The 132,833-nt window shown below is 39.5% G+C and overlaps 1 protein-coding gene across 1 annotated transcript; it reads right to left on the reverse strand.

The window, feature by feature from the left end:
- Nucleotides 1–14,283: 14,283 nt before the first annotated feature.
- UNC79 (unc-79 homolog, NALCN channel complex subunit) lies at nt 14,284–102,493 on the reverse strand. The gene is made up of 53 exons (XM_026046433.1): nt 102,131–102,493; nt 100,431–100,551; nt 94,263–94,567; nt 90,823–90,993; nt 88,630–88,722; nt 87,654–87,709; nt 86,909–87,038; nt 85,340–85,404; nt 83,540–83,628; nt 82,353–82,393; nt 81,088–81,116; nt 80,433–80,662; nt 79,926–80,097; nt 78,321–78,551; nt 77,461–77,651; nt 76,397–76,520; nt 75,072–75,212; nt 73,834–74,055; nt 73,009–73,236; nt 71,402–71,543; nt 70,939–71,018; nt 70,711–70,859; nt 69,911–70,068; nt 69,371–69,552; nt 68,626–68,827; nt 66,786–66,965; nt 65,656–65,721; nt 64,227–64,513; nt 62,323–62,505; nt 61,429–61,591; nt 60,428–60,490; nt 58,235–58,387; nt 55,332–56,552; nt 52,933–53,040; nt 49,606–49,722; nt 48,264–48,347; nt 46,689–46,791; nt 45,003–45,143; nt 43,451–43,489; nt 42,427–42,539; nt 42,255–42,340; nt 41,348–41,521; nt 39,351–39,419; nt 38,643–38,753; nt 33,925–34,029; nt 32,516–32,593; nt 31,040–31,129; nt 26,316–26,491; nt 24,747–24,933; nt 22,846–23,043; nt 20,610–20,687; nt 15,452–15,493; nt 14,284–14,805 (listed from the first exon to the last, which is right to left on the reverse strand). Exons 1-53 carry the CDS (start codon nt 102,150–102,152, stop codon nt 14,605–14,607), a joined length of 8,190 nt encoding a protein of 2,729 aa, XP_025902218.1. The 5' UTR covers nt 102,153–102,493; the 3' UTR covers nt 14,284–14,604.
- Between the last annotated feature and the right edge of the window lie 30,340 nt (nt 102,494–132,833).

Here is a 132,833-nt window from a genome sequence, read left to right on the forward strand (position 1 = left end):
TGCAGCACAGCTCCCTTGCAGCACAGCTCCTTACAGCACAGCTCCCGTGCAGCACAGCTCCCGTGCAGCACAGCTCCTTGCAGCACAGCTCCCATGCAGCAAGGTGGCCCCTGTCTACCCCAGGACTGCAACAATGACAGGCGTTAGAAGGCTCTGTGTGCTGCTTCTTCGCTCTAACTCTGCCTCTTCCCTCCCCCAGAGAGGTTTTGGAGATTAAAAACTTACAAAACCTTTTAATTGTGACAGGAAAAATTCACATTTCAAAGGGTCCCTTTAGCCTCTCTGAATGAGTCTCCCAGGGGAGGTCGGTGCTCGCAGCCAGCCTGCAGCTTCCCCACAAGTGAATTCCCGAGGTCCCGGGCCAAGTTTCCAGGCCGGGTAACTGAGCGGTTCCAGTGCAGGCCCAGGGCCTCCAGGTCGGCGTGGGAGAGGGTTTAAGAGGCAGAGCAGGAGCAAACGGGGAGCAAATGCTCCCAGGAGACAGGAGGGGCTGGTTTCTCATGCTCTCCCTCCTTTACTGGGTTCTTCGGAAAATGAATGACCAAACATTACTTTTAACAATTTAATTTTCTGAGTGTATTTTGGCATTGATCACAAAGTTCTCTGTTTTGGGCTTTAAGTGATTGCCTCGAAATTGGTCCTCCATATACATGTTTGCAAGTGTCACAGACTGTGACATTTTAGTTAAGCTAATCCATTGCTGCTACTGCAGCCTTAACACATTTTACTGCTCTTCCATGGAAGGCCTGAGATTCATCTGCTAAGGAAAAAGGGGAAGAAATTGAATCTGAGGATGAGAAGATTGAGAATTTCGTGGTGAGAATTTAGCAAAAGCCTTAATTGCTGAATATTTTTTACTGCAATGCCACATTAAAATCTTCTGCTTTTATAAGTAATATTTTTCCCCTAAATAAATTATAATTACACACCCGGGAAAAAAGGCAGAGAATGGACAGCCAGATTCTGCCACGCATCAGGCCTTGAACCTCTTCTATTATCATTAGTTATAATTCAAATTTTTTTTTCATTGATTTTAATCTTGATTTTGAAGACTAGGTTTTAGCCTGGTCTTTAAAAGGTTCCCTCTTTTCCATCTTTTGGTTTGATAACTAAAGCTCAAAATCTTGACGGAGTAAAGTAGTCTGGGATTTTGGCGGAAGATTCCTCTACAAAGCAAATTCAGTAGGTTTATAAGCATAGCTCTTCTGGGGGAAGCTGGGTTGCTAATTCCCCTGCAGGTGAGAATTTCTCTCTTGCATCAGGGCAGTTCCTGTGACAATGTGAAAACCAGGAGTAGTGGCAGCTTTACGATAACTTTCCCCAGCAATTCTTTTGAAACAACAACAACAAAACTTTCTACCACTATAGGAACTCCCAAACACCCCTAAAAGAGTGTTTAGAATGATAAATTTCAGATGTGTTGAAGTTCCTCCTCCTCTTACCTTTAGATGAGGTATCTAACCTAATGAAACAATCTGGTTCTCACTGTTTCTCCCTCTCTGCTTTAGTCAGGTCCTTGCAGTGTCTAGGGCTTTAAAAACAATTTTGAAAATTCCTTTTCTCTAAACTTATTTTCCACTATCCAAAGACCTAATCCATGGATATAAATTCCCAGTCAGGTTTGCACTGTAGCATGTAAATCCCTTGGTACATCTCAGTCCAGAGCCTTAATGATACAAAGCACCAAAGGGAGCTCTTTTCTTTAAGAAAATTAAGAAGCAGCTCTCTAGCGAAAATTATTTCAACAGTCTGTCATGCTTCTGATCATTTTTTCCTCCTTCTGCCTTATTATTGCTGAATGCTTTCTTTACCGTTTTCTCCTTTCTTTCAATTTAACAATCTCTGTGTCTTTATCCCTGGAACATTTATGGTTCACTGACTATAATGCACAATTTGTGTTTTCCTCATTAAGGATATCCCAGCCAAACTTCAGCTCTTTCCTGCCTATTGCTTAAGTTATTCCATCCTTAAGGCATTTTGGCTGCCCATATTTATAGTAATGTTATAAATGTTATAATGTTAAAAAGCATTCTTATAAGAACATATCAAGTTGCCATGTTTATATTATAATCAGTCTTTCTGGCATGAAGTAAGGTCCTATCTGGGCTTTAGGTTCAAAACATGATGTTATTTGTAAAAGTTGAATAAATTTTACACTTCATTTGTTCTAAATGACCGCTGTGTGAGCTATCAACTTTTTATTTAATTTTGGTATGGTCTTGGAACCAGGTATAAAATCTATTTAGTTACAATATCTAGGTATTACATCTAGTCAAGTTTGTCTAGTCTAGTTCAAGTCTGAAATCTTTTTCAAGTAATTTCCTCTTTATGAAGACTGGAATCTACTGCAAATCATCAGATAAACAGTTGTGGGGGCTTACTTGATTTTTTTACAGTTCCTTGTGAAATTTTCTCCACTGGCCCAGGGAGATGGCATGGCTGCATCAGATCTCCATCTCTTAGGCTTTTCATCACTACTGCCTTTTGAACACACACATCATCCCTTATGGAGAAAAGTTCTTCATACTGGGACATTAATATGAGCAGACTCCTTTAACAGTCTTTAACAGTTAGTAACACTAACAAAGGTAGATCTGATTTTCATAAAATTTCTCTGAGGGAGGTCAGTTTTTTCTCCCTCATAGTAGGATGAAGAAACAGATCCAGTTGATTGGTCTAAGACAGGTCCCTCTCTGAGACCAAGGGGGATGGAATCCCGACATTCCATCTCCACATCCAGGCCCAGTACCTTCACATGCTGGATTATTTGATTGCTGATTATTGCTCAAGTCAATGCAATCCTTGCATCTCACTTAATGAATACCACAGATTGAACAAGCTTTTTATTTTTTCCTATTTTGGATATTACATAGTAGGTCTGTACAAGTCCCAGATTCAGTTTTCCTCGTAAAAGCATAAAATAGTTGTTTCAGTGCCTCAGAGCCAATTGAAGCCTGTGCACGCTGGAATTGAACATAACATCAAGCTACACACACTTGAAAATGTGACCTTCTGTAACTGTAAAGAAGATCAGAGAAAATGAGGACAAATGTAATCATGTAAATATTATTTGTTATTCCAAATTATTCCAAATGTTTTGTTCCTAAGCATTAATTTAGACAAGGTTTTGACTTGGCTAATCCAATAAAGAGCAATTACTTAGAATAATAACAGCAACAGCTATTCCAATTCTTCTCCTTTCTTTTGCAGCAAGCAGCCTATCCCACCATTAGTTTTTCAGCTTTCAGACCCACCCTTTCCATTTCTCCCCCTGTTGTCATTTCCCAAATGAAACACCTCCATCCTAGGAATGCTTTTGCCAACATTCATTCTTTCCTGCCACAGAATAGCAAACAGCTCTCTTATCCAGTGGACCTAATCAGCCTGCTGTGGTGAGCCAAATAATTACAGATGTAAGACTGATTGAGCGAAGTGATTCCCAACACTTAATCCCAGTATGAAAAAAACCAAAACTGTACATATTTAACCGCTAAGTTTTCTCAAGAAAATATGCAATAATAATGACTTGAACTACCTGTGTAGTTCTGTCAGCATTGCATGAATTATTAGAATACTTAGTAAATTAATTTAATCTTGATCCAATTTGTCTCAGATTTTAATCCCAAGTTTATTTTGTATTTGAGCTCTGTCATTACAACTACAACCTAATAGCTCTCTTAGGCAAAAGTGTAAAGCTCTAGTGCCAACTATTGTCATCTTCAAGGATGAAGTGTTAAAAATAAAACTTTGAAGATTTGGTCAAGAGCCCTTTTTGTATATCGTTGATACAATAGATGATGCTGAAAGAGCTTTAATCAGTCTCCAGGAACACCAACTCCCAGCTTTGGAAAAAATACACTGTATTTTTGGAAAAAAAAATGCTGTATCTGGGGTTTCCTACAGCAAAAGGAGAAGGGCCTTGGACATTTAAGTCACAGACCTTCACAGCAAAACTGGCACTACTGCATCAGCCAAGGAAGGAAGCCACCCTGCCCACATGAATGCACAACCCACAATGTGGAGAGAGGAAAGACTCCAACTGCAGTGCCGTCTCGTGTAGAAGTGATGGACCGCAGCAGTGCTACTGGTGGCTCCTCTGTGGTGATACATAGGTAAAGCCTATTTCCCTTGCCACACGGGATAAATAAACCGCTGTGCGTGAGCCCACACCAGCACCGGTGCAGCACGTCCTACTGCCCTTACAGCCAAGCCTGTAGATACTACTTACTCTTGCACAGAAAGTATATGATCTCAACCAAAGTCTTGATAGCTACAGGAAAACTGCAGTTTACAAGAGCCTAGGCCTCTGAAAGTACTGCATATGTTCTGCGTGCAAATGCTATTTTTTTATAATAAAGACCAAGGTAGCTTTTCACCATAGAGTCATTCCCTGAGAATGTTCTTCCAGGGGCCAGACAGTGAAATTGTTATTTCTGGACAGAGTTTCCCGAACTGTGACACCAGATGAGGACCATATTCCAATCGCTTGCTCCGAGCAATGCCTTTGATCACAAGAGATTGCAGTGAAGTCCTTAGGCTGATTAAAGGAGAAAAGAGCTGTTCAAAATAGAACCGGCATCAGAAACCAACTGAAGTGGAATTTTCCATTTTATATATATGAAATATTAGACTGAGACTTGCTGCTGCATAATTAGCCACGGATCCAATTACAACTACTCTCCCTTCACTCTTGCAAAGCTCCATTTCTGAATTCACAGTAAGCAGTTGATATTTATCCAAAATGCTTATAATGCTTCCTTCTCTCGTGCCCTTTGTCATTTTGTCCTTAGAATGCAATAAAATACATTGCTTATCCACCCTGGAAGCATTTCCTGGTTGTCTAGGGAAGACTTTCACACATAGTAGGTGCTGCTTTGAATGGATAACACTTTCAGCTTTCATAATTTTGGTGCCACTACCAGCAGTGCAGTTTGCTCCATGCTGTGGCTTAAGAGCAAAAAAAGCCACTAACAAGAGTGTCAGCAGCTCCCTACACAGCCTCTCCCTTTTGGAGTCTATCACTGAGCATAAGTATTCTGAAAGTTGCTCCTCTGCCAGTTTCAAATATTGACCTTGATGTCCTGTCTCTTACAATATTCTTTAAAATCCATCAACTGCAAACTAAGTTTAAGTCCTAAAACCTAATTAGTAACAGAGACAATGAATAATAAGCTTAAGGGGAGCGAGGAAGAAAACCTCTTGCAGGTGGCCAGCTTTCAGCTGAGCATTTCTCTGTGCAACGGTCATGCTTCAAAAATTTAATTGTCTGTAATTTCATTTAGGATGAGGAAAACAAAACAAAATGAGCAAAGTGAAATAGGATTTCATTTATATTCTGGCAGGTACATTCATCTAAGGCTTACCTATGATAGCTGCAGTTACTGTACGTTTCTTTCAAAGCACTTAATGGTGTGAAACAAGTGGCAATAAAAAAAAAAAACCAGGGCCTACTTGGCATTGCTATTTGCTATTTTTACACCAAATGAAGTCTCCCTGCTAGGCTGATTGTATTAATTTGAGATTCTTTGGCCCTTCAGACTTGATTGCTTTCTGACACTTGCTTAGTGTAAGTGGTGATAAAGGAGCTGAAATCATAACTGCTGTTTAGAAGACAAAGGAGGGGGCCACTTGAGATCTGTGGTGAGTGGCACATTTTGTTGCTTTAATTAAAAAGTTGTTCTAAAAAGCTGAGCTGCTTCTGCAATGCTCTACTTTGAACAGAAAGCACTTTGAGCACTTTGAGACCGCTTGTTTGCTATCCAGACTACAGAGACGCTTTGGGGATCACCCTTGCAATTTCTCAAAGAACTTGAAATCTTCTTTTTATCTTGAAAAAAATCAGTGCTCTCAGTGATGGAAATATATTTTCCTTCATGTAGTTCTTAAAGTACTATCAATCTTTATTGAAGTTCCTAAAGGGAACATCTCAGCAACAGAACACCCTCCAAAAAACAAAAAACAAACAAACAAAAAAAAAACTAAAGTACTAAGGAGTAACTGAAAGGTTTACACCCAGGCCTGCAATGATTTTCAAATGCCAGCTCACTTTGAAATCAATGCCCAAAATCCTTTAAGGGTCAAGGCTTTTATTCCCTGATAGCCAGCCAAAAGTGAGCATCACTGTATAAACATGAACTACTATTCTCTTCTGGGGACAGCAGTGGCTGATGGATTAATCAGTATATTATGCAATCCTCTGAGCCATTCAGACTCCCCTGAGACTTAGTTTTCACTTAATAAGAGATTAATAAGGGTAGGTAAAGGAGGGCATGTAAGAATTGGCTCCATTTTTGGGAGTCTTTCAAAGTTCAAGTAAGATGCTTTTGGCTTAGGGACCTTAAGTTACATCATGTCTTAGTTTTTTATTTCATAGTATGAAAGTCTTGCATGTTGTCTCTGACTATAAGATCTGTTGTTCTTCTTGCATGGGAATCATGACATACAATCCCATGAGCTTCTGACCTAAACTCAAACTGATGTGCTTAAGGTACTTCTTGTGTTTCCTCTGCACTAGATACCAGCAGAATAGTTCTCTTACATCAAACCTTTGGACAGTGAGAGAAAAAAATGAGTAACTTAACACCGCAATTAGCTGAAAGGTTTAACCAAGTAAATTTCCCAACATCAAAGGGCCAGTTTCAAATCTCCAAAACTTTCAATTACTAGAAAAGTGAGTCAAACTCCTAGGTTGTACTTAACAAATCCTTTACTACAGGTCAGAACTGGCTAAACCTACAGTTTTCACATGCCAGGATGCTGAGCAGGGCTCAGCACCAGTTAATTCTTCCAGTGGGACTCGCAAGTCCATCCCCTTCAACAGTCAGACAAATCTAATCAGGATCCTCCTGCCAACAGATGGGATCTGAGAAGACAGCACAGTTGAAGCAACCTCATTAACTGTCAGATAATTATCTAGTGACAGAGGGTAATTACTTATATAAAAGTTATGCCCTTAGGGCTAGCAGAAATCAACATACAGCATATGCAGGCCTAAATCCTACAGGCTGTTTTTGAACAAGCTGATGTCCTCCTTCGGAACACATCAGCATTTCAAGGTCTGCTGTAATCTTGTTAGTGAAGGAGGGCAGCCCTGAGGCCACCCAGCCACCTCTTTGCTTGCCGTGCTCTTGAGGGACTAATGCTTCCAAGGGGAAATGCCAGATCCTCCCATTCTTTCAAGCACACTCACTCCACAGTGTCCAGTCTCCAGCCATGCCTTTTACTTATTACAACAGCAGTTGTGTCGCTGGTGATAAACACTAGGCAAATGAAACAGTCTAGGGCCCTTCCTTTATGGGGCTAAACTTCACTTGCCACAAAGGCGGCAAGGACTTGCTTCAAGAAGCTTAGAATTACTGCAGAGCCTGTGGCTAAGGACTACCTTGGGCCACAGGGACTAATCGATCCAGGCACAAGCAGATATGGGAAATCTGCCTCTGATCCCTCCAGGTCATGAAACTCTATCATAATAGGGATAGCAGGCAAATGTCCGTGTGTTCACGTGTGCATCCACAGAATCACAGAACAGTTGAGGTTGGAAAGGACCTCTAGAGATCACCTAGTCCCTGCTCCAGCAGGGACACCCAGAGCACGGGGCACAGGGCGGCATCCAGGTGGGTTTGGAAGACCTCCAGAGAAGGAGACTCCACAACCTCCCTGGGCAGCCTGTGCCAGGGCTCTGTCACCCTCACAGTGAAGAAGTTCTTCCTCACATGAAGATGGAACTGCCTGGGTTTCAACTTGTACCTATTACTCCTGGTCCTATCACTGGCCATCACTGAGAGGATTTTGGTGCCACCCTCCCTGCATTTTCCCCTCCAGTACTTACACCTATTGACCAGATCTCCTCTCTGCCTTCTCTAGGCTAAACAGGCCCAGCCTGCTTAGTCAACCCTCTAGTTTATGAAATAGCATCTATCCTGAAGGATTTCCTAGCATCTTCACTGACACTGCCCTGATTATACTATGCATATTGCTTACACTCACTGTTCTTTCTTTGGAACTCACTGTTCATTCTTTGGAACACTACTTAAAAAAACCTAAAGTGTAACCTAGCATATATATGTAAATGTCACCAGCTGTCTGTAACTTCTCTGAAGACTAGCCCCTGATTAAAACTTAAGATCCAGTTTGCCCCACTAAAACAATAGCTGGAAAAATTGCAGAAATTCCTCAGTCCTACTCACATATCCCAAAGGATATATGTGGTCTTTCTCAGTCCCACTTGGAACAGGGCAGGACCAGCTCCTCCCTGGATCTTCAGGCCTGCAGGGACCCACTCTGTGACTTCATCAGGAAACAAAGGGCACTAAAGTCTCTTCAAAATCTACCTCCCTTTGTTAAGGGGTGAGAGACCAGTTCTATGTCGCACTGGGAGCTGTTCTATCAACAGAGCCCATAAGTGGAACCAGTTACTTGCCATCTTTTTTACACATCCTAACTAGCATGTATCCCTGACTAGGCCTTAGGTGACAGGATTGACAGAAACATGTCCTGGAGCTCAAACTAAGCCTTGAAATGTTGCTGTGGGTTTAACATCCCAGTGGTGTCACTCTGCTAAGATGTGTGACACTGAGGCAACATTAAATTCCCACCTGTAATATACTCATTTGAATTACAGTGTCTTCAGCAGCCTTTATATCTGATCTCAGCCTCGCAGCTGGGGAACCCTAGCAGTTGTTTTGTGATTGAGAAGGAACAGAGTGAAAATCCACCAAAGCATCTTCTGCATGGGTATGGCTGAGTCGGACAAATAATTAGACAATGCAGATCAATTAACTATATCTCAGTTAATAGAATTAATTTGCAAATTAGTACACATTAGTACTAGTACAAATTAGTACATTTAGACGGAGAAAAATATTGAGGAAAATTAAAGTTGTTACAATGAAACATAGATAAATATTACTGCCAAAAAGGCTGTGAAGATGGCAGTTGCCAAATGGAAGCTTAAGTGCTGGGGCTCCTCTGGGTCAAGTTTCATGAAATGCTTGGGGCAGGAAGCACATTTTCTTCCTGGCTTGTAGAACATTCATCACTCTGACAACTCCTAGTGCATTATAAATAATCATTAGAGTTGGGCTGAGAAAGAAAGTTCTGATGAAGATTCAGGCAGCTGCAGTTTTTTGCTTGAGCTGAGATACAAGGGGTCAGGTGCAAAGAAAGGAAAATAAATGGTTTTAAAGTTGAAAGCTGGCTTAAGATAATCAGCTGGCAAAGTAGCATATGTGCCCCACTCATATTTTTCCTATAAAACTTTGAAAACACGTATGGGCTGTTGGTATTAAGGGATATAAACCTAGACCATGGTCTAGGATAGGCCTAGAACATGTCCCAGGATGTTCAATATTTGAGACAGCTCAATCTCCTCAAAGATGGAGTGTGCTGGGAGGGAAACACCAGTACTACTGTTTAGTAACAGCAGCTTTCTTTGGAAGGTTGAAAAATGTTTTGGATATAAATAAAATATTTTTGGTATAAGCAATACTATCTTCTAAACTAAAAGAAGACTTGCAGCTACCAGAGCACTAACTATCCCAAAATGAGTTAAGAAGATGCTGAGCTCTAAGGCATGTTCATTCAGAGCAAAATAAAGGGACAGTTTAAATACGGAGGAACAAGTATATGGTTCTCCTCACTATAACACACACGTGTGTGTGTGTGTGTATGTGTGTGTGTGTATATATATGAAGGAGACCACATTATAGATGCATCAGTTTGATATATGGTGCCTGCCTGGAAAATATATATTACTACAGAAATACATATTACTATAGTGCTCAGTTGATAAACAGCATCAATTCCTTATTCCTTGTGGAACATAAACACTGAGTTTGATTTTTAATATGAATAAATCTGTAGATTTCAGCAAATCTCTGGTAATATATACTTGTTTTGGATCTAACCCATCAATATTATTTACACAGGATTTCCCCAGTAGTGCAAAATTTATAATAGTTTCAATGATTTATTTATTTTAATGGGAGTCATTTATATTCTGTTTAACTAAGGTTCTCTTGCATGGCAAGGATTCTTAGGTTTAGAAAAGATGTTGTAAATAACTTCTCTGCAAAGAATTGTAGTTCACAATGGAGCTGTCAGAGAAGCAAACTGGCCCAAAGAAAAGATTACTTATGACATTTTTACCGTGTGTGTAGAACGTCACAAGTGTGCTATTGCATTTTTCTAAGAAGAATATATTAAACTTTAAAATATTAAGAGCCCTAAGAGTTTTGTTGCCATGCTCCTGAATTATGCATCATCAAAACTGACCTAGCATTGCATTAAGTCCCAAACTCAGAGCCTCCCAGCCTCACAGTCAGGTTTGATGGGGAACTGATTCAACACGGTATCAGAGTATGATTCTTGAGGCTGCTCACCAGCAAACCAGAAGACCAACGGTATTTATCAATTCCAGGAAAATTCTGGGAAGTAACTGGCTAGGTAGATTTCCAGTTACTGAGCCACTGGTTTTGGTTTTCCATTCTAATTCTTTGTAGCTATTGATGAGAACCTGGCCAGTCTTTACAAATACCACAGGTTGCTGCTTTTTGCATGCAGGTCTACAATAAATCTTCCCAACAAAGCAATGGCTGAGGACCACCCAGTTCTTTGCAGGCACTAGAGCAAATCCTAGCAGACTGGCCTCCTTCTCACTGGGCCTTCACTTACCTTACCAAAGGTGCCTCCAGCAGCAGCCTTACACTTCCTTAGAGCAATCCCTGGAAAGGCTGGCGTTATGGGAGCATCAGAGTCACTTCCCACATGCTTTGCAGTTGGAGAGGCATCAGGATGCCTTCCCTCAAACCTGTTCTTCTGACTGCCCTCCCTTCATGCTCAGCCTCCAGCTGATGTTGCATATAGCAGGAAAAGGCAGATGTGAACTGAGCAATTCAAGTTTTTAAATCAACAGACAAATGCAAAGCCCTTGCATTCAAATTTTCATCAAATCAAACAAATGATATTTCAACTTCAGGCCAACTATATTGATGTTGCCTCAGCCTGATTTTAGGCCCACTGCTAAGCTGAATAGCCCCTCTGTTGAGCGATGCGCCATCATACAAGCAAGATTCAAATCCCACTGATTTCAAATCCCACTGAAGGAACCGAGGCTTTGATCCTGCTGCACGGTGGCAGTAAAATGTGAAAATTAAAGTTATGGATCAGATTCTGTTAAAACCAGATGCAGCACAAGGATAAAGCTTGGGAACCTTTGCTTCAAAGCTGCTTATCAGGACATGCTAACCAAGAGAAAAAAAAGACCCTGGCCTCTGGTAAACTTCATCCAGCCTGAAAGGGGGCTCAACAGGCCAGCATCCAGAAAATACTTGGGGCCCAGAACACTTATCAGTCCTACAGCACGCCAGGTCCTGTCAGATCGTGAAAAGAAACAGAACCAGAAGATTGACAGCGTGTTTTTAGGGCCTTTGACCCTGGCACAGCTCCAATTAGATGTCACCGAAATGTTACATATACGATAAGGCATCTATATAGACAGTAAGTGATGTGCTGAAAAAAGCCCGTTGTTTGTGTAGTTCTCCCCAGAGATCAGATACTGCCTTTCTTAATAGACCGCACAAGAGGCCGCCCAGGAACACAAGGTAGTCAGTGTATATGTTAACCTTACTGTCAGGACAGGGAGTTACATAATTTACCAGTGTGTTGTCCTGCGTGGATGCTGTTTGCTTAACCGTCGTTTTACCCAAAGTGCCCCGTGTTGTTGAAAATTTCACAGTTCAGTGCACAATAAATTGATTCCTTTAGTAGGTCAGCCCTGGTAAAAGGCATTGATTTAAGCAGCTTAGCCCAACATATGACTAAATACTATTTCCAAACTGCAGCGCTTTATGCTCACGCAGAAGATGGAGTCTAACGCAGCGCCCGACTCCTGTTGACACGTACACAAAGAGACAGGCACTCTGGGAGCGTAACAGAGCAAGAAGATTGGCTTGTGTTATGTGGCAGCGTTTAAACAGAACACCAAATGTTGTTTACTTCCTAATCTGCCTACAAAATATACAGAATTGTGGCTCTGGGCTACTTAGAGAGATAACATGAAGGACTCACTTGAGTTGTATATTGACCTCAAGCACTGTAAAGATGTATTTTACACTGTTTTTAAAAACAATTAAAGAAGATTTTTGCAATTGTCTTGAAAAATGTCTAAAATGTATTTAGGGATTTTCATGACATTTCAAATAGATCCCTACCTAACAGATGTATTAAATCTAACACATCTGGCCGAGACACATACTATTTGTCAACATATCCCTAATAATCAATCATACCCCCTTCCAGGCTTTGTGCTTTGCAATTCAGCAGCTTCTCCATTCATATTTTATCTTATTTGACTATTCGTACTACATTTGGACCATATTAAATATCGTTGATGTCTATGGATGCAAACTAAAGTCCTACAAGCCCTGTTCAGATATGGAACTAGAATCCGCAAGCAGCTCTTATCTCGTAAGAAGTCATGAGCTGAAATCAGATCTAAACTCCCACGAAACATGCCCAAGATACAGCACCATAATGGAAGGTGTCAAACGCGCTGCAAACACAAGCCACAGCTCCTCCTTGCTTGAAGGCCACATACAGGATCCATAATAACAGATCTCTCCTTCCCTTTTTCTTTCTTCAGTTAAGATGTGGGGCAAGAAAACGCTGTTTTCTTTCTCGTACCATTTCTCTTACCAGGTTTGCCTCCCTTACCACTGTGTGCAATCTCAATTCAGCAGAACAAGAACCAATGTCTTGTGGTGGATCTCTTAAAATTCACATCAAGACTGACATGTTTTGTAGAAACTCAAACATATTCTGCTTACATGCAAATCACTCACCTCAATATGAGAGAAACTAGTTGCAATTAAATAATTTAAAATGCATCTGTTAGATTTTCTTTTGGATAGAATGGTCCATTTTGAGCATAGATTCTATGAATGTCTGAATCTGTGAAGGAAATCCAAATTAGTGCCTATCATCTACTGCATTGGTTCAGTAAAATTATCAGGAGAAAACGGAAATGATATTTTCCCTTTATCATTCTCAAAGGTATTTAATGAAATACTGAAAATACATGGAGAGGATATTTCTAGTAAACTAGTAACACTTTACTAGTCTCTTTTTTTTTTTTTTTTACCTCCAAGCGTAATGGTACTTTAATAATATATTTCCAAACATTTCCACTTTTTCTTTGGTAAATGCACCAAGGACAGATTGACCCTACATAGCTAGTGAAATACACACTCAAGCAATTCTTCACAGGTATGCCTGTCCACTGCTATATAAATAGGAGGGGAAAACTGCAAGTGACAATAAAGAATATGAATTTAATAGCACTCTAATATACAGTGTAAATTTATATTTGTTATTCTAATCAGTGTATTACAGCAATAAATACAGGAAATACAACTGTGATTGCACGGATTTAAATAACAGTTTTAAGAGACAGTAAACCTTGGTGCTCAAGATTTGATGCAAAACCTACTGAATTATGTGAGTCTCCTTAGATTCGAATGGGCTTTGGCAGAGTGCCTTAATGATATTAAAACCCAGTTGTTATTAAACACCACATTCAGTACAATCTTATGGCAATGCTATAATTTGTTCATACCATTATGCAAAAGTTTAGGTCCAATCCTGTTCCTACTGAAGGCTGCAATACAAGTTGTGTAGACATCAGTAAGGATAGGTCTGGGTTATCCATTTTTAATTGTACTGTATACAGGCATTGACAGAAGAATACAATACAGTATTCACAAAATTAAAGTGTCTTCCATGAAACCTACATAGAAAAGCAGCACAGAATCAATAAAGTAAAAACAGTATTTCAAAAAATAATAAATCAGACTTGGCAGCTTTGGAAAACAATATTGAAAAAAAGACAAATGAATTGGCAAAGTTTAACAACCTAATTTCTAAGTGCACTTTATAATAACTCTCCTTACAAGCTGCAGTTTTCCCAAAAGGTGATCATAAAAAGCCTCATTAGAACATGACTGGTTTATGGTGACAGATTTTATTGCATTGCCAGCTGTGAATCTTAAAAAAAATAATAAAAATAATCAAAAAAAAAAAAAGATAAACACACACACACACACTAAAAAGGTTCCTAAAAACTCTATTTTCTTTTTTAGCATCAAAAAATAGCAACATGGCACTTCCATATATTTGTGAATACCCACAATTCTAGTTTTTAAAAAAAATAGAAGTTAAAGAAAAGTGAATTTTGTCTTAGTTTCAAAAATAATGTAAATAAACATTTAAGAATCAGATATTTCAATGAGCAGAAGGGTATCTACAACATGAAAGATTTGAGTCCAATCCTGCAAATACCTGACCACGAATACAGACTTAAGGACCTGATCAAATGATTCTGCTCATTGGAGCAAAAATGAGTAAATGTAATTAAGAACTGGCAGGATCAGGCTCTTAGCTTCATCCATTATAAGCTTTTACACAGTTTGTCCTAAGCTAAAAAGTATAGATACAGTATATATTCTGTATACTGATTTATACAAAAGTGGACTTCTGTTTTATAGCTTTAACCCTGTTATTGCTACACTAAAAAAAAACAAACAGACATTTGGAAAAAATCTACATGAATCATAAAGGATAAAACTGAGATGCAGCCTCTGACGATTGAATTTCCACTTGAGCCATTTTAAACTGAGTGCACTGTAGCCACTTGCGGAGCACGGAGGAGCTGTTGCTCATTTGTCCTGGCCCTTGTAGCATCCTCAGGCTGTGGTGGTTGACATTACTCTGAATGGCTTGAAGGCGCAGCTGGAGTCCAGCAGATAAATGCTGTTGGAACAATTTCAGACATGCAGTTTCTCTCTTTATTCAGTACACATGCTAATACAAGTAAATACACTATCTTCATCAAAAACTGATTGTTGGCCATGGAGAATTCCTCCACTGGCCCAATATCACATTTCTTTCTTCCATGTTCTGCACTACATCTTGCAAACCACGAGATTTATCTGCAGCACCTTTATTCCCATCACCAAAACTCTCTTGAAAGGCAAACTGCACTAATCCTCACAAGCAGAGGCACACAGGCAACAGTACCTAAGGAATCCATCCTCTCAGTAGGGGCTCCTACTCTCAGTAGTCAAAAGGAAGTCTTCAAACCTAAGAGAACAGCCAGCCTCAGTAAAACAGGTGGAAAGGCCCTTCCACAGAACCCTGGTTAGAGGGAGGATTTCCAAAAGGAAAGGAAAAATAGCACTAAATATAAGACTACTACGCTGGCTAATGATGTTTCCTGTCTGCTCATATCTGAGACCTTCATGGCTGAGCTGCCCACTGCACCTGGATCAACTGCAGTGTCATACTTCCAGAGAGCTGGGAAATCAAGTCTCATGACTGTGTCTCAGCTAACTGAGAGTTAACTTACAGAAATACACAACACTAGCAATAAAAGAGCAAAGTGCAAGAAACAACATACCTTTAGATTTGATTGTATCATTGGCAACCACATTGGTATGAGCTGTATGAAGAGAGAGAAATATTTTATTACACAAGTGCCTGTAAAAGTGCTCTTGTTCTGTGAGTCAGAGAAGAGTTTCTGACATATGTAGCCCTCAGAATGGACATGAAGAGCACTCAGCCACAAATCCAAACATGTGTTTATGTTTATTATATGGGGGCAGTTGACTTTAGAGGTAAGGAAGCCATCTTCCCTTGTTTGTAACAATTACTGATATTACAGATTTCCTGTTTAAGGCAATGAAAAGAGGTCAAAACAGAAATGGAATTCACTGGAATGAGTATAGTACATTCTGCATAAGGTGCACATCAACAGATACAAGACAAAACAAAACACAGAGTAGAATTTCCTCAAAACAGGCTAAATACTTAAGCAGTAACCATTTTATAAGCCAGTAATCATATCATATATCAATGATGTCTATGCCTGGGAACACAGATAAACTCTCCTCCTAACTGCTATGTAGTATGACAAAGCAAGGAGATCTGGGAATCCACTGCTTATACGGTTGATATTATTTCTGTCTCTAGTCCTTCAGAGAACTTTTATTTCTTTGTAAGTATAATATTATAAGCTTATGGAAGGCAAAGAGGCATTTCAAGAAAAAGTATTCATGTTCTCCAATAATAATTTAACCACCAAGGTTATTGTTCTAAAATGTTCCTCCAAATGGCATCAAAATTTGCAATTTACCAATTATGTTACCGGGAGCTGCAAGTTAAACCTAATCACTATTGACAACATTAGATAAAGTGCTGCTTCCCTTGTGCAAGGAACGTTAATTGTTTCAATTTCAGTGCTGTTGTGCTGGAGAACCATATGCAGCTCTGTCAGGACTGATTACTTAGCCTACCAAATAAAGAACCATATTCAAGCCTCAGCATTTACAGACAGAGGAGCACCAAAACAGCTGGAATGCCGCCAGACGCGGCAGACGTGTGAGTTCTGTACATCTTGCCCTGAGTTCTCACACCAAGAAAGTACTTAAGGTCCAGGGGCTCCAAGTCCCCAAGTTGTTTTTGGAGAAGTGAGGAAAGGAAAGCACGCTGAGAAGCCACGCTCCACACCTCATACCCTGACCAACAAACCTCACTGCAAATTTCATCCAGAGCACATGAAGTTCCTGTGGAGCCTGTCAGCCAGCTGGTGACATGACTGGTGTCTGAAGGATGGGAAGCAAGGAGGAAACTATGCAGAATCTCAGGGAAAAGGATTTTTCCAGTCCAAGCTACCCCTCTGTCCCTGAATCAACTGACTAGACATCTTGTCCCATCAGCTGAGAGAAATAAGCACTTCTGACAACCAGTTCACTTCTCCAAGAACACCAAAGCAGGTAGCTAAAATAGATGGAGATGAATCACGGACTAAAAATACCTGTTTATCTCCACTGAATAAAGGGTGCTATGAAAAACTAGCTCATATTGATATCTGTGCTGCAGAGGTCTAAGGTTAGGTAAGATCACAGCCATGCTGCACCACTTCTTTCTTCCAAGGTCTAGACAGATTTAGGGAAACTCAATATTCAGCCTCAGGCTCAGGAAAGCAAAATCCTCCAGTCCTACTGTTGCCAGTTAGATAATTCAGACAAGAAAAAAAAAGATACAATAAAGTATCCTATCTGATATAATAAAACTCAAGCACTCGAGTTTTATTACCCACTTCCCAGCAGGCCTTTTCTTCACTGAAGGAAGGATACATAAAACTAGTTAAACAGAACAGCTGGAAGAACAGGCTGCTGTCAGCGCACCCATTTCGGCAGGTTAATATTGTAACATGTAGATTCCATTGCAAACCTGGACAGAAAACAGGCTGGAGAAGAGATTGGTCACAGTGCTTTTCTGGCTCCTCAACCACTGCGCAACCACTGCTCCAGAAGCTCCCTGGCAGCTAACAGTTACCCAAAATTGCTGCATCTCTAGAAATTGCATTGTGCTGCTCCCTTCACTTCTCTGGGCTCCCAGTTTCCTCAGACACGTCTAACGGGCAGCCAGAGAGCTGGGCTCAGCAAGGAGCTGGTCCCCAGCACTGATGCCTCTCCTGGGAACAAAGCTCACCTGTTAATTTTCAGTCCTCCTAAAGCAAAATGCTGCTCCTCAGAGAAAATATGACTCCCCTTAGAGAAAAACATAATTAATATATATGTAGATACGTGGGCAAGTTTGCATAAATCTTACTCCCAACTGAGAAGAATAGCTGAAATTTCTAGGATGGAAACTTTGTTTTCTACAGCAAATGGGTAAAGAGGGTCTAAATTCAGTTTCAAAAATTATCCCTGAGAAAAAAGGGAATGGCTCAAAGATTATAGCAGGCAATCAGACATGTCTCAAGCTCAGCATGTGTTTAATTTAGTAGCTAAAGCTAACAGAGTACCAAGAGGATAAATGCTCACTGCACCAACACAATGGGGAGATGTAAGAGTGATTATCACTGCCACACTGAAAAGAAAAAGAACTTATTTTAGTGAAGGAGAGAGGCCTATCACAGGCCTTCTCCTATCTCATAGTTTAGGAGAGATTTTCCATCACTTGTCACCTAAGATGTGGAGGAAATAGCCACCTAAGAGAGCTATTCCATAAACCGCCTGGCAACATGTGATACCTCCTCATGGTGATGTTTTAATATAAAATGATGTATAAAACATAAATGTTTGGGATCACATATTATTATACAATGACTTCATTTGTAAGTGAAGTTTTTTGCAGCACCTGATTCTTTAGGTAGAATAAAATTTACTACAATAAACATAATTACGTGTCTGATAAATGCTCACGATTTAATATTGGCTGCTGTGTTCAATTCCAAGAAGTTGTTTTCAATTAGTTTTGCTGAAAGTTTTCAGAAAGGATATTGAGAACTTCTGTTTATGCATATATACTTAAATATACATATCTCCTTCACTATGCTATGTTCATTTGTACATATGTGAATAAAAAAATAAAATGCTTTGAAGCATTAACTTGTTTCATTAAGAAATGCACACTGCCTGCAACAAGCCTTCTGAAAAAAAAAAAAAAAAAAAAAAGCAAAATAAACCAAAAATCAGTCAACTGGTCTCCGAAGATCTGTCATCCTTCCTCAGAGACTTCAGAAGACTCCTCTTTATCTAGTTCAGAAGTCTCTGAAGAAAGTTCAGATCTTCTCTATATAGATCTTTTCTATCATCTTTTCTATATCTACCGAATAAAAGGCAGTCTATAAGCTGACCTTGTTTTAAATCATAGAGATGTCACTCATTTACTGGTTACTGTGTGAAAAATCTTTGCAACTCTGCATCACTGAAGATACAGTAAATCTTTCCCCAAATCACAGCATAGATTTTTTCAGTTTATAGGTATATAACAGATAGACAGAACAAGCATTTTCACAATTAATTATTTTGGAAAAGACAGTAATGTAACACAAATCCCTTAATACCATTATGAATTTATACTTTCCTGCAGGATTTCACTTTTGGGCTAAGGGGACTTAGCCAGTCAGACTCTGCTCTCATCCTCCCATCTGTTAAAAACAAAAGCAAGCTATACAATCATCTAGCAACTCTCTGGCTTTCCTGGGTACGTGAGCTTGATTCTGCAGTACCAACAACATCACTTTAACTTGATTTAACATATTATTGATAGACAGCCTGAAATTTAAGCTTTGGATATGTTCATTTGAATTGTGACAGGAATTTGAGCCTAACGGTCTCTTTCTCATAGCTTTAAAGCCATTCTTCATCTTTGTCAAAACTTGGACATTCTTGACTACCTGGAAGAGAAGCCAAATCAATTAACCTTGTGGAAAGATTAATTTGGGGGCCTGCCAACTCATATCTCCTCCAGAAAAAGCAATGGTCACTTTAATATCCCGGACCAACAGAGTTTCTGTACTGTTCCAGTTGTTGTTGACTATAATTCTGTATTTTCACAATGAATGTGAATACTTTCAGGTCAGTGTACAACAAGACTTTCAATTTTACCTATTACGTTTTCACTTAATGTTCAATCATGTAGGACAGAAGACTCAGAAATTTCCTTTCTGGCACTAAGGAAAAAATATAAACATCTTTCAGCTAGATAGAGACTGCATATAACTACCTGGTTTATTGCTATTTTATTTTAAAACTACCATCAAAATAATACAGTGAGGAAAAAAAAAAAACCTATAAAAGACTACTAAAATTTATTTATGCCTGTCTGGCTACCACATCCCTTCATAAATCTGTTTTGTTCTGATCTAGTTAGTGCAGAGTGTGCTCTGGTGGTCCACAGGAGACTACCTACTGATCTCCAAAGGATTTTCACATGAATGAAGCTGGCAGGATTTAACTGTCATCACAAAAGCTGCCGTATAACTTAGTCCCAAATTAAATCCACAAAATGGACTAAGCCCACAGTTCTAAGACTTTCTTAAAGGACCTCCAAATAACAAAAACTCATTCTTGTTTAGGAACATGCGTTCAAATTTAGAAACTAATTCCAAGGCTAATTTCCAATTTTAACAAAATGCATCATAGCTGTGCTTCTTAAATTTTGCATAATATTTTGCTGATTTTCTCTTGATTTGCTCTTGAATAACTTTAAAAAAAATCATTGCATACATGCTAAGCAACAATTCAGGTTATGTACATAGTCAAACATTTACTACAGAAAGGCAAGCAACAGCGAAGAATAGCCTGTTACACATCTTAGAGGAAGATCTACTCTGTCAAATAATATTTGACTATGAAACGGACGTGTAGACACATAGTAACAAGAAAATCTTGGGGGCACAAAGTTTTGTTACCAGCCTAAAAACAATTGGACAACTGATCTGCCAAGATTCTGTGATAAATAGAAATACCAGAACGAACAACAACGCAGAATGCACAGGTTCTTGCAAAGTCATTGACCCCAGTTTAGTCTATGGGAGGAACAGAACCATTGCAAGAACAGGAAGTAGATTAGAACATTATTTAAAAAAAAATAAGGAGAGTTTGGATCATCCCTTACAGGAGACTTTTTGTTGTTGTTGTTATGATTTTCTAGGCTTTATTTCTGCACTAAGCCTTGAATTTCAGCTTTGTCTACTCTTCATTTTTAGGAGGGAATGGGGGTAGGGGAATATCTCTAGAATTTATTACGTGCAGAATGCCCACCTTGACAAAGATAGTAGAATTGCATTCCTGTAAAGCTTCCATTAAACTAATCACATGCAGACACACCATTTCTACCATCTGAAAAACAAAAATAAAATAAAATAAATATTCAGCATTACAGTGCTATGTTATAAGCCAATAGTCCCTAAAAGAAATCTTCCTGGAGTTGCTTGGCAGTTATACTGGAACCTTAGATGTGTATTTATTAACTACTGACATATAATATTATTATATGAATACATAAGGCACATTCTTCTTTATTTAGTATCCCCTGATGCAGCAATATCTATCTGTTAAAGGTTTCACAGTGCTTGATAGATTTTAATTCCTTTGACACATCAAAACAAGTTGTCTTCCGCTTCTTTCTTTGCAGACATCATAAATCCTTTCACACGCCTTTGCTAGATACTTCTCCTCAATCATTGTGTCAGAAAATGATATTTTTATTTTCTGAATCCTTTGAAAAATTAACATGGTCACAAAAATCATCTTCTTTTGCTCCCCACGAAAAGACAATTTATTGTTCTGAACTGGCAGCAAGTCCATGAATAAATGCTTCTTCAGTCTTGTACAACGAATTATGACAGAGGAAAATACCAGTTACTTGCGAGGAAAACATTTTATATTTTATATTATGTAAATGCACAGGTATAACAGGACATATACCCTGAGCCAGCAGTGACTCTTTACAGTTCTGGTTTAAACTATGTGCAAATTCCCCTTGATAATAATAAACTTAGCTTTTATGTAGCGCTTTTCATCTTCAAAGTGCTTTACAAATACTAACTAATTAAACTTCACAACACCCCTGTGAAATGGGTAAGTATTATTATCTGCATTTCACAGAGCAGTAGCTGAGGCAGAGAGTTTAATAAGTTGCACTGAAGCTACATAATGAGAAACTTTGAGAATAGGATTACAACTTGGGATTTCCAGGGCACATTTTTGTCCCGAGGCTTGACATTTCCCTGCATCTGGCTGAACTACTGGATGAAGAGTTAGAAGAGTTATGCATAATTCTTCTTCACTCAGTAGGAGCTTCATGAACCACTGTTCATGTTCCCAATAGTGGCTGGTGAATCACAGAGAACTCACTAGATGTCAAAGGCTAAAAGCTTATTTAAAGCTGAAGCTTTAGATAGCTGAAGTCCTTGCCTGATATGTAGAAGACATGAGGAGAGTGCAACAGGTTCAGAAGCTACCAGCTGCAGCTCATGCAATTATTTTTCATGTGGGCAGATGTTTCATATAAGTAAAGAGAAATTACAAAAAAATAACACCATACAGAGACTAGGTCTACGTTTAAAAGAGCAAAAACCAAGAGCAAAACAAGGGCAAAAAGCCTGACTTAGAGAACTGAGTCACATACATGTGATCTTTCTCAGCTGTAGCCAGTATCAGATTCTACAGTAAAAGCTGCTGGCTATCATTTCAGTTAAAGCCAAACATTCCTTAACAAGCCTTACCATTCCAGTAGTGGTAAAAGGCTTGTCATGACCTTCTGGGAAGCAGTTGCCCATGAAAAACAAGTTCTCAATTTTAAGCCTGCAATCATCATTAGTCAATGGGAAGCAAAGGTAGCAGCTGTGCAAAGGCTGCTGGCAAAATGCTGCTCCTTACTGTACAAAGCTGCTCCAGCAACACTGAGCAGTTGAAAAATGAATACTCAAAATTTACTGCCAAAATTAGCCTGGCCAACTTCTGAATGGAGTGAACATTTCCCTTTCAAATCTTATCTCTATGCATATGCCCTTGAAAACATTCATTACTCAACTTTGTTTTCCAGAAAGATTTACATGACTCATTTTTGATGGGTAACCAATGAGTTATGAACTGTCAATAGTCAGCTTTGTGTTTTTTACTGAACAGGAATGCATTATATGGTAAAAAAAATGCTCAGATGGCTATTCACTGAAATATGTCAAAACATTTAGTTGCTCTTGTAGGCAGAAAAAGAGAAACAAGATTTTTTTCTGAAGAAGTGTAAATATATTTAAAATGAGACCTGAAGGTGGAAGTCCCTACACCAAAAGCAATGGCTCTAGCTCTTGAGCACCAAACACCAAATTCAGGCTACTGCAAGGTTGAATCACAACTTAGTTTTCCCTTTAACTTCTCAAAAAACATGAGAGTTGCTTTATAAAGTTATTCATTGTGTATTCCATTTAAACATGAAACTCGGAGGGCTCAGTTTTATTTTAATCTTTATGAATTCTGTGCAGAGGATGCGACTCACCACTTTGTTATGTGCCATTAACTGAAGGATGCTAGGTGTCACTCGGCTCCAGAACTCCAGTGCTGTAAGGATTGCTGTAAAACTAAATTCATTCTGATTCTGGACTGTTGGAGCTACTGCTGTTTGTTCACAATACACTGTCCAGAGCTGGGCAAATATAAACGCATGGAAGAGGGAACACATGTGTAGAACAGATGTCTGTAGTAATAGGAAAGAGAAGAAAATGTCTCACATAAATAAATATATGGGTGTATCACACAAATAAATGTATGGGGGCACAGTGCAGTCTTCTGTTAACATTGGCTTCAAACAAAGTCCTCTCTAATGCACTGAACAATCCTGTCCCTCATTTTCCAAAATACTTTGCTCCTATTATGAAATACTAAGTCAGACATACCCAATAACATCATTTCCATGCTCAAAGTCTGATTTATAGACCAAAAACTACACTTGGAAACCTATATTCTCATGCAACCACATTAAGGTCAGTCCCTTTAAAGAAAAGGTTAGTTTCACAAAACAGCTTCTCCTCAGGGACTGGTACTGACACTTCCTTGCCTGAAAACTCCCACTGCAGCCTGTAGAAGAGACCAGAAGCCTCTGTCATATATGACTCCAGTATGACTCCATTTCAAACAAGGTTTAAAACTTAATTGAAGTTTAATCTCCCATAAGATCCTCAAATAAACTGCTAAAGTACAAACCAGATATGTAGTCAGTGAGACGGACTGGAAACCTGGCTGAACTACTGGGCTCAGAGGGCTGTGATCAGCAGCATGAAGTCCAGCTGGAGGCCTGTCACTCATCATATACCACAGGAGCCAATACTGGGGTCAATGATACTTAACACCTTCATTAATGCCCTGGATGATTGTGCAGATGATACAGAACTGGGAGGAGTGGCTGATGCCACAGAGGATGTGTTGCATTCAGAGAGACTCTGAGGCAGCAGAAATGGCCAGAGAGCAAATTCAAGTCATGGCCCTTGGGGGGAATAACCCCAAGCCCCTGTACAGAGGAGGCTCTGATCACCTAATAGAAAGTTAAAACACATCACCTTATATCCATTCTTTTCATTTTTCAGCCATTATCTAGTCACGAATCAGAGATGTCTTCTCAATTTGAAAGTACAACCGTGATTCATACTCTATCGTAGTGCAATTACACCAAACATTGCAATGGTTGCTTGGTAACTAGGAAGAAGTATTTGAAAAAGAATTTAAAAAAAAAAAAAAAAAGAATTAAAAAAAAAAAGGCCCAAAAGGAAAGAATGGGAAGCACCAGGCCTGGCTGGGAGAAGGGAGTGAAAGGGGCATTCTAAGTACTGGACAAATACATACCCATTCAGCTTCCATGCTTAAAAAGAACCTGGTTAGCATCAGAGTGCTAAATATGTACATATATGTGTATATATATCATATATATACATATATATGTATATATCTATGTTGAATTACTATCACAAATGCCTTGTAATTTGCAATAAACCTCCCTGTTCAAACTACTTTCAGAAAATGAAAAAAAAAAGTGCTTCAACTATCACTGCAATGCTATTTTTCCTCATGGAGAAGTAAATATTCCAATATTGGCCTGCTTTAATCTGGTTGAAACTCTTTAACATTTAAAAAAAAAAAAAAAAAAAAAAAAAAAAAAAAAAAAAACAGCTTAACTTTTTTTTTACTGGATTACTGCAGAAACACATTCTAAGAGCTACGGTGTTGGAAGTACATGCAATTTTAGCTTGTATTATTGACATGACATTAGCTTGCATGGCATTGTTTGGGTAATATTTATAAAAGTTCACGCATTCACATCCAAATAAATTATAAGCTGGTGATAAATGCTTTGAATATTAAGGTTGATATATATCACATCTCCTCTTAAAAGATGGAATCTCCTACCTTTGATTGCTCTGGAAAGCCAATGAGAATAACAATAAGGTGGTCTGCAATTTGCGAGCCTGCATCCAGGGGAATAGGCATGCAAGATGATGGAGAGTTTGGACAGACAACGTTGTGTGTCAAAGACCCCAGGAGCAGCCACGACAGCAAACGAATATGAGACACACATTCTATGAACTCTTTGGGCCTGTTGAGAAAGAAGATGTTTTATAATCTGTTAAGTTTTTGTTTTTCCACAAAACTGAAAGTCTCTTTAAACACACTTTGCAGATGCTGTCTCAGTGCCATGGAGGCACAAAGGAGGGATACAGAGAGTGGGAAGACTAGGACTACACCAAACTTCAGGGACTTGACATGCCATTAACAAGTCTAACAGAACATACTTAGTGTGCCTAAGAAACATCCTCTATCCCTGGCCAAATTTAGTGAGCCTCTAAATGAGGGTGGGGAGAAGGGGGAAGGGGAAGGTGTCTGTCTGTTTTACATGGAAATAATCAAACAGAAAAACTTATGCAAATAGAGCTACTCCTCGTAGCTCCTGTGGATAGCACACAGCTGACAAGGCTTGTGATGAAATTTCTTATTCCACTAATAGCTCTAAGGCAGCTCCCTGTACTATTTTTGCTCAGTGTTTCACCTCTCCATCAGTAAAATGCAGTTAATTTCCCTTTTCCTTAGCCCATCTTTGGACATTTGGACTGCATGCTTTTGAGGGTGTAGACTATTCTTTTTTGGGACACTTAAGTATTAAGTAACTATTGAGCGCAATGTTTAATTTCAAATCAATTTGCTTATTTAGTCTGAAAAAGAATAATACTTCTCTGGTATCATCTTGCCTATTCCCTTGCTGTTATCAAGTTCAGATTACTTAGTCATTTTAATCCATATAGGATAAAAATATTTCAGATCAAGAAGCCACTACTGGGCCCCACAAGCCTGGGACAACATTGGAACAAGAATATAGATTTGTTGAAACAAAGTCCAGTGCTCTATCCTCAAAACATCCCTCTGTTGTTAACACTGAGAGAGGGGACCATATCCTGTCCTTCTGTTTCAACATAAAACAATTCAGGTTAGGATTTTTCACAGTGAAAAGAGCATGTCTTCAAGAGCAGGACTTCTCTCATCTGACTTTAACCAGCTGAAGTCAGTATTATTATCACACACTTAAAAGCTCTTGTTTATACTTAGCAATTTCATTGGGCATTTTCCCTGTGCTCTATAACCCCCACTACGTTCTTTATAATTCTAGGCCTGAGTACTGGCTTTGCTTTCACTGCCTGTATCTACAATAAAGTTCATTTCCACTTCAGATCTGCTGATCCACAATCAGCTCTTTTCCACAATCATTCAAGTCAATAGAGTAAATTCCCAGGTTCCTTTAGCCTCCACCTAAATGAGGCACCGATGAACTCCTCAGGAAACTGGGATCTGCTGACCAGCTGTTTCAATGTCCCACGGCCCCCACTCCTGAGTGTAGGTCCTAGCTAAGCAATGTGGCAATAAATGCAGATCTCTGAAGATTTCCAACTCATCCTGGTATTTCTTTTGGTGGAAAGGTGTTCTCACCCTTGTTGCATTGCAGAAGGAGGATGGTATAGCCAAGGCAAATAGCGGATCACAGCTTTGTTGTCTCTGTGGTTTCCTCGTGTAATTTCCATAGCAGCAATCTGAGCTAAGCCAACTTTCAGATGCCCGCCAAATGTGTCTTCATGCAGTGGCTGTGAACATGTCTTCATGTGACTCTGCAAAGCAAAGAGCTGATTCTTCAACCAGAAGACTATGTCATTAGGTCTAACTTCTACCAAGCATCAGTGTGGTCTATCATCCTTCAATCCCGTTTTCAGAGTCTCTAGTTCTATTTATGAAGCTATAGAACAAAAATTAGAAATATATTTAAAACTTCTCTGGTGGATATATCCATAACAGCATCATGAGGCACTCTTTCCATGGAGGAACACATTTTCAAGGGCCAACACAAGAGAACTGTGCAAAATGTACACATACTGTTTGTACCAGCAAACTCAACACCTGCTGAAAACAAACCAATGGTTTCACATCGGGACAGTTTAACTGAAGATCAGAAAATCTAGCCATTCAATAAGGCAGCACTGGGTATGAAAGGCCTTCCCTGTGAAAGATTCCATTTATGTGTACAGAAATAAGTATGACCCCTTCACCAAAGACAGGACTATTTTGCACTACCCATGCTACACAAGCGCATCTAAGGCTTGAAAATATAAGGGCTAGCAAGACATCTAGAAATATTTATAACTTGAAATATAATTTATCATTCTGTTTTGTCAAGTCTAAGAACCATTCCATGGGTGCTTCTTGAGATATTTCTATATTTGTAGTTGAGCTAACCGCATTATCTTGTGTTACAGGAGCATCAGAACACATGCTGAGTGCATGTGCTTGCTTAAGGGAAAGCCATATGCTTTGCACAAGAAAATCCAGGTCATCAATTATTAAATTATTATAACATGCCCTAAATGAGTGAACCTATAATATTTCACAGCAGACAAGTAACTGATCCTGGCAAATTGTACTATCACAATCACTTAGAATCTCTTCCAAGAAGAAAAATAAAATATTTATATAAACATATACACATATATATATATATATATATATATATCAACATGAATATCACCTAGTCACCTGGCTATAGAGAGGCAGCAGAATAAGCAGGCAGGCAAACAAATAATAAAACTTTGTTCAGCTTTCAGAAATTAAAATGTTGTTGCAAAGCAGGAAAACAGTGACCACAACAGAAACTCTAAAGTAGAAAGGTATTCTCTTGGGAAGCAATATTTATACCTTGCTTATTGGTATATAATATATTAGTTAATATTGATGTATAGAATATCTTGCTTAGTAGGCTGCAAGTAATAAGCATTTCTTCCACAGAAACAGGCTGTGGACACTCAATGAGTAGAAATGAGTAAACAGCTTTAGTAATTAACTGTTTCTGTTCACTGAATTTGTAAAGAGGTATTTTTTTACATATATAACATGAAATCATTTGATAACATCTTTCAGAATTTTTATTCTTTCCTCTATAAAATGTCAATCAAAATATGAAATCCAAGATTAAAGTTTTGCTATATGATTGTTACTGGCCATATAAGTCATACGATACTCTTGTCAATTTACCAGATATTGATATTAACATCAGATATTGATGTTAATATTTTCAATAAAAAAATTATACAACTGGATAAACTTAGGATTCACCTTCTATGAACATCTGTGTTAATAAAGTCACTAAGTAATTAAATTAACATAAAGGTGTATAAATACACATACTGCAAATTTGTTTGAAATTCCAACTATTTATGAAGTTTTTACTGAGCAATGATGGCAGTATTTTTCCACCTACATTGGGCCCACAGAATTAATTTCTTTTAGGATACCTACTGGAAGACAAAACAAAAGACTAAGATTTCTCAAACTGTTACAATCTTAGTGAATACAAACTGCTTTTTCATTTTGCAAAGACAGTCAAGACTTATTCTCACAATACATAAAATTGTAGTCATTTGGACTCTCCTGCAATGCTCATCTCTTCTTTGTCAGATTCCTGTACTACATGCCTGAATCAAAACCATGTAAAAATTGGATTAGTTCAATTCTGATTCAATTTTAAATGCTTCATCCTACACATTTTGGAAGCTTGATATCTTATTTTGAAATATGAAAGAGAAGAACCAGAAAAAGTTTTAGTTTGTGTCTTAGCTATATCCATGAGTAAAAATGTAATAAAGAGCAGGAGAAACTACCATCTGATTAGACTTAAGCACTGTAAAAGAATTTATAAAAATTCAGTTCAAAGGAGAGAGGGCAAGCATAAAAAGTTTGAATGGCACAGAGATTTCTACAAAAACATTTCATGTGAGAGAGAAGACACCTGCAAGTATTTACAAATAAAATTTCTCTCGTTTCTGTTTTCAGTCAAATGTGTGTTTTTCTATGGAACTGGCAAACCAGATGTCTCTCATTTATGATTCATGTGCCAACCTATTTTGAAAACAATTCTGAAATGAAAGAGAAATGGGGGGATAACTTTAAAGGACAGAGTGGAAATGGAATTCAATTCAGCTGAAAATGGTTAATTAGTTCAGGCTTTGAAGTAAATTTCTACTCCAGCACAAAAGGCTGCTTCCCTTCTTGGAGACTTTTTTTTTTTAAAAAAACCTCAATGGGATTCAAAGACAAATGTCCAACAGGATATCAGGATATGAACTACAGAGGGATATCTTTGGCAGTGAAACTTCAGATTTCCAGTTTAGTGGGGTTTCTTCCTCCTGCAGCATTGCCTTGACGTAGGCAATGAGTCTCCACTGCGAGGAGGGACGTAGGGACTGAAGCAAGGGGGGACTGTGGCAGATAATCACATAAGGTAACAGCTCCAATTTAACTGGTTCATACATAAACTAGAGTATCCAAACCCACTACAGTTTGTCATTTACTCTCTCTTGCCCATGACAGAAAGTAAGGGATTAATCTGTGGCATGAAGCACTCCACTGCATTGCCACCAACTTTGAGATGAGAACTGGTACAATACAAGAGGTGTCCTTCAGGGGAACAACCATACCCATTTCTCAGGAAAAGAGGCTTCAATATCCTTTACTGGCAGATGCACACTGTGTTAGAGAACAGCAGCAGCTCTACAGGTTAGGATCAAATGCAAGAGCTTTATCAAAGAACTTCTCTAGAAGACTATGAATGTCAAAGCCCAGGCATGAAAGCAATGGCAATATGATCCTTCATAGCTAGAACTAAAGTTTTTTTCCCCGCTGTGAGCTGAACTTCAGATCATGCACACATAACTTAGCAGCTATTTGACTGTGCCCAGCGATGAAATGACCTCTCTTTCAACTAATGAACTTCCCCTTGAATCATCAAGTTCCTTCTGTACAAATATCAAAACCTGTTGCCAGATTTTAGAACTGACATCTTTGACAAACTCTCTTCTGTATTTGGAAAGGTCCTTCTGCTTCACTTCTAAACCATCAGTTTGTCTTGCTAGCTCTGCAGAAGTTAGAAGCATCAAAGCCTCCTTACATCTTGACCTTCCTTTTATGTGCTGAATAAAATCCACCCTTCTGCAGAACGGCAGTATGCAGAGCAAAAGACTAAGGTCCAGCTTTATCTGACATTGAGAAGTGGTATTTAGATGGGTCTACTATTGGATGTTTTCCCTTTACAGAAAGTCGGACTCGAAACACTGCAGTTTCATCTTCAGCTCATTCTCCAGTGAATACTCAGGTTCATATGGCATGAAAAAACTACCTAATGGGACAGGGTTATTCTAAATAACCTACATAACATTGCCCCCTACACAGCATTATTTCAGTTAATATACCAACAGCTGTCTATCAAATTTCATTAGTTCTTCATTTAAGCAATTAACAAAATAGATGAGACTTCAATTGTGATTGAAATTGTTCCTTTTCCAGTTCAAAGTATTTCCTATTATGCTGCAGCAATATGATTCGGCCTAACTCATTTCTAAACATCTTCCTTCAAGACTGTTCATTTTATTGCTCATTTTGTTAAATTTAGGTAGGATGCCATGGCTTCCTTGTCAAATAGAAATTACAAATTTTGACCAGGTAATTATAAATTAGTGTTCTCATGAAATTTATTCCTAAATATTTTATGTTGACAGAAATATTTTCCTATCAATCCTCTTAACATCTGTCCTTTGACATCAAACTAATACTCAAGAATCAAAAAGCAGTTTGGACTACAGAGACAGTTACCAGTCAGTTTTCCCCACCTCAACAGAATGCATTATGAGAAAGAAAAGAGCAGCATCTATATGGAAAGAACTAATGTGTCAATTGCTTCATTTTAATAACCTCTGAACATCTATCTGAACCAAAGAATGTCTTGGTGGGTATGTAACAGAAGCAGAATTTCTCCAGAAGAGTGGAATTAGCACACCAGTAAGAATTTTATGCTTGGATGGGTTATTTTTAACATGACTACTTCTCATTCAATGATTTTGGTATGACATCATCTTATCATCAACCTGCACACTGCATTAAAAAGCAAGCCTGCACTTTTATTCTGTGCTCACCACATTGAAATCAGCCTCCATTTCAACACTCTGCACGAGCTACATTTCGCCCATTCATTAGAAGCGACAAATCTGTAACAGGTTTTTTTTTTTTTTTTTTTTTTTTTTGAAGGTTAAAAAGTCAGTCATTCTCAAGATTTCCAAAGAATTCTTCCAAGGAGATTAATTACAGAAAATACTAAATGTGTACCCATAACTAACCTTTAATTTGGTTAAAGTATGCATATCTGCAATGAAATCCAGCACTTCCCCAACGTATTGCCTCATGCATTCCATTGCAGCTGTTCCACACTGCAACACAAAAGAAATATGTTTAATCACTGGATTTTGAATATATTCATGTTTTCTTCTTTGTTTCTTGTCTATCTCAAATTATTTACTGTCCGCTGTAAATAGAGTATACATCCTTGAAACGTGTTCCTCAGTGATGTGTCTTCCTATCTGATGATAGTATATAAAAACTAAATATAAAACAGTCACACTAGCTGCATCATGCATTATAAAATATTCTCATCTGATACAACGATAGAAGATTATCTGATGAAATTTGTAATAATATCCTTAACAATATCTCCTATAATTTATGCCAGTCTAGAATCAAAGCTTTTTTTAAAGTCAATGAGAATTCCCCAGCTCAGTTCCTTAAGCACCTGAGCATCTCTGCGAGTGAAACAAATTAGTTACAATCCTGTAAAATAAAATGCACATGGCACAGATGCCATTATATTCACATGATTCAGCATAGAAAACATGTGATTTAAGTGACAGTTTTCATGTATATTACTAATGAATATCATTGAAATGTTCAAGTGTAACTTCTGTTCTTAACTAAAAAAGGTTCTGTGATATTCTTGAGCAACATCATTCAAAACACATCATCTTAATTGCACTTAGTTGCAATTTTCAAAAGGATGATGAAGGCAGCATTTGAATGATTCTCATAAAAATTATTTTCACTACACCAATTTTAAAGGTAAGCCTTCTATGGTCACACAAGTAAGCAAGCACAATAAAAATGCAGCTTTTTTTCCTTTAAATCCTTTTGGAGTATCCTTAGAGTCAACAAGGAAAAAGGTTTCTCACAGCTAATGAAGTAGACTTCGGCTAACCCTCATCCATCTTTTTGGATGAAATGTGCCACTGAACAACTCAAACCCTCCTGCTCCTGCTTTTACTTCTACACATGGTCACTAGTCACATAGCAGCAAAGCAGTTATGAGTACTCACAATTTAGCAACATTCCTCAGCACGATATATATAAGGTATATAGCCTTATATACCACCAGAACAAAGCTTTGCATCTCTACTTTAAGCCAAGAGCTATTTGCCAAGATGGAGCCAATGGCTGGTACCTTCCTTCTCTGCTGCCATTTTTTGAGGCATTCAGTTGATGTCCTCCCCACACCTGGCCTTCCATAGATCTCCAGCAGAGCCTTTGGATATGCTCAGTCATATGTGTCATATGGTATATTATTAGTGACAATAAGGGCAGCAAGACCAAACGAAGAGCTTTTTCAACATTAAGAATTAAAGAAGTGTGTCAGCTTCTGCCTGCAATACACCTTGCCAACCAAAGGAGAAATGGGATGAAAGTCCAACTGATGCAAAATAAGCTTAATAAAACATGGGGTTTTTTTAAATTAAAACCTATGAGATGAAGTTTGATACATTACTTACCCCAGGCAAAGAGGAAATCATCTGTTTATGCAAGATTGTTGATTCAGCCAATTTTGTTCCAGCATCTGCACAAACAAACTAAGAAGAAATTAAAGATGAGTTATTTTTGGAGAAACCTTAAGACACTACTAAGTTATTTATGACTTTATTAAGATCACTTGAGATCTTTTCTTGCTTATATATGTGGCAATTTGCCTTTACAGCTCTCTCACTTTATAAACAGCCTAGTTTGTTCACTATTATAAAAATGAGCTAATTTTAATGAAAAAGAAATTTAATGTGCCTGATTAATATGTATATACTGTGTGGGAGCAATTTGAAGAACGTTATATAACAGATACTCTGTGAGCAAAAATATATAGCTTTGCAATTGTTTGGATATATCAAATGTTCTTACTTTATTGCAGTGTAAATCAAGATAAAGATGAACACATGCAGTGTTCTCCACTGGGGTACTACAAGCCAGGCAGTCATTATTTTATCTCTACTTTCAGCATGTAAAAAGGAGTTTTCCTTACTCACTTCTGTTAGGTGACTGAGTCAAAACGAAGGACAAGTGTTTACCAGTTAACGAAGGGCAAGTGTTTACCAGTTAAATCCCACTGTCAAAACTGACATGGTCTTAAGGAGCCTTTTTTTTTTTTTTTTTTTTTTTTTTTTTTTTTTTTGCATTCTCAAATAAGGAACTTTAGATTGATTTACTGTAGAGACTAAACTGCCTTGTAACCTTTGGGGTGGCTTTGGACTGAAGTATTTAAAGAGTAATGCAGAAAAGTTGTTTTATTCTGTAATTCAGGTAAAGTTGATCAATAAGCACTGAAGAACATTGTATCAGGCTGCATCGCTGTATCTATCAAAGAGTGGGTGGTTGCTGTATTATTTGGTGGTCATGACTAGGATTGGGGGATTTAGCCCAGGAGAAAAAAAAATTCTACTCTTTGAAGCTAATAATACATTTTAAAAAAGCCCCTTCTATTCTCTAAAGAAAAAAAAAAAAGTTATCTTTCCACAACTCCATTTCTTCCCCTAATATTGAGGATATAATAATTGTTTTCAGAATTATACTAACTACTATGTAGTCTAACTGTCAATATTATTTCTCTGTCAGTTGGCAACCAGTTATTTCCTCAGTAATGTACCAGCATTCAAAAGCAAACCAGCCTATAGTAAGTATTCTAAAATTGTGACCCCCATAAGAGGAGTGAAGAGACAATGAATGAAACTGTGATGCTGGGAACATTATGAATGATTTACATTTCAATTCCAATTCAAGATTCCAATCAAACTTGTTTCACTTGACACTGCTAGAGCTTTTTGGAACCCTGTGGCCATTTTTTTTTTTTTTATTTGGATGAATTTAGGCTGAGACAGCATCAGTATGAAAATAACATGAGGAAGATCTCCTGTACCTGCACCAAAAGCAGTAGATTCATGTCTGGTAAGGGTGACTTTAACTTGAGTGCCTGTAGTAACTCCAAGATGACACTGCGGGTCAGGTAGAACTTATCTCTTTCCTACAACAGGAAAAGATGGAAGTAAGAATGCTCTGAAATTCAATGACATCCACTAGTAAACCATAAAAGACCATTTATCTAAATTTGAGAGTAAAACGTCATAAAAATTTACTTTTTTATCCTGACATGATCTGTCATTTATGGGATTCTACATAAATGAATCCACTGATCGAGTGGACAGCGGTGAGAATACCTGCGGTCTTTCTTTCACTTTGCATTAGGCTCTACTATCAGCTTTTTTTGTATTTGAAATGTGAAATATGGATAGGTTTTATAAGACATTTATAGAGCCCTGGCATGCACGGTATTTCGCACTGAAGAGTTCCATATAAAGGTAAAAAGGGAAAGAACTAAGGCTTCATATAGGAGAATAAAACCGGCAGTAGTATTTAGCCTATTTCTCTCTTTAAACCCTCCAGAAAAGCCCTATGTTTTGTCACACTACTTCTATTGTTGTCCATCTTAAAATAAGAGGGCCTCCATTACAGCAGCTTGGATATCTATTTTCATTCATTAGACTAGCAATATTTTTCCCCTTACACAGCAAAACCCCTCTTCAATTCAGTTATCCTCATCTCCCTCTAAAAGCACTTTAAAACATATATAGGAAGATAGGGCAACAGAGGTTAGAATGAAAAGGCCAAGAACACAGAATTGTAGAGATGAGAAAACATCAACTTGCAAGAGATAAGATAAGCCTGTTACATGACTGACTTTGACATTCTCTGATGTTAGGAGGTAAGTATATGGAACAAACCTATAACCTGCTACTGAACATAGAGGCTCTAGAATTTTTCAATCAGCAGCTTGATTTATTCTGAGCCCCCTTTCAATTGACAACCAGAGATGAAAAAGTCTTGTCCAGTAGAGAGGGAATATAAAAAGTGTGCCCAAGACTTAAAGATTTAAAGCTTACAATCTTCCATCCTGAAATTTTAACGCATTTCTCTGCTTGCTTGCTTAAATTAAACATGTATAACTTTTAACTTAGGCAGGGTGAGTTCCTCCTCAGTTCCTCTGTGACATCTATAAAATGGGAAAATAATGTTTGCCTCTTCCTCAGAGAGGTCCAGTAAACTTTAGTGGTCAGGGTCAGTTTGAAGCAGCCCATCTACATTTGCACACAATAGTAAGCACAATTAAAAGAGGAGGACTTGGATGAGATAAATAGCTGGAAAGAAGCAAGAGCTTTGATTACAACAGCCCAAGAAACCAGTCACAAGTTTTTCCTCCTCAGAAAAGAGGAGAAGCTGGGTTGCACATAGCCAAGCAAAACTCACAGGAACAGCGAGCACCTCTAACAGCATCCACAAACATTTTATTAAAAGTAGATTTCAAATATCAGTCCTTAATTTCAGAGCAGGGGCCAAAATGGCAGAACTGGAAGCTTTTCATAGGTGGTCTCACACGAGCCTGTGAAACAAATGTCAGAGTTCGCAGTGCAAGAGACACTTCTGCCTGACTTGAAGCAGAAGTTGGAGTGCACAGTCTGGTAACACATTTAGCTGATGGAGGAGGTTTCACTCTACAAGGTGAGCTTGTCTGCTATGCTGAGACAGTCTAGGCAATTAAGCTCACAGAAAGCTAATACTCAAAAAAACAGACTATTCCTTTATGTGAATAACAAATATCAATTCAGCTGGATCAGTTCAGCTGTATTATGAAACCATGTCTCGAGGGGACAAGTAGCTCAGAGCCATGTGTCTCACACAGTATAACTCAAGATTGCCCAGGAGAGGTCAGACCACAAGACATGTGCTCAGTAACTTCTGTCCAGCAAGGCCATAAGCAGAATGCCTAGAGAGGCATAAAAAAACAGGGCAAGCATGTATAATTCCCAACAGTACATTCATAGTCACCAATTATTTTTAGCTCTGGGAGCTTCTGAGCTCAGTATAGTTTCAGTGTTCTTCCTAATTTTCGGTGATTTCCCTTCCACATCCACAGCCACTGCCCTCTTGAATCCACATCAACTTTCAGTACATTATGTGATGATGGGTTTCATGCTGTTAAAACTACTCCTCTTTACCTGCTTTGACTCGAGTTCCTACTAACCTATTACTTTCTACTTCTGGTACTGAAGAAACACTTCACTTGCTTTGATCCTGTTTCCTAACTTGATGCTTTTTACTTCTGGGACTGGAAAATTACCCACTTGTAGAATGTGCAGACCCGTGTCACATTCTCATCAATTTTAGCTTTTTCACACTGAAGAGCTCTTAGTTGTTCTTTATATGTGTCTCATTCCACACACAGATTATCTTTGTTGCCATTACCTGACCTTTCTCCAGTTCAATTCCATTCTTTCTGGAAATGGCAGAACAGAAACATGCACAAAACTCAAGGTTCAAACAGGCCCTGTTTCTGCTAGAAAGCATATCCCCCATGACAGTGACCCTTCCCACTGTCCTGTGCCTCCACAATCCTGAGGCCCATCCATAGTGAAAAGCCATGTTCAGAGGCCTGGGGATTACACCCCTCACACTGGACAAACACTGGATAGGATTTCCTGACAGTAACCTGGCAGGAAAGACTGCACAGGCTGCAAAAGGAACAGGCTAAAATTCTTGCTGAAAGCATTGCGCCCATTCCGCTGCTTTACGGACCATCAGCTACACTCTACAAAACAAAATTAGGCCATAACAAATTGCTTGCTCTGGGAGGGGAAAAAATCTCAATTTTTACATTGTTTAGCACATAGGGAGATGAACTGCAAAATCAGTGCAAATGTTTTTAGGCATCAGACCTCTCGCTTCCTGGTCTGTAAACAGAAGCATTGATGTTGAAGTCAATGGTCTGGAGTCTCCTTTCCAACAAAGACTCAATACTGCCATCATTCAGCTGGTACTTGTTTTTATATAATTTAAGAACTTTATTTTCTAACAGAGAAATGTAAAAGGGCCATCAGTTACATGAGATAAAGCCCAGAGGAGTCACATGTGCCAGCCTGGTCCCAAAGAAGCAGGAATGCAATCCCCTTAATCTTTGTTCAGCCAAAATAACTAAACCTCTCAGATGTCTGCATATCCCCATAAAAAAAAAAAAAAAAAAAAAGCTGACCTTCAGATTAATTTGCCAGAGGTCTACACATTGAATGCAAAATTACTGAAGTTTTTTTGTAACAGAGTCCCAACATAGTAGCAAGAATAAAAAAAAGTATTTTTAATAGAATACTATGCTACCCTTTAAATAAGCCAGCACAAAAGGAGACCACAGTCGCTATTGCTACCACAGTAACTGCTAAGGGGTGGGCTGTTTCATTTTCCTCAGAAAATTTCAATAGCAAAATTATATAATTTCCAATTCAGTGGCACGGGGCCAAAAGAATGATAGTAAAAGGCTAAGCTCAGGTTCAAGCTTCAGCAGCTGCAACAGATCAACAAGCCAGGAAGTGTCCACTTAAGACTTCAAGAGACTGAGTGGAAAATTCTAGATACAAAGATTAGAATCCACAGAAGTGATACTACTCTTAGCTGACAGATCCCATGGCAATGAAACAGGCCCTAATCTGTTCGGTCTAATTGTTGACCTAGAACAGAAACTCAGATAAGGAAATATCAGATTGACGTGACTCTACAGATCAAAGACAAAAGAAATTGAGATAGTTCTGCCACAGACTGTTAGGGAAATGCTGCAGATTAAAAAATGGGGGTGTGGGGAGAAGAAGATTCAGATTGGTTGTACAACACTGAGCTCTGTAAAGCACACCCTGGAGCTCTTTGAAAGACAAAGTTTACCCCATAGCATACCTGAAAGCTGTGCCACTGTGTTTTGTTCCAGAAGGCACACTAGAAGACAATTCTAGTTGTCTAATAGACAACTATTTGAATAGTTTCAACATTCACAAATTATATTACTTCTGGAATTCACTTCCACGTGACACCATATCACAAACAGCACTCCATTTGGCTACAGTAATTCACATGTAGAGAAACCTAGATATCACAACTGGTCTATTTTTCTAAAGGCAGTCATTAGTTTACATTTTTTAAAATCAAATCCATAGTAAACTTTCAGGAATAAGAGAGATAGTGTAGTGTGGAGTTCCATTGTATTAAGCATTTTCTGGATATAAACTGCAAGAAAACATTAAAACTAATGATCCCATTCCTGCGCCACCAGGTTTCAGTAAACTAAATCAAGAAGAAGTTTTGACTAAACGGTATAATCCAAGCTTCCTAAATGCAATTAAGTAGTCAATAGAACACTGAAACAGAACCAAGTATTAAAAACATCTTTTTAAAAAACATTTTCTATAAAAATATTTTTGAAATAACTGAAACTGCACTAGGACAGATATGACTATCCTTATAACTAAACAGCATTTTAAGTCATGCATGAGTATCATAGGACCTCTGAAAATGAAAAATTTTCAAGTCATGAAATCATAATACTTTCTTGAGCAATGTTTTCATCAGATTCCCTTTGTCTGTGCTGGGGATGTCAGAGTCAGTGTTATTAGTAGGCACTGAATCAACACAACTACTTGATTAAGCTAGGTTAAAACTACTTGACACTGACTGCACCTTCGGTTACAGACTTCTACTTGGGAGAAGAGTTTTTTCTGCTTTATTTTCACTTGTTTCCAATGAAATGTAGAGTCTTATTGTTACCTTAGTGAAGGCTCGGTAGCACAAACCACACAGTTCTACCAGGTAGGCCAGAGTAAAGATAGCATTTTGAATTACAAAGCTTAGTAATTTTGAAAATGGCTCCAGAAGACTCTGCAATGAGATGATTTAGGAAAATCAATAACTGATTGCTCAGTAAAACAATAAGCATTCCAGCTCTGAAATGCCTGAATGCAACTGCATCATTATTTTTAGCTCAATAATATCTGTCCGTGATTTATACTGTTTCAGTCAAATACCTGTGCTAGCATTTCATGCTTATAAACATGAATATTTCATTGCTTATAAGCAATACTCATGGTTATAAGACAAATTAGAAGCAATATATCAGCAAACAGTTTTATCTTTGATACAGTGCTTATGAGATATCAGAGAATTTGTAATATTATGCAGGAAAATTATACATTGGCAGTAACAGAATTGTACCAGCAGTAAGATTCACAGGATGTTGACTATTACAGGGTGTTTTGAAGACAATATCAAATCTTTAATAAGATGTATACTCACATCCACACAGAAAAGTAATCCCACTCACATTTCACTGTAATCTAGATTCCAAACCTCTTACCATTCAGCATAGGGTAATGGACTGCACACACAATACTTGCTTAGTTGGGAGCTAAGAATACATTTGTAGAATAGCACAAGCTAAATCTGAGGCAACAAAGTTGTGTCTTCTTTGGAACTTACCCTGGTGGCACTAGTGGTTGGTATCTTCAACAAGCAAATCATGATTCTTAAGCTAGAGTCTAAAGAACACTGGGAACATATTTAAAGGTAGGAAAAAAAGAAAAGAAAAAAAAAGAATTAGCACATTTTTGTGCCCATCTCTTGCTTTTAGTGGTGACAGTTACGAATAAGCTATGAATAAGCAGTCTGAAAAATGCTCCTTGATGATTGATCTTTATTTACTTTTCTGGAACTGACTTGTTCCTGAAGACACATTTATATCCCTCTCATCAGTAATACAAGACATTATTAGGTTTGGGATGAGGATATTTCACTGAAAAACTCCTTGTTCAGGAGTTAACTTTACTCTTGTATGATGAAAATCTCCTAGAAGTACACCTACACTGTAGCGAAATGGCTCTTTAAAATATAAATTTATTTATATATAAGTGTATCTAATGTGTGTGTGTACATATGTGGGTTAACAGGAGGCACACCCCATCTACCTCCTGTTACATTTTTGTCCTTGTCCTAGGCTATGACATTTTGATATTTTATCCCATCCATGGCAGGGCTGCAACTCAGACTCCTGGCATCAGAATGTGCCCTGGAAATAGCTGTTCCAGAAGTCACTCTAAAGATGTTTCTTACAGTGTAATTGATTGTTCAGATGAGATACTAAAGCTTCATTCTCCAACGTGTCTTCTGTGCAAATCATACAAATTGCAGCACAGAATAGGACCTTTCAAGGTCCATCCAGCCTTGTCTCTTCCCTGCTTCAAACTTCTAAAACAGCAAAAGTGTAATTTATGACCCTAACGAAAGGAACAGGAGATGGCAAAGCCACCCCTACTTGGTCCAGGAGCAAGCAAATCATTAATCATACCTGATATAAAAGGAATCATAGTAATCACCCTATCTGAATGTTCCACAAATGGCAGGTATGCAGTTGGAACCTGTATGACTCAATTCAACAGTTTATTATTTGATTCAGATTATTCAAAATCAATAAATTTGGGGTAGCTAGTAACCACAGGGAAGAGCTGTTCCCTGCTTGGCTTAGTTAAGTGTTGCAGAGTGGTGCCTCAAATCACCAACAGCTAGAGTGTTCAGGATCTCACTACTTCAGTAAGGCCAAAGAATCTTAAATGATTTATATGGTTTGCTCATGACATCCAATTTAAAACAAACTTACAAATCACATAAAATTAGATTTTGGATCCTTCAGGTCATACTGAGCAACAATGCTTTGCACAGAAGATATTACTGGGTTCACTCATGCTGTGAGAAATTAAGTCAGAATAAGGGCATCAGAATACATCGTTTACTGGAAAGTCTCGGAAAAAAATTCACTGTGTTTACTGAAAAGAGATATGGAAATGTTTGCACTAGAAGATAAAACCTCTCTGCCTGTTCTCTGAGTAATCAGAACTCAGCTGGATTCAGTTTCTACACGTCCTGATTACAGCCAGAACTATGACCTGGTTGGACAAACAGGCTAGGCTCAATTTTCATTAATCTGAGTCTGTTTTTAATCTCTCTGCCTGTTTGACTTTTGTGTACTTTCAGCAAATTAATGTTCTTCTCACGGGTTTTATTTTGCTTAAGTAATTTAAATAAAATGGATTTTTATTGTCAAAATGTGGATTCTCTCAAATGTAGAAAACGATGGAAGCCAAAAAACAAATAGAGAAAAAGTTCTCTGTGGTCAGAGTTGTTATGGCTACCTTGAAAAACACTATTAAAGAGATGGATCAGACATATATAGTAAACCTGTTCCTCTGGAAACTTAGGTGAATAACTGCAAGATGTTCATAGCAACCTGCACTCCATCCCTGATTCCCTATCTGCAGCTTTTGCACTGCTTTGTGCCAAAATGCACTGCACTGACCAATGCCACCATCCCTCCTGTCTCCAATGTCGTTGTCATCACATACGAATTACCTTCACAAACATAACTATATAAATTAACTTTATGAACATAAACTGCTTTAAAAATAAAATTCCCAATATCATACCTTAAGTGGCAAAACACAGGGGAGTTTGGTAAGGAAAGTCTGAAACTGATTACTAATCGTGGTCCAGAGGTTGCTAGGCGAATCCATTGGCAAAGCTTCCATAAAGGTAGCAATATTTTCCAAACACCGGAGCATTGCACCCCCTGCTGGTAAGTTCTTTTTGTTATTTAAACCCTGAAAAAGAAAATAGATCAACAAATGTAAACATGTCTATAGCCACCTAAACAATATATAAAAATGATGCGGTTAATTAGCTCAGACCAAATACCACCTACCTCTTCTAAACCACTAATGTGCAGGGAATTTGAACTGTGTATGTGACAGTTAAGTGTAGTTCAATTCCTGAAAAACTGACTGAAAGATCTCCATGACAAAAGTTTAAAATGCTAAACTTTGAGCTGAAATATTATAAGCAGGGTCCTAAACATATCCTAATTAGAATGACACAGGAATGAATATAAAACAGGACTTTTAAGAGGCACCAGAGGATTTTTCCATATTTTCCTTAGGCTGGTTTTAAACACGCTACATTCACTAATATCCTGTAGATGTGAGCTGTTTTGACTTGTATACGAGAGACATAGTCAATTCTAAAATGCTTCAAAATCCTTGTTTGTATGAAGTAACCTCCACAGTTTTTGAAGGACACAAGGCTATGTGCAGCTGACTAGTACTAGTGGAAAGGTTATAGTAGAAACAAGGGTTTCTTGTTTCTGCTGGGTAACCAGTCCCAGGCTTGGTTTAAGAACAAAAGTTGTCAGCAAGAGCAAAACGTAGAAAGAAAATGGTGAAGATCACTTACTTCTAAAGGTAACAAGTTTAAGCTCTTACTGCATGAGAACTGAATCAATACATTTGGTATTGTTAACAAAACTAGCAGCATTAATACAGCTGATTACCAACATACCTCTAGCAGCTGGCTCAGAGCAGCAATGGAACTCAGCTCACTGAAGTCCATGAGAGATGTGGCCAGTGTCCGTAAAAAACTTCCATCTGAAATTGGAATGACACCCTTGTTCTGGGTTTTTATACAGGGATGACTGAAAGGGTCAGAAATGCACTCAGGTACTGGACGTTACCTTTAATATTGCTCTGGAAGAGCTGGGGGAAGATGCCATTGGGGGCCAACTGATGGAACACGCAGCGGAGGAACTGCTTGGCCACACCTGCAGCATTTCCAGGGATCATCATGCTGAAAGAATGGGAAGAAAGGGAAAGTATGGGAAGAAAATGAAGAGAGAGAAATTGTATTGCAGGTTAAACACACCCCAAATTGAATACAAAATATATAAAAATATTTTTTTTTACTTTTTTAATTTTTTTAATTCTTTTATTTATATTTTATTTTTAAATTTAAAATTTTTAAATTATTTTTTAAAAATGCTCATAATGTTAAAAAAAATAAAAATGTCTATGACATAGTCATGAATAGAACTGTTCTAATCCAAAAAAACACACCACCATATTGATTTTATGAATTTGACTCAATTATTCAGAGTTGAAAAAAAGTTAAGTATATATACCTGAACTGCTTAAGTCTAAATAATTGCATTTTTCCTGATTCTCCATATCTTTTGGAGTTGTCCATATCTATGAGTTGTCAGGGTCTGAACTCTAATTCCCATCTCACCTATTGGCTGCAGTGACACCAAATGAAGCTCTTGCATTTATTGTAAAACATATGCATTATAATATTACTATCTTCTCAGATCCTTCTTCAATACATGAAGTGAAATGAAAGGGTTTAATTTAAAAAGCTAAAGAAGTACCCATTTATGCATTGATCTTAACTACCAGGGTGACTCTTCAATGTTCAAGGATGTTTCACTTCATAAAACACACACAGATGGTGAATCAAGACAAATACTTAACACCAAATAAACTAGAAAGACCTACATGAAAATTATGGAAGCCAGAGGACAATCTTGAATTACATATGGTTTTGAGTTCCTGTTCATCTTAAGACATCTGAACAACATGACAAGGGAGAGGGTTTTCTCTGATTCATAAATCTAAAAGAAATCTGCCTGATTTTGGAGATGGAAAGGCTGACAACTTAGATCAATTGCTTGATATCAGCCAAAGTATTCGTTGTTATCGTACCTTTCTGCTTGATTAGAAAAACTGGTACTTGATGCCAACCTGGGGAAAAAAAATAAATAAGTGAAGCTCACTTTTTTTTTCTATTTCATTTCAAAGTAAGTCAGTGTAATTACCAATACTTTTAATAACAATTAGAAGTTTTAGAGAATATTTTAAATGCCACTAGAAAGTTCTTTCAAAGCACTCAATTTCAGTCAAATTACGTTTGTATGGCAACCTTATTCAGTCTTTCAACATCACAGACATTTGCCCACTGTAAAGATAATTCTACCTGCCTCCACATATCAGCACAGTGATAATGAAATAAAGATATTCTCTCACTGCATATCAAGGATAATTAACCTTGAGGACTTGGAAGAAGAAAAATTGCCAGAAGCTGTCCATTGACTGAATTGTTCCTGATTAACACAACAACATAGACTGGTCTAATATTCTCCCACACGGCAGGCTGAAGTGAGGCTTCTAATGCCAGATTTTGGCACCTAAATGAGTGACCTAATTTCAGAAACACTAAGTACCTAAGAGCTCTTCCAAAGTCAGATGAGAAATACTGGTTCTCAGCACCCTGAAAAATCAGGTCATTTATTTTAGTATCTAAATACAGGCTTCAAAGTCCAATTTAAGAACATCCCATTACAAAAATACCAAACATAGTATGAAAGTAAAATTATATACTTCAATATCCAGGAGATCTAAATGAATAGGGTCAGAGTTTATAGTACTAAAACAACTAATCTAAAATCAAATGTCACCTGTAAGAAAACACAAATATGTAAGTTGAAAGTATCTTTTACATACAAAATATCACCTAATTTTTACTTTCTTCTGCTGCAAATCATGATTTTTAACTAGCATAAGTTGATAACATTTGAACAGAAAGTTCAGAGAGCTGGGCTAATTTACATCCACTGATGACCTGGCCATCATGTTTATCTAGTTCACAATTTCTTTAGGTTGGATTTAGCTGTTGTTTAATCTCTTGTTAGTCTGAGTTTTGGAGACAGATTCCTCTCCAATCGCCTCTACAAAATCCAATAAGGATCCAAAATCGCTTCAGTCAAGTGAGGTATCACTACTGCATTGTTTGAGGAAAGACAGATGCGTAGGTTGCTACTGTGATGAACTACCTTATTATTCAAAGCAATTCCTCTATGGAGATCCAATTATTGGAACTGGAATTATGCAGAAATGACAGACAGTAGGAATGACACAGGACATTTAGCAGTCCCATGCTGTTTGCCATCTGCTACTCTGAAAGAATCAGTTGTGTCATTCTAGAGATGCAGTTCTTCCTTAAAGCACTCAAAAAAGTAGCCCACTACTCCCTCATCCTTTGATAGTTTATCTCACAATAATTTACTCTCTGTGGTTTCTTAATGGTCCTTAGCAGTGCTGTATTTACAAGAATCGTATAGAACGGCAAAACACTTGCCGTACAGGCAAGTACAGGCAAAACACTTAAGAAATCAGCATATAATGAAGTTCATAAAAACCCAGTTTTGGCCACAAAAGTCTTTCAATCATATGGGACAGAGGAAAGTTCTGAAGTCACCTTCCAACAGATTGCATGATGTCCAACAGTAGAGGTGCAGCCAAGTCTGGACTAAGGTGAATGAATGTGGAAAGCACAACTATGGCCAGGCCTAGTGTTTCTTCATCATATTCTTCAAGGATAGCCCCACAATCATGGCACCTAGGGAAAAAAAAAAGAAAAAAACAACCAGTTGCAAAAACAGATATTAATAAATTTAAATCCAAGTATATTATATATGTGTGTATATATACATATATATATTTATAGTTTTAAAAAAAGATAGTTTATTCAACTGAAAATTTATTTAGAAAGGTAACAAAGCTGTGATCTTTCTATCGTCAATAACATAGTCCATGGCTTTCAAACCCAAAAATGCTTTTTGAAAAAACTTTTCATTAGCTGAATTGGCTGTGTCTACTGTTCATCTACTGATAAATAAGAGGGGCACAGATCGGTCCCGAGTACTGGGTCCCTCACTGGCAATTGCTAGCTAATTCTCTGGACTTGGACTGGACTGCTTCTGTCTGTATCACCTACAAGAAAGCCACTAGAGTGCGGGCTAGGCCTCAACAATGTGAATACCAGCTGGTATGTGGCATTTGCCCCAGGTGAGGAATCAGTTCCTGGCACCCTCTATTTCACAGTACAGACATAGACAACATCAGTCACAGATGTTCTTCAGTGAAGCAGTTTCACATTGTCCTTTCTGTCAATCATGAATTATGAAAAAAATATAATTATATAATCTTATATAGCAAGGACAAGGACTTCTCAGGGGCACAGAATCTTAGAGTTCAGAGAAGGCCCCTTTCCCAGGACAGATTTGCTGCTGCGTCACTTATCCCTCCTGAAATGCTATGAAACAACTGTCAAAGTTCTGAAACAGCTCTTTAATGTCTCATCATAAGGAGGATGTCAGGAGAGATGAGACAGGCTTTCTCAACCAGATGAGAGCAGTAAACCAATGTGCAAAACTGGTTTATCTCAGAGCTATAGGAAAGCTTGCTTAATTTGATCAATCAGCTGCTAATGACTCCAATAGATTGTGATATTTTAACTTAATGGAATTGTACAGGCAGTTCTCCTGCCTTCATTATGGAAGTGGAGGAAAAGATGCCAATAAAGTCATGGAAGTCAAGATCATCTGGCCTGCAAGTTAATAACTGGTGCAAGAGCTTTGGGGAAATTGCCAAAGAAAATGCCAAAGATGAGTCTGTCCTTGAGGAGGTTCAATTCATTGCACAATAAAGCCTAGCTCCAATCATAACCCACACAATGGCCCTCTTTCACCAGTGATCATCTTGGATCAGCTGCCTGCTGGGCTGAACATAGGGCTACAAGAACTTACAGCTTCTCGTCCCAGTTTTTGACCAAAACAACACATATCTTTCTGACAGCAGTTCTACTTCTCCATTAAAAGATTACACGTTTGACACTTACCTCAATGGCATTTTAACCAAACAATTACAGTTTGTAAAAGCTTTTGAAGTCAGTGAGGCAAAAAAGCATTATAAATGCTATATTGGTAATAGTCAGAAATGCTGACATGTAGTCTTGACTTCCTGTTTTACTAGAAAACCCATAAGAAGTGAAAAAAAGGGCAGGTTAGTGGATCATATGGAACCATGGGTTTAAAACAGGCAGCAGTATTTCATCCATGAACACAACCAGCTTAAAAAAAAAAAACAGCAGAGAAGCACTTACTTGTCAGTCATCACAGTGGGCTGGTCATCAGCAAATTCTTCTGGTGCAGGAACAAACATACTGACTATACTGGGTGCTGAGAGCAAGCTGGATTTTGTTGCACCTTGAGGCAATCATTAAAAAAAAAAAAAAAAAAAAAAAAAAAAAAAAAAAAAAAGGTTACAAAGTCCACACTGCATTGGCCTGAAGAGCAGATGATTAAATAAAAGCCCTAATGACTTTATTCCACACAGAAACACAAAATACACTTGCCTGCAAAAACTCTGGCATATTCCTTGCTTCTGCCATACTATTCAAATTATCTAGAACTATCTATTTAAAAAATCCTTTAAAAATCCTTTAATAAGATAGTAACAAAAATTCCACAAAGACTGATACAATTCTACCTACTCATTTTTTAGGGAGGGAGGATGAGTTGTTATGAGAACGAACACCAGAAAATTTGCAGTCCTCCCCAGTCTCTAGAAAACTGCCTTCTCCATTTTTGGAGACATGAAGAAAAAAGTCAGTTCACATACCTCACCATGAAGTCACCAATCTATTCATATCATTCCTAACCAAGGAATGGGAATTCGTCATTTCCAGCTATCTGCAGTTTCACATGTAATGTTACCAGTTGCTTGTATAGCCAGTATTTAATTACAGAAATTGGAGGCATCTTCCCCATCTAGGCTAGGTTCAGATAGAATTTCTAATGAGATAGCCCCAGTTAGTGCAGGAAAAGCAAATTTAGTATCATCTCTCAAGGAAAGTGATTTGGGAAGCTTCCACAATATCCAGATTCAAAACATGCGGAGCACTGAAGGTTGATTTGATGGGAAGACAGTTTCAAGCAGTCATTTTACTAAGTATGGAAGTGTATACAGGGTTCAGTTCTTCCCGTCTCCTGAGATTCTGCAGAATATGAAAAGACATTCTAGGAAGTCCAGGATACTCTTCAGTAATGCAGGACACCATCCAGAGCATACGGAATAAGAGTAGATTTGCCTGTATTTCTAACCAAGCTTTTTCTGCTGACTGAATAAAGACTCTTATATTAGGAATGTGAAAGTGTTACTGCTGTCATATCTAGACGCAAGTGCTATTGCAGCATGTAATGCTAAAAGCTGTTATAATGCAGGGTACGATGTTGGAATGAGACTTAATTACTTATAAAACAAATATCCTTCTCCCATGCACTCAACAGGAGTAGAAATATGATCCAAGTGAAAAAAAAAAAAGGTAGCTTGCTGCTCCAGTGCAAGAAAGGCTGTATACTTTTGGCTTTGGAGCAGGAAAGGTCCTAAAGCTAAGAAATGAGATTCAACCACTGTGTATGGCATCTTTTACTTCCAGATTGCCAGTTCAAGTCAAGCTAAAGTAGCTATCAGCAGAAAGTCAGTATCTCTTACCAGCTGCTTCTGTCTTAAATGAAATGTCTTATCTGATAACTTGTCAATAATATGTTCTGCATGACAGTTGAGGACTTTAGTAATGCTAAAAGGAGCAGAATAAACACCTCCACTTAAAACTAAGAAACAGCCCTTTCTTCTCAGTCTTAATAGAGAGAACAAGTCAAATGAAGACTGAACTAACCTCTGATTCTCAGTGGGGGTCCCTCCAGGTCAGGGTTTAGGCAAACAGGGACATTGCAGAGCCGCTTCCCATGCTGTATCTGCTCTGTGAATAAATACAGAACTTCAGCCTCCAGCACTATAAATCCAGCATCTGTTACCTGCACTACAAGTCCTAGACAATTAAAATAAACAAAAAAAAAAAAGAAAAAAACAAAAAACAAACACAACAGCTAGCAGGTAAAAAAAAAGTCTTTAAGCACAGAAAGTACAAAGGAAAATGAGAGGAAGAAAGAAAGTAGTAGTCCGTGAAGGAAAAAGGATGCAGATTAAGTAAAACCAAAAAAAGGCATTTTAGAAAAGCGTCATTTAATAAGAAAGAGTGTACATTGTAAAGATTGAGCAAGAAATGTAATATGTAGAGAGTCACAAAAAGAGTTAAGATAATGTTTAGAAATACCAAGACATTAGAAGTTCATGGACAGTTTGTGCTGACAGAAACTAGACATGCAATGATCTTAGTTTCTCATACTCGTTCTCTGTGAAAAGTGGTTTGAAATAAGAAATGAAAAGAGAGAAGTGATATCTACTGTCTTCTACTACGGTTAAAAAATATAAAGCATACATGAAGTGATATATTCCCATATGCTTGTGTAGTATAAGACTATTTCACAGCTGTTATACCTGAGAAGTAGCCATTTGAGACTTAGCCCCAAAACTTGGTGTGACATTGAGATGGCAAGTAGTCACACAGCATTTGTCCTGAAAAAAAGCTGTTTTAACCATCCAAATAATAATTCTGTTTTAAAACTAATGGTTGAAAGAGACACTGAGGTATGTGAAAGCTTTCTGGAAAAACACATTTCCCTTAGTATTTCTATGCTTGGAGCGTTGTAGATGAAATGAATATTGGCAGAAAAAGTCACAGAAGTTGTGAAGAAAGCTCATGAGCATGGAACAAGATTAGTAAGATACTATCCCTGACTGGTTTGAGCACTGACTTGTCCCTCTGGAAGACAGGCCAACTGTTTCTCCACAGAATGAAGTCATCAAGTTACTCATTTCTAAAACTCTGCCTAATAAACTAGACTATGCCAACTGAGTCCTTTCCACAAACTTACCTTTTATTAATTGCTACCATTGAAAATTTCTGAATGAATTAAGGATCTCATACTGAGCGTTCTGCTCGGCAAACTAGAGTATAAAGGGAGAATCGTGCACCTAACTACAAAATTCCACTTTTGACCTAAGCTTGATCATTTCTTTCCAATGGCAGAACAGAAATACTCACTTTTTTAATATTGGTTGATAGAAACAATAATTGTTTTAAGGGCATAGAAATAAAGAACAGAAATGCAGCTCACCAGTATCCCAAGTGCTGATATTGTGGGGAGCACTAGACTGGTGTTCCAGCTGTCTCTTCATTAGCTGGTTCATTGTCAGAGCTCCCAAAGAGCCTCTTTTCATTTGTCTGAACTGAGCTGCAAGTCAGAAATGCAAGAGTTCAGGGGCTCACACAACATGTAAAACTACTCTCATTTCCTGATCTTACCAATCAGAAAAATATAAAAACTGACAGGACATGAACTGCTGCTGTGAAAGATCTTGCTCAAGGCAATGTGCACTTCTCACACAACTATATGGGATGAAATTCTGGCCCCAGTTATGTGTCATCAACAACTCGAATCCAGGATCTCACCCACTGTGCCAATTGTCAGTGCCTTTTCCTCACCATGTCATGAAAGCTCTTCAAAGCACTAGGTATCTGTGAGGTATAAGACACCACTACGAAGCTCCCATACAGACAGGTGATAAATATACCCTTGAATCTCACTTGCACGCAATGTGACAAGTAAGAGAGGTCAATCTCCGCACAGCAAAGTATGGGGGAGTACTCTGTCCTTGCTTACTGGAGAAAACAACGTTCACTGACTGCAAACCATCGGCACCTATCATGGATATGACAATCCGAACAGGCCTCCTGACCAGCCACCACTGAGACATCTTTGCAGAGAGGTCTCCACCTTTATAACTTTCCATGCTCTACTTATACTTCTCATTCCTCTTATATGACTATACCTACCAAGGAACTAGCTTTTCCTTTTTTTTCCCCCTTTGGATATTTACAGTACTTCCTTAAATGAGCATTACTCTGTTTTAATGTATACGTCTCAGGAGACAGTGCTCTCAGAAAAAAAGTAAAACAGTGGGGACTTATAATTTAGGAGTGCTATTGTCACGTATCTTTTCAGTGCTTAAATGTAGGTAGAAACAGGTCACACAACACTCCTGACTTTCCAAGTTTCTCTCCTTTCATAGAAGAGGTTACATTGAACAAGACTAACTCCCTTTCCCAGTTGAGTCTGAAAATGCATTTCTACCAACGAAGCCAAAATCACAGCACAAAGTGAGTCTTAGAGCTCACGAAGCAAAGCTTTTGGATGTGTTGCCTTAGCTATATGTTTAAGTGCTTTCCTGAAGGCTTTGAGTATTTCATTGCAGCAAAGATAACAAAACAAAATCGTCTTCTTACTATCATTCTAATCTACAACTATATCCAATGTCATTTAAAATCAGTATTAACATAATGTCAGATAGTTAATTCTAAAATTCCTAGTAATAATCAGCTAAGCTCTGAAAATAAATCCAGTCTTTCACCTTATTAACTACCAACAAGAGATAAACTAGAACTTTCCAAAAGCTTTGAGGGGGTTCAATATTTTGTTCCTAAACTGGATCTATTCATTTTCTAAATGAAGGTTTCAAATTCATAGAAAGCTGAGAATTCCCTAACAAAAAAAACACAGGCACAGAATAATAAAAAGCACAATGATAAACTTCAGTGGAAATTTGCACACTGAAACAAATTTATTAGAAGTAGTTTAAGTTTTCCCTCATTACATCCTTTCACTGCAGAGTACATTTTTAACTCTATTTTTAGCCCAAGTACAATAAACTCCTCCAAGCCTGCTGCAAAGCAGTTCTTGTATAACTGAATCAAACCAAATTCAATGTTTGACTTGAAGTTATTTTGCAGCGGCCTTTCATAGCAAATTAGGAGTACAATATAATTTCCATCGTTTCCAGGACAAGGATTTTAAATAGATGTTTTATCACTTTACCAACCACAGAATTTCCTGATGAAAGAAGAGCAATTAACATTAGAACTGACAAGACTGCTTGGAGTGCAGATGACTGTCAAAACCTAGAAAATTATCTCTTTGAATTTTCTTAACAGCTTTTATGATTGTAATTAAAACTTTTCATGCATATCTCACATTATCAGGCTACTGTTGAGCATGTTTAGATTCCTAGGATTATTTACCTGATTTTTTCAAGGGCAGCTGTGATTTCAAATATAGGAAAAAAAAATCCCCAAACAAAAATCCTAGAAACTTGCAAGCCTTGGAGACATACTAGAGCCAGGCTGGTTGCTGCAGAACAGCATGTGACTTTTCATACCTTATTACTGACCAGAACGAGGAAAGTTTTATCCTAGACTTTCTTGACAGGAAAATAACAGCCTAAAAGGATGGATAACTTTCATATGTTAGCTGGTGATATTTTTATATGTCAGCTAGCAATATGATCATTCATTCTTCCATTTCTTCCATTCTGTTCATTCTTCCATTTCTGTTGAATTGTCTACACAGAAAAAGCAGCCCCGTGACAACTGTTTGACGACGTGTGTTGTCATCACGTTGATGACATGTGGTCTGTGGCCACGCACTGGCTATACAGTGTTACGTATTTGTGTTATGGGAAGTGCCTGTGTGCACAACTCTGATCATTGCTTATTACACTAAGGACTGTAAAGACACATAGTAAAAGATTAAAAATATTTCATATAAATAGACAAGAGATAGAAAGAAGCTATTCAGGAACATGGAGAAAAGAAAAGCATACGCAGGAAGAGTTTGGATTATATATGATGTTGGGACTATTCCAGAGTCCCTATACTGGAATCTACAGAAACATCTGGCATTCAGGAAAAGCTTGCAGAGACACACCCTACCTAGCACCCCTTCAGCTGCTTTTAAATTGCACATGGGTCATTAGGTAGCCAGACAGTGCTCACCTCAGACTACGTGAGGCACCTCACACATGATGCTTGTGGTAAAACTGGAGAGGGAACCCGCACTCTGAGTCCTTATCTGGCATTTTCACAATAACATTATCCTTTAACAAGCCAGTTACCCCTTCGAGCAAATTCAGCAGATACTGCATTTCAAGCACATAACCTTCCTGCACCGATCTGACAGTCCCATTGAGTGAGATGACCGGGCTGAGCCAGCCACTCACTGTTGTTCAAGCAGGTCACCGTTTCCCCTCCTTTTTCTACCAGCAACAGAGCCTTCCCCAAACAACCCTCGGTAGTTCTGAAGCACTATCCAGATGGACACACCGTTTTGGATTCTGTGCACGTTTTTCAGGAAGTCTCTGCTTTTAGCTGCTGCCTTCCCTAAGTTAGGAAAATTAAGATCATCAAATCACAACAGAAAATTCAGCAGCCACTCGCTGCTAACATCCCTCTGAGCACCTGAGATTGCAGACCTAACCCTAACACCTAACACAGCTGTATTTCCAAGTATCCATCACATTGAGAAGGAAGAATTTCTTATATATTAAATATACACCTGATTATAAATGCAGCAACTAAGACACATTCCCCAAAGCAGCAGTAAACTTACTTGATATGGAAGAGTGACTACTTGTCTCTGGCACTCCTGCTTCCAGGGTCGGTGCAGAGGATGATTCTCTGGGCATTTCCAGAGTTGACAGTCCTTTTGCAGCAGGGTCTGCATATGAAAATGATACTTAAATTCTCAGGATTTGGAATCAATAAATATTTTCCATCAGCTTTCTCCCTGGATGCCTTTTTCACATCTTTTCAATTTTCCTACTACCATCTGGTATTTCCCACAGTTTTAAAATGATTCAGTGTGTGGTAATTACCAAAGAAGCACAGGAGTTTATTATTTAAATCACAGTCAAAGGAGTCTGGTACATATGGATCTTAAAGTTCAGAATTAATAAATGTACACAGAATTTGATTTCAATCCCACTCAGAGAGTGATCGTTAGAACTGCCAATATGGAAATAAGAGATGCTTTATTAATGTAAACTAGCTTAAGTGATAGATTAGCATCTTTTAAAGATTTAATTCCATTGATTTTCAGTCAAAATTGGCTGACCTAACAATTGCTCAAAAACATTCAAAAAATAGATGACTCAATAAAAAATATACTATTTAAGCTGATGTTTTATTTTATGGTAACAGATACTGTCAATATGGAAAGGATAAATCAAAAGAAATATTCAAGTATTGTTGCCTGATTTCATGATAACTAATACAAAATGATTTTGTATTTTGTATTTATGTATGGATTTGTGCTGTAAAAAGTCTTATGTAGGAAACTGCACTGCAGAATTGTTCACTTGAAGAAACAACCCATTAAGATATTTAATTGATAGATCAGAAACCATTCTAAATCATATGAAAATATTATAGGCTAAGCCAGAATAAGACTTCAAAATCATAACTGGCAAATTATAATGGTGATAAGGCTATATAAATGAATAGCAGTAAGTATGTTACCAAATAAACTAAACAACAAGGATAAACAAAGCAAAATAAAACTTATGAAGACAGAAATTAATCTAAATCATCAAATTACCAAGTTACTGAACTGCCTGTATCAACCTATAACATCCATGAACACTTAGTCAGTGCAAATGGAAGAACTTCTTTCCCGTGTGGGTGACAGAGCCCTGGCACAGGCTGCCCAGGAAGGTTGTGGAGTCTCCTTCTCCAGAGATCTTCCAAACCTGCGCCCCGTGCTCTGGGTGTCCCTGCTGAAGCCGGAAGGTTGGACTAGAGGATCTCTAGGGGTCCCTTCCAACCTTAATGAGTCTGTGGTTCTGGGAATGGTTTATGCTTCCTCTTGGATGACAGCTGCATGTAACATCTATAACACAAGTAAATGTTCTAGTTCTGGGTTCCATGTGGTGTGTCAGAACACAGCTCCAAGTATGTTAGCAAACTTAGATATGAAAACTAGCCCGTTCTGATGTACGAGTCAAAAAAGCATCGAGTATAAACATACTGTTCTGTTACGGTCATTATTCTCCAAGAATTTATGTGGAAGGTTCAAAAGCATTTGCTTTTAATTTGTTTTACAAAGCTACAGAGCTTTGTAAAAGCTTAGTATGATAGCTTAGCTTACCAGAACTACAGTTATTATATCTTAGCTTACCAGAACTACAGTGGGATGTAGTTCTCAAACACAGGGAATAGCATAATTATGATCACTGAATGATTTGTCTATGTAGTGAGAAATTATAATATGGTTCTCTCCAAAATGACCAAGAAAGAAGCAAGGCCAAGAATACATAAAAATTGCCCTTCATTTTACTGGCAACAAAAAAACTGAAGCCTGAGGAATGTTTTCCCTTTCATATTAATAGTAAATTGATTGATAAAATTTCAAAAAATGAAATATCCTTTTAAAAAAATAAAAAAGAACAGACACAGAAGCAACAAGTCACCAGAATGTACTTCTTGAAATTGTCTTCAAACACATCCAAGTGGCATCTGAGCACAGTTAAAATACACTGCTTTTCTACTTGAAAAACTAAGTAACAAAATCCTGTACTGAAATGACTCACGCTAACTAGGGATACACAGAAATACTGCACGTCTTCTCCAAAACTGTGCTTTAAATCCTAAACAAACACAAACCTTGCAAACTTTGTAAATATCCATGTGTCCAGGAGGTCAAAGGATTCTTTAGTGTATAAAAACTAAATATGGGCAAATCTCTAATCCTAAAGGCAAACTGCAGCTAATTCCATTTGCTCTTAGATCTGGAGAGGTCTGCAAGCTTTACCCTTTCTGATCCGATTTGCTTTCTACTGCTTTGTGTCAGCAGAAGTAAAACTCAAGTCCAAAAACACCACACACAAAGATAAACAGTGTAGCACGGACTAGATTAGCATGTTTTAAGGATAAAAGGCACAAGTAGGACTTTTTGTTTGTTTGTCTGTTGCTAAAAGTTTCACACCTTTTGATGGGAGTGGTTGAGCTCACCTGCCTCCTTCTGCTCTCCCAGCTTATCTAGGATGTTAAAGGAAATGTCCAGGTATTCTCTCTGAATCGCACTCACAGCGATCTTCCTCTGCTTCCTCTGGCGGGGAACAATCTGGATTTTAAACTCAGACTCCTCAGCCTCCTCTTCCTGCTTCTGCTCCACAGTTTGTTCAGGGTCAGACTCTGCATTGGTGTCAAGTTTATCACTTTCTATTTGGTTTTCGGAATCCTCAGGAACTTTAATAAGGACTGTTTTGACATTTGGGCTTGGCATCGCTCCGCTAGGTCTAATTTCTTCCACGCTGAATTCAGAATTATCATCGAGGGACATTTCCGGGAGGGCAAATGACTTCTGCAGCAGGTCCCTTTTCTGTTTCAGCGTTAGCGAGTTCCCACAGGACACATCCTGAAGTTCCCCTGGCTTAGCTAAATCTGAAGAGTCCTTTCGATCTCTGGGAGAAGGGGAAAGGATCTCCTCCTTTCCTGTGGAAGCACTGTTGCTTGCATCCTTGGAACTGAAGTCTTTGGAGCAATCTTCAATGCTGAACTGGACCAGAGGAGTTGTGCTGAGGCTGAGAGCAGACACATTTATCGGAGTTGAGGGTGACGACACAGCAGTTTTGCCAGAGACCTCCTCGTTCAGCTGGTTTGCTGCTTCTTCCTCATCGCTCTCCACTATTCTAAGGGGAGGAAGTGGTTCAAAGACTAGAGAATCACTGTCTGATGTGGAGAGCACTGAATGCTTTTCAGGACCTGATGTTGAGTCGGAGGACAAATCTATCAGATCCAAATCCTCCTTGGGACCAGAAGGTTTAACAGGAGAATCCACTTTCACTTCATAGGTTTCCATGCAATTTAACCTGACTTCTGGTATGACAGGTCGTCGTATTTCCTGAAAACTCTCTGTAGGAGGGGGCGTTTCCTGTGTTTCTGTATTTTCAGCTTTGGTAGAAGAATTCTGCCGAGGTCGTCCATAATCATTCTGTCTGTGCATGGTGTACGCAGCAGGGACAGGTGGTTTTTCTAAGTCACATCGGTCTATGCAGGACTTCCTACGATGTTCATCTAATGTAAACAACAGGGAGTCTGCATTCCCTATATCAAGAGATTTTTGTTTTAGAGAGCGCAGTTTTTTTTTCTGTATGCTTTCTTCTCTCACACAGCGTAGAATACTGTCTTGTAAGGCCCCCGTCTCTCTATATTCAGCCAGCTCTATTTCACCTGATTAAAACAGAAAGAGCTGATACTATCTTGGTTGAAGACTTTGGGCAGGTATTTGCATTTTCATCTCACAATTTAGCACATAACTGGCATTTCAGAGAGAAACCCAGTACTAGTTACATATCAGTCAAAACTGCTGAAGATTTGTTTTAACCTCAGAGGCACATTACATAAATTTTTACAACAAGCAACAGAGGTGCCACTACATCAATAATTCTACTCATCCTGGATAGGTGTACCCTGAAGGATCCACTTGATCCTATGCATCAAATAGAAGATGGCACAGAACAATAATTTCTGCAACTGCTTGGGATGGCTGCATTATGGATGAGAAGTGGAACAAGAAATGAGTTACACAGATAACCTCAAATAGTTTTGAACATAATGGTAATTGAATTGTAAATTCTATTGTAATTGAATTTAATTACAGCTTTGTGCACAATGTACATTAGAGCACATCTATGTGTTTCTATTTATAGCAGCACAGGCAGGTTTAACCAGAGTGCTTTGAATTCAAGCAAGGGTAGCAACAGAAGTCCGGCTGTGGCAGCACAAGCTTCAGCACAGACAACTGTCCAGAAAAGTAATCCTCCAGAAATGTAGTTGCTAGTCTCTGCTGGGGTTTATCTCATCATATAGTCACAGCTTTCCATCCTAGTAGGAGTAAAGGGAGCACAGTGGTGCTATCGCTGGACTTCTAATCTGCCATATGAAAATTCTAAAAGATAAGCGTTTTCATGACATGTAGTCAAGTAAAACATAATATTGCTGATCATTATCAGACCCCTACTTCAAAATAATCCACATAACAATTACCATGTGTAAAAGCAACAAGAAAGCTGCTTGTTTGCAGATGTTGGTTCTAGGGTTCTAGTCAGAATGTTTTTCCATAAGAAAATAAAAAAAGGTGGGAGCTCTCGGATGATTTAGTTTTAGGGTGTACCAGGATGATCAGAGGCCTGGAACATCTGCCATATGAGCAAAGGCTGAGAGAGCTGGGCCTGTTCAGCCTGGAGAAGAGGAGGCTGAGGGGGGACCTGATCAGCGTGTATAAATACCTCAAGGGAGGCAGTGAGGAGGGGGACGGCCTCTTTTCAGTGGTGGGCAGGGATAGGACTAGAGGAAATGGCTTCAAACTGAAGCATCGGAAGTTCCACAGGAACTTAAGGAAGCATTTCTTCACTGTGAGGGTGACAAAGCACTGGAACAGGCTGCCCAGAGAGGTTGTGGAGTCTCCTTCTTTGGAGATTTTTAAAACCCGCTTGGATGCAGCCCTGTGCCACGTGCAGGGGGGTTGGACTCGATGACCTCCGAGGTCCCTTCCAACCTTCGGCATTCTATGATTCTATGATTTCAAATCCCCAAATCTGTAAAGAGAACTCTTCTGTATTTTTTGGAAACCAGCAATTCACCCTTTTATTTAATGAAAAACTACCAAATTTGTTACAACAAAAATAACCTGTCTTAAAATTCCACACAATTAAAAAGTCAATTTCTATTAAAAAAAAGAATAAAAGAAGGTTATAACAGACCTTCTTAACAAACTTTCTGATGTTCAAAAGTTTTCAGAAAACAACTGCTAGTTTTACATGCTTAAATGTGCACTAACTTCAAAAAAAAAAGGTGATAGCTTGAATCTAGCATGTATTTCTGCATGAGTTTATGTTAATAAAATTTCATACTTCTCTGAGCATTCATCTCAACTGGTTGATATTTCACCATTTTGCTGCCACCAATTCTTTTCAGTCTTGCAAAGAAAGTTTGAGACTCTTTATTGCAAGGTCCAGTTGGCGTATCATGAATATCAGATTCATCAAAAACACTGTCTTCCTCTGCTGGAGAGAGAAAAAATGTTAATACTTATAGGAGAGTGCAGTTTCTTAAATGAAAAACAGTCGATGTAACAAATAGACTAGTTTAAATTAGCTTTGAATTGAAAAATGAAGATTCATCTGAGACTTGTAAAGAAACATGTAGCCCAAGTATATCCTTTGCCATTCTTTTTACATTTTCATTTTTTAAGGTCTGAAAGGACAAGAATATATTGAAAAATAGGATTCAACACAACAAAAGCATTCCAAAGCTTTTACCATCCTAATCTGCTTTTTCCTACTAGGAAGACAACAGATTCCTTAGAAGGAAGAAAAACCACAAATCTGGACACTGACTTTATTACACAACTGATCATAGCGCTCAATGAAAGAAATAGAAATTAGCACAAGAACTGCAAAATGAGTGCAAAAGAGAAAAGTAGAAAGAGTTTGCTTGTGGAGTTCTACGAGAATTTTAGGACAAGTTTAAATATTTCTATGAGTCACTTACTAAATCTATAATACAAAAGTACAAATAAGACCAATATGAGGTGGATAACCACCAAGAAGGATAATCTAAGGAAAAAAGTAGTTGCAACAGAGTGAGACCTCGCCATGAGTAATTATTGATATGGGATGTAATAGCAAAACATCATGCTTCAATTTGAGACCTTGCAGTTGGAGATGGCAGTGAAGAAAGATTCAAGTCTATTCATCCAAACAATTAGCATATGTTACTTGTATGAAATGACTATTAAAAAAATAAAAATCCAAGCCTATCATGTGTCTCGTGAGGCATCTCAAAGGAAACAAGAGACATTACTAAAGTATTAAAGAAAACAAAGCACTCATCTTAAAAGAAGAAACTAAAAGAGTTTGCCATGCTTATTCCAGTAAAAAAGCACCGAGAGGCTGTCTAGGAAAGAAGACAAGCCTCAGAGTTACAATGACTTAAAAATGAAGACATAAGGAAGACATTAAAATATTTTACTTCGAAATTGGTGGAAGGTTTCTAATAAATGTGAAATTATGGAACAACCACCTAAAAGCATCAAGGATTAGAAACCCAAATGATAAGATGAAACCAGAAAATTAAGAAAATCAGTTGATAATACAGATTTTTGCAGGGACTGGACTTAATATACTTGGAGATCTTCTATGTAACTGGTATTGAATTTTTCCCTCCGATTCATCATCACAGGATTCATCATCATTTAGCTCTATAACAATCTGTAGATATGCCATGACCCCACTCACAAAGCGTTGCAGAAAAATTAGGACAGCAGTTCAGAACTTGGAAAACCCATCCTTGGCAGAGATTCTTGTGGCCTAACCACAAAATCCTCGTGCTGATCATCTAAAGATCACCTTTAACGATGACAGAAGCTCACATACTACCTAGCTAGAAAATAAACCAGCCTCCCTAAGAAAGGTGAAATGGGCTTCAGGTTTCCATATGCCTGTGGAATGACATTGGCTGTTTCTTGCATACGGAGGAAAACTTCCTTTTATTCTCTTTTTGCCCTTGTGTACAATTGCAGGAAAAGGAGAGATTCACTACTTTGATTAAGTCAGAATTTAAAAAGTAAAAGTTTGCCTCTTTATAGTCCTTTACTTCTGACCAACCCCCAAATTTTTGCAAGCTTGGGAAGCTAGTAAATATTATTCACCCTACCTTAAATATGAGAAACAGTGATGAAATGAGACAAACAGCCACTAAGGAAAACGATGTCAGATCCATGATAGAAACACTGATTTTCTAAACCAGCTTGGTACTGAACAGCAAGTGGACTCTCTAGGACCTTCCCTTAGTCTTGGAAACTTCTCTGAATCAACACAGACATTGAATCTTTTATAAATTCATCTTAAGAGTCTTAATCCTTCTCTGGCAATGTAATATGTTCAAATGAATTAGAATATGCAATGTATCGTTTACATCCATTTTAAGGTTGCTTTAATTTGCTAGAACTGGTTAAGTTCTTCACATAAACAAAATATGTGGTCTTTGTTCTGTTGGATATCTTTTCATTGAGCAAAGAGCAGCAAAAGAGAAAAGGTACTGACATGCATAAAAGGACAGAGTGCTCCTTGCATTCTTCTTCTTCAGGAAGAATAGTTTGCTGCACACTAGGAAGAGTGTTCGAAAAGGAGGATGTAAATAACAAATGACTAAAAGTTAGCTGTAGTTTAACATCAAAATAACCTTTTAAGCTCCGATTAGATAAACTTATAATAAACTTTGCAGTTGTAGGGTCAATCACATTCAGTGACATTTATTACTTCTCAGGACCTAAACTTACACCAGTTCACAACATCATAGTACCTTTGTTATAGCTGGCAAACATATAGAGAAAAGTTAACAATCAGACACAGGTTTTGCGGTTGGAAGCATCCTCCTGTGCGCTCAGAAATCTATATCACACATGTTTGTATCTAACCTAGGTCAGCTCCAGCTCCTTTCACAATCAAGAAAAAAAAAAAAAACCATAGACTGAATGATCATTTTCATACTTCAATATCTACTGTTTGTTAGTATACATGTTACTATAAACTAGGTAACATATAGCATTCACTCTTCTACCATCTGCTTTGGAATGAAGTTATCTGCACTCCTAAAGCACTGGTTTTCCTCTTAACTCTGACAGGATTCTAGACAGCTAGGGCATATAGATTTCTAAATTTACTCAGATGAAACCCACCCCCAATATGTGCAAATAGCTGCTGCATGCTAATGGATTGACTGCATTTCCTGTGTGTGGGTATGGTTAACCATCAGCAAATTTGCAAGCAGTTTGAATTTGCAATTCATTAAAAAAAATAACAGCTAGTCAGGCATGGTGTCTGAACTAGTGAGTCCTCAGTTCACTCCCTCCAAGTTAGGCTGCTCCAGACAAATGGCATGTTTCCCTTCCTATTGATAGCTCTACTTGGTCACATGAATCACATGTTGTCTTCATTCTGAGACCTATGTTCTAACCTCACACCACACTTACCTTTTATCTGCAACAGTGAGACTTAATGAAGTAAATTAAAGAGTATCACAAAAATTAGACTGTTTAAAATACCTTTTTCTTTTTCACTGTATCGGCTTATGTTACTGTTGTCACTATACAAAGGACCAGCAGTTGCATGGGGCTTGCAGCTGTGATACTGAGCATTGAGGGTATTGACTGTGATGTGGATTAGGTGAAGTACAATCTTGCTGATTTCACAGTCTCTGTAGGGGTACTGTTCAGTGAAAGAGAAGAGCTTCAGCTTAAAAACTAATTTAGGATAAACATTTAGGCAGTAAAAGAGAAAAATGACAAGAATATTGTCAGCTGGATGCCCTTTGCCTTACTTTGATCTTACAATTCTAAACACATCATGAGAAGCAGGCCTGTTTCCAGCTTTGTACAGACATTTATTACGTAGTTTCCTTGTCTTTTTATATTACAAAACCAATTATTAATAATATTGCAAAAGGTTGCAATATCAAAAGTAACAAAAAAATTCACATCATCTTTGCATGTAAAGACATGGTATTTTAATAACACTTTCTAAAAGCAGCACTTAACCAAGGAATAGAAGTTGTTAAGTTGACTCACTCCATTTAAAAACTATTTAGCTTTTAAAAATGAGTACTGAGTTACACAGAACACTGTCCACGACCTTTCCTGTCTATCAGCTTTTGGAAATGTATATAGCATTGTTCTGTTTTCAAATATTTTTCCTTTCAAATATTTTTCCTATCTCAGATAATTGAAAAACAATACAGACAGCAAGAAGAACATGTCACTAGCACAGATGAAAGCGTAAACTACTTCAGACAAATCAAATACATGTAGTAAGAAAAATCACAGAAGAGAACTTTTTAGTACCTTTCATTCATTTGCAGTAATTTAGGTGCTCTATCTCTAATAAATTTCACTTTGAAGTATGAATTAGAAGGTGGATGGCATCTTGTCAAAGCCACTCACCTTATAAAGGATGACAAGTAAAGCCTTTAACCACATCTGCCGAATGTGAGGCTTGAGGGACCAAAGGGAGCAGCGAGGAGGCTGCTGGAAGTAATGCCTTAGCTGAGGGCAAGTGCAGTATTTCAACACCTGCACCACCAAGGGAAGAAGGTGCTTTCCAAGGTTGATGTTATAGTCCATCACCTGAAAAGAACAGTAGCACAGGAGTTAGTTCACAATGCTGATGCTGAAATGCAAAATATCTAATGCGGTTTAAATGTTAGTTAAGTGGAAATAAGTCTGTTTTCAAGGCAGTCTCACGGTTAACTGCTTGCCAGTTTGTAACAAGTGTGCTGCATGTGTTCTTTCCTAGTGAAACTGCTGGTTTATACCTACCATGACACACCTGACAGTCTCTGCAACCTTCATCCAGGAAGACCTGCCCACAGAGCAGTGCAGGGTCCACATCATCCATCTCCTTCAGTGCTGTATACCTCCCTTTTGTTTTTTGTTAGACCATGGGGACAAGCCTAATTTGCAGACACAAAATGCATCCTTCCTGAACGGGCTGATACAGGATTTTATAAGAAAAACAACTATTTCAGTGTGCAACTGTCTCAGAATTTCCTACTGTGCGCACAGAGGAAAAGAAATGAATCCCATGCCTATCCCTGTAGGGTGCCCTGTTATCAGATAGCTGACACCCACTAACATGGTCCTGTCCTGCAACACCTTGTGCCTGCAGGTCAAGCTACGGTTACACAGCTGGTTCAAAGTCACCCTTCAAGGGAGACAGAGCCCTGCCATTACACAGTGCATCCTATAATGCAGACACATCTTCAGTTGAGTAGATACATGTTTTCAAGATGCCATAGGCAGATTTGGAACAAATGAGCTGCAAAACATGAGCAGAACTCAGCCTGGGATCTGTCATAGTGCACTGCAAGGTTCCCACACATGCTGTACGTCCCCCTCAGACAGGATTGTACAATATTGCCACCACGTGGGGCAATACTGAACTGACTACAAGCAGCAAAATATGTCCACAATTATTGCTAGAAAAAAAAGGCATTTTATCCTTTCAAAAATTTGAAATACTCAGATTTTATGATGTGAAATGTAAACAGAAGCTTTTGATAATGTTTTCTTGAAACATTCCAAGTTCACAATTAAAACCAAAGCACCAGCAAATTAGCCCAGTCCCAATGTTTGCAGAGATGATAGTGGAAAGCAGCTAGATATGACCTAGGGGAGGTACAGGGGGTTGGAATTGTTATCTTCATTACAATGAGAATGTAATAGGACATAACATTACAGGAAAGTAAGGACAACTTTGAGCAGTGTTTGAATTTTACAACAGCTATTTTAAGAGTCTACCAGCTACATAAAGCAATAATACTCTCTTCTCCTCCACTGTAATCCTTATAGGATACTGTGGTGAGGAGAAAGTGGAATTATGGTATTAATGAAGGTTCTTCATCATGAATAATAAGTATTCTGAGCAATGTTTTTCAGTATCACAAAAGGAAGGCTCTTTCAATAAGAATCAAGCCTCAGAAAAGGCTTGAAGGTAGAAGAAAAAACTGCCACCCTTAATTTAAAGGAGGAGAAAGAAGAAACAAGGCAAGTGCTCAAAGTTCTACATGTTTTATGAAATGGGCATCATTCACTAGGAAGGGGAAGAAAGGAATTTCTGGTACGCTCTAAGGAACGAGGGCAGGGAATCTCCTGCAAAGTGAGGGATGCCAGAAAGCTTACAGATTATTCACACAGGGGACAGGCAAGGGCTCAGGACTCCCACATACTTTGGTATAAGGAGGGTTGTTTCTGCGCTCTTCACTCTGTCAGTTCAAACTGCAAACGTGGCCATCTCAAGCTCAGGTAAAGAAAGAGAGCTGCAAAAGGCAGGAATTGCCTTCCCCTACCTGTGCTATTCCGGCGATAAAGGCATTAAAGCAGGTCGACACGCGCATTTTCTGCGGCGCAATCATGAAGCAGCCTTCCTGCTGATCGTAGCCAAGCAGGACATAGAGGTGGCGCTTGACGGTGTTGAAAGCCTTGGCGCTGCTGATGTCCGACTCGGCGCTGCTCTCATCCTTTGCCATGAACTTCATGAGCACGGTTATCAGCTGGTGGACGGTCTGGTGATCAATCCCCGCATCTTCTGGCAGCAGATCTTTTATTGTATTGTCATTCTCTGGGGAGGGTTGTCCTGTCAGTACAACAGGGCCACTGGTGTTATTCCACCCATTTTTGTTTTCTCACATTTAATAAAGCTGCCAATCTCCCCATCCCAGTACATCTCTGCCAAACTGAGTTGCCATTCCTTCATATCAATGTGAATTAAAAGCAAATCCAATTCCATGGTGACCAAATTCTCATCGAGCACAGCCTTCATGCTTTCTCAGTAAATATTAGTGGGAAGAAGTCCTTATTTAGTGCTCTCTACAATGCTGTCATATCTGCTCTTTACATCTTTATTTCACTTGCTCTTTCTATGACACTGTGACAATGTGCACATATGTTCTGTAAGGATGAGCTGATTGCCAGCTCGCTGTGGACTGATCTGACAGGGCAATGAATAACGCTAATTCAGATACTCTCCTAATCCATTTTGCATCCCAAAAGTTAGTGCCTATATGAGCAAAGCATACTTCTGTTCCACTGATGACCTGGTACACTGTGAATCTGTGTCTGCTGAGAATATTGTATGTCCTGAAGAAAGAAATAAAAGATCTTAAACTGAAATTTTCACTTCCCACTGGTCAGTGTACACAGGGCTCAACCAGAGCAAGAAATGCCAGTGCTGATCATTACTTAGTGATTACATACTTCTTTGGCCCCTGCTGATCTAGCTGTTCAACAAATGGTTGACTGAAGGGCTGCATCTTCACAAAATGTTGTCAGAAAAATAAGTATATACATAAGTATATACTTGGCTATATATATATATATTTAAGTATATATAAAGTATTATACTTGGCTATGAGTATATACAGAGGGAACAACTGCAACGCCCAGTACTTGCATTCAAGAACATTTTGTTTACTTGTGCTTTCACTTGAAGTTGAAAGATCAGCCTGATCATAGGTTACCCACTGGATCAGCACATTTAAGATTTACTAATTCCTAAGAGAAATGAAACACTGAATGGTCAAACATTTGCAGAACAACCAACTTCTCTGTGATTATAACTACTAATTTACAATGGAGGGCAGTTTTCAGTACAGATATAGAATAAGACTTGAGCTTACACTTTATAGAAATATCTTGCATAAGTTTACCTTCTGAGTTGGCAAGACCTAGTGCTTTGTTTTTCCTATTCCACCAGCACATCCTCCTTTTCCAACCTACCTGGAGTTTGGTCTGGGGTCCCACCAAGTGCCGGAGCAGACTGCTCATGTCTGGTCAAGCTGACAGCTTAAAGGAAAAAACAAAATAGTACAAACAAAAAACACCACCACAAGAACAACAAACAAAAGAACAGCTCTGTTTACATAAGCAGTACTGGCATCTTAATCGTCAGCATATATTCAGCACCACCATATATGCATTCATTTACTCATGCACTCTTGTCAGGCAGTGAGGTAACTATTTGAAACACGGCACTTCTGTGCTCTGTAGATTTCGTGCACTGGGTTCTGTAATTCTAGTTTTCTTCATCATTCAGTTTTGCTGGTACAAGAGTCATCACACAGGAGCATCTGTGCAGGATCAGAAGCTGATTGAGAAGGATTACATTAGTGTCCCAAAATACAGTGTCGTCTAGTTTGGAGAAAAGGAATTACCTCAAAAACTTTAGCAGTTCATTAGTACCCAAAATTGAATGTTATTGTAAGGATACGAGCAATGTCTGGGGTCCAATCTGAACGCCAGACTAATAGGCATTCTCAAATTCTCAAAATGAGAATAAGTAAGTTTTACTTTTGCTTGGGAAATATCTGTATAGCGCTCCATACAGACCTATGATTTTCTAGCACATAAGCTGTCCTCCTTTCCAAGATAGCAGGAAGGATTTGTTGCATGCACATTCCTTTCTTGACAAAGGAATTCTGAAGATACCCAACCGCTCATCCAAGACTTAGGAGTTGTTTCTAAGATGTCTAGCAAACACTGTATAAATTGACCAATAATTACAATAAATAATTTGTAATTGTTCTATGAATGCTATTTCTATTTTATTCCAAATCACTGTGTATTAGTCACCAAAAAAAAAGATCTGCCTACCAAAAAGCTTTAGAACATTTTGTTTTTGTTGATATTTTAAATAAAGAGAGCATAGAGCATAGACATAATGTTTGTCTATGTTCTTTGCCAGACTCACTGACTTGTCATTATCTGAACAATGTCCAAGTCAGTCAGAAATCTGAATTTGCTTTCCCAGTTGGACACAGATTGACAATTCCAATGAGTTCCCAACAATAGGACACAATCCTAAGGGAGAAGATACAGGTGCGTCACAAACATATAAACAGATACTCAACGAATTTTGGTGGTTAAGGTTTCTGGAAGGGAGAGCGCTCTCTTGGACTCCACTGGTCCCTTCACACTGTCCCTCAGGGAACGCACACTCTTCTGACGATTACGTGCGAAACGAGCCCTCTTGATCTTCCACATTGCTGCATCACTGAGGTTGGCGACATTTGTCCGGACAGCAGTGATAGCTTTGCAAATGCAATTGACCAAGTTAGGATTCATTCCACAGCACGGCAAGGCCCTAATGCTGCCAAGTGCCAAGCGCAAATGGGCCCCAGGTCCCATCGAAGTCAAGAACGCTTCCTACAGGTTCAAGGGGTCCATCTGCAAGGAACTCATTGCATGCGTTCGGTCTAGAACGTGTAAAACCCCAAACCACACAAGTGTGTTAAAAAAAAATAGTTGTTTTTCTTTATTTAGAGATTGAACCAAGCCAGACTCTTTTGGTTGATCCCAAAACTGAATTTCAGGATAAGGGAGTATAAGGTGCCCTCTATTTAAAGTGGCAGAAGCCTGTTAGTATGTGTTATATCTAGTGCACTCATATCAAAATGTTACCTTTAGTTCTACCACAAACTAAATTCTGTCCTGCCTACCTCTATGATCCTGATCTGAACAGGATCTCAAAAATCCTGTAAGCGTGGCTATGCTTTTCCACTGCTGTTACCAGTAGCATCAATGCATCTGTCTCAGTGGAGTCACTAGAGTCTTTCTACATTCATGGCGGTGGCATATTCAAAGCCTTTGAATTTTATTACCTGAGTCACTAGAGCTGGTGACTCCATCCTTTGAACCACTTATGGAAAGGACAAAGAGGAAGGAACAAAGGAATTTTGAAAAATATGTTTTGCATTGTAAAAATTAAATGCTCTCAAGTATTTTTACTTTAAGATATGTCCTTACACATGCAGCTAGAGGGGCTATTGACCACTGCTGAGATGGCCTCTCAGGTCACAGCAATAGCTCCCAATTTTGGGCCAAGCAAACCCAAGGAGGAGAATATGTTTGCAGCTCCATCCATTTCCTAGATGCAGGCAGCAGCATCACCTGGGCTTTTCTAAGCACCAGGCTTCATACAGTGCAAGAGGAGTCATTAGGCTGTTGATGGAGCTGATGCTATGCAGGCAGATGTTCCCCACCTCCTCCAAGCAAGCCAGATGCAAACAGAACTCGCTCATGGCCACCACTTGAGTGAGAAAACTTTTAACTATTCAGTATGTTAAACAAGCATGCACAGGTTATTATTTTAGTCCCTCCCTCCCTTTGCAAGTGAGTGGAAAGAGACATGTAACCTCAGCAAGAAACAAAATAGGGACAGTATAAACATTTACAGAAGTTTGTTACCAGTCCCTGCCAGAACAGTTAACCAAGACTCTGCTCAGTTCCAAACATCTCATGTCATGTCCCATGCAATTGTTTGTGCGTTGGGGAATATGTAGTTCCTAGGCCTGGAATTATACCTTCATCTGGCTTTTACACAACTGGGTCAGGCATGATCTGGCCCTTTGAGAATAGTATGTTAACAGTGCAAGAACTACAAAGGAACAAATACATTAGTATGGCTTGAAGCTGATCCATAACAGAACCAGATCATGTTTCAGCAGGGTCTGGAATCACATTCTAGTGAGAGGTAAAAACACAGTGCCCAAACTTGCAGTGAAACACATCCTAATCTGCATTTGAGCAGTCAAAAAGTGTTTACTTTGAGTTATTCTCTTTTGACATGAAAGATTAGTTAGTTCCATGAAGTTTATGCAGGTGAGGCCTACATCCCTCTCATACCCTTGTAGAGAGCTGTAATTCCAGCAGCTGATAAAAGGCAATCAAAATGATTTGGTTTCTGCTTACTTGTTGGGAAAGGGAATTCTTTGTTGCAGTCCAGATGAAGCTGTGCTTCCAGAGACAGCGTCTCAAAGCGATTCACAAAGAACTCCCAGCTCAAAGCTGGAATATCTGCCTTGAGAAAATGAAGTAGCAAAAGCTTACTAAGAATTGTGGGCCTGTCCTTAACAACTGTGTCAAACTGGAAATCGAGGCAGAGGCAGAGACCCTGTGTAGAAGAAAAACAAACAAACAAAAAAATGCATTGAACTGAGATAAGAAGACACTGTAAGTGTTTTTAAAACTATGGAACGAAGACCACAACTTCCATCAGTTATTACAGAACAAAGGTTTAGCTCCTCTTTTCTAGTGCTTTAAATCAGGAGCAATGATATCAATATCAGCAGAAAAAGGAGATAAACAAGCCCCATATTTAGAATGGTGACTTTCCTACACTGATTTTGAAGAATACAAAGGTATAGACAAAATTCTACCTACTGAGCATTTGGTTCATACTATCACAGTTTAACAACATTTGCAGTTTTCTCCAGCAACAGTCCAAATGCTACAGTAGTCCTTTGGAGCCAAACTTGGGGCTAGGACAGTATCATTTCCTATAGCTTTTTTGTCAACTATCACAATTTGTAAGGCTCGTCTTGTGACCTATTAACAGTGATAACAGAACTGCACACCTGCACCCCCTTGAACTTTGGGTCAAAATTCAGTTTCTTATTTGAGCTTTCCTACATTTTGACTCATATAATGAGCCTACCTGTAAAGCTGGCCTCTTTATGGTGTCAAGTAATAGTCCAGCTCTTGTAGCTACAGCTGGGTTGACATCTTCCACAGCAGTCAGGAAACAGCAGAATGCATGAGCCAAAGAATACTTCAGTAGGTGGTTTTTGGTCACAGAGTGAATATCCAAAAACCTGCACAATACAGCCACCTTCTCCACTATAGCAACCACAACGTGAGAGAAAGCAAATGTTCATTTTAGTTTAGACAGCAGCTTCTTTACAGCCCGACTAAGATGAAGATATTTTTAGGAGATGTGTATCAGAAAGCAAAACCAAAAAATAGCAGGCAAACATGACTATGAATTTGATCTTATTTTAATTATCCAGAATGTCTCATGTTCTCCTCTATTTTGCTGCCTTTTGGGGTATGGTATTGTGATATGGTAAACTATCTCCCAAGCTGCCCAAACCAGCAAGAAGATAACCACCAGTTGCAGTTCTCCTCACTTACAGGTGGGAAAGCTTTATCTCTTCAGCAAAGCAACAAACACACAGCCTGTAATTTCCACGCCTACCTGCTTCAAACCTCATTTTCCAATCTTTGCTGTTGAAATTGCTGTTTATGATTGTCCAGAATATGTCAGCTCCATGGGGAAGTGAAAGAGCATGGAGAAGAAGTGGGACTGCCAGGGAAGAAAGCTGAGAGAACTCAGACTTCACAACTCCCCATAAGCTGCAAAAAACAAAACCAGCAAGTCTGCTTACAAAAGCAATCCTTTGGCATCCTGTCTTCTAAATGACCACACTGTACTGGGGAACGTGCTTTTCATGACAGCCTCTACGAGCCATCCTAAGCACTCGTGCGAGCACTATGATTGCTGGTAGGATTGCTGGTATGGCTCCATACAGTTTCCAAGGATAATTGGATACTACAAAGAGTATGAAAGTATTAGTATTAGAGCCCACAATTGGCTTAAAATTCCAAGTCTTCAAACTTCAGGCTGTCTTCTGAAGCTATATCCAATCTATTTTATTCTGTTGTTCTGCAGTTTTATGAATCTAGAATCTTTTTTCTAGCAAAAATGCTATCTACAAAAGGCGTGAAGGAGAAGCTCAGTGAGTTCGAGTCTTAACTCCCTTGTAGTAAAACACCTCATACAGTCACAGCAGAAGGAACAGAGCAAAATCAAGATTTATTTCCAGGCAGACTGAGGGCAAAATGAAGTGCTGATCAAAATCTTTCATTAAACATTTTTTCATTAAACATTTTTCCCCATTTCTTTGATAAAACCTTATTAAACTGTAAACTCTTGTACGTCACATCCAAGAATGCCTAGTTGGAATGAAAGTATGAGCAAAATGTGTGAGAGCCTACCTTGCAATCAGCATGTGATTTTGAATATAGGCTAGAAATTGTGGATGGTCCTTTCTTGCTATGTACAGGCATTCTCCATGAAGACACAGAATCTTCAGACAGTTCAGCATATTAAAAAGAATGTCTGGCTCTTCAAATCTTGACATTTCCTGTGCAAGCAGATGTACTACTCTCAGCACAGTGAAATCACTAACCAAAACTTGGAACTAGACAAAAAATCAATATTACCTGCAGTATAGTATATATGAGCTTCAGGGTGACTGGGAGTTGCTGATAACAAAATTTTCTTTCCGTGTCATTTTTTATAGCTGTTAAAATTCAAGTTACATAAACTGTTATTAGAGTATTGTATTCAAAGTAAAATTAAAGGACATAAATGTGACAAGAGATAAATCAACTCTACAATAGGATAAAACAGCAAGGGATTCAGCATCTAATATTTTTGCTACATCAAATGCTTAATATGCTTACAGAGAAGTATCTTTAAAGATTTTGGAGAGTCAGTTTGGTTTGCTACCAACATAATACAGTCTTCTCATAAACTCAGAATGCTGGAAGTCCTAAATGCATGAGAGAGTACTAACAGTGCAATGCTGGATTTGAAAGACTGCTTGAAAAACGTGTATTCCTTTGAGAGGTGTCCCACTCGAAGCCTTACTGAAAACTCCATCCCTCCTCATCCTCAACCTACCAGTGTTTTCTGTGGTCTCTGTGTGATTTCCTGGGTTTTCTCCATGTTTTGGTGCTGATTTATCTTCCTCTTCTCCTTCAGTTCCTATAATAAACTCAGGTCTAGTATACAGAAGACTATCCTCAAGGTTATCTGTGGGCTCCTTTAAGAACATAATAAGTTAAATTCGTTTCTTGATGTTATCCAAATACAATAGGCCAAATTCTGCTGTTTAAGTTAGATTGTACGTGGAGAAAAAAAAAAAAAAAAAAAAGAGCCCAAGTGAGGAAGAAACTGTCACTATGACACTTGTGCATTTAAATCATTTGCATATTTAAAATTTTGGATTGGCAAACGCATGCTGACTATGAGACTATGTTTCATAGCTTTGCAAGACCTTAGCAGAACTGTGTGTCCTTATTGGAGCTGAGAATACAGACAGAGGCTCCAAGATTTACCAAACTTAGCATGTTTGCCTTGGAAAAGTCACTCCATTGCACAGAGAGCAGGACATACTTCTCTTTGCACTATGTAGTTATAGGCTTAGAAGCAGATGCTATCTCAAACACTTTTACATTGAAAAAATAAAATACAGCCCTGGGTGTCCAGCAACTTAGGAATACAAGTGGCTATTGCTACTGTTATAAAACTCAACATTGATGCTAGAAATGCTACAAAGCCCCAGTCACTGAAGAGTCTTTACCATTGCCTCTTTCCATCTGAGACAGGAATCTGAACAGGAAAAGGCATGAGATGACTCTTCTAGAAAATGTTACTGAATTGGGTGTCCACAAAACCGGCTAGTAGCACGTTCATCAGAACGGAATTGCAAACCTTTTACACACCAAGAGGATCACTGTGCCCACCATCAAAAATAAATGACTAAAAGAACCTGTTACGACCACACGTCACTTGCCGTAGTAAATCATTAGGATGAGAGGAGTGGTGGCACTTCCTGAACTGTCAGATGGAAGAGCACATACAATAAATATTCAGGTGGAAATAAATTCATCTAAATTCATCACATGATCAGTACTGTTTAAAGTCACATGTGACTTTGCAGAAGAAATAAATGTGACTAGCAGAATTTGGTTGAGATTTCCATGTCTAATAAAGCTGGATTCTGAACATGAAATATTTCAGGAAAATCTGCATTTTCAATAATCAAGTATCAAATAAGGTTTTTCAAGGTGCCCATTTGAGAAATAATTCAAAAATCTTTCTAAAACAATATTCATTTGAGAATAACCACTCAGCTTTTAAAACAAGATGGAAAGAACTAAATATTCACATTTACATTTCACATTTCACAGACACATTTCACATTTCATATTTCACAGACAGTCCCACAGTGGTGTCCTTCCAACGGGAAGCAGCACTTCAGCAGTGATAAGGGGAAGAGTCCCATAATGGATTAATACTGTAATTTCCCACGTATTCTTTCTTTTAATCTCTCCAACTCAAACCTGTAAGATTTTACAGGTCAATAGTATTTTTGCTTTAACCTCTCAAATGCTCCATAGCAGAGGTCAGTGCAACTTTGCTCCTTCATGCACAATGTAATAAACAAAACTAAGATGAAGAGCTTCAGCACACCATTAATATAGGCCCTTGTTTGCTCTACTTACCACAAGTCTGATTTCTTCTTTTGGAGCAAGCTGTTCCAGCAGCTCAAAGCCCAGCTGGTAACACAGTATACTGGATTGACACAGACCACATTCAACTGCTTTTTCATCTTTTTGACAGGTATGGGAACCACCCCAGGGTGCCTGCAACACATTGTTTATGATGGAAATTATATCTTTTGAAATACTGTTCTCTAAGCCCAAAGTGACACCATCATCTTGCAGTTCCATCTGAAAAAGAATAAAAAAAGTAAGGATTAATCATTTATTTAAAGGCCACAGCTCTGACTAGTCTGCTAATTCCTACATTTCCGGCACTGTTAAAATACACTACTGGGAAGACTGTGAGATGAATTTGAATTCACAGTTTCAGATATAGCCACTGATGGTGAGACACAAATTTTAACAGCTAAAGGAAGATTTTCAAAGTCAAATAGAGAATTTTAAGCAGAGGATCCATTCATTTTATCTCAAGATGGTTATCCAAACCACTTGGATTTGGATTCATAATGAATTAATGTAGCGATTCAAAAATGAAGCATTTAAAAGAAGCCTACTATCAGGCCGAGGCCTGCAGTTTTTAGAAAAATGTATCTCCAAAGGGCAGTTCATTTCAATCATATGAAACATCTGACACAGGGTGGAGGCATCTCCCCTCTCTTTATTAACCATGAACACAAAACTTGTTAAAGTAAAGCTTGGTGACAAGTGTATAAAGCTTTGAATATCTTGCACTTCACGCCATTCTTCAGCAGAAAGGGAATGAGAACCAGTGAGTTGAAAGAACCCTAGTGTTCTTTAATGTATTTATTTTTCTTCTGTAAGTACCTGCTTCAAGATGAGATCAAACATGAGTATGAAGCAATTAAGATTCATCTCATCATCCTCACAGTCAAAGTCAATAGTCTTTCCACCGGGGTGTCCGAAGTTTTTGAAGGGGCTGGGAAAAGGACTTCGTAATGGGCTGCGAAACGGGCTCTGGAAAGGGCTTGGGAAGGGACTCAGCGTGTTGTGCTGCACTCGGCGGCCAGGGTCAGAAGCAACACTTACCTGAAAGCGTTAAAAAAAAAAAAAAAAAAAAAAAGCAAATGAATGTTAAGCAAACTCATTTATATGAAACTATGGAACTACGGCAAATAGCAAGAGCTTTGACAACCTTATTATTCCCTTTTATAGTTATCTTTTGTAAAACTTACAAGTGTCCATTAATGCCATTAAATGCTTAAATACAATAAAGTACAGAGGTCATATGGATGCACAAATTCTTTTAAGTTAAAATTACTTAACTATTAATTCCACTAAGGAGGAAATTTTGTATCATAAAACAAGCAAAATCAGTATAGGTAGCAAAGTAGCTCTCAAGGTTACAATATTCTGCTCCACGATCAAAGGATATCAACTTCAATAGCAGGATCCCAAAAATAAACAAATAAAGAAGAGGTTGTCTAAATACAAGATAAAATTTTGACTGTGAGGGTGACAGAGCTGCCCAGAGGGAACAGGCTGCCCAGGGAGGCTGTGGAGTCTCCTTCTCTGGAGATCTTCCAAACCTGCCTGGATGCCGCCCTGTGCCCCGTGCTCTGGGTGTCCCTGCTGGAGCAGGGGGTTGGACTAGAGGATCTCTAGGGGTCCTTTCCAACCTCAACCATCCTGTGATTCTGTGATCTCAACACAGCAGCGCAACCAAGGCCATACCAAGGATACAAGCAGCTGCAAACAACGGAACACACAACACTCCTAGACTCCACTAAACATGTATTATAAGAACATGCAGGCTCACGCTGGGTAATCAGCTGTCCGTGATAAACTTGTTGATGGTGGTGGTGAATAGAACATGCAGAGACTGAAAATGAAACCAAGACAAACACTCCAAATATATACCCAGCAAAACAGCTCTCTGAAATACTGTGTAGTTAATTCCTATCTGCATTATTTTCACACTGACCAAGTGATAGGTATTAATACAACGAGTTATATCAATCTTTTCAATTCTTCATGTGCATTTTATTATGAAAACTGTTCTAAAGAGAAAAAAAAAAAAGAAAAAAGAAAGAAGGAATTATTACCCTCCGAGCTGCAAGATTTCCTGACAATTCACTGACTCTTGATTTTCTTTGATTTGCTAACTCTTTTACAGAATTAACTCCATCAGAAAACATGCTGATTAGTAACTGAAGAGGGACAACAATGTCTAGTTCAGATAACACCTGAAGAAAGACAATAATTAAAAACAGCATCAGCTTTCAAACGTGATCTAAAATATCAGCTACTTTTGTAAGCACATTTAATCACACAATCCCCAGGTCAGCAAGTTTTTTAAGGGACAGTTAATTTAAGGGGCAACTAATATAGTTGGGAGTCAGTGGGGTGAGCTGTGAGCTTAGGCTTCAGTAAGAATCAAGGCAAAAGAACTAGGTATTTTCAAACTATTTGTCAACATCTCCTTTAATGCTACTTGTGATGGCTTTACAGGCAAACACACAGGTGTCAGAGGTTGCTCAAGAAACAGTTTCCCTGAAGCCAAAATATTACCAATACTTATAACTATTTATTATGTTTATTATTTCTATTTAAAACTATTTAAATAGTGAATTCCTGTAATTATCTTAAGAATTTAGTCAGAGTGGTTGCTACAGGCTTTAATATACTGAGAAGCCTGGTTATCTGCAAATCACCAAGGGAATATTCATCGTCTCTTTTGTCAGCAACAAAGCAGCTCATTTGTGCTTATCAAACTGTTACTAGTAGCAAGCAAAATCTACAGAAATCGTACCTTACTAGAAAATTATGCATACAGGAAAAGAGCTATAATCATTGAGTAAACTGCTCTTTGCAGAGGCTACACCAAAATAACCCTCAGCAGACCACAAGTGATAATGAGCATTATAGCTATTATTCTAAGGACTGGGGCTGTGGAAAATTTCATGTCCCTTTGAATGTCCTTCCCCGAGAAGAAACACTTTTTTTCTGCAGCTTTTGCAATATAAATACCAGCTTTGTGGACAAATATAGCACAGGAGGCCGAGGGCAAAAAGTCTGATGAGTCCAGAGCCATCCACTTGTCTATAAGTGAAAAAGACTCCAATTGCTTCTGGAGCTTGGCATTAATTTTGGAATACACAGAGCACATTGTGAAGAGACTAATGAGCTTAATTGGCAATAAGCCAGAGATATGTGGCACAAGTGACAATCAAAGGGAAAAGAATGTCACAATCTTTCAGTATTATTATCCACGATGGGTCAGTAAAACAAATCTTCCCAGAACTATCTATATCTACACCGGGCCCAGACCAAAAGCAGAAAGGTTTCCTCGTCCCTGAAAAAGAGGCTCTTTTATTTTTTCAAAAATCACAAGCTGCTTCAGCATGACCTGTCAAGAAGGAACACTTACATGCAGCCAAAGCAACGCTTGCTCTTGCACAGAGGATGGATAACCTGTGAACCGACAACTAATGAAGCCAAACATCTCTTCCATAGAAAAAGGGAGAGGGCAAAGCTCAATATCAAACATTTTGCTGAAAATAAGAAAAACAACACAGGATCACTAACTGGTTTCATACACTAAACTGATAGAAAGTTAATCTTACTGCCAGCAGTAGGGATGCTCCTGTCATCTTGCACCCTTTCTTTCCAATCAGACAAGGAACCGAGCTGTGCTGCTCATATTGTCTGTGTGGGCTACACAAGGTCAGTCCTGACCTGAGCGGTGCCCCTTATGAGTGTACATTACATCTCAAACCAGGTTGTGCAGGTAACTCTGGGGAAAACAGTCTTAAAAAGTATTTTCGTTTGATAGGACAACCCTTTTCAAAACTAAATGTATAGGAACATTTCTCATCTCATTACACACCCACTCTTATTTATACTACAAATGCTTACATCACCCCCTCAAAGTACAAAGCTACAGTCAGCTTAAAAGGCAATGTAAAGTTGTATTGCAAAAAGGAGAACAGCAGACAGGGAAGTATGAGTCAGCCAGCCACCATTCTTATTCCAGGGCTTCTCTTGCTCAGCAGGGGAAAACATTGCCTAAAATTACCTAAATTGCCTACAGTTATTACCTACTCCTCCTGAGCCAGCTCTGCAGAGCTGCTCAACAGGCACCAGGCTTCTGCTGATCCCCACCTTTTCACATTGACTGCTGCCCAAAGGAGAAAGATGCTTCCTCCTCTATGCTGCAGGAAGCCACTGAAAATGCACCTCACTTAATATAGATTCAAGGATATCAAGAGGACTAAAAGAAGGCTTTCACAAAGCTTAAGTGCTCTAAATAGAAGCATGAATAGTCTAAATAGAATTCATGAATGATTCAGCAGCATTCACTTGCTACTGTCTACTGGACTTGGGAAAGCAATCTGAATGGCGTTTTTTTTTATTATTATTATTTAATTGTGCTAACACCCTAAACAATTGACACACAAAAACAGAAAAAGGCTCCTACGCATCCCTGCTTACCTTAACACTTCCCGGAACTCTTTCAGTTGATTATCAGGCACTTCTGTCCTTATAGCTTCCAACCACTCCGGCATTATACACTCCCATACTGGCTGGCTTATCACATTGTACGGAATCAAGCAAAGGATTCGATTCAGACCTTCTTTTAACTGGGTCACAGCGCTACAAGATTTGTCCCAGTATCCACCAACCTGTGGGTATTTCCAGCAATCATACTGATCAGTGATCACTCTAGTCCACATCATTTGTCCAGCACCATAAATTTTCTCAGTGTGTTACAGGTAAGAATCTGTGGGGGATGATCATTAGCACCTTCAAAACAGAATTTAGAGCTCACCCATGGGGACTGCACCGTTTGTTTCCTCTTTCATTTGACCCACAGAACAACAAAGGACTGTCCAAAATTTACAAGAAGCTTGTTCACTTCCAGGCTGCAACACAGAATAACCCCCCATTGCCTACCCTTCTCAGTGCAGGACAAACTTACAGCTTGGACAAACTTGCAGCTTCCCTTCTTTGCTGTGCTCCAGCAGTTAACATTGAGTCTTCATACTGAAAAACTTGATCTGTATCACATTGTTTTTCTAAATGTTTTTTCTTTGAAGGAAAGTTCTAAGTGATGGAGGCCCAAAATATATGCTTCTAACTTAATACATAACTGGTGTACAGTTCTCTTGTTCTCTCTCTCTCTCTTTGGTATGCAAAGAGCAGAGAAACACAGATTTGTAAATGGAACAAGCAAAGGACAGGCTTATACCTGAGAGCAGAGAAACTGTGCTTATTTCCTAAGACAAATTGGGATGTTTTTGGATTTTAATCTTTGAGGCAAAGTTACGAATCTTCATATAAATTATTCTTACTCTGGCAAACTCCATTGGCTTGGGAAGGAGGCACATAACCATGACATCAAACCGGACATCACAGACGGTCTTCAGCCACTTGGTAACAAACTGGGGCTTAAGCTTTTCAACCAGGCTACCAACTTCATCATCCATCATATAAGCTGTAGAATGAAACCACTGGAAGACCATACTAACCAGCCTTGCTAAACTCTCTGTGGGTGTATTCTCACTGGGAGTACAAAGGCTCACCTGGAGAACAGAAACACAAATCAAATTTAATTTCTAGAATTAAAGAAAATGGGAAAGTGTTTTTCTCTACTACATTTTGCACTGGATGCAGATTACACAGTAGGTAATTGAGCAGGAAACAGTTTTAAGAATAGAGATTGGCACAAGATTATTGACAAAATATTTTCACAATCAAAAAAGCAAATATTTGAAAAAGTTAAGTATCAAATTTCTTTTTTAATTTCAGTACTGAAATATCAATGCAGAATGCTTTAACAAACTGTAACAGTTAGTACAGGCTTCAAATGACTTTTGATTTTAAAGTGTATAATATAATGCCCAGAAGGAGGAAAAAAAAGAACGAGAGAGAAATTATGTAAAAGTTAATGACAGGTCAATGGAAATGTTTCAAAGTTTGAAAGTGAACAGCTTGTTAGCAGAATGAAAGAGAATTCTGCTTTGCAGAAATGATGCTGATTTTGACTTTTTGTTCTTATTTTGAACAGCACAAAAGCAGTCCACATCCGAGCCCAAGCCTGTATCCCATCTCACAGACAATCCATTACCACCTGCTATTTGAGTTTGTGGCCCCCCTTCTGGGGCAAGGAACCTTTCAAGCCAGTTTGCTGTACTGAATCCAAAGTGGGCATTAATAGAATGGCAAATAACAAACAGGAGATTTAGGACTTGTCTTCTAACCACTTCTCAGCTGCTAGGTGCTACTTCCTAGTGAATACTGTATTCCCAGTGACCAATGAGAACTGCATTGCAGCAAGTGCAGAGAGAACCTGCATTCATATCATTTCATGGAGAACAGGTTACCATGCTGCCTCCCAGAGAAGACCAGGACCCTTTTTAAAAGTACTTTTCCTTTATGTTTTTCTGGGGCTGCAGCATCTAACAACTTCCCTGTCGATTCAAAACGTTGCCTTGACTGTTTAAGTAAAGTTGTTTGATTACTTTCTGATGCCTGTCTCACTTGAGTGGTAACTCTAAGGCACTGTCAGCTTTTTTGACTGGAACTCTTGAGTTCAATTCCTAGATGAAAGGCATCTGTTTAATGGGGAAAAAAAAGAAGGAAAAAGAAGGAAAAAATCCATCACAGCTCACTATTTATTCATAACAGTGCTATCATCTCTGCCATTACTCCTTATGGAGAGATCAAAGGATTTTATATAGAAAGAATGAATTAATGAGCTACCCTTCTTGTCATAGAAAGATATTCTTAGTGTTAGGATGAGACGTTATAAATACAGTGCAAGAAAAACTGTACTGTTTTCACTTTGATTCTGTTTCTTCTGGAGATAGAGAAAGGCCTTCAAACTTTACAAAGCATTATTTAAAGCAGAGCAGATGAATGTGGGACAATTAAAAAAAATAGCAAGAATTTCTTACCAAGAACCAGATTCCAAACTGGCTCAGGAGGCGCTGATCATGCTTGTCATCATCTTTATTATCAAAGTCTGTGTTGTCCAAGGAGTGATGGGAAGAAGAGAGGCCCATCTGCCTCCTGCGGTTGAGTTCATGCTCCCTCTGCTCAGCATGAAACTCTGCTTCCTTCAGCAAGCTGTAAAACAGGCCTGGGGTCAGTGAATATAGTTTTTCTGGAGGTCAGGATGCAGGTAGATGACTAACAATACTTAGAGGTTAAAGCACTTAACGTCTTCATTTTCCTGAGCACATTAGTGAAACAAGATCAAGTCCTATGATTCAAGGCAGAACTATTCTGTGAGGACAACTCTCACCGTTCATCTGCTAGAGTGGCAGGAATTCATTGCTCCTGCTTTGAACTCATCTGGGTGAAAGCAGCATCAATTTGCACAAGGTTTGCAAGCAACATTTACACAAAGGCCGGATTCTACTTTATATATTGACCCTTAATTATATTCACTGCCGTGTTACCTGATGACAGCTTCCACAGTGCACACCAGCTCCTCGGCCCCGCACTCCCGGGTGTTGATGGGGGGTGGGGAGGTCTGGTAAAGGTGGGTTTCTGCTGCCGCCCCAACTTCACTGCTGTGATGGTTCGAATGGCACCTCTTGCAGTAGCGAACCGGCCGGTTGCCGTGGCGGCCGCAGCAGCCTGCTGAGAAGCAGGTGACCACAGCCCTCCTGACATGGGAGCTACAGTTCTGGAGAGCGAGAAAACGGAACACGCATCAGGTGCAGGCGCCGGGGAGAAGAACCAAAAGCAGTGGCGAGAATCAGCACAGGAGAAATGGTGCCGCTTCCAAATTCACTGCGGCTACATAGAAACTTCTGATGTCAAGTTTAAGGAAGATGAGTTCAGGCCCATCATTGGGCCTGGACTTAAATGTCATGGTTGCCTTTTTTTTTCTTTTTTCTTTTTTTTTTTAAAGAATAGACCAAACCAACGTTTCACTTTTTGGCTTGAGCCCTGAAGAAAGCTTCCTTCTCCCCACTGCCCAAAGGCATTCATGGATACACTGTGAAAACGTGAAAAAGGCAAAACAAAACAAAAAAGGCACAGTAATGGAATGGCACTACACACAACATCAAATCACGGCTCATCACACAAATGACTACTTAATCTTACCTTCTTCTGACATATAGCAGAAATTTCAGCTGTAAGGAGAAGGCATAATAAACATCAACACAGAATGACAATCCTTGTTTTTTACTATGGCAACCATAGGGAAATGGAATTAAATGGAAGCGTTACAAGGAAATGTCCAGTGCTAAATCTGTGTTTCAGGATATTAATAAAAGCTCTAAGCTTCTTTGACTGCATGAGCAAGGACACTGTATTCTGAGGCCTCCTGGCTACTTCCACGCTGAAATGAAAGAACAGTCTCAGAGTAGTAATAGGTGTGACGTGTTCAACACACTGTCCATCTTCTGCTTAAGCTTCTGCCTCACAGATAGGCTTCTAAGAGAGGGTCCCTTGGGATGTAATAAGATTGGTATGATGGGGGAGACCCTGTTCAGGTGGGTTCACACTACCAGGGAAGGTTTGCAGGACAGAAGACTGGTGAGATAGATAACAGACACAATGGAGCTCCATACAGAAATGTCTGAAGATTTAATCAGTAGGCAATATATATTCAGTCTGTTACCCCTGTAATATCTAATTCAGTAAATATGGGTGCTTGAGTAAAGAGAAGTACTTCTCTAAGTAAACACTGCAAATGTCTACATTGGATTTCAATTAAAAGGAGACAACAAGAAAAAACAACCTCAAAGTCCTCAAGATTTTTCAGTTTGCAGGAAAAAAAAAAGGCAGGAAGTACCTTCCCAGCCCTTGACAGGGTAACTTTAGAGAATAATCAACAAGCTTTGTCTGTAGCTTAACTACTAAGAGCAGCACCATGTTCTCTGACTACTCAAGGATCCCAATTCAACCAATGACTGTACAATTCAAAAATATTTTAGACCAATTTTTCGATACCTTTTGCAGCCTTGTGTTGTTAGGATAGATTTTCAGAAGTTTTAATAGGTTTAGAATCAGAGCCAGGTTTCTGAAAGAACTAGCCCATTTTCAGACACCTGTGCTGGGTGCAATTAATTCAAAAACATCAGTCATCAGTTGTGGATGTTTGAAGATTTGAATATCTGTCCAAATGTTTCTCTTTTCTCAAATATAAGGAAATACTACTTAATTCAGGTAGAAGACCAGCTGCTAATTAGTTATTTTAATAGAACTTCACAGACATAGTCTTCAGTAGAAGCTACTTTAAAATCCTACAATATCCCTTTAAAACAAAATGCAGCATTTTAACTGATGCAGTATGCAGAAATATGGATAAGCATCAGGCTGTACATTTATGATTAATCTGTGCCTATCTTTAAAATAACTCTTACCTTGTGGCAGAAGAACATCAATCAACCATTCACTGTGATCCCTTAAAAAAGAAGAGAGTATCTAATTAGCTTGCCATTATTTCATTTATGTATGCACTTATTCTGGCACAGAGGGAAGTTATTGTTCTGAAATAGCTGTTCTACAAACATAATTTTATAAACGATGCTGCTTTGCATTATCTGTCTTTGTTGTGCCCCACTTATTGCAAATTATCACTGTACTGAGGTTGGGCCATCATGCTTAAGGCTTTTAAAAATTATTTTTAAGGCTTTAATTTAGCAAATGAAAATACTCTGTGTTCTGGATGTCTGGGAGACAAATAATGATAGGAAAGAATGACAGGTAAACGTGGAAAAAGTTTTACCATTTTTTGAGAGTCTCCGTAAAAGCTCTGCTTCTAGTAAATTTAATTTCTTTTTGTTTTTGAAGCTTTAAATCAGCAATAACTTCTATGAGATGTAATTACTTTTTCCACAGCTAGTGTGATACAGGGTGTCTGCTAAACCAGATGTCTGCTAATCCTCTCCCCACTGCCTCCCTTCAAAAAAAAAAAAAACCCACACAAAAACAACCAACCAAAGTGAATCTTCTGAACTAACTGCAATCTTGTCCATTTGAACTAAAGACTGGAAATATCTTTGAGAATTAGATTTTATAAATTTGTGCATACCAAATAAGCAGTACAAAAATTTAGGATAATTCATCTCAGAATTTATGCCTCTCATGTATTAGCGAAGTCAGGACCAGCTTCAGTCCCTTACTCTGCTACTTCTCAGTGGACTCTAGAGAATATTTTGAATTACAGAAAAGTAATGAAGTCTCTGTAAAAGACTTTTCACTATAATGCCTTGCTTTTAATGACTACCAAGAGATGATGAAAGAAAACATTTTATGAGCAAAAGGTTGATAAGTAGTTTCCCCTAATGCAGCCGATGCATCCTGCAGTATCAATTCACTCAGAGATTCATTCAGCCTTTAAAACTCTGCTGTCCAAAATAATGCTGATCTTGCTTGGCAAGTTTCCGAAACCCTTCCTCAAATACAGGGAGTGGGAGGCAGGGGTGTCAATAGGGTTGTCTGTAAGTCATATGCTGTCATAATGAAACAGTCCTCTGCAGCAGACTGCTTCAAATTGTGCAGCTTAACAGACTACACCCAGCCTTGCTCCATCTCTCAGTTTACCTACCCTGCAATTCTCTGGCTACATTCTTCACAAAGATACAGGGGAGGTGGTTTATCACCCAAGGCCACGGACAAGGAAGGGTCAATGCACATCTGAAACACAGAGGAAAGGAATTAATGCATCTGCCTGTGGAATATCACTGAGGTAGTGTTCAACACATTCTAGCTATAACACACAACACAACACAGCTTAGGCAATCCTTCAGAATACTTAGTGAAGCAGAGGAGGGCACTCAGGACCTGGCAGCATGAGATCTTACATTATTTCTGCCAAAGTATATAGCTAAAAAGAATCACCATTTTCACTCTGAATTTAAAGCATAATCTATATTGCACATTCACATTTACTTATATTTCACAGTCACTACTGGTTTAGTTGGTTTTTGTCCTCCCTGGCCCGCCCCCCCCAAAAAATGACATTTAGAGGATTCATTGCTTTGAACTGGGTAAGAGAAAAGTCTAGGTTTCTCTACCTCTTTTGACAAAAATTAGATTTTGCTATTATATTTGTTAGTTATAAAGCATGATTTGGTGACAAAATGAATTATGGACACGCAGCAGCACAGGTTGCCATTTTCCAAACTCAATTCTCTGTGCTGGATTAGCTTTTATTCTTCTGTGTGTTAGGCAGTCACCTAACAATATGAACATACATGTTTAGTTAAGTGCTTTGTGTTGTTTAAGGGAAAGCTAAGGAGTAGTATGCATACACAACATCTTCACTTCTTCCTGTTAGCCACTTCAATGCCTTCTTGGTCCATCCAAGGGCAAGATGCTACTTGCAAAGGCAAATGGCTCACTTGTGTTCCTGGTCTTTGCTACTCAGATTTCCATTAACCTATGCAAGGGCCATTTCATCTAATACCACAAAGACAAGAGTGTCGTCATACAAAAGTAAGCTAAGAAACCACTCAAAGTATTTAAATATTTCATCCATTAAACTTGGAACTCTAAGATTCATTAGCATTCTTTCCTTAGTCATTAGCCTGAATCTAGTGATCTTGAGGTCATGAAGCAACATCTTTTAGGTTTTTTTCCTACGGAGTGGAAAAGGGATCACGGAGAATGGCTGGAGTGGAAGGAAGTGGTCCCCTGTGGGACCTGAGATCTCATATCATCATCATTCCTCAGCAGAAAAAAAGCTCACTGAAGAACTTTGAGTAATGGAATTATGGCAGCATTTGAACAACGCCAGGAACAGCAGTCAGGTCTGCAAACCTAACACAATACAAATTAACAGAAACAAATGCTACTCCCAACAGTAGCATGCTCTGGATTTGGGATGCTATTACGGCCTCTGCACTGCTCTACGATCCTGGGAAAATCATTTTACTTTCTGTTAGCTTAAGTGAAAACAGGGAAGATACCATTTATTTCCTTTAAAAGTGTCTATGAAAAAGACGAGTAAATCTTTGTTGCTCTTTGATACAGGGCCCCCTCCAAGAAAAAAAAAAAAATCACAGTCAGAGCTAATGGGCTTTGCTTCAATTTCAAGAACCGTATGACCGCACTCAGATACCAACGTACACACGTACCTCTCTAACCAACATAAAATATTATATATGTAATACCATCCACACACACACATACACAAGTATGCTAAGGAAAATATTTATACTGATTAGCTAGAACTCAGCTTAGAAAAGTCCAGAACATATTCACAAAGTTGTGGTGCCTTTAGCCCCCATAGGCCATGCTGTTCTCTTAGCACCTACACCTTCAGTCACCTGCCCTTAAACAGGGCATATGGCTGGGCTCAAATCTCAGCAGGCACCTCCCACCCCCCTGCTAGAAACAGCAGTACCTTTACAGCTGGTTTGTTAATTGCATTATGGCACTCAATGTGCTGGCAATGAATAGGATTCCAGGCTGCAAAATTGAAATACAGCAGATTAATGAACAGAGATGAGATATTTATATTCTTTATGACTAGTAGTACCAAATCCTCTTGCTCTAAGTGCGATACAAAAATGGGAGGCAACCTAACCATATACTTTGTGAAGCATAATAATTCCCATAAACAACCTAGATTTAGATTATACATGTCTTCTGACCTGATGGATATTTAATTATGAATCCAAAGAAAAGGAAAAATTTAGACACAGCCACAGATCTTTAACTCCTTCCTGCACCCAGCAGATCCTGAATTAGTTGATTATTATTTCCCTCCAGAAGCAGGATAATACATGCAGCTTAATCCACATAAATGCCAGGCAATATGCAAACATAGACATGACAATAAATAAATAAATAAAACAATCCATCTAGGGAAGAAGCCTTAGTGTTATAATGGCAAGAAGCAACAAAGGCGAATCAAGCAGCAGCACTTGGACGCTGTATGGAGGTCCAAAAGTCAAAGTGTCAGGTGACTGCAGAAAACTCAAACCTCATTCTGGGAAATACTAGCAGAGAATTTATATAAAGATTTATATATACTGATTGATATATATATTTTTATATATATATATATATAAAGAATTACTCATGAGAAAGAGAAATACCTAAGAATCAAGACAGTTCAGTCCTTCAATGGAAGGCTTTAATGAAGATTTGACAAATACCTATCAAGAATGCTCAAGGCATATGTGAATCAGGTTCAAGTTGAAGTTCACAGCTAAAGTTGCTCTAGAGATTCTCCTAAAATTCCTCCCGATCCTTCATTCTTACTATTTTAAAAGTGGTCTTCTAGTGCAGAAATTTTAGCAGTAAAAACCATATCCCCAAATGAAAACAAGACCTTAAAGCGCAGAGTTAGGCAGGCTGGAAAAGCCCCTTGCAAGCTTCAGGACAGCGATGTCCTCCCCACCACCAAGAGGAACACAACCCAGCCGTTATCAGCAGGGAGCTGGGTAGGGAAAGGCCCTTGTGCCACCTCCTCCTCAGCTCCAGCTGTCTCGCTGAATTCCTCTCTCATTCTCACTCTGTACTCAGCTTTGGGAAGTTATCCATTAAACTGACTGCACCTGACACCGCCTGACTTTTTTGACAATAACAGCCGGATAAAGAGTCTTAGCAACAGCAGCAGCAATAGCAACAAGAGCAATAATTGCAAGGAACGTAAGACAGAATCCTTGTGGAAGTGGCAGTTTTATGGACCATTTTAAATGCTGTATTTATTTCTTCTCCTTTTTCCTTCTGCTTTTGTTTAGTTAGTATTGGAAGTAACACAAAATATTTACTGGCCATGATCACAATTGTTATTTTCTGTAGCATCATCTTCTGAAAACACAATGTCTATTGTTTATACTTAAGAAAATACAGACAGTACAAAAGATTTCAAAACATATTTTACCATTATAAGCATCTTACATTAAAACACTATAATTTCCTATATAAAATTTATTTTGGTATATATAAAAACATCTACACTCACCTGTGTACTGCAGGCCTCTGTACTCACTGATTGCCCCAGGGGGTTTTAAATTGGGCCAGTAGTGAAACAACATTTGTACTGCTGGAGGTTTAACTTGAGATGGGCCATAGGCTATTACATACAACAGATCCTAAGCAAAGACAGATATGAGGTGTTTATTTTGCAAGATAGGAAAACACAACTCAATGCATACTATTTATGTTTGCAAAGATAGTTGAACACAAAAACACACATTTTACATCTACCAATCACCCTTGGTAAGCTTTTACAATTAGCTTTTACATTTCACAGCAGCTTTCTGAGTTTGACTAGGACATCCAAAAGCTACCAGCAGCTCCACACATATTTTATAATGATATACAGCAAATGAAGCCTTTGTCTAGCCAAAAAAAGGGGTGATGTGGATAAATAACTAGATGCAGACCAGATTAAAGCTCAAAAACACTCACAAAAAGCCCTCATAAAAGCTCAGTCCAACATAACTGTAGAAGATTGGTTATTAATGATTATTAAAATGTTTATAAAACTGCTGCCAAATGGAGCCGCATCCAACTAGAGCTGTGTTGCATGAAGCTGCTTCTGCAAACTAAAATGTGAGGGACATTCCTTTACATAACTATGAAGGAGAATGATTAAAAAGATCACCCAGTACTTCCTGGCACCCAGTTAGTCCATGTTTCAAAGCATTTATGTTTACAGTCCAAATGCAGTCCTTGTTGCAAAGCATATATGATCACTAACTTACTTTCCATACTTCTTGCTTATATTTCATGAGGCATTCCAACAACTGGCAATGATACACTGAGAAAGAAGAGACAGCATAGACATAATACTGAAATGGAAACTCAAGTAACAGAAGTGGTGATTAGCAGACTGCTTTTCCTTTGTCAGTCCAAAGCTCTACGTTCAATTTAATTGCTTTTTATTTTATAGGGTGTGCTAATAAATTAAAGCTGTAATTAGATAACTAGTCATTCATCCTGAGACAGTAATGTACATGTTAATGCAAAGTGTGTAAGAGAACATCACTACCTCATACACCACAGGCTCTGGGAGCCACTCTGCCATAAACATGACAGCCAAATGAGCCAGCAAACAACTTTTTGACTTCCCAAACCACAGGATCAAATTTTCCTGTGATAGCTGAGAACTGGGAATCAAAAATAGAATATTTAATAAAAAAAAAAAACTAAAGTATAAATAGCTTTTTGAAAATGTGCTTTTATTTACTGTTGTGTTCTAAATTAGCATGACATTGTTCTTCTCATGCACACACAGCTGGGGAAGAGGGAGCTTCATCTACCCCCTAGATGAATACCTAAAATGGGAGAGTTGTCTGTTGTGATATATGACAATTCCCTCCGATTAAATTATTCAGTGTGTAATTGCACTGACTTAACTGGGGGCTCCACCACAGTAAGAGAGAATAGCATTTGCATTCAGAGATTTCTAATTAGAATAGTTCAGAGTCTCTAATCCTGGGCCCAATACTATCTGTTCATCGCACTGGGATCTCTTATTGCTGTAATAAATACTTCAAACAACGTACTTGGAGTACAGTTTTGAGTAAAATACCTTATTTTTCATCTTGCATTAGATGCTGAGACAGATTTTCTCAACAATTTAATTTTTCAGGTGGTGGAATTTAACACAGTAAATACCATATTAAACAACTCATAGCCTTTGCAAAGAATGACACCATGTTGCCTATTTACACATACCTGGGTTTGATGTGTACTGCATTGCAATCATTAGCATTGATGATGCAGATAGATTGACATGGGCTGGAACACCTTCCCTTTTTGAGGATCCCACTTAAAAGAAACAGGAAAAATAAATAAATAAATAAAGCAAGGGAAATTAAGCAAGAATATAATTCTCAATACAACTGACGCAAATAAAATTTCCACAGTATCACATTCTATATTCCAGTAGGCAAAAATTCTTCTCTAGTGAAAGAAGAAAGAGATGCCCAAATACAATATTGTCTCACAGAGCATACACTTCATTTCCCAGACCTCTAAGACTTCTTTCTCAGAGCTCCATTATCAGGCAGCGATCATCTGGCGCCTTCATAAAGGCCTTCACTTCATAAACCCACAGAGAGGTCAGAACAGTCTCACGCATGCAGCCACATGTACCTAGGGGCTGGATCTTACAGAAAGCAAGATAAAGTAGAGTGTAAAGAAACAAGAAAAATGGAAGGCCTGCTGTTGAGGTAGATGTGAAGTTTTGGTGCTGGTGGCAGCCGATGGCTCTTGATAAAGGGTACAGATAACTACTTGGAAATCATATGTCATGAGTTCAAGTTATAGTATAGCTACATACAGGAAAATGTAGTTCCCTTGTTCTGTGAGGTGTGTTAGGGTACTGAGGAACAGCAATACTAAAGCGCAGCCAAGCTGCTGGGACTCTGACCCCACACATGATGGGGATGGCCGGAGTTCCTTCTTGTGTCTGGTTCATTGGTTACTACCTAGAAGCATAGTTGGAAAAAAAACAGCAGAGGTAGGTGCTTATTTCCCGAACAATAATGTGACATTATTGCTGTGAAGGCAACCTTCTACAGAGGCGTGGCATGTCCTCTCCTGCCCTCATTCGTGAGCACTTTCCCAACCCTGGCTACCAGGGCCCAGATACCAGGGATTTAGGATGCAGCTAAAGAAATGCAGCCACCAGTTCAGTGAGATTCATACAATCCTTCCTCCCTTTCAGTTTGATTCAGAGGAAAGTTTTCTGTCTTTGTCTCTCTCTCTCACAGTACTAAAAGAAAATGCAAAGTAAAGCAGACTAGTTTCATGCAAAATCTAAGCAGAAGTGCTTGAGAAAACACAGCACAAGAAAGGTTGCTCTCAGTTATCTGGATGCTACCTCTGCTAAGGACAACTAGAGAACGGGCTCTATTAATGACAGATCTGGCTCAACTGGTTGCTTTGAAGAACAGTTGTAGAGATCTAAAGATACATACAACAGGATAAATCACCTACATTAACAGATGACAATACTGGGGGGAAAGAGTTAATGCAACATTAACACAAAGAGGACCTGCTGCACATCTGTATGAAAAATACTGTAGTATTTGCATATTGTTCATAGATCTTCCATTACAGCTAACAGAAAACCTCACTGAAACATCTACAAGGGACTATTTTACATGGTAAACTGAAGTCCAAAACAGGTAAGAACTTCTCCAAGACCACCAAGTGGTGGAGCCAACAAATGTAGGTGACCAGTTTCCACAAAATCTTATTCTACAAAATCTGGACCATGCTTCTTTCCATGTTGTAAAAGCATCCTCCATGGTCATCACCAACTTGAGTGTAGATCTCAGTACAAAAGAAGAGTTTCATGTTTTTCCATAAAGGTCTAAAATGCAAATAAGGAAAAGACATTCTCACAGAAGCACAGAGCAGTTAAGGTTGAATAGGACCTCTGTAGATCATTTAGTCCAATCTCTCCTGCTCAAAGCAGGGTCAGCTAGAGCAGGTTGCTCAAGACTGCATCCAAAGCAGAGTCATTCTTGTACATCCAAATCCAATTCAGACACAAAAGCTACATTGCACAATTGCTCAATCATCTTAGAAGTACTCTCTCTGTCCATTGACTGCATTCAGGACTTGCACTGCTGTCACTAGAAGGTCTGTGAGCCTCAGAATAATGCATTTCTTAAGTTTAACACCACCCTTTAAATGAAAGAAGTCACACAGTAAGAGAGCATAATAAATAAATATGTCCATAGAATTATCTATTTCAGAAAAACGGTCACCTGGAATTATTCTTGTATATACATAAGGTAGATCAATTACAGTCCCATTACAACTCTATGACAAATCAAACACTGAATCCTATCTGATATTATTATAGCAGTGTACCACTTTCCGAGACAGAACAAGACCAGAATGAGTGCTACTTACATATAGCCATAGGCAGAAAAGATGTGCTGAGATACTCTATAATATCCTTATGTAGAAATGGAGGAAAGGTAGCTAATGTTGAAATCATTGTATAAGGTAAAGTACTCAAAATATCATCATTGAGAAAAGGAAGTAAGCATGTAGTAGTGTAAAAAATTGATTGCCCAAGATCTGTTGAATAAAATAAAATAAACACAGAATCATTACATTGAAAAAAATAAGGATAATCTTATTTGTAAAAATGTTTAGCTAACAAAACTACCAAAAAAATACATTTAGATTCAAGCTTTCTCCTCAGGTTATTTCAGAAATTTAACTACTACAAACTAACAGACAGGTGATTTGGCCCACTATTTTTAAGCCCCTCCTAAGAGGAATGGAAACATCTGTTCAACAGTACGCAGCCAGTTTGGAGGAACATAAACACCACAATAAATAAATTTAGCTCCTCCACATAGACAAGTCTGGATTGAAGTAGAAGTTTTATTAGAAATAACTGATTGGGTAAGAATTTGATGCAAAAAGCATCCCAGCCATTGGATATCAGATTTTGCTCTTAATTATCCTTAAGAGAGCTGCAAAACACACCCCACATGGACACTCTGACTCCGACGATTGATGCAAAAGGAAGCATCACTGTATTTTTCAGATAATATGTGACTGAACTATGAAACTTGCTTGCACAGTAAGCCATGGAGGCCAAAAATGGCCAGGGCTTAAAAAGAACTGGATATTTATTCAGAATTTCCAGATTTAATCTGATTAATTATAAGCTTTGGAAGGGATGCTGAAGAAAAGTGCAGCTTTAACATCTATATAGAAGGGGCAGATGATTGTCTGGCTACGGTGGCATTTTTATACTATCTAATGAGAAACTGAGCGGGGAAAGCTCAACAGCCCTCAGAAAAAGGCTGCAGCAACATGAGGCTGGAACCTGTAGGATGATTTTGGTGCATCACAGAGCCCTCTCCCTGCGTGAAGGCAGTTTCTTTTGTAATTGATTTCCTCCACAACTTTAAGCCTTCAGCCTTAAAGTTCTTATATACTAGGATGATTTATACCTGTATTTGCAAATACTTTGAGATCAACCTATAGGTTTAACATCATATGAATTACAGCAAGTAACCACTCCTTTTGCCTTTGGAGTCAGATCCTTAATGCTGGAGAGCCTCTCTCTCTTGCTATAGATATTTACCATATTGTCAACTTTGTAGAATCCACCTGGTGCTCCAGTTGTACTTACCCAACAACATTGATTGTTCTGTTAAAAAAAAATGCTTTTCTTTTAATCAAATGCTATGCTGAGGGAGGAACAAATAACAAGTTGTGTCATAAATTGCAAGTCACTGCACACAGAACCACGGGAAATACAGAGCAACCTCCCTTTAACCTTAGAATGAGTCAACAACATCATTCCTGGCAGATGTTTATCTAATCTGTTCTTAAAAATTGGCAAGATTGAAAGCTTCACACCTTCTCCAGGCAATTCATCTTACTGCTGGACCATCTTTACCATTAAATGGCCTTTTCTTTTTTTTTGGATTTCCTTTGTTGCAGTTAAAGCCTACTGCTACTGCTTATCCTACGTGACTCCAGCATGGTCTGTTAGAGTTTATTTCTCTTTGCAGCAATCCTTATATATTTTCATATGAGTATCATGTCTCCTTTTAATCCTCGCCTAAACAAATCCAGTTCTTTCAGGCTTTTCTCACGGTTCAGGTGAGCTTTCCTAGACCTCACAGCTCTCTGATTCTTTTTCTTGGCCTTCTCTCTTCTTGAGACTAGATGGACTAATTTTAACATTTTGTTCCAGCCAAGGCCTTTCTAAGGCTGTCAGAATAAAATGCAATAAAAAACACCTTAGTTTTTTCATACACAAAAATTCCCATTTATATATTGCTAGTATGATATTAGCATATTTGTGATTTATGATCCACAATAACATACAGAGCTTTCTGCAGTATTGCTTTCAAGCTTATATTCTCCCACTTTGTTTCTGTATATGATTTCTTTCACTTAAATACAGTACTTTACATGCATCCTAACTGAATTGAAGAGTTAAAATAGTATGCAATTTGCCAAGATCCTTTTGAATTAGATTTGTTTCACCTGGAGGACATGCTATTATCCCCCTCTTGATATCACCTGCAAATCTCAATGTTTTCATTTCCATCAGCCAAATATTAATAACAACAACATGAAACCTAGCATATAATCCTGTCAGAAACCCACTGGGTACATTCTTGCAGCTGCCATGATCCACTGGTAATTACTCCTGGAGTGTTTGCCCCACATAAGTGGGGCAAATGCTCTGATTGCTTATCAGAACGTCAAGCAAGAGAGCAACCAAAGCCTGGCTGAGGACAAGGAGGCCCCACCAGGAGGATCACTGTGCTGCCATGAAAGGAAACTGTTTTTGTTCAACACCACTTGTTCTTTACAAGTCTCCATTCAATGCTAATTAACATCATGTTACCTAAAGTGTTTTGAAATTAAATTCAGAAATTAAAAGTCAAAAATTCCCTACAGGCCCTCTTTTCCAAGGTCACACCATCATTACCAAAGACAGCAGTCTATGTAAAATATGATGCTGACAATTCAAAAGGAATTTAGAACTCAGCTGAAGCAGCTTTCCTGCTAAAGAGTTTCAGCAATTTATCAAATTGGGCCACAATCCTCCCTGCACTGAAACATTTAATTTCACTCCCCTGTATCATGGTGACAATTAGTATTTGGCTTACACACCACAGTGCAAGTACTGAGTTCCTGATTCACAGTATGGGCACTCAGAGATTAACAAGCTGTACATATGCAGAACTTAAGGAACAGAATACAAATGCAGCAGTCACATAAATCTTGTTACACAGCAAATTGGGGTTTTCTGAGCCAGAGAGATATATTGTTCTCTTTTTTTACCCAGTAATAATTTTAAAGCCACCTCCATTACCATGGTTAGGAAGATTTTTCTTCAATCAAACATATATTACCTTCTGTTCAGAGATGGACCTTCACCAAAACACTCAATCTGCATATTCCTGATAGACCAGATAATGCACTTGCACTTAGTTCATGCCTCTTTAAGGAGTCATCCCAAAAAACCAGTCTCAAGATGATATCCCAGCAGATTCAAATTAAACCTCCAGATGGCTCAGACCTACTCGTATTACTTTTTGTCACATTCCAACATATTTTAATTACATATCACCAACATATCACTGAAAATGAGTCAGCCTCAGAATTCAAATCCAAATCCACAGTTAGCAAAAAACATGTTTTATTTAAGCAAGTCACACCAAACACTTGGATATAAATACATCCCGGAAGATTTGAATTCCAGATCCAGGTCAGTTTAGGCCCATCTCTTGTACTGTATTTACGCCTCACTCATGGTTCACAGCACTGAAGCTAAGCGTACTGGAAGGGTTCAAGGGCCTGCTTACCATGTTGACCATGTTGTAGCAAGGGAACTAGATCCAGCAGTGTCACCAGTGTCACGTAAAGTCCTTGATAGTCCAAAGATGGGTAGTCTGATAACTGAGCATCACGACTTTGCTGGCCACGTTCAGATGGAGCATCTCGCAGGACGCTGTAAAGGAGGGAGCGAGTAACAGTAGGGTTGATGGAACTGACCTGTGGTCTTAGAGATGGGGTGAGTGGGAATGGCACAGGAAAAAGACACATGGTCATGGGCACTGTCAAATTGGAGGCATCTTGATTCTCCTTCTTCCCTGTGCGGGACAAAATGCTGTTGGGGGGACAAAGAAAAAAAAGAGACAACAAAGACACAAAGAACAGCACATTACATTGAAATGACACTATAAAACAAATAATAAAACACCAGATACCTCCCACATAAGATGCAATCTCTACCAAAACCAGTGTGTCTACAAATCTAGCAACCATTCACTTTCATGCTTCAAAATAGGAGAATTAAAAATTGACATTTATGAAAATTTTCATTGCATCTCATGTGTTATCTGGTTCATAAGGAGCAAAAATATAAAAATGCATGTTTCAGTGCCCTACCCATGTTTCACAGTTGAGCATATTTCTTGGTGTTTGCTATGAGAAAATAGCAGCATCAATATATGTCACCAATATCTTGGTATTTTCCTCTGATAATATTTTGAGAGGTTTTTTTTTTTTTTGCTGTGAAATTTTGCACGGACTGAAAACATGTAAAATATAGGTGTGGCACTTGTAGAAACATGTTTTAGCAAAGAATAAACATGTGTGTTTGTTAAGATAATCTTAAAAATCACATGTTTATTGCATCAAAATAATGTCTGTATGTATTTTATGATACTGTTTCATGACCACTCAAGTCAGTATCATTTGAGATAATGAAGTTTAAACAGGCACATGGATTTAGAAATAATATAATATTTCTAAAATGTTTACTAAACTACATTTGGAAAAGCTATAAAATAATATATAGTAGATGGTCTTTAGCATATGTTTGTGAGCTAATGATAATGGTTGTTCATGTGTGTTTTTAATTTTGCCCAAGTTTTGGGAGGAAACATTTTACTTTATAAATACAAACACTCTTTGGGTAAATAGTTACCTTCAAAATCTAAGGGCTAAGCAAGCAAAACCAGTTATGTAACTACAGATCAGACAGGGTGTTATCATACATTCCTGCTGCTACTTACGTTATTACTCAACAAAACTCACTATAGACTAAAGGAGAGATAATTTGAAAAAAATAAAAAGGATTTAGTGGGAATCAAAATAGAGGCTCTATGTCAATCAGCTTGCTATGTCATTTTAAAAATGTTGTAAACATGTCCTTCCAATTTTTGAAAAAAGAAAAAAGATACCATGCTACTTTAAAAATAGAAATAAACTGCTGCTTAAGCAGTGGTACAAGTTTAGCAATATAGGGTTAGCTTGTAACCTTCATATGTGCCTATAGAAGTATAACACACCTTTTAAATATATTAAACCACACACAATAGTTAAAAAGTACACCCTTTCAGGGAGTGAGATTTCCAAAAGTGATTGCTGTTGGCTTAACCCTGTTCCTAAAGTCAGTGTTAAAGCTTATAAGAAACAAATCAGCAGCATCACAATTTATTTTAAATTGACTTCTGAAGATCAGAGTTATGTCAAGGAGGGACACTCCTGGAAATCTCAGTCCTCTTCAATAGCACAGAGGTTCCTGTCTTAAAACCACCTCAGCACAACCATAACCTACCTCGTAAGTCAATGCAACTCACGCCAGTAAATTATACTCATGTTAAGGTGCTTGTAAGAGGAGGTGCCATTCATTAACACTTGTAGAAGTAGCTTTCTGCCAAAGAGCTACCATCAAGCAAGCCTGACATGCCAACTTGCAGTCAGGAATACATATAGTCTAGTTTTAGAAACTGCATGGGTTTTTTTTGCTTTTTCATTGTGTCTTAAATATTTTCCAGATTCTTTTGTTTTCTGTTACCCAATGTCCAGTGCAAGAAAAGAGATATCTAAGACTCTCATGAACATGTTTATGAAATCATATCAGAAAAGCAGCTAAGAACTAGTGTAACTTTAAAAACAAATTATGAGAGTGCTGATTCTTCTTTTTCCGCATTAAATTTTAATTTGCTTGACTTTCATTTGCCATACGTTGCAGCTCCTATTTAGAGAAATGAATATAGTAAATTGTATTCTACCCCTCTACACTAACGGTACCAATTACCCATACCTCTACTGGCAAACACATCACTTCAAAAGGTAATTATTTCCAGAAAAGATATTATAGTGTTAATTAATCCTCGCTTTGGAAATTGTAAGACTGGGATAGAGAGGTTGCACTAAAGGCTTCCCTTCCTGTTAACCTGGAGCTACAGCTCTTCAGGTTAGAGACCCAAGTGTAGCCTTGTATCTTGCTTAGGGCACCCTTCTGCTTTCAGCAGGAAGAGCAATGAGACTGTATCTTAATTACAGTTCCAGTCATGCCAAATTTAGAAAACTTTCAGATCTGATCTTGTGCCTATCCTATATGTTATAGTGGGAACGCAGGGAACAATCTCTTCAGTGTGGTCCTGATACTGCACTAACCAAGTACTGAGAACTTGAAGTGCCTACAGATCTTAACTCCATGCTGAGCTTGCTCCATGTCGTGCAAGACAGCTGGGAAACCTTGCTTCAGAACTTGTACATTTTTGCTGTAGGTCTATCTCGAAATTACTGTCTTCAAGAAAAGGTTTCCTAAAAAGCCTTCATGAGAACTCTATTTCTCTAAGGCAGCAAAATAAACATGACTTAATTAGCCACTGGGCGTTTATACCTATCCCTTATGTAAAACATTTCCGCTAAAGAAATATAGAAAAAGAGTTTTCTCTAGGAAAACAAGTATGAGCTTTTCTATAAGATGCTTATTAAGCCATATTCCTCAAGTGAAAATACTGAAAATGAGCAGGCATGAAACTTAAATTCATGCTGTAATGTAAAGAAATGCTTTTGCCCAAAGAGAAAATTAAGGAGGAACTAAATGAATCAATGTGCTATGCATTGTGCACGGTGATTTTATGTGATGTTTATTCAGAGAAATAAAGAATTGAATTGTTTCAACCATTGCACAACTGCCCCCACCACCCCTAAGCTTTCAATATATTGAGGCTATTTACAGAGCAAAGGAGGAAATTAAATCCCTTGTGCAATCCAGCTACAGCTAGCAGGATTAAACCAGTTATGAATGTGAACCAAAACAGTGGATATGTCCACTGAAAAGAACACTGTCAACTTGTTCATAACATTGAAAGATAAAGTATAATAAACAGTAAAAGCTACACCTGTAAAATCCCATCATCATATGGAATTTCTTTCAACTATTTCTTCAACTATTCCTCCATTACTCCTTTGACTGCATACATTCACCAAATGCTTACCCTAGAAATTCAGCTGCAAAGAGAGTACAAACCCAACTGGAAAACATTTTGGAGGAGTTATTTTAAAATAACAGCAAGGTGAAGCAACTTATTTTGAACACCAAGTCCAAAGTCTCTGGAAGCCAATTTTTGATATTGTTTGATCAGTACTCTCTTAGCAGTCTGAATCTGTTGTTTTCTGCTTGTAGCTGGAAATATTCTCCACCATGTACTCCTCTATCACTGATGTTAAACCTCATGTAATGGAGTCTCAGTGTAGGAGGCAGAAGGAAGTCTCAGCATGCAGAACATTCAAAGAAATTTCTGAACATGCTCTTCAGAAAGCCTGGAACGGCCTTGACAAGGCCGTTTTGTTTCAGCATAAATCTAGCAGACATCTGCATACAGTGAGTGGGAATCTCCTTCTTTCCATCTGCTACACTAAAGACAGGGTATGTTTTGTTTTGTCTTTTTATCCAGGTTCTTTCTTAGTATCAGCCAGTATATAAACTTACAACGGCTCAACTACAGCACTCAAGCTTTGGCCCACAGTTCAAATTCCCCAGTCATAAAGATGTAGAAAATGGGTTTCACTTTGCTTAGTATCACAAAGCAGTTCATAAATTTAGAGCCAAGTCCTGGCTTGAATTTCTGGTGCCCTTTAGCCCTGAGGCTGTTCAAATCCAAGCTCACAAAGCATGAAGCTGATTGTGAACCCTGTGGGTGTGAGTCTCAGTTACTTGTATCATTTCTGCCCCATGAGGCTCAGGGTTGTCAGCATCAGGGTTCTGGTTCAGTCCCATTCCAAGTTCAAAAAAAAGAGACATCCAGTTGCTCAGTTTTTACTGTTATTTCTTATCTGCTAAGTATAAAGTGTTCTTTCTCCCTCCCCATCTCCCATCCAGTAAGCCCAGAAATATCTCTGCTCATAGGACATCAGGAATTTGTCACACAGGACATGCCAGCTGTATTGCTTAGGAAGATGGCATCAGAGTGGTAAAACGTGTGTTTTCTTTAAGCAGTAGAGTCAAAATGCAACCAGTCTCCATGGACTTTTTCCCCCCAAAACAAATGTATGTTATTGTAGCACTCACTAGGTACATCTAAGAGGTAAGGAAGGAAAATATTCAGAATTCCAGCTTTCTTGTTTAACCACATTTAAGTGGAGACTGTTTTATTATTTAGATCCTCAAATGTCATTTAAATGTGTCTGCTGTGCAAAGGATCTATTAAAGTGTCTAAAAATGTCCAAAAGAAAGCCGAAAAAGCCACTTCCTTCTTTAAAAATCCCGATGTAGAAACAGTTACATTCCAGAGATAATTTCAACAACTGTGAATATCTTTTTCTACTGCTACAATTTAGTGAGACAAATATCATTTATTGCTCTTAAAAAGTTCCTACAATTGCTGCAAGTTTCTTCATCATCCTGAAAGGTTTAGTAAGTGCAAAAAGTTTCACAATGGTCAAAAGACTCTTCTTAAAATATTCAGAAGTAAACATCAGACTTTAAAGTTTGCAGCAAAAAGACTTCATTGATGAGTATTTCTGTGTATATATCTTTTACAAATCTGTACTTTTAAAATACAAAATATATTAAAATATTGTAAATTAATAAGCACATATTTACTAAAAATTTAACTTAAAAACAGGTTCAAAAACCTTGTTACATTCCACAGGTTTTCAACAAATGTTAGAATGAACTACAATTGTCCTCCAACTTTAAATTCTTGCTACTTAACTTATTTGTATTATAGGAGTATGTGCACAAATACATAGGTTAATTGTATTCTGTTAATACTTCCTCATCAAACAAGACAGAGGTCTGGATTTTCAAATTAGCTTCTGACTCCAGGCACATAGTCTTCTCAGGTAATATATTAATAAGTACATGCTGCTTTTATGCTTTCATAACATTTCTGGATATGAAAACTAGTGCTGGCAAAAATTTGGGTAGTTCCTCTGCTCTGCACTTTCCCATCCTCTTCCCCCGCAAAAAATCTTCAGTTTCAAAAGCCATTTTAAAACTAGTTTGAAAATATGAATCCAACAGGTGGCACTATGGAAGCAAGTGGAATCTGGGTGTCACTCTTAATGACTTTATAGCAAAATGGGAAGTAGTATTTCCCATACTACAGAGATTTTATTATCACATGGTATTGAATACTACCTATTATAGCACTATATATTGTCACTAAACACTGGAATAAATCAAATCCCCAGATTTTCATCTGGTACAACCCTCATCTACCATGCAATCCGTTGCAGACCTGGATCCAAACTTGGCACGGACTCTTATGCAGAGCTGAACCAGAACCCGAACGTGAGAGCCAGCTGAGCCCAGGACAGGGAGAACCTAGTTCTGCTCCTTGGGCTCATTGCTCTGGGATCCTGAAGCAGCAGGATTGTCAAGAAGGTCATAGGGACACAACTCTAAAACACTACAAATCATCACCTTTCTTCTCAAGTTCTGCATATTTGTGCACTCAGCTAAGGCTTTGGAGGGCCAAGCAAATCTTTAATTAACCACTTTTTTTGTATTTATTTATTTATTTAGAATCAGCCATTCATTAAGGAGCTCAACTGGGCTAATTGGGCAACAGCCACTGAAGAAATTCAGACCGTTTTCTTAAATTATATTCTGAATCTTTTTGTTGGAGCATTGACCCACTGAATTTTGCAACCAAGCAAAAACTTAATGAATCCCCCCACAATTCTTTTTATTTTTTTTCTTTCAGAGCATTAGTTAAACTTACCTCAACAACGTCTGAGAAAAGTATTTCAAAGTATTTGCAATGTCAGTTCCAGAGGGTACAGGGTAAATGTTATGGAGAACTCGGTTATGGTATTCCTGAAGGTAGCGGATTTTGGAAGCAACTAGATAAAAGACAAAAAAACAAATACAGAAACTTTCAATTAGTGCATTGCAGGCTTTCCGGGAACTGCATCTGTTCCCAGCATTTCTGAATCTTTGAAACTGAAGAACTGAACTGCATCAAAGAATAAGTCTCTCCTTTCTTTCTAATTGGGCAGAATTAATTGAATATTCTGCTGCAAGTGTGCCAAGGGGATGGAGAGGAAGGCAGTGCATGCCTGAATGTCTGTATCTGTTTTAGACTGACTTTGTCTTAACAAGTCAAAACAAACACAATTTTCCAGTGTCATCAAGGATCTTGGGACTCACTTACAAGGTCTCTGGATCACACATAGTTCTTAAGAGGTAGATAAATATTTCTATTGCCAAAGCAATAGACTTAAGCTAACATACAGAGAGCTTATGTGATTTATTTTCAGCTATGAATTTACACAGTGACACACTGATATGAAATGATCTGTGCTGTTTATTTAATGACTTGGACAGTCCTGAAGCTCTGCATCTTTCCTGATGCTGTTTTTTTTTTTTAAAGAAATAACATTGATTATCTTTCCTAATAAATTGACTCGATCATTGTTGGAAGAAAGTGATCATCCAACTAAACTTCAGTGCTTTATATTGCCTGCACGGCACAAGATAATTTCATGGAGAGATATGTGAGCACACTATGTACCCATTTATGCTCTGCTCAGACTAATTCATCATGCTGAGAAACACAATAGTGAGGCTGTACCCCACTGTACCAGCTGTACCAGCTCAACTACAGCATCAGCTAGAACACTCAGCACTTGTTGACGGCATCAGTCCGTGCAGACAGTCTCGAAGAAAGCAGAGCTGGCTGGGAACTCTTCAGCATGCTGGGGGCAGCAAGACCACACAACAGACAGTTGAAAGGGGCCAAGCTTCTGAATTACTTGAGCCCCTTGAGCACTTTCATTATGAGAGTCTCCAGCTACAACCAGATCTACCCTTGCCACCCCACCCAGGGCTCCTTCAATGTTGGAGACAGACGGTGCTCTCTAAACAAGCAGTTAACACCTTGTTTTATTCCCACTGCTCAACACCATGTATTTAAGCATGAGTAATTCTTTAAGCACTAAGAGTAATTCTCTGCACAGTATTAACTTCCAAAGGGATTTCCCTATACCCTCTGCTGCTATACCCGAACATTTCAGGAGCATTCTTGTGAAATTTTCTACATCACTGATGCACTGAAAGAGCTGGCATTGTCTCCACAATAAGGAGCAAGACTGAAGCAAAGGCATCAAGAGCAAAGTGTCTGATCTTGCTGTTGGAGGCTCCGACTTGAAATAGGGAGCCACTTTTTTTTTTTTTTTGTGAACTAGATAGCAGTATGTGGCAGTTTTACGTTCAAACTATCTAAATGTATCTGCCAACACCAAGCAACAAACTAGGCTTGATGATTGAAAGTCAATTACTCAAAAAAATGAGAATCACTCAGTTAATAACCAGGGGAAGAAGATTGCTTGACTTAAATGCTGGAAGACTGGCTCTCTTGTCATGCAACTTAACGAGTCCTTATCAAGCTCATCTCTTCTCTCCTATTTCTGCTATACTCACTGCACCCTTCCAACTTCTGCATTAAGTGAAGCTTCTACAGACAAAACCGCCTTCATGGTGTCACCCTGCTTCATCCCTGGCAGAAGGCCCACTGCATGACTGAGAAGGGCTGTGGGAAAATGGCAAGTGAAAAATGCAGTTAGCAATGGTGTCATAACACATATGGAAGAGCAACAGACTAAGGAGGCATAAGCAACCTTGATTGTGATATATTTCCTCACCTGTGTTATACTTTATAAGCTTATTAAGACGATTATAATGGATAATTAAAATAGATCACTATTTTTAAGGCAAGTGAAAGCAAATGTTTTGTCACTGGCATCACACATGCTATAACTACAATTAAGACTAAAGCATTTCAGGCCACTGCATAGACCTACATCACATAAGCTGTGCTTTTTAGTAGGTTATCCCTGTCTGTGGGAGCTGCCACTGCTAGCTTCCCACACAGCTGCCAAGACGGTAACATTTGGTCATCATGGGTTTCACTTCAGGTCAGAGGAAGAAGTTTACTTTGACAAAGATCTGTTTTCTTCCCCTCTTCCCACAACTCGTCTGTTCTGTTCATTAATTCTGCTCCCATTTTGGATCTGCATGTCAGTTTACTAGAATTAAAGACAGACATATATCCTTTACTAGGATGACAAACGTCTGTATTAAAAAAAAAAACTAAATAGGATTATGTAGAAAAAAATAATTACTTCATTTTGTGATGGCACTTTCTCTTGCAAGTCTTGAAGCTACATAGGTGCATAAATGACCTTATTTTCCGAGTTACTGAGCACCTAGAGTCACACTGCAGAAAGGGATGTCACCCTGTGGAAGTGCTTAGCCACTGTCATAGGATCATCATTAAAAAAAGAAACAGTGAGGTTACTCCATGGTGCTGTGCTAGGTATCTCTGTAGCATCTACATAGACCAAACTAAGACCCCAGGCCTTCTGTGAGCCTTGACTGAATCATATTTAAAACTCTTAACAGATGTTTTTCCATTGCCCTGATGAAGCACAGGGCAAGGCCATTCCCACAATGTTAGTTAGCACAACTAAATGTCAATTATTCAAACTATCTTTGAATACCACAGAACATCTCAGGTATGATGTTGCAGTGAGCCAGATAATGGAAGTCACTGTGACTACTTATTACAAAATCCATGCAATGACAAAAAAGGGAGGCTTCTCAAGGCCATTTTCCAGCTTGTCATCATTTAACCTGTTGCTTATGCAACCAATCAAAAAAACAGAGCTGTCGGGTGGGAAGAGTTCCTGCACAGCCACAGATACATGTTTAGACCAGTGCCTTTTTCCTCTTTTTTTTTTTTTTCCCCTCCCCCACTTTCCTTTCTTTCCCTGTATTGATCAGTATGTTTCCTCATTCATGGTATTTTGCTGCTGTTTCCTGGTAAATTCAGATCCCTTATGACGTGCGACTCCTATCCGAGCCGTTCTGATTCTTGCCTGTTGGCCAAGCAAGGTAGCAGGAGCAACAGTCAGGGCATGGAATTTTGCCTGGCAGCCATTTATTCTACAATAGAACCCTTGCAGAAGTCCACCACAATACAAATAAATAAATAATATAAAAAGTCCTTGGCAGTGCTATAAGAGCTAGTCAGGGGAGCAGCATCAGTAAACAAATTCCATTCAGCAGGTCAGAAAGCACAGGGGATGCCCCTTAATTTAATACTCTACCGGGGCATTGTGAGAAGGAAAAAAAGAAAGTGTTGTGAAGGGAAAAAAAAAATCTATAGGCTGTTTTTAAGAAAAAGTCTCCTTAAAATCAATCAAACAAGAGGGACATGGCAGAGCCAAGGTGCAGTCTCCTGAGCAATACAGGGAGACGACAAGAGAAAACAGCCAGGTAAAAATATAGAGAGCAGCTCAAATTGAGCAGACTAGCAAAACATCAGGAATGGAGAAAGAGCAGAAAGGCAGCTAACCGCCAAAGGCGGCTGTTGTGGGGCAGGAGAGGGCAGGAATTCGGGAGGCCGAGGCGCAGGCGAGGCGCGGCGAGGGGCGCAGGGCGGCACTGCGCAGGGCTGAGCGCTGCACAGGTCGGGGGGCCACGGGGACGGGGGGCCACGGGAACGGGGGGCCGCTGCTCCGCTCAGGAGGCCAGAAGCGCATCCTCGAACCAGCGCTCGCGCAACAGTCTCATAGCAACACCATCCATCCCTGCACGCCACCCGCTAACCCGAGGGGAAAAGCAAACACACAAGCACCGCTTTCACCGGCCCAGTGCAGCCCAGGCTTACATAAACACAGGGCTTCTCGCAGGGGGTTGGAAAACCCGCAAGGCTGGCGCCAAGGGGGCAGCAAGTTCCCGTAACCGAGGTGCCCGCCGGCCGAGCAGGAGCGCGGCCGGCGCTCGGGGGCTGCGCGCCGCGGGCAGCCGGGGCAGAGGCGCCGGCGGCGGGGAGCAGCCCCCATGCCGCCTCTCGGGGCTCCGCGCCCCTCAACATGGAGGCTCGCAACGCCGCGCGGGGCCCCGCAGCCGCCCGCGCCTCCTTCCCCCGCGACCCCGAGGCCGGCGCCCCCCGCAGCTCCCCGGCCGCCCCGCCACGCAGGAGGAGCCGCGGGGAGCGCCCGGGGCCGGCCTGGGGGCGGCGACGGGCTCCTTAACGGCGCCCTGCGGGGAACATGGAGGCCGAGGCGCTGCGTGAGGGGGCGCGCGCGGCGCCGCCCGCCCCGCTGCCGCCGGGAGGGGGCGTTGGGAGAGGCGGGAATGCCGGCCGGGAATGGCTGGCGAGGGAGCCTCCCTCCAGCACGGGCTCTGCTGCCTGGGCGGCTTCTCCCCAGCTTGTGCCCCGGGCTTTCAATGGTGTGCAATGATCCCATCTGTTTATTTTCCCCTCTTCTTTTCTCAGTGCTGCAAGCATCTCGGGGACGGCCGCTCGTGCCAGTAACTTCTTTCCTCAAGAGATGAGGGCTGAGCTTAGATCCCCAAATGTGAATGTGTCCGCTCTCCTTAGCTAGTGTCCCAGTCAATGGCCCAGGCTCCGTGGGTGCAGGATGAAGTGGGGTGGAAGGACCAAGTGTGGTGGCAATGCTGGAATCCTCATGAGGAACCCACGCCAAGGCAGCATCCAGGTGCCTGTGGTGGCCCCAGGAACTGCTCATGCCGCAAGCAAGGAGGCAGGATCTCCTTCCTTCTTCTGCAAGTGGAGCTAGGGATATAGCAAGAGGAGCGGGAAGGAGAAGCAGCTCCCTTCAGCACAGAGGTCCAAAGGAGCACGGAAAGCGCAGAATGGGAGGTCTGTGCTATGGACATCCCTGCGGTTTCTAACCTAAGATGGCTGAACAGCCAAGAGCCTGAGGTTTGTCGCATGTCCCTTCCAGATTCACATATGGAGACATATTTGTTGGCTTCTGGACATTCAGGAGGACCCCAGTAACAACTGTAGACTTCTGCCATGTGAAAGTATCATTAAAAAGCTTAAAGACATAACACTTTCAGAAATATTGAAAGCATGAAAAAAGACCTTTTTTTTCTTATTCCAGAGAAAAAGCAACGGAAATTGAAATAGTACACTTTTTTTTTTTTTTTTTTTTTTTTTTTGGAAKTGAGCAGTATGTATAGTTGACTGAGCACACAGCCCCCTGCTGATCCCACTTCAGTTTAGACACATCCCTGTGGCATTCAAGCTGGGAACCTATCCTCCGTGAGCACGTCCAGCAGTTTTGCTCCAGAGTCATTCTGCCCATCAAAGGTCCGAGTCGCCTTTCAAAGGTGCCTGTTCTTTCCAACAATTGCAGAGGGATTCTGTGCTTTACATAACCTTACCTTAAAGTTAGGGGTACCTTAAAGCAGGAAGATGGAATCTGCTACTTCAGAAGAAATACAAGTCACATAAATAGCTATTTTTTCGACATTTTTTTCAGTATATATATGTATATGCAAACATATTACATACAGTATATTGGTACCCAAAGTAATACAGAGTATGCATACTGAGATATTTATGTATTGAAATGTATTTGTATATTTGTAAATTGAAGTAACAATTTAAATGTTGAAAACAGAAGAAACAGAATACTGTTGATCTGAAAACAATGGAAAGTGATACTCATTGTGCATGGACAGAATATATAAACAGAGCTTTAAAGCTTTTCAGTTATAGAAGAAATTCACATTACTAAAGCAAGAATTTAAGAAATAGGCCAACCTCATACTGGTTTTGATCTGAATGCTAAGTGAAAAAAAGGGTAAATATTTTCTACAGCATATAGCAACTGTGTATTTCCTAATTATTTTGAAATAAAGAAACTTAATTTGAAGCATTGACTGAAAGCATTCAAAGAAAGTACAATACTAATACAATTTAAATCCTTATTCTTCTGATCATTCCAGAGAAATTATCTTATGAATGTGCATCTTGTTAGTTCCCCAGCTCTCTCATTTTTCCATATTAGGACTCAGAAGTTAATGGCTAGCTATGATTTTCTTTTCTGAAACTCTCCAAATCTCATTCATTTTTTTTCACATCCTCATCCTTCTGAGAAAGATATGTGGAGGCAGTATGATTACATCAGCCAGGGCATGGGACAGTTGGCAGATCCAAAGCCAATTGGAATATATTCTCTCTCCTCAGAGGGCTGGAATGCCTAAGACAAGTAGGCCCACAATAGTCAAAGAAGCCAGTGCCATGGAGGTGGAGAGAAGCAGGTAAATATTCTTGCTCATCATGTAAGACAATGAGTCCAAGTTACTGCAGCCCAGATTTGGGGATGATGCACATTCTGTGACAGGAACTGAAGTCATTGGCATTTAACTGGTTGGCTTACTTTTTAGAGCAATCTTCTAAAAAGACTGAATGTGCAATGTTTTTCCAACACTACTTAATTGGTCCCAAAACAGAGCTCTTACTCCATTTTCCTTGAAGCCATCACAACCTTCATGCAGCTCTTTCCACACTCCCTTCTATTTGCAAACCCCAAAGAGGGAGAGGAATCAGTGTAAACTCCTGCCACTGGCTAGTGTGAACAAACTGCGGTAACTAAAATAGTACCGATTAACATTGGAAAGACATCACTTAGGTGGGAGAAGAATTGCCTTTTTTTTTTTTTTTTTTTTTTTGAATAGTACTTTTTTAGAGTACTACTTGAATAGTACTCAAAGAGCAGTGGGCCTGGACAGTGACTTGCTCCTATCTGTTGATCTCTCTGCAAGATCCTGCAAAAAGCTCCATGAACAAGGGGAGGCAGAAACTGCTTGTGCTTGTATTCACTCTCTTGTCAGAAACTAATATTTGATATCTGATCCAACCTCTACCAAAGTCAATGAAAGCCTTTCTGTTTATTGATTTTTATCATCTGTCCGGGAAGGACACTTGGAGCTACAAGCCCTTCAAACGTAGGCCTCACAACACAGCACATAGGTGATGAAGATACAGGCAGATGGCTTACAGACCTCGTTCAAACAGGCATGGAAGAGTTTTCATCTTTATCATGAGTCTCTGCCTGTTGGTGCAGCAAATCATGCTGAACTGCTTTGTTGATCATTAGAGAGCAGTAGGGAACTAGTTGCACGGAGAGGAACTGAAATCCCATATCTATCTTTTAAAACATACCACACATTCACTTACTGAGTGAGTCTATTAAAAACACTCAAGTTGATGAAGCAATACATGGAGAAAATACAAATTCCATTTATCATGTAAAATTTCTTTGCTTTAAATTTATGAAAATGGCAGTTATGCCTACATTAACTGTACAAAGTCCTATATAGTTCAATGTATAGTTTAGGTATATGAAAGCAAACTATTGCTTAAGAGTCTTTGCACATGCCTAAACAATGCCTAAATCCTACATAAATCCTAATTCAATTTATCTGTTATTTGGTGAAACTCTTTGATAGATTGCCTGGTTTATTAATAGAAATATAGACACTCATGTTTTGGCTTGTGAAGAAACGCCAAGAAGCAACAAATGCAGGAATGTGGCTCTCGGAGACATTTTTCATGTCTCTGTGCTATAGAGGACACCATTGCTCAGCAAGATCCTTATGAGTTTATCTAATAAAATGTGTACTTTACTGGAAACAGTTTTAAGCAGCTTAGATTTATGTCTATGTGCTTTTACCTCTGCATGCATTCAGTTAAGAGCACACATAAAAGCTGCAGGCTCTGGAAGTCCACAAGTCATTAGTGCAAGAACATAATTTCAACAATAAATGAACAGAGAATGGAAAACTTAAATACAAACTGAGGAAAAGGAAAAAGAACAAGCTGTTATTTTCTGAGTTGATGAGTGGAAATTTTACAAAATTACAACATTAGAGGTTGGAAGGAACTTCTGGAAATTACATAATCCAACTCTCCTGCTCAGAGCAGCAGCTAGAGAAGGTTGCTAGGGCTATGTCAAGTTTGAATCCCTCCAGCAACAGACACTCCACAGCTTCTCTGCCAGCCTGTTTCAGTGTTTGGCTACCCTCACACTAAAGAAAGATTTCTACATTTAAATGGAATTTTCCTGCACCCCAGTTTGTAACCATTGCCTATTATCCTGTCACTGAGAAGAGTTTGTCTCTGTCTTACTTCATCCCATCAGGTATTTATACGTACTGATAAGCCCCCCTCTCCGGGCTTCAAGCCTTCCCTACTGGAGGCTAACACGTGCCATCTCTCTCAGCCTCTCCCCACATGTCAGACACCACTAGCTCTTACCATCTGCATAGCCTTTGCTGCACTCGCTCCAGCATGTCCTTGTCTTTCTTGTGCTGGTGGTCAGGGCAGGATTCAGCACTCCAGCTGTGGTCTCAGCAGTGCAGAGCTGCGCGCGATGCTCTTCCCAGGACACACCAGGATGCTGTTGGCCTTCTTCGCCCCAAGGAGACAATTGTTTGATGATGTTCAATTTGCTGTCCCCCAGGTCCTCCTCTGCAAAGCTGCTTCTCAGCCACCAGTCCGGACTGGTGCATGGAATTATTCTTCCTGAGTTGTGGGACTTTTACCTTTTCTTGACATTCAGGAGGTTCCTTTTTGCCCATTTCTCCAGTCTGTCAAATTTCCACTTAATAGCAGTGTGACCGCACTTGTCCATAGCAGTATGACCCCATACCCCATAGCAGTATGATCCCTCTTTCATATTGTTTGCAGACTTGTTGAGGGGGCACTCTGTCCCATCATCTAGGTTATAAATTAAGATGTTAAAAAGCATTGACCTTGCTAAAGTAAGATAAACAACATCTACTTCTTTCCCCTCTTCCACCAAGCCAGTAATCTCATTGCAGAAGGCTGTCAGGTTGGTCAGGCATAATTTCCCCTTTACAAATCCATACTGACTACTCCCAATTACCTTCTTGTCCTTAGTATGTTTGAAAATGGATTTTCAGGATTATTTACTCCCTCACCTACCCAGGGATCCAGGTGAGAGTGACTGACCTATTGGTCCCCAGATCTTCGTGCTTGCCCCTTTTGAAAATAGTAGTGACATGTGCTTCCTTCCAGTCATAGTTAGGAGGTTCCTCTCCTGATAACTTTGACCTTTTAAAGATAAGGGTGGCCTTGCTCAGCTCCCTCAGCACACATGGATGCACCTTGTAGGTCCCATGCACTTGTGTACATCCAGCTAGCTTAAATGTTCCTGAACCTGATCCTTCTCTACCAAGGGTAAGTCTTCCTTGATCTAGACTTTCCCACTGGCCTCAGGGAATTGGGATTCCAGAAGGCAAGCCTTATCAGTAAAGACCAAAGTGAAGAAGGCATTGAGTACCTCAGCCTTTTCTACATGCTTTGCCACCAGGCCCCTGTCCCGATCAGCAGTGGGCCTGCATGTTCCCTAGTGTTATTAATTTTTCTGCTGATGTACCTTTAGAAGCCTTTCTTGTTGCCCCTCACATTCCTCACCACATTCAACCCCAGGTGGGCTTTAGCTTTCCTAACCCATCCTTTTGGATTTGGACATTGCCTCTGCATTCCTCCGGGGTCCCCTGCCCCTGCTTCCCCTCTTGTGTTGCCTCCTTGCTCTGTGTGAGTTCTGTCAGGAGCTCCTTGTTTGTCCAGGCCTCCTGCCACCTCTGCTTGGCTCAGCTTCCACATTGACCCATGCCACAAGGTCATGGCATGGCCTTGCAAGCCAATTGCAACCCAATTCCTGGACTTACATTTCTGGATATGGAGATGCTAAGGCTTGGAAGCGACGTGGAGCCCGCTGTTTGTGTGTTTTGTGTTGGGTTTTAACTTAATAACTTTAACAGAATAACAGTGAGAACTGCAAGCACAATGTATTTTAAGTGAAATATACTGCAAAAAGAAAATAACTCTTCCAGAGGTTAATTCGTTATTTATGTGACCGTTGTCTGTTTGAATTAAGTTTTCAAATATTAAGCTCTGAGCAAAGAGACAAAATGTAGCATTGTTTGTTTGTTTTTAATCTCCAAGCATTAACAAATCTATTTTTAGAAAGGTAATCATTTCTGAAAATATTAAGTTTTAATCTCTCCTGCCTTGAACTATAGCTTTTCATAAATGAAATTAAGCATGTGCATGTGTATAAACCCATCTGTCTATGTATCGATATGTAAGTATATATTTATGTGTTTTTACACAGAGATATTCACTGTTACCAACTCTTAATATGTTCTCATGGTGTTGTCCTTCGAAGTCCATCTTTCAGTCAGGTAATTACCTGAATATCTATATGAATTTTAAATAAAAGTACATTCTTGCCTGACATTCATAGGCTAAAAGGCAGCATAAACAGATTTTGAACCAAATGAGACAAAACAAAGACAGCCCATGTAGTTTAAGCCAATCCTTTGATACTATTTGAAACCTGCATGTGATTTCTGACATGAGTTTGTCATTACCTGCATTTTGATGGGGGCTTTAAACCTCATACTAAGGGATGATTTCTAGAGCTGTTCCTCAGATTCCTGGGTTAACCAGCATCAGCCAAAACACCCTGGCCAGGAGAGGCATCTCTTGTGCACAGAAAATCACTTCAGTGCATGAGAGTAACGTCATGTTTGTGCATCGCTTCAGCACTCAGTAGTCGGCTTGTGCAGGTGCTGAGGTCTTTTGCTGCCACTCTGCAGGGGAAGAGTTTCACCCCGGGAGAAGAATCTCAAAACTTGGTCTCTGGGCTGAGATTTACAAATGCAAGGAGAACTTGCTGTCTTGCCTGCGGGGTTCCCAACACTCAGCGATATGTACGGAAAAATCAACAGAGCAAAATTGAAATACTCTGCACATTTTTTCCCCTTAAGATAGGGTGAAAGAAAAAAAGAACATAACCTTGTGATAATCATGACATTCCCTCTCCTGTGGGAGAGTCCCTTCCTATTCTGAAGAGAAAGACATAAAGTAGGATAGTATAAAAGTAGGACAGCAAAAGGTAGAGTATAGTAGGATCCATTCAAACTACACTGAACAGAACAGAACAACATTAGCAGTTATGGTAGACATGATCATGATGCTATCAGAAGCTTGGCAGAAGCCACCAGCACACATGAGCTTTGCCATGTGACTTATGACAAATGCATTGCAGTCATCAGTGACTCGGGCTGATTTAAAATGAGGGATTGAGTGGTGAAGGGCTCTAGGCCTCATTGCCAGTACTGTGAACCCAACAGCATAACTAGCCTGTGATGTTAGTATTTGTTTTTCCCCTCCGCAAAATAGAATAATTAACACTTCGGGGTAAAATCATCACTAGGAAATGCGTTTGTTGTCTTTACAAATCTGTAATTTTCTTCTAATTCTGAGAATTAGCTCCATTAGCTCCTTGGTTGTTAGTTTTATTATTACATTTGTCAGTATCTGTCAGAGTAAAAAAAAATCTCTGATAAATGTCCTCAATTACTATTCTAGAGTAATCTCATTATCCTCTAAAAGAACAAATTACATAATTTGTTGCCATAGCAGTGGAGTTTACAGAAATGAGTGGTGACCTGCATGAAAAATTAGCACAAACCTGATGAGCATATACCAGGACTATTATAAAATCAGAATTTGCTTAACTGCCCTGAGAGACACAGCATTAATGCCAACTACTATGACGTATTTATGAAAATTAGTGCCACTCTGTTTGAATTAGGTCCCCTTTCAATAACCTGAGTTTTTTATTGCCTGTAATCTCAATGTTGTGCAGAACTGTCCATGCCAACCATCTCTAGGGCTAAAGAAAACGTTTATTGTTGTGTTAGTAAAGCTTGAAGACTTATAGGGAAAAATCTTAATTAAAAAAGAAGAAAAGCCTTCTTAAACCTGCCAGATCATCACAGCCTTGTCACAGATTGGACACTGAGAGGGATGACAGGAAACCCAGAGGAAGAAGTTTCTTTCACTTTAGTATTTCTGCACATTGGTAGTATTGCCAGAGCAAGTAACACAGAAAGCCCCAAGTCTGCGAGCATCCTAGCACTTAGTACTGACTGTGTAAATGGTGTGCTAGGTATTATGCTTGTATCTGATTCAAAATCACCTAGCTAGTCCTTCCTACAGACCTAGGCACCAAAGGAGCTTGCTCCAGATGGGAGTCTGGGGGCAACAAAGGTGACCTGAAGTGTCTGTCACACACTAGGGCTTTGGGAAGAAGAGGTGCACCCATGGAGCAACCTGCAGGAAAGCTGCTGCCCATCTACCAACAAATGTTCCAGCAGACGTATTGACCAATTTATAGCAAATTTGATAACTGGTTGTTTTCCCCAGTTACCTTTTTTTGCAGATCCAGTAAGTCTATGCACCATAAGCTGAATACTGCTGGAATAGTGAGACCTCGCCTGGACCATCCTGCTTGGGGAGAGGCAACCAGCTGGTTGAAATGCAGCATTAATGCTGCTTCTTCTATTACTCAGAGCTGTAATGAACAATTTAGTATATAGCTGTACTGCTGCACTTAACTACATCGCCGGGCCATGCAGATTTTGCAAAGTTTTATTTAAACCCGAGACCTCTTGTCTGAGCCAGAGTGGCTGTCATTATGTTTCTGTGGAAACACAGGCTTTGGCAATTTACCATTAGGCACTACTGCCGGCAGCCTGGTCCAGGCCAGCTCTGGTACCTCTGCGAGAAACACAACCATTGACGTGGATCAACCTTGAGAAACAGCAGGGATTTTCCTTCATAGGCCTCATCCACCTGCTGCTTGAGAGAGTTTTGCCCCTCTTTGCAAAGTGCTCCGCTCATGTCCTCACAGGAAACACAGCACTGGGGTACCCGGTGCGATGCAAGTAGCGTCCTTGGAAATGCAACTGCCAAAAGTGAAAAACTGGCTGGCTTTTTTACTGAATTTCATCAAGTAAAATTCCCACTGCTCCACTCACATATCCTGAGTACTCATTATAACCAGGCAAGCTCATTGTTTATTATTGCTTTATTATTTACTAATCTAAAAGGACAAATACAACAACTGAATGATGTCTCGTCTTACTGATTTATTTAGTTACTATCAGGTAAGAAACAGATAACAAAATTAAGTGCTTTACCCAGCACAAGTAGGCACACTGAAATATTTAAAACAGAAAACACTCTTTTACAAAGAATTTTGCAAAACAGATTAATAGACTTCAGTGCATATACTTACGGGATGCAAGAACAGTGTTTCAAAGACTACTTGCCCAGCTATATTAGTTACTGGCATTTTTTCTTCCTCTGAATACCATAAATATACATCTTCATCCAAAACTATGTAAAATCTGTGGGAAACCTTCCACACATGTAATAGGACCTCAGACCGGGCTGTGAGATTTTAGTGACAAAGCTATAGTGTTTCATAAAAAAATAAAGCACTGCCACTTTCTTTAAGATATCAAGGTGCCTTCATTCCCACTCTAAAAACTCTAATTATGGTTTAAGATCTGAGGGGAACTCAAACATCTTACACAAAAATCATACTTCAGAAGTACAGCAAGAATGTACATTTCTACTTAACTGAAAAAAAAATCATTCAAAATCCTTCAGAATCTGCTTCGATTTTATTGTGAATTGTCTTACAGTTTACTTTAATGGAGTTATAAGTCCTATGCTACTAATATTTAGGCATCAGGAAAGATTAATACTTTATATTTTCCAAGGGAGACATGAGCTTATTAGAAGGTGTTCCTTCATAACATGAATAATATCACAGTATAATACCATACTATAGTATTATATTTAATATTATTAATTTTCCTCATTTAAAATATAGTCCAGACTTCTAAATATTCATCATAGCATTCCTTATAAAGAGCACACCTTGGAAAATCTTTCCAATATCACAAATGTACATACAAAAAAAAAATAAAACCTATAACAGTCATAACAGAATAAAAAATACTTATTCTGGTAGAAAAGTACATGTTTGGAAAGATATTTTTGTATCGTTATACCATAATGTATGAGGGTATAGTTTTACACTATCTGCAAGTGTGTTTACCTTTCTGACCTGTGACTGTCCCACAGGACAAATAATAGTCTGCAAATACTGAATTTTGCAAAACTGGAATTTTAGCCATATTCCATATTTGGATTCTTTTTCACACAGAAAGAAGGTAGTGCACATAAAACCTGAACTTATTTTTTAATCATTTTGTTTCACAATGACACTCAAGCCCACATTCACCCTTTAAAGAGATTCCAAGTCGGGAATATTTACAGCATATCTGAGCCTCCAGATCATTATTTGGAAAGAGTGTCTTCTATTTCTTTTTATAACTTGGAAGGTGGGACAGGAACCATCCAGCTGGTCCAAGAACTGCCAGTGAAAACGCCGAGAATCCAATGATAGTCTCCTAAGGTAAAGGAAACAAGGTTAAATAAAGCTAAATGAATTGGAATCCTCCTAGGGTAAGCACTCTAATGCCAGCCAAATTATCTAATATTATTGAATTTATACAGCTATAATCCTAGAAACGTGACAGACTTTAAATGAAATATAATCCACTGAGGATTATATTAAATGTTTGGACTAAAAGCACTAGTAATCCATGTCAGTTGGAAAAAAAATCTTAGTGCATAACATGCACAGAGACACACATACACAAAATATATTTAGAAACATTCAGAAAAAAAAAAAAGCAAATTTAGTATTTTCCTAAAGTTCTACTATGCATTATGCCAAAGAGATGAGCTTTTTATGACTAAAATCTTTGCAGAAACAATGTTATTTGCTGAAAGTTGCAGTAGTGCAGCTCACCACTAATCAAATACAAGAACTTTGAGTAGCCACCAGCACCTGAAGTTGCTGCTAAAAAATGACTTATAAGGGCTATGTCTTATAAAACCACATAGTGCAGCAGTTCTGGGGAATGTAATCAGAACTCAAAAGCCATTCTTTGGAAAGGGGATTTTGTTCCATATCTGTCTTTTGGCCATTGTAAAAGTATTTCCTTGTGAATGAGCTTGCCTTCTTGGAGATGGGAAGTGAGGAACTTTTGTGAGGAATGGAAGGAAGTTCTTGGGGAGAACTGGATTCTGTTAGAGGGAGGGGTCTGAAGAAAACCTCTATTTTAAATATTACACAGATGAGTGAGAAGAAGACTGAGATTTATGTCCAAGCTATGAGTGAGGCAAGAGGTGAGAGCACAAAGAGATACTCACCAGCAGTCCCACGTTTTCCTTGGGTGGATGGCTGTGGATGCAGCTGCTGCTCCAACCGACAGACCCAAAGCGGAAGAGTCGGGATGCTTGATTCATTATAGGGCCCACCATTTTATCCAGATGAGGGGAGAGCCCAGCTGGGGAATTCTGTCCAGACAGCAGCTACTGCTGGGAGATTCTTTGCAGCTCTGCCTTCTCTTTGCTGCTCAAAGGCTGTAGAGTGCTGAACACTTTTCAGCAAAGGAGTCTTTCTTCTTGATAGTCAGGTCCCTTTACAAATTATATATAAGTATATAAAGCATCAACACAACCCCAAATCTACTGGGAAGCTGCTGTCCTCAGCAACAGCAAGAGTGTGTGTGTGCGCCTGCTCTTTATGGGAAGGAAACCTTTGCTTGGCTGCAGCCTCCTCCCACAAGCTCCCCCAGCGATGCTGCTGAGCCCGGCACGTGGGAGGGATCTGTCCCTGCTCTTGATCCTGACAGACAGAATGGAAAAACTGTCTGTCCCCATAACTTCTAGAGCCTTCAAATTCCTCCTTTCCATTTCCTATGTTCACACTGTATTTGCCTCTTCAAACAATTTTTCTGCACACAAAATTATACACTGCCTGCAATTCCCATTTTCCCACACTTGCATTTAATTTACCACCTTCTTCCACAGAGAGACCTGACCAATAAATGACTGATGCTTCAATCAAAGCAGTTACCTGCACCTCACTGAAGAAAATATTCCTCCACCTCCTATCTAAAACATTGCTAATTCAGTTGTGCAAACAGGATATGAAGAGCCCATCTGGGATACCAGACTTCCCTAGTGGGGAAAGATGGTCAGGTAACATCACACCACCCATCTGGATCCAGAATCAAAGCTGAATGTGTGACAAGATTACAGATAAAGGAAAAAAAAATATGTGATGAGTTTGAGATAGGAGATGGTATAAGAACAAAGCTGGACAAGCACAAAATGTGTCCTCAGCCCCACACTCAGCTGGATGGAGGCTGCAGAGTTGGGTGGTGGGGCTCTAGCCCTAGTTTGGGATCTCGTAGTCCAGCATTAGCACCATGCTAGCTTTGCAACTCAACTTGGAAAGTGGAGCTGACTTATAACCAGTCAGCTGTCAGCAACAGCAGGCAGATGTTTGGCAGTGTAAGCCCATCTGTGAAAGATGCATTACTTTTGCACTTGGAGGTTAGCAGATGGGAACGTAAATAACCCTCCCCTCAGCTGCAAACTGGACCACTTTCTTTATGAGTGTTTTTATTAGATGAATTTGTGCTTGTTATACGCAAACATAGGAATATTTACACATAGTTTCAATAAAAGTACAACTTCCTAAACTCCATGTTGATTTATGTGTAAATATATTTTATTGATTTCTTCCGTGTTTTCTACTGCCTTTAATTACCAAAGCTTGAAGCAGGCAACTATGAGATCCTTCTCTAGGCTTTTCAGGAGAAAATATCCTCCAAACTCTTCTCCAAGAGAGCCTGCAATGCGGTGGTGGTGGTGAGAGCAGCAGTTTTAATTTTTTGACAATGTGTAGAATATGTTATCAAGGTGTGAAAAGCAAGGAGTACCAATCTACACAAACAAACAATAGTGGATCACTGATTAAACAGACATGTCTGGCACGTATTTTACCAGTTCTGTGGGAGTTTTTTTCTCAGCAAATTTAATTACTCCATTTTATGGAGGAATAGACTACGGGCCTTTTCCTGTGAATCCTCCCTGTTCACTCAATATTTTAGTGGGTGTGTAACAAGCACAGAATTTGTCCAGAAGAAAGACGTTGGATAGACATACAGTAAATATAGTTCTGAAGAGCAGACTCAATAATGAAAAAGACTTACAGGTCCTCACTTACCTGACTTTTTTCCATATTATTTGATTCCTTGTTCATTTTTCTAATGTATTTCCTTTACTATTTCTGTATTTTCTATTGCCAAGAGGTTTTCCATACTCAGTTACTCAGAGTGTTTGCATACAGGATTACTAAAGTCTCGGAGAAGTTCTGGACAATTTCCTAGACAAAGTTATAGGGAAAATGCTGGGAAGTAATGAACGCTCTTGAGTGCAATTACTTGAGAAAATCACTATGAGGGTTGGCTGTTCTTCCCTTGTGACCTGTTATTACTCTTTACATTAGAACACTGGATAAATTATCAATGACTTGCTCTCTGTTGGAGTGTTAACAAATAAATGGGCCTATAAACATATATATGCCTTAATTGAATAATTTATCATTTGCATTTAACTAGGAGTTAAATTCTGTCCTGCATCACTTCAGTGTAATCATTTAAACATAATCAAAGTGAGTGCAGAGTATTTATTATTGTTTGATCTCTTTTTTTTTTCATTCATGTAGTAATGTAGACAAATGTATGTAATCCAGGGTGAAGAAAATTCACTTAGTGTCTTTTCATATAATATGGATATGGAGAAACAGATGTCCATTTGGCCAAGTTTATGCAGAGTTTCCTCCAGCCAGAATGCAGAGAGGCAAATATTTCATTATTTGCATGTTCCTCTTTCACACTTTTCCTCCTTTTCTCCACTGAAGGGCTGAAAAGAGAGAGGAATAAATGGAGAAAATCAAAACTTGATAAAATTTATAAAGTGTTTTTTATGTCAAAAAAGCTTTAAACATGATTAAAAGCTTTTTTTATCATTTAATCATTTGTTTGTTTTCAAACAGGCTCATTTTCATAGTGAGAAGCCCTCTTTTGAATGAAGTATAGGGATATTTTCTCATATCTGAGATATTTTCTCTTATCTGTTCAATGAGAAATGAAAGGCCACCCTTACAGGAATTGTAGAAAATGCTTGTGTTCCACATGCATTCCAGACCCCTTAGTATAATATGCTGTAAAAGGCCTTTCTACTAACCTGAGTTAATTCTTTTAGCGTGAATTCTGCTGAGTGGGGGTTTCATCCTCACAATACCAAATAAGATTGGCACTTATTTGTGCCATGATCCAGGCAGATTTCCATTTGTTATTTAGATCAACCAAATCTGTATACTTCAGTCTTAAATAAATATGTTTAAAGTAATTAGAGACCAAAAGACTGATTTGCATTCAGCAATATCAACTAAATAAGCAGTAAATAATCCTAAGCAACCAAAAATTCTTAGACAGACTCTCCAACATCAAGAGCTTGCCCTAGATGTGCAACCCTGAGATATTTTAAAATAACAATATTTAGGCTCTTCTGTTATTTTTCAGATATTGTGCTTTTGGAGTTCATGCTTTATATGAACTCTAATTTTCCCTACAGCTGTGAGGATCTGCAACTTTCTGAAGTGAAACCGAGATTCTCCCGTCATCTTCCAACTATCTTTTTTTTGCATAGACCTCACTAGCATTGCTCCTGATTCGAAAACACATCAAGCACTGCTCTACAGCAGCAACAGCTACTCTCATTAACCTTTCAAAGCTTGGCAACCACCTTACAGTTTTATGTGGGTTGACTGGAATGGTAGATAAAACTTACTTTTCTAACAAACCTCCTGCTATTCAGCTGTAAAGCCGAACACATCTTCTGCACTGTCATAGCCCTCTGCATTCAGCAGTGCTACACGTGACGTTTAGGGCCAGTGTGAGTATTTTTGCACAGCAGTAAGTAGTATTTGTCAAACTACTCAGGGAGGTGCAGCTCAACACTTTCCAGACCCTCTCTCCTCCTATGGCCAGCACTTCATATGACAATCATACAGATCTGAAGCCATTGCACTTTACAGCCAGATTGCCTCCTCGCCTATTTTGCAGTAGATGACATACTTTATTAAATTACATAACTATAAAATATGCTGCAACTTCTTTGACAAGTAGCTCTCAGGACTCATTATCACTGATCTACAAATCTGTACTTTTTTCAGTATTGATAAAATGTAATGAACAATGACATTGTCAGAGAGATAAATGTTAACCATTATTTTATTTTCCCTGATCTCCTCAAATATTCACACAAGTAAAATCTTGATATCATCTTTGAATAATTTTAAGTTTTGTCAGCTTCAAATATTTTAATTTTCCTGCCATAATTTTATATTTTGGAAGAAATCAAGGTCCTGTTTCTATTTCTCAGATACATTATAAAATCTACCTTCAAAAAGCTAAATACACTTGATAATTATGAATATACCTGATATCAAGAATACTCTATTTTTCCCTAAATTGCAGATCATCAACAAATATAACAGAATATTGATGTTTTCCTGGTGATGCTACTTAGCCACTTTTTGGAATGTCTAGTAACATATATTCCAATTTGCAAATAGATAACTATTCTAAAATGTATTTCTAAAGGTCCCTTCCAACCTTAAGGATTCTATGATTCTTTATAGCACATTTATTTTAACTGCAAGGACTCTTAGAAGCAGTTTAGGGGTGAAAAGTGCTGAAAGGGCATTTTTAAGAATGCTGTAAAGGCCCAGAGTCTAAGCTGACTCCCAGTAACTGTCAAAGGGAGCACGGTACCTAGGGACATGGATAACTCCTGCCATATCCACCTTCAACGGGAGCATTTTGTGGCTTTGCAGTGCAAACACTGCCACCTGGGGACTGCAGGGCTCATCCTCACTGCAATTTTAAAGGGAAAAGTTTCCTGAACTCAACCAAATTGCTCCTGAATAACAGGCATAGAGAAAGGAGAAAGGAACCAGATGCCAGAATCAGATGCTGTATGTTTTAATCCAGAATACACAGAATCATAGAATCATTATGGTTGGAAAAAACATTTGAGAACATCGAGTCCAGTCGTAAGCCCTTCAACACCGTGCCCACTAAACCATAGTGGCTCATCTACACGTTACTCAAGAAGAAGCATTACCAAAGCAGATTTAGTAACACTCAAGTCACCACTAAGTTTTAAACAAAAATACCATTTGCAAGTTAATTATAGGCATCCTTTGGCCCTAGGCATTGAGCCAATACTTGGTTGCCCACGGCTTCTTTCTAGAAGAAAAATTAGTATTTAAGGCACGTACTTCTGCATGGAGCTAACAATATGCCTGCTAGTACTTGAAAACTTCTTCAACATTTAACAAATCTGTTCTATGTAGTATGTACACATGGAGAAATTATGTTCTTGATTTTGGCATTGTATTGCACTGAGAACAATGCAAATAATATTAGTGACAGAAGAAAACAGGGATCTAGATGCATGAACTTCATAGACTTAAAAATACTGAAGAGAAATGGAAGAAAAGGAGAAAGAGGAGAGAAGTGAGGCTCTGCAGATGGGGGTAGGGATTTGAAAGGGATCGTGAGATCAGAGCCTGCTGTTTCAGGTCCTAATTGCAAACCCATTTAATTTTAGAAATATCATTAATGGCAAATGGAGAAGTCGTTATCTGGCAGTGCCTCACGGAGATCACTGCTCTAGGTTCCACTTGGGCATTCAGATACTGCAGAAACTGGGAAGCTGCCCTTGCAACGGCTCAGAGCCTGACCTCGAATCTGTAAAAGCTTAGCAGATACTCCCTTCCAGTGGTCAGAAACCCACTCGACAGCACAAATTGTACTTACGATGTACAAAGCCTAAAAAGCAGCCAGGCTCAACTCTGCAAGACTGTGCAAGGGGAGAAAGTGAATGATCATTATCTGGAACTGATCATTACGTGGGAAAAAAAAAATCCCCTTTTGATTCATGAAGTCAGACAGGGAGATATCCTTGCTGGATTAGTTAGGGGCAATAAATGTTCATGTATTTTGGTCAAAAGTGCAGCACTTGAAAAAGCCTCTAGAGTTGCACCAAATGCACTAACAAGGGAAGCTCCACAACAGAAAATTAATCTGACAGGGCCTGATTCTGTCCTTTGAAGTCTATGTGAGTTTTACCAGTGACACCAGAGTTGGCAGGCAGCTGCATAAGCCCCAGCATGAAGGGCATCTGGTGACTTTTTAATCTGCCATTTACTTTAAATTCACTTTGATCAAGGACAGCAAAAATAAATGGGTTGAAAAAAAAATCCTGTAATATATGAATACACCAATCTATGTTGAAATGCAGCATATTTCGAAGTGTAGAGCTTACTAAACTACGTAAAATCTTCTTTAATACATACCAAGCTTCTGATTATATTTGTCCGGCTTTTTAACCATGTCTTTCCTTGTTTTAAAATCATTACATGGATTTTTTTTTGAGTGCTGTATTGTTTTGCTTGTAATTTAAGCCTCTGATATCTCGTGGTCTTCAAGACACCTTTCACACTGTAGATGGCACCAAACCATTATGCAACGCAGCAAGGCGGCCGCACATCCACCTGCACGCTTGGGCTACGCAGTCACCTCGTTTCCACTTGGTTCTTCTCAAAGATAAGCTTTTTCTTACATTATTAGCAAGCAGCATAAAATACACCCAAAAACTTGCTTGAGGGGAAGAACTAACTACAGAGATTACCTGGCTGTAGAGTGGGATCCCTCCCGCTGGCCCAACCCAGCTCAACACCAGCTCAACTCTGTCCCTCTCGATGGCGCGATGCTGTGGGGTGCCACAAAGCCAGGGCTGTGCTCCAGCCTCCCTTATGAGGGCCCAGGTGGGAGTCCAGAGTGCTTCTTACATTCCCTGGATTTGATAAGGGCAGCAATAGGTGGCACTGCCAGTTGAGGCTGCTGTGGGCTTGCTGGGAACCTGGCATACAGGGCAGCAAACATGACTAATGCAGAGGCAGTCCTGGACGACACCGCTCTCCCCTGCTGCTGCTGAGGGTGTTTCAGTAAGAAGCAGCTGCTTTTATGAAAACCTGGGCATTTTGCACGTTCTTCCCACTGGTATTTCTGTATAGAGTACAGTAAGGGCCCAAACTGGCTTCAGCCTTTATTTACCATCAGAAAAATAACCAATTCAGAGCTAAACTGGTAGAAGCAGTGAGATGCTGAATTCCTCTGAACACCACCATTCCACTTTTATAAAGGGCCTTTATTTGAATTTGGAGTTCATCCTATATCCACTAAAGTTACTGATAAAGTTCCTATCAATTTTAGGAGAACAAGATCAGCTTTAAGTTACCTCCTTTCAGACACCAAAATTTCAAGGCTTTGGCTTTAACATAGGAGACTTTTCCTCTCTGTTTAAATGAAGATGAGACTCTTCTGTTTTTCTGTAGGGAGCCCTAAGAGAGCTAAATACTATTTTTATTTTTCCCTTGGAATCTGATGAATGAGCAAATGATAGTCTAGAGCCCCAGCTGGTATGAGCTGGCAATGTACAACCCAAGACCACGGCCCGGGGCCAACCCAGACAGGAGGAGGAGGTGGCCTGTGGTTTCATTGTTCAACAAATTGTATTTTGGACAAGACACAAAACTGATCCAATGGCTGGTAGTCATTAGTCTGAGGCTTTCTTGCAAAGGCAAGCAAATCTCAGTGCCCTGAGCCGTCCAGTTTTGAGAAATGTATTGTGCCTACTTTTAAAATCACTGCAATTATTTTTTTCCATTGCCCAAAACATATAACCTTGTTAGCGTTATCCTTTCCATTGCGGATGGGCACTGTAAAGTAATTACTATTTTCCACTCTGGGGAATGATGTAACTGCAGCCCAATCCAGACCTCATTCAGTAGTTTCAGTCTGCACGACATTTTTGTCTAATGCCTGCAACATGTTTTTTTATGTCCAAAGTTTTCTCAGAGTGAATTATAGGCTGGAAGGGAACTCTGCCAGTGGGAATCTAGGGATAAGCCTCCAGTGAGCAGCAAAGAACTGCAGAGATTCCTGAGCTGGTAGACATTATGTTAGCTTTGGGAATGCCCAACACCTAGCTGAACATCTGCACTGAGTCAAGCTAATATCCCCAAGCAGTGCTGTGCGGCAGTGACAGCCTGGCTGCATTGGCATCTCTGCTCAGAGAAAAGGGGCTTGTTCACAGTGTCTAAACCTGGATTGGTCTCCACGGAGCAAAGGTTTATTTCAGCAGAGCACACGCTGTCAATAGATGTCACGCCACAATACCTGCTGTTGCTTCTTGACATTACGCTACAGTCTAAATAGGCCCAATTAAACAACTCTCTAGAAAAGAAGCATAAAGAGAATCAGACGCCATGTAGGAAATTTATCAAGACCAACATCAACTCCTTTCTCTTCTGTAACACCAAATAAGGAGCCGGTGGAGTCACTGTCCCCGGAAAACCAGCAAGGCCCATTTCTGTGCTGCAACACTATGCTCTGTTTTCACATCCACGGGCCGCTGCCGTGGCCTACAGAAGCAAAGCCAGTCTTGCCAACATAACACCTTTTGGCACATCAAGATCCTTTACTGTCGAAAGTCAGAGCTTAAGCCAAGAATGAACATGCGGTGGGAAAAGCAAGAAGTAACAAGGCAAAGGCCATATGCAGCAGGGCAAGCAGCAGCAGCACACCACTGCTCTTAAGGAGCAGAGGTGAATTTTAAGGAGTGATTTGAAAGAGCCTTTTGCACAGATCTCCTCCCATGCACATGGGATGGCCTGGGGCAGTCGATGAAAGTGCTTAAGAGAAAACAAAAATCAGTATGTAGTGAATGCTGGCTTCAAAGGCAGAGGCACAGGGTGGAGATAAATGCTGGCAAACATAAGCAAAACCAGACTTCCAACAAACTATTGATTTAAGCCAGTGTGATATTCTGACTATTCCAGTTTACTTGACTTTATCTGTTACATCTGCATTTACACACTGTATTCGAAGACCTTTGAATCATCAGTCAACATAGAATAACATCTAATCTACACAACTTGAGCCTACTTCTGTTTAAAAAGAACTTCGAAGTTATCCCTCTGGTTCAAGTAATTGCTGTAACTCCTTCTGTTAATTTGCCTTTTATGTATATTATATACTTACCATACGTGCTCTATATACAGCGTGCCAGTGCAGCAAATGCTACTCTAAAGCTGTAATAACGTGAAAAGAGAGTACAGTCCCCCATTCCCAGGAGTTATCTCATAGACAAGAGGAGCCCCAGAGGGAACAGGAGTTCATACATGAACTTCTCAGCTTCTAACTTCATATTTAAGAGACTAACTAGAATTTTAGTGTCAATATTTGTGTTTTTCTACACACTTTTTCTCCTTCTCCTTTCCCAAGGTGAAACTTTGTTAGCATTCCCAATTTTATCTCAGAGCTCACAGAAAAAAAGTCATAGGTTTTCATTAACTGTCAATTATTAACTAAAACCCATCAATGACATTTCTGCAGGAAAGGTTCACAGATTCTATCTCTCTGCTTTTAGCTCTGAGAAGGTGGCTGGGCGAAGGTGGGAGCGCCGGCGAGCGCAGGGGAAGGCGGAAGGGAGCAGGGCTGCTGTGCAGGCCGAGCTGCTGGGGGGAGCCCCAGGGCAAGGGCTGGCCGGTGGGGCTGCAAGCGGTGGGGAGTGCAGGCTGGCATGAGGGGTGGCTGCCGTCTGCCAGGGCAAGGCCCGTGTGGTGGCACCACTGCACACAGGTGCTCGCCTGCTGCTGCGGGCTGCCCTGTTCTGACACAAACGTTAGCCTGAGCTGGGAGTGTTCATCACGCGTGTATTCAAAACGTGCGCTGCATAAGCTCATGGAGCCCTTTGTAACCACCCAAGTTCCTTCCCTTGGAGGTGTGTAGGGAGTGGAGAGGCCGGGCGGCCACCTCCGTGCAGCGCTGCTGTGAGCAGGGCCGGAGCCGGAACCCTCTGCTCGGAGATATTGGGAACTTCATGATAGCTCTTCATGCTACCATGCTAGCCTGAAAGGCACCTGCTGGAAAGCACCTCCACGGAGAGGGACCTGGGAGTCCTGGTTGACACTAAGTTAACCATGAGTGAGCAGTGTGCCCTCGTGGCCAAGAAGGCCAATGGGATCCTGGCCTGCATCAGGAGGAGTGTTGCCAGCAGGTCTAGGGAGGTGATTCTGCCCCTCTGCTCAGCTCTGGTGAGGCCGCACCTGGAGTACTGTGTGCAGTTCTGGGCACCCCAGTATAGGAGGGACGTGGAGCTTCTGGAGAGGGTCCAGAGAAGGGCAACCAGGATGATTAAGGGAATGGAACATCTCTCGTATGAAGAGAGGCTGAGTGAGCTGGGCCTGTTTTCTCTGGAGAAGAGACGGCTCAGAGGGGATATGATTAATATGTATAAGTTCAGGAAGGGAGAATGCAGGGAGGAAGGGGACAGGCTGTTCTCACTGGTGGCCAGCGATAGGACGAGGGGTAATGGCCACAAGCTGAAACACAAGAAGTTCCGTCTCCAGGTGAGGAGGAACTTCTTTACTGTTAGGGTGACAGAGCAGTGGAACAGGCTGCCCAGGGAGGTTGTGGAGTCTCCTACTCCGGAGGTCTTCAAAACATGCCTGGATGCCACCCTGTGCCACATGCGGTACGTGTGCCTGCTTGAGCAGGAAGGTTGGACTAGATGATCTGTAGAGGTCCCTTCCAACCTTAAATAAATAAATATTCTGTGAATGACATTTCATTGATCCTTGAAATGCCTTGCAGCACGCAGCAGAATTACAGATCTGTAGATCTCTCTAGCAACATCAGCCCTACTATTGTCAGGAAGCAAAATATCTGTCCCTTGCAGCTGTGGTGCAGCCAACTCTGTGTCCTCAGGTCTTGTCAGTCAGAGGCTTCACAAGGGCAAAAAAAACGCCAAAACAGTAGATGCTTTATTCCTTCCTCCTTTCTAGCATTTGGGTCTTCATCATAATGTGAGAGTACCTCACAACAGAAGCTTCTAATTAACTTATTTTGCCTCTCAAATTCTTTTTTAAGGTCAGTGTGCAGGGAAGGAAAGCTGTCTGGTTTGCGTAAATTGCATTAGAAGCAGAAGGTGAATTAGGTCCTACTCTAGGGAGCCTTTAAAGTCAGCAAGTCAGGGTCTACGCCGGAAAAGAGGATTCCGGGAGGAAATGAAAAGTGGCAATGACCTCTCTTGAAGTAGTCAGCTGCTTCGTCCTGCTTTTCCAAGGGAAGTGCATTCAAGCTCCTGAAAAGCAAACAAACAAAAAAGAAGAAGCCCAGGCAGTTAACTGATAATTTCTTCCTGCTATTTATCCATGAGAGTGCAAAGGATAGTGCTACGAGAGCCTGAAGGGATCAGAAGCAAATGCAACATGCACAAAGCAAGGGCAAGGCACGAGGGGATTCAGCTTGTACTCGTTGTTCTTCTTCCAATTACGAATTAAGGCCAAGGAAGTGAGAGATCCATCCTGGAAATGAGTATTTAGCTGCATACCTGGCAGTAGCAGAGGGACATAGGTCCTCTGAGCACTGAAATGGTGCTCTACAAATTACTGAGTAGGTGTTGAGTGAAGAAGGGAGAAGTTTTTCTCTTCCTGAGAGAAACAGTATGAATGGCAGAGCTGCAAATTACCCGAAGTGGAGGAAGAACAGAAGGTGTACGTAACAGGAAGCCAGCTTGTCCCAGTCACAAGCAATTCTGCATAAACAAGGAGAAGTTTAGTTAAATAATCAAGGACAGAATATTTTGCAGTCTTAGATAACCAAAAGCACAAGAAGGTTAAAAAAATGGCTTTTTTTGGTGGTTCTGCAAAAGACTTCCAGCATCCACTGACCATGACTCAATTTGCCTCTTTCAGAGAACAGGCTCATTCAGTCTTGTCCTGACACAACTCAGCTTTACACCAGGTTCATCACTCAGATTTCTTTGTCAAGGCAATGGAACAAGCAGCAATAACAACACTGTAACACTGGTCCATCATTGATTAAATAACCCTCAAAAATGTTTTTACGTGTTTTTTTACATTTACATGGTTATCAGTTCTTAAACACTATATGCTGCATTCTCCCACTGACCATCTGCAATCATCTGTCTAGTGTGAACTTCCTCATTAGTTATTTTTGTCATATGTTAAGCACATAGACAAATATCCAAGCAGTGGAGCTGCAAACTGAACTGAATGATTCAGAAAACATGCTCTGGATATAGCAAGCTTTATCTACTGGAAAGTACTTGGAGGTGCCTGCATACCTTAATTGAGCCCCCAAATCAGCAGATTCCTCACCTGCATAATTTTTGTCATATTCTGATCTACAGGGTCTGACCTAACTCATTTTGAAAATTCATCAGTGTTTACAAGGCATTCAAATGCCACAAAAAGGGCTCTGGGAAGCGAATAACTCTGCAGCTAGTGCAGGGGCTGAAGACTGTGCAGGAAACTAGGCACTGTGCCATACCCCGAATGGCAAGGAAAGAACAATATACTGAGTAACTGCTCAGTGGCTGACCATCTTCCGCGTGCAAGAAAAAATGTGGTCATTTGATAAAGCAGGAAGCAGCAGGAAAAGACCAGCAGTGCAGATATCTGCAACCAAAACAAGCAGTTGCCTTCATCAGCAGTGCTCTGGTTTCAGCATCTTTCTTGACACTGACAAATTAAAAAGAGCATTTACCAAGGAGCATGGCCATAGGGCAAGTGATGACACCAAAAGCATCAGAGACACAATGCCAACACTGCTGACAAATATAATCTACACACATAATGAAGGCATTTTAAGAATGTCACTAGAGGCTAATCAATATGACATTTGATTTACAAGGTGCCAATGTCCCCTTTAGGAAGTGCTTTTGTGATCCGGGAGCACAAGTTAGCTGCGGAAAGATCACGCAGGCTAGACACGTAATTTTGTGTGCTTAAACTTGAGCTCTTAATTAGATCTCCCCACAAAGCTTTTCTTCACCTGTGATGCTCACAGGCTGCCCAGCATTGCCAGGCCACTAACGCCACAGCAATTAGTTTCTTGTAAGGTTTAACCCATGGTGTAATTCACCATCAGCCTTGCCTTCATTTCCTGAGCATGGGGCTGCACCACAAACAGCGCCGTCCCCAGGCCTCTCCGCCTTGGCCCGGGAGCCCAAAATCAAAAGCCCATGCTGGGCTTATCTGTTTCCCTCAAAGTAACAGTTAGCACTTCCTTCCAGCTGGACATAACTTTTTCACCTCAAACCAATAGGCTTTCCGGGGTCTTGGGTGAGGACAGGCCCTTGCTTCTCCCCAGATGGTGGTCGCCACCACGGCTGCCCTCTCCGAGCCAAAGCAGGGCAGCAGGGCCCATTGCTGTCACGGCTGTGCTTCCACGTGCCCCTTTCGTGCCAGGAAACCCGGCGGTTCCTCTGCCCTCGCTGGCTACAGACCCTGCCGTGCTGCTGCTGCCGCATCTCGGTTTCAACCTGTGCTTCGAGGGGCTGCAGGGCGACTGATGTGCGTATGAAGTTGGTGCACGGCACCTTCTGGGGAGTTTTGGAGAAGGTTTAGGTAGCAAGAAAAGCTCAGATAGGAAGGAAGACATCAGGCAAAGAGTCAAATGGAAGAGCTAGTCATAGTCCATATCTGTACATTTGCAGAATCTCGTCGTTATCACAGATAAAAATGAAACCTGTTCAGCATAATCAATATCAACCTTCAGTCTATTTTTCCACCCATGAGAATTAAGTTACTGTATGATTAGTTACCAATAAACAGGCAGTGATTTAAAGTGTGATAAGCTTTTCCTTGTTATGATTTACTGCTTTGAGTGCCGTAAAATTGAATGCAAATAAACAAACTAAACAAAAGACACGATAAATTGCATGTCACATTTGCTCTGCCATGCTAGAAAGTGGCACATCAGATGGTCATGAATAAAACGGTGCTGCTTGCAGCAAAGGAGAGCTGCCATCTCTGAGGCAGGTGACAGACTATTTCTGTGAGCACCAGGCACCCGGTGGCAGCTCCTGCATGATGCAGCATGACCCCTTCTCTCACCAAAGCCAACGTGCACCCACCTTTCCTGCTGCTTCGCAGGTAGCTTTTAGTATCTTGCATGACTGCATCTTCCAGTGAATTTGTAAACCCTCTGCAACAGGTTCTTTATGCTGATTTTTCTCACCATCCAGCAAAATGGGGCCCTGTTTAGACTAGGGACTCCAAAAAACACACCAGTGCAAGTACATCAGTAATAATAACATAGAGTGGATGCACACATTTAGACAGAAAAGAGAACTAAATATTCAAAAGCCTAAGAAATGAATCATGGACAAGAAATGAATCAACAGAAATGAACTTTTTTTTTTCCCCAAAATGTATCTTGTCTTTGACTAATAAGCATCCGGCAGCGGATACTTCACTGAAGCTTCACAGTGTAAACTAAGCGTCAATGAAACAGCAGAATTTGGGGGATGATTTTTAATAAATGGTTATTTCAGTGTGACATATAATCAATATTTTCTATTAAAGGTCTAGATGTAGTTAGCATATTTAGGAAATGTAGCGCTATATCCAGACTGGTGCTAAGACCTTCTTTGCCACTTCATCAGCACTAGGTCTAGTGAACTCAGGATTAGGGCTAGTATAGGGCCAGTGCTAAGACCAGGCCAGTGCTAAGACCAGGGTCAAGAGAAAGCCTAGAGCCCTGTGGGAAGCGTGGCTATAAAGGGCAGTCCAAAGGAGACGTAGCTATAGCCACGCAGGTGCTCATGAAATTGCAATACAGGAGGTTTCATCCCCATATGTGGAAGAACTTCTTTACTGTGAGGGTGACAGAGCCCTGGAACAGGCTGCCCAGGGAGGTTGTGGAGTCTCGTTCTTCGGAGATGTTTAAAACTCGCCTGGATGCCGCCCTGTGCCACGTGCTCTGGGTGTCCCTGCTGCAGTAGGGTGTTGGACTGGATCATCCTAAAGGTCCCTTCCAACCTTAACCATTTTGTGATTCTGTGATTTTAGAGGAAAAAATGCAGTGTGTACGTTTAGTGAACAGCATCAGTAAATATTTCACAGAAGTCCTTAAAAAGTGTTACATCATTCTGCACAAACACAGCTAGAGAAAAACATTGTGTGGCTCATGCAGCATCTAATTCTGATATATTTGTTTGAAAGAAGCAATGTCAAATTTTACAGTATTTAAAGAATATGTAGATTTTACTTATGATGGCTCCAAGAGATTATTTCAAATTAGTCAATAAGACCATATCTAAGTTGTGCTAAAAATGAAAGCTCCAATTATTTCTGAGCACTGTGTGAGGATTCTAACGAGGTGATCAGAGAAGTGCTGTGTGTGCACATATGCACATGCTCCGGGGGTGTTTGTCAGATGGCGTGAATCTGATCCCTTCATCTCAGGAAACATTTACCTGCATGCAGACCCAATTAGCTTCCCCTTCCCACTCCTCCGCAGCAAGGTTTGTGCTTCAGTGTTTTACAGCCTGTCTCCTGCACCAGGATCACATGTGACAGAGGGAATGTTTGGCTTATATTTGATTCACTTCAGAGCTGTCCTGCACATGAGACCAGTGCTAGGAGACTATGACACAGCACTGCAGTCAAGGGGTGACATCTACTGAGCTCTGTGCTTCAAGGAGCCTGAGGAGAGAGCACAGGATGTCCCTCCTCACTTCCAGCCTGCCAGATGTCTGCCCAAGTTGTTAACCAATGTACTAAGGTTAATTTTAGCTGCTAGAATGATGGTTATTGCAGAGAATGATCTTGGCACTTCTATCTACCCATCCATTTTGCCTGCACATTTTTATTTCAGTTCCTATCCTCCAACAACCAAAGGGCCATATTATTTCTCCTCAATCTGAAAGCTCTACCTTATTCACTTAACTTGAGAGTTCTTATTTATATGCTGATCTCAGAAAGGCACTGCACACCTATAACAAAGAGATCATCATAAATAATGAATGATACGTAGAGGCATGTGATATTATTGATATTTATGTACCTCAGCTGCAAAAATTTCTCCTAACAGCTACGCTAAAGTTACCAATTCCTTGCACACTAAAACTACTTAAGTTCAGTTTCTTGTAGATTTGTGTCTCTTGGTTGCTTGACCTTGATGGCTTAAGACTTTTTTTTTTTTTTTCTGTAGTCACAGCATTTTTAAGGATTCAAAACTGACCAACAAATTCAAAAGTCACAGATCTAAAATATAATAATTGCATAAACAAGCCATACGATCGTATATTCCACATTTCTACAAAAAATCAGTCCAAATAGGACAAAGTTCAACAGGGAATTAATCGGTACTCCTGAACGTGGTGCCCATTCACAGAAATTGGGTACATGAATTTTATCTATGGAATTGTTATGATAAAAATTCCCTGATCTTTCACTTGTTATGAGGGTACAGATGTCAGCAACTTGATTCATTCCAATATTGGTGACCACACAAATAATAAATATCGATGGAGAACAACTCTTCACCAGACCACCTAATTCTGGTTTTCCTCCACTGACTGAAGCCAGGTTGAGGGCAGACTACAGCATGGGCAAGCGAATTGGGAGGGTTTTGTTTGTTTTTTTCTTGGGTTCTTGGCAATTTTGCTCAGCTTTACGGATTGCTGTGGCAAGCAGCAGTTGAGTTGGGACTGCAGCACTCAGGAAAGGGAGTGAGGGAGGTGGTTGTGTCACAATGCGACGGAGGGGAGGAAGATTCCTCCGAGGAATGGAGCTTGGCTGACCCTGCCAGGAGAGGGGGGAAGCGGCTGCAGCTCCCCCTTCCCAAGCAGGGATGGGCATGGAGGAGTCTTTGAGCCCACTGACTATTCCCCGTGATGGGAATTAAACAGCTTTGGGGCCTGTGCATGAAGCTGCTCTCTCAGACCTTGTCCGATGTGAGCACAGGCCGTTCAGCTCCTCTGGAGAGCGCGAGCGGCTCGGCCTGGCTTACACGGCCCACTGCTCTGAAGAAACGCTCAGGCTTATTTTTCTGGTCAAACTTTAAGGTCTCTTTTTGGTTACTCTCCCTGACTTGGCAAATAGTGATCTTCCGGAGGTGGTCTGGCTGCCTCCACAAGCCTCCTTCTCAAAAATAAACCCACAAAACCCAGACAGGCCACATCTCCAGCGCAGAGGAGCACTGCCGCGAGCACCAGAAAGGCTGCAGGTGTTTTTAAGGTGAGTGCCTGGCTTCACTCGTGTGACACTAATTCATGGTGCTGAAAAGTAGAAGACACACGGATATCTTTAGTGAGCAGCACATTTTCTAGGGACACAGGCCGAGCAGCCGCCACAGCCTCCCAGGAGCTTGGAGGAGGAGCTCGAGGCGGTCTCCGGGATAGAATCCGTGTGGTAACGGCCCGTGTGGTAACAGCCCGCCACATGGCCCCCGCTGCAAGGTCCCACATCCCGCCGTCCCGTCCCGTCCCGTCCCGTCCCGCCCCGCCCCGCGCGGCGCCGAGGCAGGAGCGGCCGCCCCGAGCAACGGCAGCAACGGCCACAACCGCCCTAACGGCCCCCGCCCCGCCCCGGCG

Source organism: Nothoprocta perdicaria, unplaced genomic scaffold, assembly GCF_003342845.1.
Source record: "Nothoprocta perdicaria isolate Ctin4 unplaced genomic scaffold, notPer1 scaffold_108, whole genome shotgun sequence".
In the NCBI taxonomy this organism is placed as follows: Eukaryota; Metazoa; Chordata; class Aves; order Tinamiformes; family Tinamidae; genus Nothoprocta; species Nothoprocta perdicaria.

Bases quoted from the DNA above. Each gene is read 5' to 3' on its own strand.
- UNC79 (XM_026046433.1), bottom strand. From the start codon at position 102,152: ATGCAGAAGTTGGAAGGGTGCA. The intron at 70,860-70,938 runs GTAATATTGATT...CTGCTTGCACAG, and splicing joins TCATATATACTATACTGCAG to GAAATGTCAAGATTTGAAGA. The intron at 64,514-65,655 runs GTAGGTTGGAAA...TTGTACTGACAG, and splicing joins GACCCCAGACCAAACTCCAG to GACAACCCTCCCCAGAGAAT.